The 144,179-nt window shown below is 35.8% G+C and overlaps 7 protein-coding genes and 1 non-coding gene across 13 annotated transcripts; 2 read left to right on the forward strand and 6 right to left on the reverse strand.

Moving 5' to 3' along the window:
• Nucleotides 1-4,922: 4,922 nt before the first annotated feature.
• On the reverse strand, nt 4,923-7,143 carry LOC113236019 (cyclin-dependent kinase 2-interacting protein-like). The gene is made up of 4 exons (XM_026471950.1): nt 7,062-7,143; nt 6,650-6,889; nt 5,786-5,944; nt 4,923-5,213 (listed from the first exon to the last, which is right to left on the reverse strand). The coding sequence occupies exons 1-4, from the start codon at nt 7,114-7,116 to the stop codon at nt 5,083-5,085; spliced, it is 585 nt and encodes a 194-aa protein (XP_026327735.1). The 5' UTR covers nt 7,117-7,143; the 3' UTR covers nt 4,923-5,082.
• Nucleotides 7,144-8,045: 902 nt separating this feature from the next.
• On the forward strand, nt 8,046-9,218 carry LOC113236017 (DNA-directed RNA polymerase II subunit Rpb4). Its single transcript, XM_026471949.1, has 3 exons — nt 8,046-8,173; nt 8,373-8,553; nt 8,906-9,218. The coding sequence occupies exons 1-3, from the start codon at nt 8,113-8,115 to the stop codon at nt 9,078-9,080; spliced, it is 417 nt and encodes a 138-aa protein (XP_026327734.1). The 5' UTR covers nt 8,046-8,112; the 3' UTR covers nt 9,081-9,218.
• Nucleotides 9,219-9,394: 176 nt separating this feature from the next.
• On the reverse strand, nt 9,395-20,343 carry LOC113235786 (protein FAM117B-like). Of its 2 annotated transcripts, XM_026471687.1 has the most exons (8): nt 19,957-20,343; nt 18,839-18,966; nt 18,273-18,420; nt 17,342-17,481; nt 15,855-15,951; nt 14,996-15,052; nt 14,148-14,251; nt 9,395-13,867 (listed from the first exon to the last, which is right to left on the reverse strand). In XM_026471687.1, exons 1-8 carry the CDS (start codon nt 20,171-20,173, stop codon nt 13,715-13,717), a joined length of 1,044 nt encoding a protein of 347 aa, XP_026327472.1. In that variant the 5' UTR covers nt 20,174-20,343; the 3' UTR covers nt 9,395-13,714. The 2 variants fall into 2 exon arrangements, with proteins under 2 accessions (XP_026327472.1, XP_026327473.1); XM_026471688.1 differs by lacking the exon at nt 14,996-15,052.
• A 909-nt stretch (nt 20,344-21,252) lies between these two features.
• On the reverse strand, nt 21,253-39,861 carry LOC113235817 (ubiquitin conjugation factor E4 A). Its single transcript, XM_026471725.1, has 16 exons — nt 39,222-39,861; nt 38,776-38,907; nt 38,046-38,209; nt 36,902-37,081; nt 36,158-36,310; nt 35,285-35,453; nt 34,999-35,140; nt 34,050-34,244; nt 31,907-32,077; nt 30,396-30,519; nt 29,165-29,310; nt 28,544-28,693; nt 25,014-25,257; nt 24,593-24,755; nt 22,304-22,508; nt 21,253-22,006 (listed from the first exon to the last, which is right to left on the reverse strand). Exons 1-16 carry the CDS (start codon nt 39,847-39,849, stop codon nt 21,862-21,864), a joined length of 3,111 nt encoding a protein of 1,036 aa, XP_026327510.1. The 5' UTR covers nt 39,850-39,861; the 3' UTR covers nt 21,253-21,861.
• A 696-nt stretch (nt 39,862-40,557) lies between these two features.
• LOC113235831 (protein suppressor of sable) lies at nt 40,558-47,595 on the forward strand. 3 transcript variants are annotated; one of them, XM_026471748.1, is made up of 3 exons: nt 41,445-41,612; nt 43,432-44,279; nt 44,676-47,594. In XM_026471748.1, exons 1-3 carry the CDS (start codon nt 41,587-41,589, stop codon nt 46,943-46,945), a joined length of 3,144 nt encoding a protein of 1,047 aa, XP_026327533.1. In that variant the 5' UTR covers nt 41,445-41,586; the 3' UTR covers nt 46,946-47,594. The 3 variants fall into 3 exon arrangements, with proteins under 3 accessions (XP_026327532.1, XP_026327533.1, XP_026327531.1); XM_026471747.1 differs by lacking the exon at nt 41,445-41,612 and adding an exon at nt 40,558-40,672 and having other exon boundaries at nt 43,432-47,595; XM_026471746.1 differs by having other exon boundaries at nt 43,432-47,595.
• A 305-nt stretch (nt 47,596-47,900) lies between these two features.
• LOC113236021 (intraflagellar transport protein 22 homolog) lies at nt 47,901-86,208 on the reverse strand. 3 transcript variants are annotated; one of them, XM_026471956.1, is made up of 4 exons: nt 86,155-86,208; nt 49,044-49,219; nt 48,115-48,317; nt 47,901-48,033 (listed from the first exon to the last, which is right to left on the reverse strand). In XM_026471956.1, the coding sequence occupies exons 1-4, from the start codon at nt 86,161-86,163 to the stop codon at nt 47,912-47,914; spliced, it is 510 nt and encodes a 169-aa protein (XP_026327741.1). In that variant the 5' UTR covers nt 86,164-86,208; the 3' UTR covers nt 47,901-47,911. The 3 variants fall into 3 exon arrangements, with proteins under 3 accessions (XP_026327741.1, XP_026327738.1, XP_026327740.1); XM_026471953.1 differs by lacking the exon at nt 86,155-86,208 and adding an exon at nt 49,486-49,621; XM_026471955.1 differs by lacking the exon at nt 86,155-86,208 and adding an exon at nt 49,486-49,492 and having other exon boundaries at nt 49,044-49,238.
• Nucleotides 49,907-49,978, reverse strand: Trnaq-cug. Its single transcript has one exon. It is a non-coding gene; the product is annotated as a tRNA-Gln (tRNA).
• A 16,589-nt stretch (nt 86,209-102,797) lies between the features above and the next one.
• On the reverse strand, nt 102,798-139,336 carry LOC113235952. The gene is made up of 4 exons (XM_026471875.1): nt 138,886-139,336; nt 114,708-114,843; nt 103,268-104,388; nt 102,798-102,938 (listed from the first exon to the last, which is right to left on the reverse strand). The coding sequence occupies exons 1-4, from the start codon at nt 139,138-139,140 to the stop codon at nt 102,798-102,800; spliced, it is 1,653 nt and encodes a 550-aa protein (XP_026327660.1). The 5' UTR covers nt 139,141-139,336.
• Between the last annotated feature and the right edge of the window lie 4,843 nt (nt 139,337-144,179).

Genomic DNA, 144,179 nt, shown 5'->3' on the forward strand with positions numbered 1-144,179 from the left:
AATGTAAATTGAGCCTTTGTTATCGATATCAAGAGAGCTACTTAAAAAATCGGACATAGTATACGGAAATAAGTAGAATAACAAAACACAAACACAATAATAGATTGGCAAAACAAATTTTTAGATCGCACTTTAAAACGACTAATGCTGGAATACCGCAAGGTAGCGTCCTGGGTCCGTTACTGTTCCTACTCTACATTAACGATCTCTCACGTGCTATTGATCACAATTGTATACAATTTGCTGACGATACAACTCTTATAATAAAATGCCAAAACAAAGCGACTTTTAACACTGACATAAATAAGGCACTGACAGACGTGATAAGTTGGATGAACATCAATGACTTGAATTTTAAATAATTTAAGTAAAACCAGGTTACGACATTAGATCTTATAACTCAAATCCCATACCGGTTAAAATTAATTACAACGCTGATCTGTAGATGAAGTGGATACATTTAACTTACTTGACACTTGACAATCGACAAGAACCATAACTGGAAGGAACACATCGAACAGATTTGGATGAACCTAAACAAATTTGTTTACGCTCTACGAAGACTAAGGCAAACTGTCTCGCGAGACGCTGCGTTGAAGGCCTATCATGGCTAAGTTTCGTCCGTGCTCAGCTACGGTCTTGTACTATGGGGCAACTCAGCAGTCCTAGAGCGTTTAAAGTCCAGAAGATGTGTAATCGAGCAATTTGAGGCGCGTGGTGCGATGACGGTTACAAACCGCTGTTCAAAAGGCTAATATTACCCTTGCCATGTATGTACATTAGGGATATCTGCGTATTTGTCAACTCTCGTCCTCAATATTTTAAAACACGCGGTGAAGTCATTCAAAGGCAAATTAGAGCAAAAATTATGAATATTTTATACCAACCTCGCTGCCATAAAGTAATTAACATTAAACATTAACTATAAACATTAAATCCCATGAATATTTGCACATCTGCTTGCAGGTTGAATACAATGTTCCTGATTTTACTTAAGACCTATGTAATTACTGTATTCTGGCAAATAAACGTACTCTATTCTGTTCTATTCGATTTCCATTTTGCATGATCCTGACCATTATATCTTATCAATCAAGTATCTGCCTACTCCAATCAAAGGCATGTATATTAAGTAGGTATAACATATTATGTCTGTGTAGTGATTTCGTAAAACTAAATACAAAGTAAGTACAAACCGTATTACAGATATATCCCGATCTAAAGCCTTGTTTGGTTTGGGATTCGTAAGTCTTAATATTTTCTATTAGTAGCATGTACTGTTAGCAAAGTCGGCTCATTACCACCTTAAGGGTTCTTTTTGCGTGCAGGCAACGGCGGCGACGCGGCGACGGTCAATAGCGGCCGCCAGCAACTTGCTTATTAAATTCTTGACGACTTATGGCGTAATAGGGCCATAGCATGTTATTTATTATAAACAAAAGATTTTTTACATAAAAATGGGGTAAAAATAAAAACAAGCGACGGGGCTAGCTACAATCTATGCTCACAAACAGTTTTGTTACTGATAAGACTTTAATAAAGACATCAAGCTACACATTAATGGATCTTGTTCCGTTGCACTGGAGGCGATATTTGAACAAAAGTGTAGCTATAGCTTGATGTACTGTTGGCTGTAGAACCATAGATTTAATACTGTTTGACTTCATTATATCGTCGTTGTTTTGGTAGACAGGGTGAAAGCGCCATTTCGAAATTTTTTCAGGTTTATGCATGTTTTAGGTTTTAACGACTGTTCTAAAATGTTAATCATAGTTATGTAGAAAATGTTACGTCCTGTTTTAAAATTGGATTTAAAAAACCTAAATACATATTTGTAAAACAGTCGTGAAAAACTTTGGCCTTTCTACAAAACACCGACGATGTATCTAAATATTATTATTATAGATAAACTAGACCTAGTAACTCGTCATATCAAAAACATAATATAAAAAACAATTGAAATATGTACTTTACATTACAAAAATATATTTATAAAATATATAATATTTACAAAAATATTTCTATAGATACTTTAGTACCTATAGAAATATTTTTGTTTTTTTATAGCGCCGACGCTGTTACAATAATAATATAGTCTTTATATCTGTTTCTAATTTGGTTGGAAATGCCAACAGGCATTAAACATGGTATGAAGATCGCGAACGTCGGATTACATAGGCGTTAATTTGTTTACCCACCAATGTTTGACGTGTATCGCTATGGTGATGACCTCCACCCTACATCTCGATTTATGTAAATTATTGAAACTATCGTATAATGCTTTGCGGCATTCGAGCTGGATCTTTTGGGGTCAATGAAACACCTCCAATTAAATTATAAATCAATAAACGGGCCAGATAGTCACCATTATTTGGTCTCAACAATTACAACAGAGCACAGAATAAATAATAATAACTAGAGATCGGAATATAAATTTCAAGTAATATAGAGCGTACAATATTTCCTTTTTAAAACCCGGAATGATATTAATGATATAAACTAAATAAGCATAACATCATACTTAATAACAACTCATTGTTTTTTTTAGGAAAGTACTGCCACTTTACCTACTTCTGCCGCCAAGCAGTAATGTGAGCATTACTGCGTTCTGGTTTGGAAAATTACAGCCACAAGAGATTTGTCAACTTATGTATCAGGGCGACGGGAGCAGTGGCAGTGCCCCTAAGATCTTTGCAATTTAAAGCTCTGAGTGGCACTGCAACTGTTGTAAATAGGCGAGTCGCTGCCCACCAAGAGCGCGACACGCGACTTTTTCACCCCATCACTTGGTATTATATAAAAAAAATAATAAAAAAATAAAAAAAAACAGACAAAGAAAAACCGACCCCAAAATCTTATCGGCTTTCGCTATGTTCATTACCGCGATCTCCTCAACGATAACCGAAACGCATATGAAAGGCCTAGCCGAGCCCAAACACACTGTTAAGGAGTTGTCTCATGTCATTTCCATCAAAATACCAGCGCTAGGTCACCATAACATTTTATCTTCATTGCAATTACATCTGTGCCATGTTTTATTGAAATCGGTTAACTGCAAAATGAGTGAAATTCAATTAACCGAATTCACCCTCTAGTTTACAATCCATAGAGAGTTAACGTACGGTGACTTTTAGCAGCGATGCAAACGCGATGCAGTAGCTAATCGTCTACCTTTACACACACGCGCTACTTAAGGCAGCGATGCAAACGCGCGACTGCATCGATACAAACGCGCGATTGCATCGATACATCGATACATACATCTTCCCAAAAGAACAGTCTTATTGTACTAGTTTTGGGACTACAGAGTTTTATTTAGTTTACTTTTAAGCCATTTGTTTGTTACAACTAAGATTGATGCTTTCCCGCCGTGGTGGCAGCAGTACTATCCGCTAACACAGGTTGAATCCTTTTGTGGGGTCTGGATGTTGCCTGGCTGGTTAGCAACCAATCAATTACTTAAAACATATTACTGTAATTATTTTTTTAGTATTTGTAAATAAAGTTATTATTATTATTATTATTATTTATAAGCGATTGCTCACGCGATTGTATCACCTATAAATGGTAACCTATCGTATCCATCTAAAGTTGAATATTTTTTTGTCGGAAATAACGTTTGTTCGAATTTTCGTTACACCGAATTATAACGAAACAGTTGTTCTTTCAGGATATGTTGAATGGTTATCGCAAAGATACGATTAGGTTCGGTTAGATTAGGTTAAGTTAAAAGAAAAAAACATTTTTCTCTCAAAATTACTTTCGAGGTTATGAAACGTTATTTCTGGAAAATGTCATTTCGGACTACTGATACGTAACCCGCATAAATCGCAAGTGTAGCGATGCAATCGCACGTTTCACGAACGCGCGTTTGCATCGCTGCTAGAAGTCGCCGTGTGTAACTAATCTTAGAGGTAGAGTATTTTATTCAAATTTGAATAGGATCACTACTGGGGTACCCTCTTTTCAACAAAAAAAAGAATCATCAAAATCGGTTCACAAATGTCGGAGTAATCGCGAAACATACACACAAAAATAAAACAGTAGAAATTGCTAACTGACTACGTGACGTTCAGTCACGTTCAGTTACCATGATGGACTGCCATGTAGAGGTTTCGGGTTCGATTCCCGGGTCGGTTGAATATTTGTACGGCCTACATTAATTTCTCTCGTGAGTTTAGGTGTAAATTGTGGATGTGTGTGTCCATGGCACCCGCGATACAGGGTTTCCCTAGTGCGGGGCCATGAGTGTGTGCACTTCATTATTATTATTATTGTTTGAGAACCTTTTTTGAAGTCGGTTAGAAACAAACTGATTTTTCAACGACTTTTTAGTCGTAGCGCCATCTATGAGAAATCTATGAAAGTTTTATCGCCCATTTAGATACCTTTACAGCTACCAGCCTTGGCGAGTGATGTCGCTATTTACTGTATTTTAAATATTTTATTGAATTGATTTCTGACATTTCTCGCCAGGCCTGGTAGCTGTAAAGGTATCTAACTGGGTGACAAAACTTTCATTGATTTCTTGTAACGGACACACACTCAACATGGAATTTTTTCTGAGTGTTCGATCTTTGTATTAATAATTATAACATTTGAGGTCTTACTCTTTAAGGTTTAAATTTAATTCCATGTCGCTTACAAGATTAGTGATCTAAAGTCCAAAAAGAGTCACAGTACGCTTTTGACTAGTCATAAGTATTATAGATTATTTAACAGACTCGTTACATCACTAATTCATTCACATAAATACTCATTTTCAAATTAACCCAACGAGCATAAAAAATTACACATTTTAGAGAAAATACGCATTTCCGTACATGTTGAGTGCAATACATGATCAGTGTTAATTAATATAATATAATACTGAATAATGCTAGTAAAAAATATGCTAGTCAATTTTTAACTATACCATTTTATTTCATTAATAAATAAATATAATATTCAAAAATACATCAATTCATCACAGATTATGTACTTACACCTACTGACTTAAACACTTCAATCGGCTAGAACAATGAACATGTTTCACTTAAGTGAGTCTTCTGTAATGTCCAATATGTTTTAAGTATTCTTGTGCTATGAAATCCCTGTTATTCCAACTTCAGCAAACAAATAGGAACTGGACTCTATATCGAAGTAAGCTTCAAATTCCCATGCACTTGCGTACACTTCCATTAGGTATTCATCACGACAGTGTGCTATGTTTTCTGAAATATATTAAATTGCATTACCCCACACAATCACACCAGTTGCATTCCAACTGCATGCACCCCAGTTGTACTGTAAAGTCGATAGCTGTGTCAGTGTGCAGCCGAAAGCTGATCGTGAAAGTATGCACAAAAAGAATACTTGTGTGTAGCACAGAGCAGTTTTGCGTTTGTAGCAGCTCAATTTCTGCGAAGCTGCACTATAATCAAAATAATTATAAGATGCCTAATAACTTTTTAATGAAAGTCTTATAAAAATAATAAAATTCCTTTACACAGGAAATGACACTACAACTACAATGTGGCAGAGGTGCAGTCATTGACATTCTTGTCTAATGAATACTTGATTCTTAAATTTTGTAATAAAAGATTTATTTATTTTCATTGTAATAATATTATAATAAATGATAATAAAATTGTATATCTTAAAAATGACATTGCTGTGGCCTTACAGGGTACATGTTTGATACTTTACCAACTACTTACTATAAGACCTAAATGTAACAACATGTTTTGCAATAAACAATATAATATTATTATTATTCAAATTCAGTAGTATATACTGTACCCACCTGTAATAACCAGTTTCAGCTTCAATTCTTTCTGCAGCGATTGACAAATTTTGGAGACATTGTCTGATATCTGTTTAGCAGACCAGGTGAAGATCACTGGCTGGTTACAAGGCTGTAACTTGGATAGGGCCTGTAAATGTTTGTCTATTTTTTCTACACCTGGAAATTGATCAGCTTCGTAAGTACCTACAAGGCATTTATTGCAATCATGAGGTAGACAATCACCAGCACATCAAGCTATACAGTTTTCTTCGAATATTGCCAGAGCAACAGAACAAGATCTGTCAATGTTTACTTGATATGCATTTCTTACATTCCATTGGCAAAATTTGAAAACCTTGTAACTTTCATTAATGTGAATAGGCACACAAAACAGAATTAGTAGAAATAATTATATAGCTATCAAAGTCAAAGTCAAATAATGTTTATTTCAAAGGTAAGCAAATTACACTTCGTCAATTCGTCAATTCGAAATCGTCTTAAAGATTACTGCTCATTCGTAGCGCAGATTCCCTTAAACAGAATGAGCAAGAAACTCTAGGGGTTGCTCTTTGTAAATATACATTTGAATAAATTTATCATTATCTATGAATGTACTTTTATTGTATAATTCAAATAAGGTATACTAACTATATTTTAAGATTTAATCACATATAATTGGACTTATGAGGTTTTCAAATTTAGCCGATGATTTAAAATTGTTCAGTGGATATTAAAGTTAACAGCAGGAGAGTAAGCAAGAGTGGAAAAATATTTAATGTCATTATCACAAACAAAAATAAAAACATACATAGCAAACTTTAATTAATAATATGGCTAATCTATTCAATAAGTATGGTATAGGAAATGAATAAACCAATTTACCTTCAACATTACGCATTAAATCCTCCAAAACATCCATTATCGTCTCAGAAAGAGGTGTCAATGCTTGTGGATAATATCCATCAGTAAATTCGTGCAGTTTCAATGCTGACATAGACTTGCATATTCGAGTACCTTTATCTCGGAGACGTATCCAGTCGGAAAGTAAGCTGTGTAAGTCGGAGATGTGGGTGAACACTGTTTTTGATATTCCAGGTGTATTTTTGTTAGGAGTTGTTGTTTCTGTATTAGAAAATTAGGTTAGGTTAGATTGCGAATTTTGTATAGATACGAGCATTATAACGTTTCATGTTATTATCGACAAACATGAGATTTCGAATTCTTGCAGAAGAATTGAAAAATACGAAGTGTTCAGAAAACGAATTGTTAACTACAAAAAGTTTGGAATGTTTACCTTTAGGTATGAAGCTGTGCAAACGCTCTGGACTTTTAGCAGGAGTGGTAGACATGGTCTGATGTTGTTTAATTTAAAAAATATTTAGTGTTTATTTCATAAAATTTTAAAAATTTTCCGATTAATACAAAAAATTGTATTTCTTTTTCTTTTTAGTACTTTTCCATTCCTGGAAAAGGCAAAGGCTGGTGCACCTTACAGCCAAGACCGAGAGTAATATCTTTCTAAGTTTCATTACAATTTCAGGAGTCTTCAAAATTAATTTTACGAAATGAAATAAAACTGGATAGCAGTTTTGTATGTATGTATGTACAGGTGAAGAAGGTTGTCGATGACGATTAGTCTAGGCATGACTGTGACTAATCTAAAAATGTTTACTATAATTTTTCGTTAAGTTTTAAATACTCATCTCATAGTTAATTATTGGTGTTAGGTCATGATAAAATTTCCATTATGAAAAAATCATATTTTTCAGAAAAATAAATATTTTTTCCGATATTTTTCCTCATTTGACGTTGACACCTGTCAAAAGTTGAAGTTACTTCGCGAAAACGATGGAGCCAACAACAAGGTGATGGTTTTGTGGTTTGTGGTGGTAGTGATAGGGTTGGGTAATTTTCAGAATTTCAGGTAGTGGACATTTTTCCGGAAAAATTCCCGAGAAATTGGAAAAATTAGAAAAATATAATTTTGAAAGCCAATATTATGTTCTCCGTTTAGTAATATTTTTTGAGTTTTATTTAACGTGAATTATAAAAAAAACTTGTGAAGCTAAAAGCCACAGAAAAACGAGACTTAAAATGATTTTCCAACAGTGAAAAAGAACAATATTTCAACTTTTGTTTTCCTGAAAATATGATTTTTTCAAAATTCTTCCATTACATACTCAACACATAGTCACCGACACAGATTCTTCCATAGAGTCAAAATAAATAAATTTAAAAAAAAAGAAAATTGACAGTGACAGATGTGCATTTTTGTGGACGCGCTCAAATATTGTCTTTAAATAAATATTTTTTCGTGCAGTTTCGACACAAAATTTGTGTTAGACATGTCTGGACCTATACAGGACGTTATAGAAGAAGATGCTGCAGATTTGCAGTTCCCTAAAGGTCTATTCACTTTCAGGAAAACGCTAGCAGTTAGCATTCAATGGTTTTATCTTATAAAGCATGTTGTATTACTTCTGTTTTTCCTCATTTAAATTGAATGCTTCTTTGCTGTTGTGTGTGCAGTGGGCAGAACAATGGTAGTTTTGCTCACTTAGAAATTAATCGATCTCTGCCCTTAATAAGTAACCTATTCTTACAGAATTCGAAAATGCAGAGACACTTCTCATATCGGAAGTAGATATGCTGCTAGAACACAGAAAGGCTCAAAATGAGTCGGCCGAAGAGGAGCAGGAATTCTCAGAAGTCTTCATGAAGACGCTTACATATACCAACATGTTTAAAAAGTTTAAGAATAAGGAAACTATAGCAGCAGTTAGAAAGTAAGTGATTTCCCTGAAGTTTTATATTTTATGACTACTTAACATTGTAACATGACCCACAATGCATGGCAAAGCTGTTATGGACGCTACTTGCAAATATGTCCAAAACAAATATATTGACACTGGAAAGGTAAAACGTCAATTAATCAGAAAACAAAATATTCCGTTATTTTGCTTGTATTCAACAGGACACATGTTTACGCAGCACCTAACATACCTGAATCAGACCATATTTAACTCTTTAATTTGCAGTAGTTGCAGATTTGAGATGGACCAGTTTCCGGTTGTTATGGACGGCCAATTAACTTCAGTAAGTTAAGAGTTAAACTAAATTGATATCATTTGTCAACAGCCTCCTACAGTCAAAGAAACTGCATAAATTCGAAGTGGCAAGTTTAGCAAATTTATGTCCAGAAACACCTGAAGAAGCGAAAGCTCTAATTCCATCTTTAGAAGGCCGATTTGAAGATGAAGAATTAAGAATACTTTTAGATGATATACAAACAAAACGTAGTTTGCAGTATTGAAGTAATTTTTAGGAAAATTTTGATTGCTATTTTTATAAAAGAGGATGTATGTGTAAATAGTTTCTTTTGATTAAAGCAAAAATTTGTATTTTCATGTCATTAAACATAAAAGCTGTAATTGGAAAGTTTGCCTCATAATCAGATGGAATTTCAATAAATTTTTTGAATGTTTATTAATTCTTTTTTTTAAATCTTCGCATCTGCCCCAGTAGCATGGCTACGCATGTTGGTCGCGACACGCGCGATAAAATTGAAATAGCGCGCGCTTATTTCAATTTTATCGCGTATGTCGCGACTATCATGCGTAGCCATGCTACAGGGGCAGCTCTTTTTGAGTCTAGAATGGTCTATTTGAGGATAGATAAATGAAAAATGAATATTTTAAATCAGTCTGTATATTGGATATGTCTGCAATACAGCAAGATACATTACAGTGAAAACAGGTCAAAGTGATAAAATATTGGAAACAAAAATAGTAATTAGAATTTCTTCTCTGAAACAAAACTATAATAAAAACCATCCTTATTAATACTTAAAGTAGATACTATTATATTGATGTTAATTAATGCCTCTAAATAAACAAGCCTTTTGTATAGCACCACATTGTACAAAAAACTAAATCATTTTTTCATCAATAACCTCAACAATTTTAGATAACTTAAACTTAACAATCCTTCGATAATTTTTACTTATTCCCTAATTTTGTCGCCTAAACATTATTCGGTAACAAAGTGCCAGACAAAAGACTTGCTCCATTATAAACTTATCTCAATGGGCACTTTTGGTTTAGTTTAAATGTTAGTATTTAATCTAATATCATAATAAAAATTACAAACTTATCCATTCATCTAAAAGCAAACTTTAAAATAATATTAACCATCTATAAAAGAATTATCAAATCTAAGGTCCTATCCGAGTTACTTTTATGGTACATCTCTCACATCCTACCCTGAACATACAAAAATATTTATGTACTTTTAAAAACTTAGATTCCTTCATAAAAGTGTCTTACAATATATTAAAAAATTTCATCCAACAACTAGAAAATTCACACAATATAAGACATTTTTCTGTAGAAACCATTATCCACATAATGTGGAACATTTTAAATAATAGTAAGGGGACCTTCATATAGCACACGTTTATTAACAGCTAATAAATTTCGGGCCACTTTGCTACAACTTACTAAAACTTATATTAGGTAACGACATTGGGAGAAGTTTACATATTAAATCCTAAATTACAACCTGGACCTGTGACATAAACTCTATGTTAGTAAAGCATTATGTAGTATTGTTTGGATGTGGGAGTCTACAAGCTTATGGAAGCAGACAGTAGCAAGGCAAATAATCATAACTATATTAAGCTAACACTTCATACCGAAGTTATAGAGCATCTGTAGAAGCAACAGCACAGTAATCAAGTACACTTTGTGTTAATAGACAGACATTTTTGAAACATTGATATTGTATATGTACGGATGGCTAATATGTATTCTTTTAACATTACAGCTAAGTTAAATTTTGCACTTATAAGTGGTATAATTTACACAGAAATTGGGATTTTTAATATTGGCTCGGTTTTTGCATCTATATCTTTGCACAGCGTATAATTATAATAATTTTAAATTAAAATCAATTATAGATTTAGAAATATTAAAAGAATTAATGCTCAAAAATTTATAATAGATAATTTTGTACAATGTCAAAAATTCCTGAATCTTTTGCTGGTGGTATTGATCGCTTTTTTAATCTCGTGTGGAAACGCGTTAACTATCTGGTTAGATCGGAAGCTAAACAATCCTGCATCGCGCGTCTGTCCCAAGCCAATAACTGTACACACCTAGAATCACTACTCAGCACCTTTGAAACACTTCACAACTCGTGAATATGGTATGCTATATATAGCGCATTCTTAAGCCGCAATAGATAGATACGAAAGCACTAGTACCAGTATCAAAAGTTGTTACGTCACAATCAGCATACATATTCAAACGATTCACTTAGAATATCACATTCATTTTCTGTTAATCAGATACATACTAAGTATACATTTCGCTGATATTCACAAAATTCAATATCTAAAAAACTGCGACTATCTTAAGTATGGCTCTTAATAAAATTTTGATTTGAGCAATGAAAGGTTTAAAATACTCTTATCCAAAGGTGAGCCATCCAAAATATATTTATTTGCCATCGAATTTTTTTTTTTTACAAAATTTTAAAAAAATAATTGCGTACTTGAAAGCAGATCTATTTTGTGTAGGTTGTGAACATTCTTAGTTATCAGTCTCGATGATAAAAATGCATTTTGGCCAAGAGAGATCCAACTGGCATGGTCCATCTTCCCTAAACGAACGTTACAAAACAAATACCGTGTGTACCCATGATACCTGATACAGGTATTGGTGACGTTTTCTGTTCCCGGACTGCCGAATGTACGATAGATTACCAATATCGTCGTCGCAAGACGGGGTTTACAAGGATAGAAGTTATGTCAAAAGAGGCACTTTATTACGAACTACATAGCTCCTATAAACTGTCAAGATACCTGTATCAGTGTATGAGTAAAGTTTATAAAATTCAGTCAGTTGTCTTACATTTTCTATCAAATTCCGCAATTTAAAGCTTTCCATTAGAAAATCGAGTTGAACGACACGTTTACCTGGATCATATGATATTCAGGCCTTTTAAGCATTGGTCCGAGGGCGATGTCCTCATATTAAAGTTAAAAAAATAATAATAATCACATTGAGAATTATAATAAAATAAGCCATGAAACAATGTTTCAATTTCATTTCTTTTGTGATATATAAATTTATGTACATAATTATAATACATGAAATGAGATCAAGTATATAACCGGTCATGATGTCAGATTTAGTAGTGTATGTTATACAAAATGTAACTAAAATATAACTTAAGACAAAACAGAAAAACATATTTTTCCTTACAAGTTCTATTTAAAATTTAAATAACGCATTCGTTACGAGTTATTATCGTTACACTATGCTCACATTGTCGAATGTTTGATTTGTTTTTGGTTAGTAAAGTACAGCTGATAGAAATTCAATCTAGTTGCGAGCTGTATTTAAATAGCTTTGGTTGTTTTATAACACAGTTTTACTTTAAAACAAAGAAATTCTTAAGTCTCACTCACAATCAATGAAAATTGACGATCATTCAAATAATACAAAAGTTTAAACTCAAACAAACCATTTTGTAATAACAATTAAATAAAGATTAGGTATTTATTATTCATTATTGTCTCAGCAGATTTTAAGAACAAGTAGGTGGAATGAAATGGGCGTGCCCTACGACAATATACTAATTGATGTGAAGGAAATGTAGGTTACGTTGGATTATTGAATTGTCTTTTTTGTTATTGTAAATGGTAGAGGGAAACGAAGTCATTAATTATATTGTACAAGTTTATCACTACTTCTAAAGTGGTTGTACATTACGTAGCAGTAAAAGCTGGCGACAAGTTACTGGTGGACCTTGAAATAGTATTATTGAATTTTAATGTCAATGTTCCAGTGACCTGTTAAAGATGACTTACGACTAATTTGTCAATCTTAAGGTATATTTGAACTTGGAACTACATTCCAACCTAAATATTTTAGTCGTCTCTATACCAACATCAGGCGGGCTAGCACAATAGAGCGCGACTAGCGCGGGAGCGACATACTGCTCGTTTCGCATAGAAATCTCGCCCTTCATGCCCTATAGCTAATTAGTGATAAGTCTGTACAATATACATAAAAACTATAAAATGACGTGAAATATGATAAGGTATTTCAGTATTTTGTTTCTAGTAAACGTGAAACGGCAATTATAAATCGGTAGTCAAAATACTGAAGATATATTGCTACATGCACTCTAAATCATTAAAAGACATTAAACGCTCATTGTTTATTTATTAGGGGACCTGTACCTGGGTGTTCCTTAGCTGCATTTTGCATTATGACGAGAAGAACAATTTAGCATCTAAGCTGTTCATGTTGCATTATGGCGATCAGTTGCCAACAAATGCAACTATAGAACGTTATGTTTAAGTTCTGGATCCTGCAATGGTCGCATCAGTATGGACTTTTGATGGCGAAAAGTTCAAACAAAATTGGTCAGATGTGTTACATTTGAAGTAAATGTCAGTATTGTACAAGTGACACGGTCTCCATGATGAAAATTCAACTCGTTATATCAGATCGGAACTATATGTTACAAATGAAACAATTGCTGTACTAAATCGTGCGTATTTGTCGCGGTCGATCTAGAACTGACAGCAGCCGCTGGTTTATTTGGAAAAAAAAAACAAATATACGCGATTTAATTCCGAAAATATAGTTTCATTTCCATCATTATATCAGACTTTCCAATAGATAATGCAATAAAGAACATGTAGAGCTTACCATATCGAAATCGGCAATTGAGAAAATTTCATCGAACATCACTTCCTTCATTTCAACCTTACGTCAAATGAAATAAGGATAATGAACTTTATTTCAGTTGGGGTTTATTCCCGATTGCCAAGTTTAGTTGGCAATTTTGTTCACCCAGCTGAGCTAGACAAAGGGAGGGAGTAGAGGAGGATTAATGGGGAGTAGAGGAGGATTAATGGGGAGTAGAGGAGGATTAATGGGGAGTAGAGGGGGAGTGTGACGATGGCGCGGGTTGTAGTGGCTGAAAGGCTGAACCGAGTGATGGTCGCAGCGTGAAGCCTGGTACTGCCGGCTTCATTACGGACACAGACTCTGCGTATGCGCCTTCGCCGGCTTTTAAGTTCACCTAAAATTCAAACAATAATAGTCAATAAGAATACTTCGAAATCCATATATGAATCTGGCATATCAAATTTCCAACGGTTCTACTCTTCTTACTCGTACATGGAGGTGAAATGTACACGAGCATTAGAAAGCTAAGTGAAAAAGGATCAGCAGGATATAACTGCCCACGCTACGCCGAACCACATAAATAAAAACTTGATTATTGCCTATGCTACTTATTCGAAAAAATGTAATAAAATACTCATTCTTCGCATCATAAATTCCTATAATTGTTAACATACCTTTTCACAACCATCCGGGGGTTCGCGGGCTAAGAAACGATTTATTTGCGGCGATGTTCCGAGCTTGGATCCATCCAGATCTGGTGACGAACACACACTACCACCTGAGAAAACAACACTCTTCAGTACAATGTATCACTAAAATGTCATTGACTCTGCTCTTTCATCATCTATGAGAAGAACTTTTGACCAATCATCGCGCTGCCTTAGGCTTCGGAAGATGCTATCGACAAATCATGTACGTTAATTTGGCATCCCGTGATTACATGGTATTGTGATTGGTCGAGAGTTTTCTTCTCCCGCCCTCCGCAAACCATGTGGGTTTGTAGTTATTGACATTCAAGTTATAAATAGCGTTTTACTCGAGTCACTCAATGGCAAATAAAAACTAAGAGTGGTTACACACGGCGGCTTTTAGCAGCGATGCAAACGCGTTGCTACACTTGCGATCGATGCAATCGCCTATAATCCCAAGTGTAGCGATGCAATCGCGTGTTTGTATCGATGCAGCTGCGTGCTTGCATCGCTGCTTAAAATCGCGCGAGTGTAAAGGTACGCGATTAGCGACTGTATCGCTACTGCATCGCTGCTAAATTCGGCGTGTGCAATCACTCTAAAGCTAAATTTTAACGCCAACAATCCAACTCAGCATAATATTTATGTAAAGTGTTGCTACCCTATATGCTACATTAAAAATAAAACCTTTTAGTATAAGCGGTAGTAACGTTACCACTTACCTACTATAAGCGTTCAAAAAAGAAATAAAAAACATGCTGGGGATGTTCAAACATTGTGTGTGTACAATGCTTTACAAGGGAGTAGTCTATAAGGTAAGTTTGTTCATAGACCTGTGGCCAGTAGCTCTGCGGAACCGTCACTGGAGAATGACCCTCGCGAAGGTGGATCTACCCACAATTTATCACCGTTTATACGATGGGAATTTTAATATACATTTACAGTGATAATTATAAAATTATTGGTTTAATACAAAACCATATTGGATGAAGATAGAAAAGTCACAAAAGGGACATTTCTGATACAATGTTCAATACAGTGCCTCTACTATGAGTTTACTGTGATAGTTCTCGTTAGCGACAGCGTAAAATATTTATATACAAAATGTTACTTCTCATAACCGCTAGGGGCGCCGTATAATTTGCCATACAAAATTGGGAAGTTATTTACGCGGTCGCTAGCGACAACTGTAACAGTCAAGTCATGGTAGAGGCACTGTAGTAAGTGATCGCCCACGAAACCAAATAGTGTCGTAACTCAAAAATGTGAATTTGTGAAATCACGATTTGAAAATTAAAAATTCATTCCATATTTGTTTTTTTCATTTTTACGTTGTTTTCTCAATTCCATAATTTTTAGTTACGATAGTATTTGGTTACAGTATGTGCGATACAGTACTCTTGAAAGTAATCATAGAGCCGACAGGTTCGATTTTCAGTTGAACCATATGGTTGGCAGTGGTCTGGATAACCCAGGCGTGGCCCAGAGAAGCATCAAACTCTAGTACTGATAAATTTAAAATATTTAAAACGTTAAACAACTTGAACGTTCATCCAAATGGGTATTCTCATGTTTGAATTTCTGAAATCAATTGTGTTTAAAAATGTACAGGACTTAACATTTCAAACTTAGCTTCAGACTGATTTAAAATTAAATGGTTAGGGGGTAGGTGCGATTACAAACTCAAATTACCTGACGAGTGAGCAGTGTGAAGATCGTGTGGTGTTTGCGTGTTGACGGAGCGCCGAAGTAATTCCGCGAGCGGCGCTCTATGCCCTTCGGGAGTTACCTGGAATACGATTCATTTAATTAAACTATTTTACAAGCTAACAACAATTTAATACTACAAATATTGAATTTTTTTCAAACCTTCTTGTATCCTTTAATAGTCAGTACTGCTGACTGTTCAAGAATTAATGGAAGACTGGAGAAGTTTCCATACAGCTATTATCATATGATGTATATGAACAGGGTTCCAGGCCTACACCTTATGTATCACCAATTTCTTGAATAAACATTGACGTATAAATTACTACTGATATTATAATACTATGTAATTGTTTGACTTTCATAATTTTTGTTATTAATTAAATTGACTATGTATTGACATAAAATTAGAACATTAAGGATGTTTCCTGCATGTCTACTAACTTGATTTGTAATCTAATGAATTCATTCAATCACTATAAGCATAATTTTGTATGCCAGGTGCGGTAAAATATGAGCTCTATCTCTCTACTGTGGTCCATCTCTTGTTCACCATATTTTAAGGAAATACTTTTTTTATTTCATTTCATTTCACCTTTTCTGTTACTGTATAAAAAGTAAGTCAACAAATGCTCTTTTAAACGTGCTGTAGTGTTTTCAGTAGATAGGCACCAGGAAACAGTGTTAATTATTGTTACTTAGTTTTTATGCTATTCCCCTTAAGCTAAAGGGGAGAATTTACAAGACCGTGATTAGACCTGCCGGTTGTATGGATAGAATGTTGGACGATGAAAAGTGAAAATGAACGAACTGTGCATGTATCGGAAATGCCAATGTTGAGATGGATGTGTGGAGTGACGAGAAAGGATTAAGATAAGGAATGAGTACATCAGGGGAAGTTTGAAAGTGGCGCCAGTGACGGAAAAGATGAGGAGTAATAGGTTAGCGTGGTATGGACATGTCATGCGGAGGGAAGAATGTCATGTGACGAGAAGAGTGCTAGGTATGAATGTGGAGGGATATAAGGTGAAAGGAAGGCGAAAAAAAAGATGGATGGATTGTGTGAAAGATGACATTGATAAGAAAGGTGTGAGTATAAAAATGACAGCTGATAGGGGAGAGAAGAAAAATATATGTTATGCCAACCCCACCTGGCGTGGGATAAGGGCAGGAAAAAGAAGAGTTTTTATGCTATTTGTTAGACGTAAATAAAGTATTTACATGTATGAGTATTTAGTTTATGTTACATAATTATTACAATGTACAGTTTTAGTGTTAGATTAGGTCCTAATTAGTTTTAAGTTCTTTTTCAGGTACAGTTAGTGGTTTGTCACAGTAGCAATACAAAGTATCAGTTTGGTCAGCTCGTCATCTTGTGGAAGTTTATAAAATTGATTGCTTATATTGATAAAACGCCACCATTTCAAGATCGGTAGGAACTTATTAGTCATTAAATGTAATGGTAAGCGTACTTTATCTCTAAGTCTGTCCAGATGCGGGGTCTGTGTCCCGCTGGCCGGGTAAAGCACGAGTTTCTCTATCTCCTGGTTCAAACCCTCCACAGAAGAACGCGCCGCCCGCAGCGGGACGCTGCCGCTTCCGAAACGAGACCCTGCAAGTGACATTAGGTGACGTTAAATTATATTTCATTGGATAGTATTAAATAGTTACTAGGTAGCAGTGGCAAAGGGTCCAATAACACGAATCCTAACATCTTGTTTGGGAAACTTATAGTCCAACATAGTAAAAAGTATATATTTAATATAAATTGTCTTACATTGCATTATAATTTTGTGAAAACTTTATGACCAGATGAGTAAACTTTCTTAAACAATATTCACATTTCGCAATTGTCAGGTAGTTATGTAGGTATAACAAGAACATAATAATGTCTCTACAAACAACAAGAATAGTGTAATATGATTTGATTTATTCCTTTTTTTATTTGTTTTTAGAGGCATATGGTTCAAAGTAACCAAACTTTGAATGAAATGGTACAACCTGAAGGGCACTTTCTTTCATCTTCCTTGACTTTCCTTCCCTATACTTAAACGTGAACTTTCTCGAAGTTGCGGAATTTAATTGAAGTAATTTTATTCTTCTGATATATAATTCATGCATATTGATGTCAAAAGTAAAATTAACGCCACAATTCCAGCATCCAATAGGAAATCATTAGTCATAAGACACTAATAGAAGCGCTGCAGTGGCACCACAGTGGCTCTGCAGTCACACCAGTACTAATTTTCATACAATTTAAAAGCGCAACTGTCATGACACGCGCGCGACACTATTGCAGTCACAATTAGTGAACTAAAAATTACTAAAGCGCGCGGATGTCGCACCAATGCAGCGTTTCTGCGTCTGATTTGAAGAGGCCCTTAGTGCAACAATAATACTTACAAAAACCTGGGCTCATTGTATGGGTGGAGTAATCGCCCGAGGCGCAAGGTTTGTGCGGCCGCTGTAAACGGCTACGGAGAAACCTATCCAGCTTGTCATCTTCAGAGCCACGGGACGAGCGGCCCGACGCTCCACCACCATCGTCAGTCTGTCAATTAGACGAAAAACGTGGTTCTCTAAGTGTTTATAACAAATCAATGTTCATGTAAGCTTTTACATATATCCTACAGGCGCCGTTAGAATCACGGAGAGATTATTTTTGATCATGGTGGATTAAAACCCTATATTTTGGCTGTTTAAAAGCATTCAGCAGCCAATTTGTTCAAAACCATATATGGATAATGGAAATATGGATATACGGATATGGATAGCGTGCCTCTCTCCAGTGTTATTGATTACTAATATGCAATGAAGACAATTTAAAACATAACTGAACAGCTATAGTGACTGGTTGTTGTAAATATAATCAAAAGACATAAGCTTGTGAATGCATTATTACACAAAGATCAAATATATAATTTAATTTTCCTAATTTGAATTTGCACTTGTTTACTGTTATTTCATACCTGTGTGGACTTATCAACCTGCAACTGTCCAGCATGAAGATAATAGTCCCTGGGCCACTGTCCTTTATGATAGAGTGTGTCTAGAGACGCCGTGCGACGTATGACGCAAACGCCAAAACGACCTTTGCCTGAAATTTAAGGAAAAAATGTATGAGACAAGAGCAATGTGTGTTTTTAGTCCCTGTGCGTCTATCAAACTGCACAAGTATCAAAATAAAAATTAACATCACACACATATCTTCATCCAATTTTAATCCAATTTTATTTTCATCTTGTTTTTAATAACACCTGTAACACATGGGTGTCCATGTCAGCCTTGTAATGTCAATCCCTGTTGATTATTCTACTCAGAGAAGGAAAACCTTATGAGTACAAAGGTCCATTAACTCTTTCTTCTGAATTTTTGCTTGTAATTTTATGGAAAGTAAAAAAAGGCCTTTATGCCAGCATAGTTTAATACAGAACTTATATAACCTGCAGCAAAAACAACCTAATTAATGTTAACCAGTAAAAAGTTGTAGATTATTTTATTATATTTTAATTGTTGGTATGTTTTTACAGGACCTATTCAGTTTTGCATTACACCCAATACAATTTGATGTTGTTGATTTTCCATCATAAGCAACTACTGAGTTTTTTGAGGTATGTGACTTACACATTTTATTGAAAGTATCATTATTGTGCAAGCTAATTGTACGAGCCAAAAATGAAATAATAAATATTGTTTAAAAATATAATTATGTGCTCTTTATGTGTAAAAATGCTTTAAAGCAAATAATAAATTGAACAGTATTATATTAAATAGGCGTGTCTGTATGTGTCAACCAATATATTAGGATGATTCCAAATAATAAGTTATTTGGAAGGCTACCTAACACCCAAGCTATAAAGAATGGGAAATTTAATAACATTTCAATGACATGATTAAATGAAATGTAAGTAACTTAGGTTTCATTAGGGCATTTTATGCTAGAAATCAAGTAATTTGATACCCAATATATAATAAAAATAAATATTCTAATAAAAAAATAGACTTTAAAAGGTTTTACTATTTTTTCTACTGTGAATAAAATTTTCGACAATTTGGAGTATGAAAAATGATGTAAGTTGGTGGTAACCTTTGTAGTTCACAGCTCCAGGGCTTCGCTGACCAGACAACGCGTGATCGGGAGATATCCGCCGCCACACGTTCGTCGGCGACAGCGTCGGGCTGTTGCTCGCGTTCTTCTTTAGCCCGCCGCTCTGCTTCATCACTGAACTGACCGGTAACGTCGCCCGCATCGGGCCCTGCTTTCCCACCGGGCAATCCGATTGCTTCCGTACACGACCCGACATTCTCAATAATTCGAAAACTTTATCTTTTTCCCAAAACCTTCGTTACCCCTCAAATTAAAACAAACAAATATTTACAGTACAAAACCTCAAAACTACCGAGCCAGTCCGTGCAGCGTCGGCTTTCTTTGTATAAAGGCGATTTGTTAGGCCTGTTAAACGACACTCAAACCAATAAACACAATCTATTTTCTTATGTAATACAATAACTAAAGACTCCGTTAAGTGTAGATAAATCATTTAAAACTGCATTTGATGTCTATTAAGCACTAATTTTATAAAAACATAATTACAAAGCGAACAAGTCACATTCTTTCTGCACTACAATGGATGAATGAGCTGACAGATGACATCGCGCCGTTTTAGGTTTAGTTTTAATTACCAGTTTAAAGAATTATTTACACACGTAAATATATGACATAACTTTAATGAAATTATATTAAAAAATTGTATAAAATTGCAAATAATCACGATTATGAAATAATTTACATCTATTCGTTGGCATTGCAATTAACAGCTGATTACTCCGCCATGATAGTTGTCTATTGCTGCTGCTACCATGAAGGTCATTTACGGTAGAAAGGGAACGGTGAACAGACACATTTTTGTTATTTTTCCAATACAGTTTATATCACAAAATATAGTTACAATAAAAATCAAATTAAACGTATAAATTTTCAGAAACATTTTATTTCCAATTAAAAACATGCACAATATTATTCAAGTATGTTGCGTATTAAAAAAACCCAATACCCAAATAATGTGTTGCCATAATATACACATACGCTTCCGTCCACAGTCCAAAAAAAGTTTTTTTTGTAATCAACAATGCAGATAGAGGAGAGCAGAGTATCATGTGAGAGCCAGGAGATCGAGCACAGACCTAGGATGCGCTATACTCGAGCGAGTGCAGTAGATGGTACCAATAAAACTAAAACATTGAGACAATTATTATTTATTAATTTTACATACATAAATCATTGAACATTTATTAACTCGGACAGCAAAACAACTGCCCATATATCACAATAAAGAAACAAAATAAATTGCACCAAGTAAGACATGGAGTCAAACAAGTACTCATTCAAGATGAACAGTAGACGGAAAATTAATTGCATCGCACCGCGATTTAAAGCAAAGATAAGAACGAAATACCAAGTATCGCATTATACACATATAACATCTACGTAACAGAAGTTTTGAGCTGTATATTTTAAAATAGATCCGTTACCTATTGATTTTAAGAAAAGTCCTGTAGCGATAACGATTTGCCTTTTAAGCAAATATCGGACACCATATTTTATAGTAGGGATGTACAAAGGGAATAACTACCATCCACAATGAAAAAAATATCCACTTCACTTCACTTGACAAAATGCCAATAGTCAAACCTGTGATTTACCTGATACGGACGCAATATTTATGCAGTATCTTGGAAACGCTGCACTACAGGATTATTCACACAAAACATTTTTTGGTTTAAATTCTTAATGATTATTACAGATTTGATTATGCAAAGTGGCAAAGTATTGGTAGACGATGGCGACATAAAGCGCGAGAATTTTATGCGAGAATAGCAGTATCTTGCGCTTTATGTCACTCTCGCGCTAGTTGTGCCCTATCGTACTAGCCCTCCTGGGGCTATTGCCATATAAAAATGTTAGGACTTTTTACAAACAGAGACAGCGACTCTACTCGGCAGTGGTTTGAGCAATTTTCTGGCGTTGTTCGGCAATCCACGCGTGGATACGCTCCTTAAGTTCCGTGTTCGATTTCACTTGATCCATGGAGAGGGGCGAGCGGTTGAACGGATCTGACTGGTCACTTAGGAGATGCCTGAAACATAGATTCACACTAAAGTGAACTGCCACTGCCCGGAAGAGGGGGGAAATGGTATGGTCGTAGCCAGAAACCATGTGGTAATGTTATGGCTTACCATATTTGAAAAAATATAAAGAAATTAGTATATAGCACTCATCTATGTGTGTCAAGGATCCTAGTCATAATGAATTGGGACCAAATTGTGTACAATATGGCGGTTTCAAGAAGGCAGACGTACCAAATTCAAGTTTCAGTCCCCGAAACTATCAAACGCGAACTTCTCTGTTCTTCTGCAATATAGACTATACATACCTAGCAATAGTATGGCGATCGACAGTAGTCCTGGAACTAGGTAAGATGACGGGGTCCATCATTAGAGTGCTCATTATAGGGTCGAGGAACTCCTCGGGAGCGTTTGCCAGGATCACTTCGTCTGCCTGTCGCTGAGCTGCGATGCGCGCTACGCGGGATGCCACTTCTTGGAGAGACCCGATGAGACCGCCACCGCCAATGCGGACTACAGATTAAAAGAACAGCATGAAGTCGATTTTGAGACTACATTAAATTGATAGATCTAAAAATATTGTTGTCTCTTTCTAAAGGAGAATTTCAGGGCAGACAATAGTTTTAAGATCTCTCTAATTAAGTTAAGCATTGGGACCATTGGAATGCATAAAATTTTAATTATTGTTCATTAAGACTAAAAAAATTTCTAGAAGAAATACAATTTAACGATCGCAACGTCATGTATAAATTCATCTTTAACTGAGCTATTTACTTCGATTTTACATTTTCAATTAAGAAAATCACTAAATAAATATGGACCAGTCTCATATCTTTCTACATAAGTTTTGCTTATAGTAACCCTCCTTAAGAACCTGTACAAGCAAGCCCACACAGGGACCATCTATGTCAGGTCCTAATCCCAAATCAGCCCGTTTGCCCGGACTTCATCTGGTTCTCTATAAAGCTAGCGTCTTAGGTGAGCCGCCCCGGGTGTACGTATAGCACCGTCTCTATTTTCCAGATAAGTACAGTCAAGAGCGCGTCAAGCTTGACATTATGAACTTTGAACCGTTCTTATCGCAAGGGGCATAGAGTTGGATTTAAGTCTTAAGTGTAAAGCTTGACGTACTCTTGACCCTGTACCGGAGCTGTGGGCACGCTCACTTCCCATCACATTCTGCACAACTAACTGTTGTCACCGACAAATACTGATCAACGGAAATCAGCCTATGCTCACCCTATTGTATTATACTACAAATTTTCTAGGATGATCCCTGTGACACTTCACAAAATTGTACATGATATAACCTTGTAACGACGTCCACTAATTTACGTATTGTATAAACTATTTTTGTAAGTCTCGCTTTTAAGTGAATAATATTTGTTTAAGCAAATACATAAAATTAAAGCAAAAGTAACACAAAATTAGTGAGAAATGAGCAGAGAAACAATTTTTTATTCAAAAATGAATTTATTTTCACGACAACGTCAAAAGGTTACTTCGTTAGACTGCATTTGCTAGAGATGAGGTATAGGTATCGATAAAAAGTGTTCGATAATTGAATGAATATAGTGCGTACACGAGTTTCACCAATTACGAAGTTAGTGATATGATTTTAATCTTTTTAATTTACATTATGAGTCAGTTTGAGAAAATTTATTAAAATATCAATTGAAATGGCATTTTAATTTAGTTAATGTTTTATGCCTTTAGTGCAATACAAAACACTTTATACATCTATTCAATGTTTTCGTGAGGCAGGAGACTCCATTATTTATTTTATTTCTTCTCGGGCACCTACTATATAGAAACATCGGATCGGATATCAGAAATAAAATAATAGTACTTTATGTGACTGTTAGATAACGAAAGGCTTCAAAATATGAGTGAGGGTGTATCTCATGAGTGTTTTAATGCTTAATTATGTACAGTTACATGCACTGTTTCTACACACATATTATAAGGCCTCTGTGATGTGTCCTGGAACCGCATGTTACGACTGGCGAAATGGCGGCAAATAAAAACTTTTCTCACGCATGTCACACAGCCGTAGTTTTTATTTTTAATTCATAGACAAACTAGAATCGGCACCAACTGTCATATCGTTCGATATCAAGTAACGTGTGAAATTGTCAAAATTGTTTGTTATTGACATTTCATTTCGAATAAAACTTCATCTCAACTGATATTAGAATTGTGGTCCAATCAAATTGTTTTGTTTTTCAGAGATGTTTGAACTTTGAACGTAATAATAACATCGAATTCAATGTTATTATGAAGCAATAATAACATTTTCACAGATAAGAAATTTGTTCTAACAAAACAGTTTCCCTTTATGCTGGTCGTAATTTGCGGTTTTAACACATTATGGAGACTTTATGATATGTGTGTAAATAAATATTATTTTTACACAATTCATGGGAGGTCATTATTTTAAAAACTACAAGGCTGTATAAGAGAGAACCTTTGCTTCAAAAATCTATCGACTTTACCTCATCCCTGTACAAACGTCAAATAATGTGTCACAGGGATCATCCTAGAAAATTTGTAGTATAGATTAAGTTATATTGAAATAACTTTATCTTTATATTTACCCAGTACAGCTTCGGCGAGAGTGAAAAGCTGCGGCGAGTAGGAGCGTCCGTCGTCGGAGACGGCGGCACAGAACCGCTCGTTATCACCCAATTCGACGTACATGCGGCAGATGTCCAGAACCGTGCTCGCTGGGTCGAATTCAAAATCTTTCATGTCTTTTACCTTAACATACAATAGGATATAAAATAAATATACATGTATAAGATAATTACACCAATAAGCCACCAGTTCGATTTTTTTGACCATATTACGGAATTAAAAAAAAAAGTATTTCGTTTTAGAGCTCTCTAATGTTGGACTATCTGTTGAGGTAGCAGAAAGGCTTTGAATAAAGAAAGTCGTATAATAAAGAAGTATTGATAAAGCGTACTGGCCAACGTTACGTAACAAAATTAATTAAAATTTGAAGAAAATATCAACCTTAAAATTCTTCTTATTAGGTCCAACGAGATGCAGTAAGAAATAATTGAGCATGGACGCGATGCGGTCCACCAGTGTAGGATGGCAAAAGACATAAGGGGCATGTGCAGTCAGTCGTACTAAAGTACGGATAGTGTCTCTGCCTAAAATATTGTCGAACCGAGCCAACATGCCGATGTGTGATAAGTTTGCTAGGTTCTGCTCGCGCTCTTGAGTTGGAAGACTTGCCCAGGCACCCGATTCCCTGGAAAAATGCACAAAATACATAAATATTTACAAGTGTAAACTGAATACGGAAGCAGACATCTTTTCCGTGCTTTCTACATAACCTAAAAAATGACCACCCTTTATTAAAAAACAAAAGTAAAGAAAAAGATACTTCCATGATACCTCTCTATGCAATCAAGAGTACATAAAGATTGATACTTTGTACTATAAACCGTTCAGTTGCATAGAGTTGAAACGACACTGTACTGACAGTACTACAATTGCTGAATTGAATTCATCGAGTATATAACTAGAAATAGAGACGAAATAAGGGCCATACAATCCTGGTAACTCATCAGTGATATATCACTTATAAATATAAAATCACGTTTGCACTGAAGTATAGACAGCGCCAACTACTGACCTGTGTGTACGTCTCCGTATATTCCAAAAATATTTTGTATTTATTGTAATAATAGTTATTTTTGATACAAGTGCGGAAAGTTAGTAATTATTCACGAGTCTCGAGGCTTCTTGGCCCGAGCCACAGGCGAGGGTCAACACTCCGAGACAAGTGAAAATGACAAATCCACACGTATATCAAACGACGTTTTTTAATACACTTGCGAAAAAACTACATTCAAAGTAAAATAAAACTAAATGATTATGATTTGGTATTACTTAAGTCTTATTTGTAGAGTAGTGGGCAGTTTCGTTTCTAACAAAAACTTTTCATTTAAAATGTGTGGTAAAAGATTTTTTGCGATTTCTGACATTTAGAGTACTCTTACCTCAGTTGGTCCCATAGCGTCTATTGATCCTTACCAGAGACCGGATCGAATGACATAAAAAAAAGTTTTGTAAAATTGCCTTTTATCTGGCTGACTGTACCATTTTTTCAAAATCTGTGAATGCCAATCAAAATATCTTCAAAATTCATGGATACTCTTCTAGAACAATTTTCCTGTAACTACAACGATTAAGGTAGCTGGCCTTGCTGCCCTGACTCACATTTACATCATGTATACTCGATGATCGAATTAGATGGTACTCGGAACACTCGGTAGCCGCAAATACTATTACTGTTGATAGCTAATAAGGGTCCAAAATTTTTGGAAAATAAAAAATACAATAATCAGCAATAGGGAATCGGACAATTTTTCAGAAAGTGTCTAGAATTAACTAAAATAGATATGTACAGCCATGAAAAATAATATTTTATTAAAATAAAGCATAGTCTCTAAAATGTGCTAAAACTACGTTAAAATTTAAATAGAAACAAATTGGCGCGCAAACGTAACGAAATGTCAAATTGAACGCGTGACGTCATTTGTAGGTAAACAAGCTACGAAATCAAGGGCAAGGTGTTATTTTAAAGTTTTTGTGAAGTTTGAAGTCGTTATGGAACGGAAAACATATCGTTGGTGTGTAGTACCTCAATGTAGGAATACTTCTATAACTACCCCAAATAAACTATTTATTGATGTACCTCGAAAATCCGACATACGAAAAAAATGGTTGGTCCTAGCACGACGAAATGTCTGTAAATTCAGCGATATACTTTTGTGAGGATCACTTCGACGTAAGTACACTTTATGCAGTGAGTGATACATAGATCGAAGCATGTGTTAATAATTATATAGTAAATGTTGTGTTATATTCACTAGTGCCTTTAATTACGTAATGTAATAATTATGTATTCGAATTTTAGCTGCCGAATGATATGGAAAATTACATGCGATGGAAGGACTGTACATTACCATCGCACGATTTGAGAGGTGGGAAATTTAGTTTCTCATATAACACAGGAAGTGGAGACAGGGGGGAGGGTCTGGGGGTAGATTTTTCCCGCCAGGGGTTCGGAGGGAGGGGTTTACTCTTTGGTGCGAAAACATGATTTTTTGAGGTTATTTTTTTCGAATTTTCAAAAATTGATATATCGAAAACTATTAACGTCCTAACTTTGAAACTTTGCACGAAAGGTCCCCCCCCCCCCCAGCCCTCAAATCGATAGTAATACAGTCCTTCCATCGCATGTAATTTTCCATATCATTCGGCAGCTAAAATTCGAATACATAATTATTACATTACATAATTAAAGGCACTAGTGAATATAACACAACATTTACTATATAATTATTAACACATGCTTCGATCTATGTATCACTCACTGCATAAACTGTACTTACGTCGAAGTGATCATCACAAAAGTATATCGCTGAATTTACAGACATTTCGTCGTGCTAGGACCAACCATTTTTTTCGTATGTCGGATTTTCGAGGTACATCAATAAATAGTTTATTTGGGGTAATTATAGAAGTATTCCTACATTGAGGTACTACACACCAACGATATGTTTTCCTTTCCATAACGACTTCAAACTTCACAAAAACTTTAAAATAACACCTTGCCTTTGATTTCGTAGCTTGTTTACCTACAAATGACGTCACGCGTTCAATTTGACATTTTGTTACGTTTGCGCGCCAATTTGTTTCTATTTAAATTTTAACGTAGTTTTAGCACATTTTAGAGACTATTAAGCTTTATTTTAATAAAATATTATTTTTCATGGCTGTACATATATATTTTAGTTAATTCTAGACACTTTCTGAAAAATTGTCCGATTCCCTATTGACAAAATGAATACTGGAGAGCATTATTGTTCACCATCTAATGAAACGCAAGTCTTATTTTATTCATAATTGCAAGAAATACTATGTGTAACGTAATATAACAACGTACCCCAATCTTGATAAGTCATATAAACGATGACCTGACTCAAACTCCACTCATTGGATAATTAATTCTACAGTGTAGAAGAATTTATTAGGAATAAATTGTAACTTAATTTTTATTGGACACCATTGGCACTATGTGTGTTAAAATGTATTCTTAGAAAATGACCTGCTTTGTAAAAAATATTATGATTCTGCATTTAAAATTCGAATAATGAAGCTAATAATATAAGTGATATATTCAGTTAATAAAAGCTATAATCTAATTGTATATTTTAGATAAAAAATTGCGAATTTTATTTTGTTTTGAGTAAAAAACTACTTAGTTTTAGTAGCAAAAGAGCTCGATGTGAAACAGTTCATCCAGGGAAATACTTTAGCTATTTCTGCTGCCAAACAATGAACATTAATGCGTTTCGGTTTTGAAAATAAGGGTGCTGGTGAAATTACAGGCACGTGGGACTTGACAAGTTATGTCTTAGGATGACAAGTGCAGTGTCGTACAGATCCTTGTGATTTAAAATCTGAGTGGCATTGCAAATGTTATGGTTCGTCCCGTTCTTGGTATAAAAAAAGTAGAAACTTACTGCGCAGTCTGCATGGTGCGTATCTGAGCCATGTTGCCCAGCGCCTCGTCCAGCAAGAAGATGGCGTCGTTCATTAACAAATTTACAAACCGCAGAAATATGGGAGGGTGCACCGCTTCCATATTCGATTCAGCTTCTTTCGCTAGACGCCTGAAATTTTTTTTGTCGTGATTATGACATACGAACGATGATTTTAATGATGTATTGAAAAGTTCAGTGTACTGTTGGAACTTTGAAAACTATGTTTCGAAAGGTACTTGGTAAGGTACTCTTGTAAAGTAGCAAGTGACAAGTGTTTGATTACGAAATAATGCTTTTGACATCAATAAAACATGAAACATGGACCAATTAACAATTTTATTGTTTATGGAAGTTAAAAAATTTCAACAAAGTTAAATAATAATAAACTGCGAGACAACCATACCAGTTACCTTGGTCTCAAACTAGAAAATTTTATGTACTATGAGTACCAGAGCAACGAAATTCACTCCGGAACGTTATCTAGAAAATCCAGACCAAAACTGGTTCTACCGGGAATCGAATCCGGAATATCCTCATCCAGCGCTCACGGTTACCGGGGTCCGACTTAGTCAGCGTTTTATAATGCAGGAGAAAACATACGTGAAAGCGTTGCGATGTTCCTCCATGCCCCAAAGGAAGTCCATAACGAGGTACATGGGCCGGCGGTAGTTGAATTTCTGCTCGAACTGCACGCTCTGTCCCGTCATCTCTATACCCACGAACACGTCCAGCAGACAAGGCACTAGCTGCAATTTGTTTTTCATCACACTTGTTCATAAATAGTATGATTGCATGGTAGATAACTTGACTATAATGCCCCAAATAAAACCCTCGGACCTCTTTTCTTCCCACTACAGCCCTGGTCTGTAAGGAGTCTTTTTATTTCTAGCACGACATACTTCCTTACATAGGTCAGGTTCAAGTTCAAGCAAGGAGGTTACATACGTTCAAAATTAAAACATTCGCTTAAAATGTTATCTAAACAGAAATTTTATTTTATTGCAACTCCGCCACATACTACTTAACTTGATACTTGGTGTAACGGGCTGGTGTCCGCAATCGACGTCAAATCACCTATTTTTTTTACATACTACTTAAATATTATTAAGAATTTCTTATAATTGATTTTAATTATTTTCTGTATAAAAACTTAGCAAAATTTTTAGCATTGTATCATAGACGCTAAAAAAATCCAAAACTCGAGTTCTTAAAGATTTTTTATTAATGCTAATGTACACACGCTTGTAATTTCTTATTTTCCGTCCTTAATACACAATGTACTATTGTTTTAATTTATTAAAGTAAGTACGGTCAACGTAAAAACTGCTTAGGTAAGAATTAAGAGTTAATAAATACGTACGCAGGCGAAAGTGACAATCAAAATTACTATAATTGTTTCATTATTTATTAGGGCATCGCGCATTATTTAAATATTCGAATATCCGTAGCAGTCGAGCTCCTTTTGAAAGAGTACCGCCAAGCAGTAATGTGAGCATTACTGCGTTCCGGTTTTGAAGGGTAAGAGTGCTGGTGAAATTACAGGTACTTGGGACTTGTCAACTTATGTCTCAGGGTGACAGGCGCAGTGGCAGTGTACCTCAGATTTAAAGCTCCGAGTGGCACTGTAACTGTTACAGACAGGCGTGTAGCTTACCATGAGGCGCACGAGTTTATCGTCCCGTCACATTTATAAAAAAATGCTGTCAGAGTAGCAATTGCCAAACACCAGTCGAAATGTAATGCACGCTGACTGTACAAGTAGTTGGTTGTCGCGCTAACTGCATTCCAACTGCTATTTGGTACCAGAATTGAGTATTAAAAATATATATACATGTAACCGATGGGGATGTTCTTTGAACAGTTGCTCTCTATAGAAAGAGGCGAGACTGCTCAACGGCATTTGATCGTCGGGATGGTTTGGCAGCATTGCTTCCAAGCATTCTGCTAGACGGGCCCTGCAATTTCAGAAAATAATAGCTCTAATAAGTGTATACTATGTACGTGTGTTTGCACTAAACTAAAGTCTTTAGTAAAATAATAATATGTTACTAAAAACTTAGTTTAGAGGAAAATAGAGGTAAAATTAAGTTACTACACTGTGTTTCTATTTATAGTATAATAAGCAAATGACAGGAATGCCATAGACGTTTGAACCAGATGGTTTTTTTAACAGTACTGCTGGATTTTTTATTACTTTGTATAACTCCCAGCAAATTGCGTGAGTTCTGTAAATTGCTGCAAAAATACGAACACCAACACTACTTGTAAATGTGATACAAAATGAAGTTGAAAGTAAGTTTATGTGAAACTATGAATAAAAGAAAACCCCCAAGTCTTTGTATATTACGCTACATATTTCTGTGTGTGGGGTAGTGGTGGGTTAGAATCTAGAATTGTCTTTACATTTCTTTCGATAAATTTAACTGCCTCCGTGGCCGAACGATTACCATGTTGAACTGCCACACAGAGGTCCCGGGTTCGATTCCCGAACTGGGAGAAATTGTATGGCCTACATTTATTTCTCTCGTGAGTTTGGGTGTAATTTGTGGTTGTCTATGGCATCCGCGATACGGGGTTTCCTTAGTGTCGGGCTATGAGTATGTGCGTTATTATTATTTTTATAATTATCAACACATTTATACGTCCTACTGCTGGACACGGATCTCCTCTCAGGCGAGGGATTAGGCGACAGTCCGCCACTCTGGCCCAATGCGGGTTGGGGACCTTACCCGTTTCCCGAGGGTTGAGAACCTTCTTCACGATGTTTCACCTTCACCAAAAAGTTCATTTCAAATTTAAAATTAACTTTCTCACACAAATTTCGAAAAGTGCGAGACCGGATTCGAACTCACGGACTCTTGAAAGATGGTAGGTTAAACCCCTACCCCGGCTTATATTTTACAGTTCATAATTTAATTTATATGAATTACAACGCTCTACGCGTTCAATATAATAACGTTTTCAGTATGCTTGGGACTACCAAGAGAGTATAGTGCATTAGGCATGTTCGCAGAGGCGCAAGTAGACAGTTTCCAAGCGATAATGCGGAAGGAAACAGTATCGCTTATCACTCGTGTCAGAAGTAGCCACAACAACATCCTAAAAATGGTTGCAGGCATATTAGATTGCCCAATTCTAAAGTACTGGGTTGGGCTAATGAAAACTGTTTTTATATATATTAAATAAATATTATGTCATGTTGTGTCGTTGGGTTCTGTATACTAACCTATTCTAAGTGAAAATGTTACTAACAAATTATATGGGTCTATGCCTGAAATAAATAATTATATTGTAATCTCTAAATTAATATTATTATTAAATGGCAATAAAGGCTAAACAAACCTCAAATGTGGGTTGTACGTCCTGCCAGAATCGCCCATGAATGTGATCACAAGCGTGAGCGCGGGTGGCAAGAGGCCGGCGATGTCGGCTTCCTCGGTGATCGCACCCACTGTGCGCCGCGCCATCGTTATAAGCACCACTATGTTCTCGAGGACGAACTCTGGGATACATCTATAAACAAGTCAAAAGGTAATAAGTCCTTGTAAGCACTATTAAGTTCGATACAAGCTCAAATGACTGGTTGATTCCACATAACAGTGAAAGTGTTGAATTAATAATTTTGGAAAAAATATATAGTAAAATTTATATAAACATATAATAATTTTTTTTAATCTAAAATGTTTTTTTAACTGCCTCCGTGGCTGAACGGTTACCATGCCGGACGGCCACGCAGAGTTCTCAGGTGCGATTCCCGGGTCGGGAGAAATATTTGTATGGCCTACATTTATTTCTCTCGTAAGTTTGGGTGTAATTTGTGGTAGTGTCCATGGCACCCGCGACACAGGGTTTCCCTAGGCTATGTTGAGTGTGTGTGCTATTACTATAATTACAGAAACATGATTCCTAAAAATTTTCGCGATAAAAAGAAAACAAACTGACCTCGAAATTTTACAAGAAAACCGCTGTATTGAATAGGTACTTTACATATACCAATGATCTTTTTATATCAACTAAATAGAACACGTATTAGTACATGATATACATTTTGCAAATGGCTCCAATTTCGGTTGTAAAAAAAATGAAGCCGGTCTCCCTACCCAAGCAAAATTAACCGTATTAGTAAATAAAAAATTGGATTCGAGCTGAGGTAGTATCGACTCTTAAGGACAAATTCTTAAATGGACACATACAAAACATTGAATTTTATTGAGTATCATGGTAATAATTCATTTAATTTTTTTCTGAAATTGCTCCACTAGTTTGTTATAATTAATTAATACTACAAAGATCGAACACAAAGAAAAATGCGTTCGACATGACAGGACTCGAATGTGCTTTTGTGCCAAATCAGGGTCACCATTCTACCTATTGATTACTAAAAAAGTACCTAACACAAAAGGTCTGTAACAAGCATTTAAAGAAATTCGTGAGATCTGCTGACTCAATCTCAATTTTTTAAAATAAATTACATGGATGGAAAGTGACGATGAGGTCGACGATGGATGGATGGATGGATACACACCTAAATAATGCCTATTCGCTCTCGCCTTGAAAAGGCCCAAGTTATAACATTCAGGGAACAAGTCTCCAGGAAGGGAATTCCACTCCATAGCCATTCGCCATATAAATGTGGAAGCATAACACTTAGTGCGAATCTTTGGAATATCGACAACATAGAGGTGGAACCCAAGCCTACGCCTAGTCCTTTGGTGACGGAAAGGGGAAGACAGAATTAAATCGTGTAATAATTGTGTTAGAGCTGTGGCCCTGGATTGGCACAGATGCAGGTTTGAATCCTGTTAGTTTGAAGGAATTTTTCTTTGTATTAATAATTAAACCTAAAATAAGTCTCCTAAAAAGGACCCTGAGTAAAATCAATACTGAGCAATGGTCTTTTTCCACAGCTTTAGTACTTTATGTAATAGTAGTGTTGGGTCACGGAATATTTTCCATTTTGAAATATTCATATATTTCAGACAAATAAATATTATTCGGAATATTTTTTCTAACTTGTTAAAAGTTAGAATAAGTATGATGATACTGAAGGAAAACGATGGAGCCATCATAAAGTTTTTTTGCCTATGATTCTTTTTTTTGCTGTTATCCAATCATTTTAAATCTCGTGTTGCTCAACTTGCTTTTAGCAACACAAAATTTTATAATTCACTCTAAATAGAACTTAAAAAGATATATCTAAACGTAGAACATAATATGGGCCTTCGAATTATATTTTTCCAACTTTTCAGAAATTTTACCTGGAAAAATTTCCACTATATGAAATTTTTCAGAAAATTACCCTACAGTATTTAATAAATCTAAATTCTTTTTATAAAGCTTTTTGATATTTATATTGCTGAGGAAAATTTTCATCTCGTTTGTTGGGGATATCCATAAACTTAGTCTATGCCACATAAAAAAATTGCTGTCAAGTGAGAATCAAGAAGCAAAAAAGTATTTGTTGAACTCGATTAAAATATTTTACCTTAATGTGTGTGGAGGTGGGGTAGTAATAGGCATCTCAACGGGTACCATGACCATAGGCGCATAACATGCCTGCGGAGTTTCCGGATCGGGACGTACAGCGTTTTGTACCAGCCACGTGCAAGTCATTGCTTGCAAGCGATTCAGGTTAGTCAGCATCTCATTCTCCAGGAGGGCACAGCGAAGGCTCACGAATCTGTTGATTATTACTTGTTTAATATAGTGACGGACACCATTCCCGTACCAACTATACAAGCGCTTGTGGGCGCAGCCCTAATGTCATTCACGTCTCCAGCCCGACTATTGGCTAGAACTCACTCTCTCTCGTGACGCGCTCATAACTGGTAATGTACCGCGCGCTACGCCAGCGAGGCATGCAAATTAACTTCTACTTTGTAACGTTACTTATATGTAAAGTGCCGTGTAGTTCGGAACAATATAGTGGATTATCAAACCGATCACGTTTCCTTTGTGTTACCCCAGCATTTCCCGCTAATTCCCAGTCGTCACCACTGGCTTTGTTCCCACTGGCGACAAATGGGGGAAAACTCATATGTTACCAGGTAGTGACAAAAGGATAAAAAGATCTGTTGTTGCCACAGACGGCAAATGGAATTTTAAATATGCCAGTAGTTGCCAGTGGTAACAAATGGAATAAAAAAATCCCAATTAATGTTTGTTTATTGCCGCCATCGAAAGGAAATAAAATAAAATCGAGTTTAATGATAAAAAACAGACTGGACAGGTAGATAGTGTTCAGACTATCTGAATCATTGTATATAATCGATTACCATACAAATGTGGAAGCAAAACGCATGTAGCGGATCTTTGGAATATCCACTGCATACTCAAAGATCTTAAGTCCTCTGTTTCTGCGATAGCACTGAGTCAAACTATCCTTAAATTCTGAACACAGCAGTTCTGTCTAGATGTAATTAAATTATACTAACTTAGTCATAAGATGTTGAGTTCGCTGTCTCATAGGTTCCACTAGCTGATGTGTTGCTGCTGCAGCCATATCGCTAAGAGCACGTTGCGCCCGACCGAGATCCTGGCCGCATCGCCATAGTTTCTCAGCACAAACACGAACTCCTGAAATACAATATAACTTCACATAAAGGCTCTCAAGTAATTTACACTGAAATGATTTATTATTTGTTTTGATGTCACTAAGAAAAACAAGTTATTTAAAATTCCGCAACAAAGCGACAGTCAAAACACAATTTTAAAACTTACCAAGATCAATGCACTTTTGAGTCATAAAGAAACACTCTGTAACAAAATTATAAGTATCTGCGGTGGGACGTTTCATGGTTTGGCCGTTTTCGTCTTCGCATAACGGCAGCAGACATGTTTCATTGTGTAGACAGTCCAAGTGGACAGATTTTGCTGCACATTCTTCTGGCTGAAAAGGGAAAATCACAATTAGTAGCTCTGGCTGAGATTGATGTATCTCAGCCAGAGCTACTCTGTCCCTGGGGCTTACAGACAAAACTAATCGTTAAGGAGTTATTCGCTCGCCTCGTAGAAGCCTTCGGTGACCACAAGGCACACCACAAGGTACTTCCAAAAACAATACCTTGGTTATCCAAAGGGGAAAGAATGCCAGTGTTCCGGACTTGTTGCCCCAGGGTGCGATCTTGAATTAAACTTTCTACCATTAACAAGAATGACAGGTGCATAATTTCTGTTCTTTTTCTGATACTGATATATTCACAGTGTATTTAGTATATTATCATATGCCGCAGGATAAAAAATGGAGAGAAACAACACAAAAGTTTGTTAATATTATGATGTAAAAAAGTTACAGTATGTCTTTTTCATAGACATAACAGAATTACAGATAAAATGTGATGTTTGCAATAATGTTCGTGTATGTAACAGCATTATGGAAAGGGTAAAAAAAGTTTTGGTACTAACATGTTTGTGATTTGTAGTACTATAAGATACTAGTTCATATATAGGTTCAGCATAATGGGTTATGGTTAATTGTTTTAAATGATTCTACTAAGACAAAGAGTTTAATAAAGATATCATTCACAAAGGCACCAAGAGTACTATCATTCATCATAAGCAATTAGCTTAGAAATTATTTAATTAGAAACTTACTAATACGGCTCCATAGGTGGGATCAATTTTAAGAGATTTGGGGTCATTTGGTGTTGTACAAAATGGCTGGCAGAGATGTAATAACACAGCTCCTAGGTTCAGCATGAATCCATCAGACACACATGATAGTGTTGCTGCACTGATTTCACCAGCCTGGAAAATAGTTGCGTATTTCAGTGACAAATTACTATTTTGACCTTGAAATGGCAGTGCTTGGTTTTTGACTTAAAATGTTAGTGTTATTAGCAGATAAAGATATTTTTTATAATTTAATTATATAAACAAATTATCATCATAGGCCCAGAGTACCACAAAATGTACATAATATGTGAAATGATTCAGACCCAGAAAATATTATTCCTGTGATCACGTAAATGTAAAGCCCACACAATGAAACATTGTATTAAAATTTAGCACTATAATATTTATGGTCGATATGACCTCAGGTATCTAGAAAAATATGAGTTTCATGTAAAAAATACTACTTGCTTGGGCTTGAAGTGTATAATTAAAATTATATTGATGGATCTTGTTCTGTTGGACTGGATATTCAAACAAAAGTGTATAGCTTGATGTGCTATCGACTGTACATTGGGCGTTTAGCGCATTACTCAGTAGTTTGCTAAATCTTAGGAGGTTATGAGACATTTTGGGGGTCAAATCTAAGTTGTTAGCCTTTAAAAACAGGCAAATTAGTGGTTTTTTCTTGTACATAATTAACGAATAAAAGATACGACATATTACCTGAACATTCCACAGCTTCCCTCTAGCAACATTAGTCTTCAAACACTTTCCAATCCATGTTAACAGTCTGTTCCTCATTGTAGTGCTTCCCTTCAATAGCGATAGGAAAATTTTGTGCAAATTGTTTGTGAGGTGTGATGATGCATTCCATACTGACGTTTCTATCATGGATGTTGCTGCCTGTAAATAAATAAATTCAAAATATGCCATCCCTTAATAAGACAATCTTATGAGTACGTTCTGTGGAAACGATTATAATTCATTTAATTGAAAACACAGGTTGTGTCTGCGCAGCCTGTTTTTGTGTGTTTAAAGCAATTACTTCTGAGCAGAGTTGGAAAAAAATCATGATTTAAAAAAAAATTCATTTTATTTTAGTTTAACTATATTTTTGCGTAAAACATAGTAATGTAAAAGAATAATTAACCACGGCTAGCTAGTTTTTTTGTTTAAGTATTATACTAATAATATTGATTTCTCAGATGTAAAAGATCCTATTCTTTAAAACATAATTGTCTGATTTTATGTTGGTTTCTGTGAAAGAAAATAAAATTAAACACATCTGATTAAATTGAAAAATATCATTTAATTTAAATCAAAATCATTTAATCATGCCAATCTTGTACAGAAATTGACATGTTTGTAACAAAATAAGTATAGTTTCACTGTGTCTGCCCAATTTTAGGCATACAAACATACTGAAGGTATATGTATAACGCATTTATTCACATGCGCTTCTATAGACTAAACTAATAGTAGTTAAAACTAATAATAGTATTATTAGACATTAATGTAAACATGATAGTTATTTTGATCAATTACAATGGTAGACCATAACAGGATGTCAAAATAATAATAATTTGAATAATGTCTAAATAAAATAATATAAAAAAGCCAAAAATTAGTCAATGAATTGAGGGATTTATCATTACAAAATTTTGGACACAGTATATTTTATTAGTCAATAAGTTGTTATGTTGTTTACAACTTCCAGTAAATCGTTGCAAACAATGTTAGACCTTATTTTGGATAGACATGAATTAATTTCTGTAGATGCAATTTATGAAATGATATTGAGGGCCATGATTAGTTTGTTTCATGTTCAGTGCTATAACTTCATTTACATATATTTAAAAATAAATACCTGATCCATAGGATTGTCAAAGAACTCATGCAGTGAGGTAGCAGTCCTGGGTAATACGGAGAGACTTAGTAATGCTCCTATAACTGAATCCTGGTAAAGCCTGCCGTTATTTTCTATCTTTGGTTCACACATTCCCATCAAGATCAATGATAAATTTGGATTATCTGAAACAGTTAATCAACATTAGAAATAATTGTAGACAAATTTTTAATGGGGGTGCTAGTAATAAACTGATGGGTGATGATAATGGGTTTATTAAATTAATCATCAATAGAAGCGAAGAAGAATGGAGTGGAAGGTAATGAAATAGCAAATAAATTAGCAAGCGAGGTAATTTCTCTTCCTACAGAAATAATTTCTTTATCACACATTCATCACTCTTTGCACGAAACAGAGAAGTGACAGGAATTTGGTATAAAACTGCCCAAGAGCATCCACTGCTAAAGTCCTGGTTTGAGAACAGAACATTTTCTAGAAATACATCAGTCTTGGTTTTTAGTCTGCATGCTGGTCGCATTCCCTTAAATAAGTTTTATCATCATACCCACAAGCATTGACATCACAAAGCCCACATTGACACCCAAGTGTTACAAGCCTTATTAAAAACAAGATTAAGAAATAAAAATTAAATTAATAAACTAATAAAGTATTGCTATTTAAATACATTGTCTTAGGAGAATGTTTTCAGAACATGTATTTAATAATACGTGTATAGGTACACCATACTAACTGGCAAAGAGTTGTATTGATGGTAGCACATAAATTGGGAGATTGATTAATGTAGATTTATTGACATCCATGTGAATTCTCCTTAATACAGGAATCATGGCCTCTTGTAACTGGTCCTGGACTCCTTCTTCGCCTGAAAATAGATGTATATTTTTCTTGTTTATATGTCTAATTATAAATAATAATATACAGATTTCCAAAATAGTCTAGTGTAGGTGTTGTGCCACACTTACACGACTTATATTATTTACAAATAAAGCCACAGATTGCTATTCTGTTATAGCAAACATCTCTATGACAAAATATTTATATCAGTTTGGAAGAAACTGGAAGGTGCCAAAATGCAATGTTATGTTACAGTAAGTGGCAAAATGTCTAAAATTTTACTGTACAAAAGAAACTTGCTCTTACAGATGAAAATTAATTACACAATATTTGCTCTCTTACCATCTGCCACAAATGCTTTTACAACATCAATGAAAAATGTGTTGCTCTGAGGGTCAACATGCCGGAGCAATTCATGAATCTGTTGAGAAAAGTCTTGGCCTTCAAACAATGCGGGCTGTTTCAATGCAGTGACTGCATTCCTGAATATCAACTCCTTCATTTTCCGTACAGCAGGCTTCAAGTCTGCTAAATGTTCATAACTTGACAGATTCTGTATAGAACTAAACAAATATGGAAACACTTGCTTTTGGATAACATACTCTTTGAACACCCGTGTGTTTTTAGGTATAACACTTGCTTCTATTTCAGGTAATAGCAACCGTTCAAATAAAGCCTGTTCAAGTGCTTCCAAGTCAATATGGACTCGAGGCTTCATAACATCAGCAAGCTCCTCCAAATATACAAGTTGCTTCTCCGAAGCAGGGACGCCTTCAAGAGCCTTGGCGTTAATTGTAAAGTGGAAAATATTTTCAATAACATTGTTCATCATTTGTGTTTGTAGCTCATCCTGAGACTTTTTAGAACTCATTCCTAACTCTGAGCTTACGTTAAATTCTCCATTGCTTGCAGATTTCGCCTCCGACACTCCCAACACATCAGAAAAAGGATTATTTGGCTCGGACATCATTACAACCCTTCCTTCACGTAAACATCAACAGCAAAATTGTTGGTTAAGTAATTCACATTTTACATTAAGTAACGCTTAAATATTATCTTATTTTTCAATACTTTAAGCAATCAGTCTTTCATGATATCCATTATTAATTATCAACTTCTACTTAAACGTGAAATGCTGACTTATCACAATTTTATAAAAAAAATGACAACACATACGCAATGACAAGTCCGAATGTCATATTTTTTTATTGTCTATGATATCAATAAAATATGCAACATTTTCCCGCAATATTTTCTTTGGAAATGAGAGTGTTAAATGGGCTAATTTTAATGAAATTGTGGCGTTTTGTGATTTTTGTGTGAAAACCGATAAAGGTAAGTTCATCTCTATTTTATGACTTTAATGTGGCAACATGAACAACTGGTATGTAAACGTTTCGTATCTGATTATTCATATTTTTTTTACTTATTGTTCAAACGTAACAAAACTTAAATTAAAATCATTTTTAAAAATTATTGTATATAAAGTATTTCTTAAAATTATCTGTTGAGTACATAAAACATAATAATAGTGAAAACTTACGGGAAATGACTGCACTTTTAGCTTTGTTTTCGATAGATGGCATTAAAATCGAACGTATACACAAGCGCCACGGAAACTGATGTGTGTGAAATTGGAACTATTCATTTTGCTGTTGTTTCGCTGCAGTCGTCGTTCGAGTCCGAAATTAATATTGCGTCTCATAATTTTTACGTCTCTATGCAGCAATGCTATGAAAGAATTCCATTTTACATGGCGTATAGTAGTCGCACATAGTGAATCGTTCATTAATGTAAGATTGGTAACACTTATGTATTATTTACTTGCTAGGTGCATATGAATGCGTGCCCCTATAAAGTGCTTCATTAGAAAGAATTTTTGCCATTATGTACACGTGCAACATCCATGTTACACCAAATTTTTTACATTCGCGTTCCATAAGAATTCGGGGAGCGTTTCACCATCTACATGGGATCCGATAAAGGTTTTGATATTATATACAAAATGGCGCTTGCGAGCTGGCAACGGCGCATTTTACGTTATTGATCTGAAATGAATTTTCTTGATTTCTGGAGCTACTAAGCTATTAATAGTGCATGACAACATTAATTTTAAGTCGTGTCAAAAAATTGCAATAGGTGGGTACACGTTCGTTTTGTCATGTATTTTGTTGGTTTTTGGTGTTGGTAACTTTATATTATCAAATGGGTTTAATTTTTAAATGGTGTCTGCGCCATGTTGTGTGTCTATAATTTTCATATATAAAAAGGGGAAATTAGTGCATTTTGTATGAATCAATATCATATAATATGCTGCCAAAATGAAAGGGTTATAGGTGTAGTTCATTTGTCTCGCTTGTGTCGTTTTTGAGGTTACTATATACGCCTGTGTATTGTAGCGTGTGTAATACCTACGGTAGTGTGAGTGAGCGCGGCACACGATACGTGACCTCGAAATAAGGAAGGACGTAGATAACTTGCCATTCTAGAAGGCTGACGTCATCGGTTTAAACCACTCTGCGCTGGGCGCAGCGTACAGCAAGACATTGTGAAATGTGAACGGCCACCCACTGCCTGCTTGTTCAGCTCTCTACTAAATTACTTGAAAGTGGTGGTTATGAACAGTAACAGTACTGACTTCTGCCACACATGTTGAATTTCTAACTGCGCAGAATTTATTTTTGTGAATTTTGGAGATTTATTCCCAATGCTTATTGTTGCGACGAAAATTAGGTACAGTATTATCAAAGAACAAAGAGGAATTTGCCCTCGTTCCTTAGAAAAATTTATATTAACATTATTCGTTATACATAGTTCGATAATGTTCTAACTTTCACGTATTTTCTTGGTATTTTAAGTACTTAATGGCGATTTTGTAAGTGAAGATGATGTACGTGTCCGAGTAACGTAGGCTCAATTTGAGTCTGTTAAGATTAATGATTTGATACTTTTGATACTAGGTGTTGTTTCCTACAGGGTCAAGCATCGTGGTATTTTGAAGCCGTATACACCTATTTTTGCCAACGTAGTTTTTTTTATCCATAATGACGTCATTTCTTTTCAAAATCGATATGAGTGTACGTGTGTAGCAAGCTGTGCAAGTTAGCTAGACGGAGTTTTAAAATTGGTAGGGTTATAACAAATATGGCGTACGCGACGTTGCCAACTCGCTGTTCTCATGACGTCTCTAATTTTAATTTTGCTGTAAATTCTCAACGCAAAATTTGGTATACAATAGAATGGTTTACAATTTAAATAACACCGTAACAGTTTACTATACCATTCCACTAAGTATTCTCTCTAGTTGTATAATGTCAATTGATACCTATTCTTTTGTTTGCTTCTTCAATTAAAATGGATTGCATTTTCAACGAGTCGCCCATTCAATGAATTTCAATCCATTGAAAAATATTATAATCACTTTTTTGTCAGCCAAGTTATCTGTATTTAAAGAAGTGCCTTCCAAGGTATTTTCAGTATTGACCTACTTTTACTTGTACGTGGATGTTGCAGGTAACTTGTATGCTAAGTTAGCTACGCGTTTAATGTTAACTTTACAGTTTATACGAGGATTTTTATATATTTTTAACATACATTTTTCCCTCAGTCAGCTATTTGGCCTTAATTGCATGATTTAGATACTTTATGAGAATTCATTACGAAATTAATTGACACATTTTTTCGATAACCCTTTGTTATGTGTTAAGAACTAACAATATCTACTTATTTAGTTCAGGTAAGGAGGCTCAAAGTTACATTTATTTGTATATATGTTTATATATACAAATAAACATTTATGTACCTATTTCGAATGTTTTTAATGTATGTCACGGCGTATATAAGTACTAATTAGGTACTTATCTAATCTGTAACTGTTCCATTATATATGGGCATTATGTAATGACATTGTAAAATTTTGGTGACAATTTTTTATTTATAGATATGAATACGAAGTACCCACTGTTTTACGTTACGTTCAGTCATGTTCATTCATTTTGGTCGTAGAAAATAAATTATCTTCCCAAGATTTAAACTGAAAAAGTAGAGTATCTTCGTTTGCACTCGAAATTCTATTATTGAATTGAATTTTTATTCGCATTATAGGTCATTCAGATACCCCAGATTTAATTGACCCCTGTTTATTAGCAAGATTACAATTTGTACAAATCACGTTTTTCAATATGCATTTATTGGCATTTTTAGAATAGGCATCTTTATTCGATTACAAGGTCCACTTGTAAACAGTTCTACAGGGTTAAGGGCTAAGTATTTAAAAAATGGGAAGGTATTTAACTAAAGATTTTATGAAAACACTTAATTTTTTTTTGCATGAAATTATTCCTTTCAAAGTTTCGTATCAAAATTACGTGTTGACGTTTTCTGTTTGAGTGTTATTTATGTTGATCGATACTCCCACTTACAGATTACGTTCTTATCAATTACTCGATAAAATTATGATAAAAGTTCCTTGCTCTGCTATAATATTGCGTTGAATTAATAATGAAATAAAAAAATATTTTTCTATTAATGTTTTTATTTTTCTCAATTTCAGTGAATCATTCGTGATGGCAGACCCTGAGATGAAGGTTGAAGATGACTTGGAAGACGGTGAGATTGAGAGTGATGAAGAAGATACGTCTCACGCGCAAATTGAAGATAAAAAAGAAGATATTACCACAGGTATAGGGGAAAAACACGTTGAAGAAGTTTTACCTCCACAAGATGTTTATTATTCAAAATCAGGTAAGAAAAAGAAATCAAAATCGAAGGAACAGAAGTATAAAGATAAAAGTAAGAAAAATCGGAAATATGTCAATACCGTCGAAGATGATTTTGCTGGAAATATTGAAAAAGCCATCAGAAAAGCGATGAATAAGGACGATTGTGGGGACATTAACAATGAAGAAGAAGGCGAGGAGCGTCGCAAACATAAGAAAAGAAGGAAATATGATAGTAAAGATGGCCCAAGTAAGAAGCGTAAAAAACAAGATTTCACAGATGAAATGGATGAAAGCGAGATGATGTGTGTAAGAGGAGCGTCCCCTGTTCAGAGAGAGTCACCCATTGATATGTATGCCGATGATGACAAAGATTCTTACGGTTCGGACAGCAGTAATGATTCACGGGGACATCAACATCATCGACCACAGAGACATAGGCCACCTCAACGAGACCGAAACAAAAATAATAAAAACGAGCGTAGAAGGCAAAATGCTCATCCAATGCAAGATCCCGATGGAGTATGTCTGTACTATATGCAAGGGAAATGTCATAAAGGCGACGATTGTATTTATTCTCATGACGCACAGCCTCCAAGAAAAATGGAATTATGCAAATTTTATTTAATGGACTGTTGTGCGAAACGAGATAAGTGTTTGTACATGCATGCTGATTTCCCATGTAAGTATTATCATACCGGTCTTCCTTGCATATATAAAGATGAATGTAAGTTTGCCCATGGTAAGCCGCTAACAGAAAATTTGAAGAATATCCTTTTGAAACATATTGAATCGGCTCCTAAAGAAATTTTAGGAGATTTTCCTAGGCTGAATAGAGAAGGAGCACTAAAAATGATACAAACTACCCAGGCAAAGTTAATGCAACAATTTTCAGAAAATTCTGACAATCACGAAAAAAATATACCTTCCCTCTTTGAACTAAATATACCTAACCCACAGCATAATTCGTCGGATCCATATAACAACGACAGACAAAATAAAGTATCTCCAAAAGTTCGCCATTCTCGGTGGCAAAACGATAATTCTAATCCAAATTTCAATCTTAATTTGTCGCCAGGTGGAAATATGAATGCGACAAATGTTTTGAGCATCAAAAATTTAAGCGGAGTTTTAACGCCAAGACAAATTTCTGATCTTACTAAAATGGGCATTGACAATCTAGATCAGTTAGGACAACTGACAGTGTTGCAATTAAATAGTATCGGAATATCTTTGAAACAAATAACTGAAATACAATTGAATACCATGAGCATACAAAAATTAGGTCTTATAAACACTAATAACATGGAACAACAGCCGTCGTTTATAACTTCAACAACTGGAACAAAAGACTTAGATTTAAGAGTAGCGCCACCTGTGACGATAAACAGTAATATTAATATATCAGCCGAGTTGCCTGGCAGAGATGTTGATATGCGATTTCAACCTTCAGTGTCACTTCCAGTCAGTGAAGAATCTTCAGTGAATTCAATAACTAGAAAAGATTCATTACCTAATAAAGACCTAATAGATATCGATCAATATACGAAAGATGCTTTGAAATACGCTACCAAAGATAAAGAGAATATTGACATTTCTAATGAGACTTTTGAGAACGACAAATCTCTTGTTTCAACTGAAACTAAAGATGTAGATCACAGGGTGCTTCCATTTTCCGACGAAAGCACCAAAATGGCACAGCCAGTTATTGAGGATAGCCTCGAAAAGAAAGGGTATGATACCGATATTAGATTTTTGCGTCCTGATCCTATATTTAAGAGTCCTGATAAAAGACACCGACGTTCAACTACTGATGATGAGGATAATAATTTGCTTATAGACGAAAAGTGGTATTCTAGTGACGAAGAAAAATGCTATAAAAGGAAATCTCCCGCCTCTTCGCCGCAGTCAGCAAGTTCATCTTCTCCAGCACCGGCGCCTCATGTTATTGAACCATCAACGATTTTAAGTAGATTAGGAGATCTTTCAAAAATAGATATAAGCGAAGAGGTAACTAAGCTATTACATACAATGAAAAATAACTTGCACGATAATAAACCTGAACATAACTTTGATGGGAGTGAGACTTCTAGGCTCAGAGATCCGCGGTCTAAAAAATCTCCAGAAAAGAGCGTCGATACCACAAAGACGGCAAATAAAAAACTACCTCGCATTTCCATTTATGAATGCATCGATGGTGAGCCTACAGATGGACGCCGCAGGACTGATGTTGACTTACGAAAAACAGATTTTCCTGCGTTTGGTGACACCGATTTACGCCAGGGTGCCAGTGGCGATATCGATTTTCGATTAGGTTTACCTTTTAAGGCTATACCGAACTATACACCAGCTTCGGAAATAGATGGTTCAATCAATAGTCATCCTCCTATCCCTTATAAACTAGTACCAATACATATACCAAGGCCAGATTACACGGATATAAGAAATAGTACTGCTAAGTCTCAGGCATTGGTAGATCCACGACTTAGGAAAGTATTTAGATTATCGTTAGATGAATCTAATAGTGATAGTGAAAAGTCAACAAAACCAGCTGCACCTGCAGGACCTCGTGTGGATCCCCGAAGAAAGCAATCTGATACGTTAGAAAGTAGCAATCAAGAAAAGTCTAATTCATTGGACATACAAACAATTTTACAAAATTCTAATTGGTTTAAAGGACTTAGTTCTACACAAAAAATATTAATCAATCAACACTTAATGCCTGTAACACAGATGGTAAAGCAGTATCAACAAGAAAAAAGTGCTGGTAAAAATACGACATTAGATCTCACAGCTGTTCAAAGCAATACGGCAATCTGTGGAATATTTACAAACTTAGGTATAACCCTAAGTGAAAATGGTGATTATACTTATTTGCCTAAACCAAAGGAAGCCCTACTTAAGACTCCTATTAATTTCAACCAACCTGCCAATCCGTATGCCGTTAATACTGGGGGTATGGATCCATCAAACATGAACATGATGAATATGCAATCTATGGGTATCGGAGGTGTGGGCGGTATGAATAACATGAACGTGGGTCATATGTCAGGTTACAATCAGCCTATGGCAGATCCACGTACTGGGCCTACGCCTGGACTACTGGGTATAGCTCCTAACATTCCACATAATTTCAATAATTTTCCTCCAAATAATTATGGAAATATGGGTTATAATGGCCCTAACAACTATAATATGGATGGAGATCAAAATTACCCGAGATTTCCTCACAGAGGCGGTCACCGAGGTCGCGGCAATGATAGATGGAACAGGGGTAGTTCCGGCAGAGGCCATCGAGATAGAAAGAATTTCAATGAGCGTGGCAACTGGAAAAATGATAGGCATTAACTTTTTTCTTTTATAATTAGTAAGTTTTTACTTAGAAATCCTTCCACATGTTACAAAACGTGATCAAGGTGATAATTAGTAATGACAGACTTCTGTGAGCACTGTATTTTATATAATTAATATTGCAAGATTTAATAAGTATTCTTGTACAAAGTCGTAGTGTAAATATAGTTTTTTTTTATAAAATAATTATTCGTTGTCGAGACGCGTAAATATGTAAATTAAGGTATATATGGCAGATGAAATAAGTTTTAGAGTTAGGTTCTCTTATGAGCCAAATAATTTAAGACTGAGGGAAGTTTGCTATTCAGATTTAAGTTTTAACAAAGATGAAACAATAATAGGAACTGCTATTTCTACGTAGCCCGAAATATTTGGTGTCGTCATTCAAACGACATTATAGGGTATCTTTTAACATTAAATCACCTCAAATAATATTAATGGAGAAAATCCAATTATGTCTTGCAATTACTTTTCTCTTCTCTTATTCTTAACGTTGTTATTTAATAAACCTCGATGCTAAAATATATTACCAATACTCAGTTAGGATAAAAATGAAAGCAATAATGTAACAATTTATCTTCCTAACTCGTTGTATTTTATTACAGTAGGTATTTGGCTAATTTGTAATAAGTAGTAATTATTAAAGAGCCTATTCGACTTAAAATAAATTTATGTTTATTATAGAAAAATGTCTTAATTTCGAATCCATATCACTTACTTACAAATGAGTCTGATTACCGTACCTTATCTAATCCTATCTTTGTTATTATGATTTTTAACACTAAAAGACCAGGCCGAGTATATATATTTTCAAGTGTGTGAGCGTGTGTGTAATTGTTACAATGTTTACAGGAATTCAATCAAATGAATGGATGTTTTTCAGTGCACACGTATGTTTATGCACACAAGGGTAAGTATGACCAAATAAATGTCACACACTATAAACAACGAAACGACTGGAAATCAAACATCTTTATTTATCGACTGCATCACCGAAGCTATGTAGTTTGAAAAGTCAATTTTTAAGCGATTACCTCCTGTCTTCAAATTGATGGCAAGTTGAGACACCTTTGAAAATGTGGGAGCTGAAAGTACAAAAACCATGTTGAATCAGATCCACGATATTTTGGCATAGTTAATTGATTTTATTTTAAAAGGCGACATACACAAATTTAATGTTTCGACGTCGTCTTGTTCTTCAGTGCAGTTGTAGAAAACTACACACTGTTTAGCAGATAGTTTGGGTTGTGAGACGTAATAGTTGTAAAGAAGTTCCAACTCCCTGGTGGCGGCATGAGCCGTGGTAGGCGCACACACCAAGATTACACCTTGCACTCCTGCTCGAAGTGCTGGCCAGCAAGATTCAAATCTGAAAATGGAGTAATTAAAATGGATTCAAGTCCTTAGAACAAAATCTGGTGTAGAATTGAAGCTACATTCATAGCTACATTCAAATTTTGAACAGTTGAACGATTTTGACCCAGGAGCTGTCGTATGACATACTATTATTATACATATTATTGTCAATACGAAGTGAATGAGACTAAACGCTCAAAATTAATTGCATTTTAAACTAAGCCATTTTGGTATTTAAAACCTTCATCGACTGTTCATCTGGCTTCATAAAGGAGAATGGATTTAATTAAACCTTTGGTTCTGAATTAAGTATTAAAGTTTATAGTACACAGTACGTCATAAGTTTATAAAATTCGGGCTTATGAATACTTCCTTGACGCTTCGAATATTATTTACAACTTGCAGCATCATAGGATTGGGGTTGCTATCTACTGCGATGGCAAGCAGTTACGCGTTGTATCAATGGATGGCGCTATCTACACTAGGACAATGAAATGTAAGCATATTACTTACCTACTATTAATATTACCTACGGGTAATATTAATAGTAGGTAAGTAATATCAATTATTGTGGTAGGTAACATGAATTGCTTACTAGGCGCCAATGAGTTGTAAGTATGGTGTACAATCTACAGTAAACAAAACAATAACACTACTTTTAATAAACAATTATTAACACTAGACCCGCTTGATTTTACCTACATAATGTTTGTAGTACGAGTAGAGTTGTATTACCTACCTGTGATCGCCACTACAGTCCCACAGTTCAATGTCGATGTTGTTACTTTTGCCATTCACACTCAGATTAGAAAGTTCAAATTCTACAATTCTGACACCTTGTGTTGGTCTTGGTGTTTCAGCTTCTTCTATATTAATGGATTCCGATAAGAAGTTTGCAATAGACGTTTTTCCACTCTGTAATAATGAAAATAGCCTACTATTAAATTATGTCTCAATAGAGTGATAAAGAAGTCTAATGAATCAGAGACTAATTGAAAATGCATCTAAGCGTGAAATCAATCAGCTGTTACTTAATTATAGGCTAGGCAATAATTTGCTAATAGCAATGAATCATTTAGTAGATGAAATTAAGTGCGCAATAGAAGGTATTTACGTATTGTAGGATGGTAATAACTATAAACTTAAATATACTTTTAACTTTATAGTTTAAAAAAACTCACATTTGATGGACCTATTATTAGTATTTTTAACTTGCTGATGTGCATTTTTTATCAATACTTTCTATTTTCTTTACTGTACTTCTTTTTTTCAACGAAATCTAAAATTGGTAAGTATGACACGTACCACGACTTTGACAATTGTATTGTTTAGGGACATATCGCCTAGGCAACAAACAGTTTCAAAATATAATTTACGGTGCTTGGAACATTGCGCGTATTACCTACTGAACTTACCAAGCGCAGGCGTCTCTCAAGATATCTACACACAATTTTGACTTAGAACCTTAAATAATAATAATATTTAGAAGATAAAACAGATTTCTTAATAACAGACTAGGACCTTATAAAGTTCATGGCAAAACTAATAGAATGCTATAAGCGAATAAAATAGGACATAAACGCAAAAATATTAGAAAATAACAGGTCCCACCGAGATTTGAACTCGGATCGCTGGATTCAGAGTCCAGAGTGCTAACCATTACACCATGGGACCGTCGAATAGCAGACTCGAATTGAGTTTCATTTTCGTGTCTGCCGTCTATCCTGAATGTATTGATCTTTAGTGCCCTTTCGCCTGTTTGCTAGTCTAGGCTGCAAATTTCAGTCGACATTCATTGAAGCAATATTAGTTTTTCTTGGCTTAAAGCTGCTATTTGCTGATAAAATAAAATTTCAATGTCGAGATGAGTTGGCAGTTAGCAATGGTTTTTTAATTCATATTTAGATAACAGGTGCAAATGCCTTGTATATTATCTAAACGTTAAAATAACATTACACTATCTTTTCACCTTTTGGAATAAAATGGTGTTTTTATTTTAGATTGTTTCTTGAAACATGTTGAACAGGTACAGAAGACTGAAATATGTGTCTAATTAAGTGACATCTGTGTTTATGTAAAATCTGTTTTAAACTATATATTGCGAGATATATAACAACCTAGTACTGAGCGTACTTCTTTTCCATTCAACGTATCATAATGTGTATATACAGGTGAAGGAAAAAAGAAAAACGTTAGACTAAACTTATTATAAATTGGTTGGGGGTCATATTCATAATTCTTTAATATTGCGAACAAAATAAGCTAAATAATTTAAATGTAGTGAAAACTGAATTTAGTTCCCCGTATCAATAATCAATAGACCGCGCACATTTTGTTAATGTAAAAAAATTGTTAAAGTTCTTTCAGGCACCAACTAAGTTATGGTTGAACCATTTTTACACCCTGTATATGTTTATGTAATCTTGTAGGAGTCGGTGATATTTTAATACGTGGTTAGTGGCATACACACCCCGCCATCGCTTCCTCCGTTCTTATGAGAGGACGTGACTTCACAATACTGGATTTATTTTTGTGAAAATATAGTTAATGTTATACAGGGCATCTCACTGCTGTGGGCCACGGAGGGAAAGTACTTTTTGTAGATGGGCTGGATATTTTGCTTCTTGGATATATTTTTTATTTTTAAAAGTCAGCAATACTACATTCAAAGATTTGCAGTTGTTTATATAATCAGGCATCGAACCGACCAATCAGAAAAAAAAACATCCTGCATTTTTATGATGCCGATCGAACAGTTCAATTATAAGACCCTTTTATGTAACATAGTTTCATTTGCGGCAATGTAAATTTTATGCGTCTCTGAGCTTATTACCTACGTTAGCTATTTTTGGCTTACTAATGTAAATGTAAAAAAAAGTAAAAAAAAAGTAAATGCTATGATGGCCTTTTTGACAGATTACAATAATGAGGTCAAATCTCAATTCATTATCGAAAAAATATAATCAAATGCGAGTCGCATCTATAAGTTTTTAGATTTATAACTAGTATTGCAAGGGGTAGCTGATTAAAAAGTTTTAATAAAACGAAAATAATAATGTTTACTTAATGTAACGTTAATTCGAAACTGTTTTGTTTTGCATTGAGTTTTGACGTTAATTTGCCGGAGGTAGAAGTTCTGCTGGCCAGCGAGCTGGCAGCGATCCCATAAGTGACGATCCTATTAGATTTCATATTTGAAAATGTCGAATTTTGAAAAACGAATGCTGAGTTGTGTCGTAAAATTACACCGCAATAAATTTTACTGCACGTCACTATTGACAACAATGTACAGCAATTATTTCCTTCAACGTAGTTATGAATTAATACGAAACTTGATGAGCGGATAAACGTAAAAACGGCCATCATAGCGTGCCGGTACTGGCTAAAAAAATAATTTTTATTCACTTGTATTGTACTTACTTGTATATTGTCGCAACGCGGTGGTCGATCACGCTACATTTTAGTAGCAGAGAGCTCCTTGGGAAAGAGTCCAGGGAAGTACTGCCTTACCTATTTCCACCGCCAAGCAGTAATATGAGCATTACTGCGTTTCTGTTTAGAAGCGTAAGGGGCTGGTGAAATTACAGGTACACGGAACTTGTGAACTTATGAACTTGTCAAATTGTGTCTCAGGGTGAAGGGATCTTTGCGATGGCACTGCAACTGGTATGGACTGGTAGCTTACCACCAGACACGACTAGTTCGTCCCGTCACTTGGTATTATAAAAAGAAACATTGTTTCATTTTTGAGTACTAAGTAAACACTGAGGTTTAGGACACGAATGTGCAAAAGCCGTGATAGCCTAACGGTTGGACTTACCGACTTTCTAACAAAGGCCGCGGGTTCGAATCCAGGCTCTGAGTGTCTCGGAATTTATGTGCGAAATTTAATTTGAAATTTACCATGAGGTTTTCGGTGATCGTGATGAAACCTGAGCGTCGTACAAGGTTGACAAATATATTGGAAACCGCGTGAAGTCCCCAACCCGCATACGGCTAGTAGCGTGGAGGACTATGGCCTAAACCATTGCCTGAGTGGAGTGGACTCGTGCTCAGCAGTGGGATAAATGATTGATGATGATGTGCACAAATCAGCTTAATACAATTATTTAAGAAATTATGTATTGGAAAAATAAAAAATAAAAAACATTCTTAAAAATGAAACGCAGAAAACGTTATTTTATTGGTATTTTATTTACACTCATCAGTAGAATTTATTGCTTTTACATTATACTACTTTAGGTATTACACTCGCTTTCGGCTGACAAGGTTGACAAGCACATGACGAGTGTAATTTTTTTTTTAATTTATTGCTGGCCATGGAAACAAAGTCCTTCAGCCGAAAACATAAACGTTTAATTATATTTCTGTAAATATGGCCACCACAAAGAGGATAGGCAATTTGAGGCGGCGTGATTGGATTGACTCGGGATTCCTTAGAACGGGCCGATACGGGTATTTTAGTTCGAGATTCGTATAATTTCGCGTTTTAATCTTCGATTAAGGCACAATAGCACTATCCTATTCCACTTTAAACTAGATTTCACAAAATAATTGAAAGTCAAAATAAAAACGACACTTTTCCCTCCAAAAGGCCCAAAAGAGGAGGTTCTTAATTCGACTGTATGTTTTTTTGTATGTATGTTACACGATAACTCTAATTTTGTATTCGTGTAAAATAAAAAAAATGGTATTTATGATCTGATTTTGATGATTCTTTTTTTGTTGGAAAGAGGGCACCACAGATGTGGTCCCATTTAAATTTAAAGAAAATATTCCACCTCTAAGGGTGCCAAATTAGGGGATAAATGACTATTGAGGTTGGTTTTTGTCTTTTTTTGGTCGGTGTTACTCTGTATTGATCTTTTAAATTTCATTTGTTCGTGGTGTTAGTAGAAGGTCCACGGGCAAGAAGCGGACGTAACAAGCAAGATTGAAATATAACTTTTTGAGCCTTACTTACTAAGGACGATGTTGACCAAAAATAAAATACGATTTAAGCGTGAATATAACATCTTTTATCGGAACAGATAATATGTCACTCGCTAGTTATACATATTTCCTCGATTTGATACATGTAAATCTAAATATCTGAATTTCCGAATGAATATTAGGTCACATTTGGTGACTATTGTTATATTTAATATTATGTTTGTAACAAATAAAACACACTTATAAAAAAAATTAAGTTATTTTTTTTATAAGTGTGTTTTACAAGTGACGGGACGAACAAGTCGTGTGCGTGATGGTAAGCTATACGCCTGTCCATAACAGTTACAGTGCCACTCAGAGCTTCAAATTGCAAGGATCTGAGGGGCACAACCACAGCGCCCGTCACCTTAAGACATAAGTTGACAAGTCCCATGTGCCTGTAATTTTACCTGCACCCTTACCCTTCAAAACCTGAACACAGTAATGCTGACATTACTGCTTGGCAGCAGAAATAGGTAAGGTGGCAGTACTTCACTGGACGCACTCTTTTATAAGGAGCTCTACTGCTAGTAAAAATTACATTAATATTACATTATTTATATTATTTACATTAATTACACTCCTTACATTATTTACATTGGTACTAATCACATTTAACCGTATTTAACATACTTGATACCTTAGAATAATAACGCGTAGAAACCTAGTCCGCACACGCTAAGTGAGGCAAATTGAAGCGCGCCAAAAGGGCCTACACGAGCGGGCGGGCCTTCAGTGCTCAAGGTCAACTTGCACCGCGAACAGTTCCAGAGTTTTAGCTAAAAATGACGAAATGTGCGGTAAATGAGTGTAAAAATACGTCAGACAAACATAAAATAGATACTAACATCACATTCCACAAGAAGTAACGCGTTTCAACTTGTATTTTTATATAAATATTCACTAAAACCGAAAATTAACCTACTACTAAAACTAGCCTACATGAATTTGTTTTTTGCCTCACTTGTGACAGTTCGTTTGATATGAAACTATCATTCTATGCGTTATTATTCTAAGCTTGATACGTATATAATTTTAGAGTATTTGTGTGTGATGCACTTTGGTGGCATGGCTTACTGGGTTGCGATCGCTCATCCTGAATTATGGTACTGGCAGAAAGCCCCGGAAGTTGATTGGGGGTGCTACCGCATTAAAAAAAGATTTACCTTTAAACTGCACCATATATATATATATATGGTGCAGTAATATAATTTTATTTACAAACATATCATAAACTCTATAATGTGTTCAAAAACCGCAAATTACGATTTATTATTTTTTATTTATTTATTTATTTATAAAGCATTGGCTTCAGAGCCATCAGCTTAATGGTAACAAATAATCAAGAAACGCACAACGTAATATACATCAACTAAAAATTAATTAGTGTAAAAAATGTACCTATTAAAACCCGCCACTTGTTTTGGCAAATTATGACCGGCTTCACTGTTTTGTTAGAACAATTTTTTTATCTGTGAAAATGTTATTATTGCTTCATAATAACATCGAATTCGATGTTATTATTACATTCAAATTTCGAACATCTTTGAAAAACAAAACAATTTGATTCGACCTCAAATCTAAATATCAGAGGATGGAAAAAAAACCTTAGAGGATGGAAAAAAAATAAGTCTAAGGTCGAGATGAAGTTTTATTCAAAATGAAAGTCATTAGCAAACAATTTTGATAATTTCACACGTTACTTGATATTGAACGATATGATAGTTGGGGCCGATTCTAGTTTGTCTATGAATTAAAAATAAAAACAACGGTTGTGTGACATGCATGAGAAAAGTTTTTATTTGCCGCCATTTCGCCAGTTACATGCGGAACCGCATGTTACTTGCGGTTCCTGAACCGACCAAGCAAAGCAAGCAAGCTTATAATATGTGTGTAGATAAAGCAGTGTAGCTATGTAACTGTACACAATTAGGCATTAAAACACTCGTGAAATGCTTTTATGAAACTCGCCTGTCGGCTCCTTTCCTAAACCCTCACTCGTATGCCTTTCATTATGTAATAGTCACATAAACTACTATTTTTTTTGTGATTTTTTGTTAAGTTAATATAAAAAATTCGTTTTTTCAATTATTTTTTATGGTTGTGGGCATTGACTTACAATTATATGGACGTCGGGTCCGCGCTAAAAAGTGTCCGCTAAAACTTGTAAGGCGCTAAAATCGTATACAGAGCGCGACACTCCGCTTTAGTCTTCATTTGTTCTACTGACAGCGCGATACTGCGATGACATTACAATTTAAATTTCGAATAGGTTGACTTGGGACATTTTTTTCGTGGTTTTGTATTAGACCCGTCGTCCATTTATTTGTAAGTCAATGGTTGTGGGCGTTGAAATTTTTTTATCTTGCCAAAAAAAAAGGGTGAGCCAAATAGTTTGGGAACCTATGGTCTACAGTATTGTCTCAGTCAGAGCCATTTCAGCAGAAACTGTTGCAAATAGTATATGTTTATATCAATATGTACTAATTTATGTTGTATGTGCTTTTGTGTTATACTTTGTGAAGAGATTGTAAATGTTTGTTTCTGCTTGTATTTGTGCTGAATAAACGTTTTATTTATCTATCTAAAAAGGAATGATAGATAACAAAAAAGGAAGTAACGAACGGAGTTGACATGCCTTCATGATAGGTAACTGTATCTAACCACCAGAGTTCCTTACGGTGCAGTAAAAAATGTCATCAGAGGAGTTCACTCATTCATTCCTTGCGGCTCGAGTACTGTTATTAAGAGTCATAAGTTATTAGGCTTGCAATTGATGACAACGTGAGATTTTTACTACTTAATTTTATACTACGTAATTACGAGCTTCATTAAGTTTTGAGATTTATCGAGTTCTTAGGTTTTCGCGATTGTTACACATAGGAAATTTTCCGGATTTAAATCGCGTATATTTGTTTTTTCAAACAAAACCGACGTTTCGGGCCCTTTACAGGTCCCATGGTCATGGTTGACTGAGGTGGTACAGTCTTCAACCAGTTATGTCTAATATTGATGCAAACCACCCTATTTTTTCACTATAGTTACAATAGCCAATGCCACAGGCCCCGTGTGAAACCATCAACAGTCGAGCGAAGACCTGCCATCTTACCTTACGTGAGAGGTGTTACAGACAAGATCGGAAGAGTCCTCAGATGCATCTATCAAGACCTATTTCAAGCCCCTGAGGAAGATTTCTCAGTTCCTGAAACCTGTGAAATGTAACATCCCCTTACAGGATGCAGGAGTTTACAAGCTTGACTGTGAGTGCGGTCTCACTTATATTGGACAAACAAAGCGAAGTATTTGTACCCGCGTCAAAGAACATATAGCTGATGTCAAACACCATTGCGTAAACAAGTCTGCAGTCTGCGAGCATGTCATGGATAAACCAACACATTCAATGAAGTTTGACAAACCCCAGGTCCTTGCAAAAGAAGTCCGTTATCTACCCAGGATGCTGCGAGAGGCCATTGAAATTAAAAAACATCCTAATTTCAACAGGGAAGATGGTTTCTCCGTACCATCAGTTTAGGATCCAGTATTTCCTCTAATGAAAAATCCCAAACAGACATAAGACTGCAGTACTAATTAATATGTTTTAGTTTATTCTAATTTGTATTGATAATTAATAATAAATTGTACTTAATAAAAATTAATTCGATAAAATAATTTGTAAAACTTAATATAGAGTAAATTGGAATGTTTTCTTTGTAAAATAAAAAATAGGTTTAGTTTCATATCAAACGAACTGTCACAAGTGAGGCAAAAATCAAATTCAGGTAGGCGTAAGCAACTTGTATTTACGCTCGTCGGCACGCACACAAATATAGAAATAATGACGCCATGGAATAACATTTCCATCAAAAGTGGGGAAATTGTATCTTGCTTAACTCATCATTAAGTTAAAGGTGCCTACAGATTTGCTCGATTTTGTCGATCGACAATCTCGATCAGGTGCCTACAGATATGCTCGGTTTTGTCGATCGTTACTGTTGATCGACAACGTCAAGTGACAGGAATTTTCAAAAATTTATTTTTGGTAATCCTTATGGAAATGGCATTTATATCTAATTACACGAAGGCGGACATGGCTTTTCTCATTTCTAAATCCAAGATGGCGGACACGGCTTTTCAAATAAATACAAAATGGGAATCGTTTTCGAGGTATTCGAGGTGCTCATCACGAATATGGCATTTATTTTTAAATCCTAGATGGCGGACACGACTTTTGAAATGAATGCAATATAGGTATCATTTTCGAGATATTTGGTGGTGCTCATTACGAATATGGCACTCATTTCTAAACCCAAGATGGCGGGCACGATTTTTCATATAATGGCAAGTTGGGGATCGTTTTCGAGGTATTTGGGGGGGCCATTTAGAAAATGGCACTAATTTCTAAATCCAAGATGGCGGGCACGATTTTTCGAATAATAGCAAGTTGGGTGTCGTTTTCAAGGTATTTGGGGCTGCTCATTCCGAATGTAGCACATATTTCTAAATCCAAGATGGCGAAGAATTAGAAGAAGAAGAATTAGAAGTCTTGCCCGCTATCTTGTGTTCAGATATACATGCCATTTCCTTATGGTTTACCAAAAATACATTTTTGAAAAACTTACAAGCGAGTTTAAGTGCGACTATCGAATTTGAATATATAAATAGCCTGATATTATCTGTGGGTATGTTTGCATGAAAAGTACACGATAACAATAAATAACCTGAACCTGAAAGTTATTTCTACACGATTTTGGAGAACTGACGGTGACTTTTTAGTCAGTGTTAGTTCCCTGAAATAATTTTAGTTACGAACTTTTGAGTCTGGCCAAGACAATTTTTTAAAATGAGTGTATGATGAACAAGAATAATGATTTTTCACATGAAACTAATGAAGGCAAATACTAAATATATTTCGTAAAAATAGCTAACGTAACTTCCCTACAATGTTGTTGCGGCGGTGTACATTTGTAGAAATTTTGCAACAGTCGCGATATTGCGTATTCTCAAAAAATTACGTAATATAATTATTTTGAAACAGAATAGCAAAATGGGCAGAAAAAACCCGTTACTTTGCAACATTTTCGTATCTTGTTGCAACGAAATTAATTTTCTGTTTTAGTGAATATTTACATAAAAATACAAGTTGAAACGCGTTACTTCCTTGTGGAATGTAATGTTAGTGTCTATTTTATGTTTGTCTGATCTATTTTTAAACCCAATTACCGCACATTTCGTCATTTTTAGCAAAAATCTTGGAGCTGATAGCGGTACAACTTGACCTTGAGCACTGACTGCCCGCTCGCTCATGTAGGCCCATACGGCGTCCTACAATTTGCCTCACTTATCGTGTGCGGGCTTGGTTTCTATGCGTTATTATTCTAAGGTATTTAATTAATAACTATTGTTGCGGATATCAGCCCGTTGCACCAAGTACCAAGTAATAACTATTGTAACTATAGTGAAAAAATACGATGGTTTGCATCAATATTTTGAGATTTACTTATTATTATATTATCTATATACAATTTTGTCTTTCTCTTGTAAAAAAGAATACAAAATTTAACAATTCCTCTTATTTCTTCAACTAGGTAGTTAGAATGTTTTAATTGATTGCTGATATTGGTCTCAAAGTCAATTAAACTTTATTTCACAGATAAGCGAATTGCACTTGACTTGTTTGGAGGCCAAGACCAAACTTTTAACTTCTCTAAAAATAAGAAACCTTCTATCTATCTATCCGACCGTGTTCGGTCAAGGCGACCACTCCGCCTCCTAGTTGAGTTGGTGCTGATGCGCTCGAAGATGACTAATATAGCCAATCTTCGCGGCGAACCCTCGTGTACATTGAGGACGCGTGAGCATAGTCATTACAGTAAATGGCGGAGGGTGGACGTGCCTTTATTTCGTCACGTTTCGCGTCGAGTTCAGCTTTACGCCACTCTTCGAACTCGTGAACTTGCCTCTTCACAGTCCCTCGCTATTCAGACGAGGAATCTTCCCATTGAGACGGCTCGATCTTGCATCTTCTGAACATCTTCATACCCGAGGAGTTGACCGCCAGGCTCCCGCCTACCCCCCTCAAGTTCAGAGTAGAAAATGCGCTTCGCCAGTTTATCCTCCGCCATACGTGTTACGTGACCGCACCATCGAAGCTGTAGATACAGTAGGTAAGCTTCAATGCCATCAATATTGGTTTCAAATCTCATAACATTATAGACCATGAAGGTTTCTTCCTAGTGTTATTTTTATTAACATAACGTTATTGCAAAATACAGAAATATAGGTACAGAGATGTGTCTAGCTCCCGAACTAGAATTTCCTATACTATGGGTAGCTAGGTTTTACGTCTGTCAAGTGTGTTGCCTCAAAATAACAACAAGTAAATCTATTACGAACTTATAACATTTCATTGGTAGAACACAAAAAAGAAGTGATTTACATTTAATTTTGGTACAACATTAATAAAGTTACATCCAGTATAGTTCCAATGTTTATAAATACAACAAAAAACTGCCAACTTCAGTCCCAACAAAGACCAAAAACAGTCAAAGAAAATTTACTAGGCAGTTTAAAATGCACTATTATTGGAAAACAAAGTCACAAAAGCAACCCTCCTTACTTTGCGTATAGAACCGAAATCACAGTCAAAAGCCGTACATATAGTTTATGATTGTCAATAATATAAAACTATGAGAAAATATTCTGTATAGTTATATTATGCCTTACACTTAATGTCGTATACCTGACGGACAAGCCTCCTTTCCTTTCCATTATAACAACGGTAGTTGCGAGCTGGGTGCTCATCTAATCACCATACTGTTACATCGTAAGTACAGGAAAGTGCGTATAAATTGCAGAACAGCAATAACGGGGAAACACGACCTTGCGGTGGCTTTGGCTCCTTAGAAAGCTATACTTTGCATAAATCCTGGTATCTTTCCAACATCAATATTCCGTTATTAGGGCTGGTACTTCGTCCATTTCTCGGGGCCCTTTTTAACGTTAACGTTGTTCACATTAGTGAGCCAGCTGACAGAAATATTGGTTTGTTTAAAAACAAATATACGCAATTAAGATCCGAAAAGACAAAAATGGTTTTGCTCAAGATTTTTTTTACAGCATAAAGCGAGCGTTTGTATGTATCCGACAAGGTATTTATACATTGTCGGATTTTTCTAAATTTATTTATTTATTTATAATGCAAGTCATAACAATACAAGTTCCATTCGGATTTTTTTAAAATTTCAATTTCAATACTTTATTGCTTATATTTAATAATATATAATTACATACCGATAGATTGGTTTGCCCCTATAGCTTCGTATATCGTCACATGATCGTATTGTTTCAATGATCTGAATTTTATAAAAAATCCTTTTATCGGCCTGTATAGACAGTTTTTGCATGCATATTTTTTTGTGGCATACGCTCCCAGACCCCTTCGGACCAGCTATACCATTGTATTATACCATGTATATATATATATTAATTTCAGCATTAAATGCCCTAAGCTTAATTGTTTGATTGATCAAAAACTATTATGCAGTGTTCAAATTGGTATACTAAAGCTCATTTCCTATAAGTCATTGCTTAAAACTTTAATTTTTAAAATAGGGGAAACTTTTTCTTCGATGATAACAATATTTTTGTACTCTTGCCCTTTGAGATGTGGAATGCGCGTTGGTTCTAAATATATTTGTCGGAGTGAACTTACTGTCTATTATTAAATTAAATGAAATAATTGATTACACATCTTGTTAGTTAATTGCCTAAATTAATGCTAGTCTCCAAGTGAACAAACAAAGTAATGAATCTATAACTTTCTTCCCGTGGCCAAACGGTTACCATGCTTGACAGCGACGCTGAGGTCCCGCGTTTCAGGCATTCCCGGGTCGGGAGAAATATTTATATGGTCTACATTTATATCTCTCGTGGGTCTGTGTGTGTGTGTGTCCATGGCACCCGCGATACAGGGTTTCCCAATTGTGGGGTTATGAGTGAGCATTATACTCGTATATGATACGCGTTCTGTACTGCACCTACACGGTGGGGTTGGGCGCGGCCTGCGGCGCGTGGTCGAGTTTAGATTACGGGATGTGCTTATGCTGCGGGATACGCCACACCTGGTATTACCGAATGGTATGTTCAATAAATAGAAGAAATATTAACAATTGAAATATATTATTTAACGTCTGTATAAATTTTAAACAGTTTTTGTAGCTATCATTATTGATATGATATTGACATGATTGAAGTAGTTATCCGATTTGCGCCAATTTAGGAAATGTACATTTTGAAGTAGGCTCTGGTCTGTGTATTCTGGGTATTGCCCTCAGAGTAATTATTAATGTGGTACTCATAGTACAGGAAATTAACTAGATTGACACCAAAAAATTGATGCGATAATCTGGCATTAATATATTTTTTCCCCAAAAATAACCTATTTGGCATAGCTTCAAAGAAAAAGGAATCTAACAGAGACACGGTCGAGATACAACAACGCTGTAAGTATTTTATTTCCATTACATCAGGAAGTATTGCATTTTGTGCTTTGCATTTTTAACAATTGTGATACTTGTATTTGTAATAGAACCGGTGGCGACGGTGGCTTCGCCCTCCGCTGGACCTCGGTCTACGGCTTCGCTACTTTTGATTTTACTTTTCAAAATTAAAATAGCTCTTAATGGCGGTCATATTTAAAAATTGCAAATACATTATTAATTTTCGACAAATAAACTTAAGGCTCGGCCACAAGCCAAAGAAAAGAAAAGGCTCGGTCCACGTAAATTTATTTACAAATAGGAACAAAAAGGCTATAACAATAGAATAATAAAATGATATAAAAAGTACAATCAGTATAAAACACTCCTTACTACATAATACAGATAATACTGACACTAAAATTATTGTATTATTAGTATTTGACGAGGCCAGCATCGTCACAAGGTAATTCTTGACTCCAAGCGAACTAACAAAATAATGCGTCCATTAATGTTCTAGAAATTATTATTTTATCAAGTTAGAACATAAACTTGTTCGTATAATATAAGTGAAGGAAATAAATGATTGGGCATTGAAATTCTTCTCGCTTCGTTTACAATACCTATTGAATCATTTAGCAATGCAAATGGCTACACATGTGTAGTGTTTTCTAAATAAAGCACAGCCCTAGTCCGTATCTACACAGGTACCTATCATATCATCTATGAATTTTCTTGTTTCAGAGATAATTCAATCTCTGTAGCGGTACTTCTTCTCTCTGATCGATATAGTTTTAAGTACTATTTCCAAGCCACTAGATTATAGGATACAAAATTGTTTAAAGGGTAGTTCGACTTACGGGTTAAATTTCACATACGTGGCAGGCGTGTAGCATACCATCAGGCGCATGACTTAATCGTCTCGTCACTTGACATTATAAAAAAAACCTCTACATCTAAAAGTTAAAGAAATTGAGTTCGCAGGATGCAGAAAAATCATTTGGATCCGAATAAAATGTCACCTAATAACCAATTACTTTTAAAAATTACATTTTGTAATGATATCGGTTAATTAAATTTAAAGTAGGTAACTAGTAAGGTGCCCGAGAACACTGTCGAGGGAAGCGGCTCATTATAATGATAAACACCTCCATTCATCATCATCAAGCGGAAGACTGACGTATGACAGACATTATTCAAACTCATGTAGGCAGTTTACATGTTAATAAATTCCGCCTGGTAATAGGGTAGGAACGTTTTATGTGACCTAAACTCATCGAGTATATAACCCTTATTTACTCGATGCCTAAACTTAAGAACTTAAAAACAGTGTGGTACAATATTACAATTTTAAAAGTAAAACGAAGAAGTTATTTTACATAGTACAAACTAAATAATGATTACACGGTTAAAATTTTATTTAATGAAATATTTTGGAAATTTATATAATACTAAAAACCTTAACGTACCACACGTTGATTCATAAAAGTATGTTGGAAATATTTTTTAAGAGTTTGTGTATCAGAGACGATAGGGATGGTAAATGTGAGAAAGACGTTGAAAGAAGAGTAAAAAAGGGAAATGCGGTGAACGGGGCCATAAAGGGAGTGATGTCTAGCCAGTTTATATCTGAGAAAGCACGAATGGCGTTACGTAATGCTGTTTATATCGAGTACCTTTGCGAATGAACACAAATAGTCATCTAGTTACCTATCCTATACAGTTACACAGATCCCGGAAACGTATACTACAGTATAAGTAAGCGCTTTAACCGTTCAAACTGGTCTAGGATCCAGTTATAGTCACAATGCGAGTGTCTTTACCGACTCTAGTGGATATTAGGTGCTTCCTGCTTGTATTAGTATTGCATTATGCTATTCTTGTTGTTTTGTAACTATGATTACAATTGGAGAATGGTAAACAGGGTAGTAATAAATCGATACGTCCAATGAACACTAAGCCATCTTAATTTTTGGGCCCGTTTTGTTTTTATTTTGTTTTTGTTTATTGTTTTTTATTTTTTTTTTCATAAAATTCGGGGAGCATAATATTAGTAAATAACTATGGTTATCTACAAAAATAACAGAAAATGACCAAAAAATAAAGTTGACGTAACTTTCATTCTAGGTACCGAAATGTTTATAGGAGTTGATTTGTGTATTATGTAATAAAAGATCTTTTATTGTGATCGTACACTGTGTATTTCATTGTAAGATATAGAGAGTAAATGACAACAAGGTCTTCTATTCAAGTAGGTAGGTGTAGGTACTGAAAATATTATGCTAATGCTTTCGACAATTTGTCATTTATTTTTCCCATCACATTTTTGTTATGCTATAATTTATTTTAATAACCATAAGTGCTGTTAATTCGAACATATGTATATGACGGCTAACTGCATCCCGATCTAATCACAATAATTACGCATAATGCTTGAGTTTAATTTTTTTAAACGTTAAAGGTACAATAATTTTTATGCGGTTTTTTAGGTACAAAATCATCTTAAATGGGGCTACTTGTGATGCATTTTAATGCATGGAAGCTTCACGAGTACATGGGAGATTTCCATAAACACTGCATTTAAGTACAGACAACAGCACATCAGGCTAGAACTTGTTCGAATATCGCGTCCAGAGCAAACGTAACAAGATCCATCAATGTGTGGCTTGATGTGCTGCCACCTGTACCTGACTCTGTACGGTATAACGATGGGAATTTCGTATTTCTCATACCGTGATGTTTTGAAACTTTAGCAGATGTTTCGAAGTATGTTTGAGTATTACAGTACCGTTTCGACAAGTTCGAGTGTCCACTCATTTAGAAATGCACAAACATAATAAACAAAAGCCGACCAAGTTTCATTTGGACTCATACATGGCGTTGGTGTTGAATGTTAAAAGGCAATGATTCATCTTATCACTATAAATAAATGTATATATCTTTTAATTTTATAACTTGAGGAGGGGCCAAATGTGTCAGGTTTTTTAATTTTGTTTAAAACTAGCCTTACATATTTTTAAATAGCTTAATTTACGGCAAAGTTTAGTGAAAATGCTTTTATCAACTGGGCATATACCAGCTAACAATATTAAACTCTTGGTAGAGGTTTAATTATTTCCGAAGCTACATTTCATCAATCAAATGGTATGTTGTTATTTGGACTCGGCTCGCTTTGATAAAATAAATATAATATTATTGTTAATAATAATGTCTTTTTTATAATTATTAATACAAATATCCAATGCTTAGAAAAAATCCTTCGATCCGGTCGGATTCGGTTCGACGTCTTCTAGCAAAACGTGCCAGACGCTATGCCAACTAAGCCGTAGAACGAACTCGCGGACCTCACGAATTTTTCTAATTCTTTTAGAAATAGAGGAGAGAGACTTTCTGATTCTTTTAGAAAAAAGACTGAGAAAAATTCGTGACATCCGAATTTTTTTGTAAGTGTTCGATCTTTGTATTAATAATTATAACAAACTAGTGGAGTAATTTCACAAAAAAATATTGAATATCAATTCTATAAAAATTTTATAACATCTTTATTAAAAAAACGCTCCTTATACAGAGAATAAATTTAGTAACCAGATATGTAGTTATAGACCAAATACTAAAAACTGCTTTGGCCTATTATGAACTTTATGTTAATAAGTTATAGCTTAGTAGTTAGAACAGATTCCACTAACTAAAAAGTCCTTAATACAATTTGTAAAAAAAATGTTGGTAAAGGTACTTTATTTTGTTACCTGTGTCGTATTTATTACTTGCCTATAAAGAGAGATCTTTAGTGAAACCAAGAAAATGCAATGCACTTGAAACGATGCAACGAATGTGGCATTATGGTTTTATTGCGCGCCACAAAAACGTATAATCATGTAAATATACGAAACGATAATTTTGAAGAAATATACGTGTTTTCGCAACGCTTTGCTTATTTTGTAGCTTATGATAAATGATTGTTATTTTTGCATGACAATTTTTTATTGTTATTTTTTAATGTTTCAGGAAACAAATTTTCCTCTAGATATTATTTATTAATATTCCATTTAGTCTGATTTTTTTTGGATATTTTAATGAACTTTGTGTTTCGTATTTCTCATCGGATTGCTATTGTAATTTTTTTTTTTATGATATCAAGTGACGGGACGAACAAGTCTCGCACCTGATCGTAAGCGGCATGCCTGTCCATAGCAGTTGGAGTGCCACTCAGAGCCTTAAATCGCAGAGATCTGAGGGGTACTGCCACTGCCCCAGTTACCTAAGTTGAGAAGTCCAATGTGCCTGTAATGTCACCAGCAGCCCTACCCTTTAAAACCGGAACGTTGTAATGCTCACTTTGGTGGGAGAATTGGGAGAGGTTGCATGTACTGCCTTGGACCAACTCTAGGAGCTCTACTGCTACTAAGTTTACCTTAACCCTGTAGATACGAAGTTAATATTCGATTAAGGTTACCTAGTCATATTATACATTTCATACTTCGTTTTAAGTAGGTATTTTTAAGGTTTTCAAAACGCACAAGTTGGTATCAGATCATCGTGATTTTACTAACCAATCACTCCAACATGAAGCGTCGGCGTCAGATCGTTTTCGCTTCGTTTTCGTTGTTTTGTTACAAGGTAAAAACATTTGAATCGATGTTCAGTCAATTTTAAAACTTCTCAAAAATAATTATGTTTGCGTATTTGACCGTAGATAGTAATGTCGATACAAGTAATTTAATTTTGGGGTGCATTAGTAACTTGGGTCACCAAAAAATTAGACGAAACACGTGAATTCTAGTGGAACGGAAAAATGGGTAACGATTATGCAGTAACTTGTCAACCCTTAAGTATAATTTTTATGGTAGATAATGTTAACGTTTGCTCCATTTTTGTGCAATAATTATTCTTAAACACTAAAGTTTGAATGTCTCCTTATAGCACAGTAAGTACAAACTCTCCATACATACATAAAATATTATAATAAATTGGCAGCATAGCGAGTTCCTGTACCTTGAAGCAGTGTCGGCGAAGAGAAATGGCCAGTACACTGCAGGCTCGAGAATCGGGCGCGAGTGGGCGGACACACTAAGTGAAATAGGAGTTGACGCCTCCGAACGTACCTCTAATAACTATTTTACTTTTATTTCAATTACCTTTCTCTGCCTGGTGGAAGATAATGCACAGCTAATAAGAGGACTGACCAAAAAACTTTCATTTAAAAGTATTTACACGGCATATTTTGGAATACGAAAATTTTTATGATATTTAACGTCTTCTGTGAGAATAAAAAAGGTTTTTCCACTTTCGATACATTTTGTGTAGAGCGACCACTTGTTTAGAAGCTGGACTACAACTTAACTACACCTTATATACATATAGATGTATTACTCTGTCAAGTTCTTCTTTGGGTGCGCAGAACTTGTCGGTGACTCGGATTTAGTAGAGACGAAGCTACAGAGCCCTGAACAGCTGCTTACCGGTATTCTAACGGTATTCTACTACTACCTACGTCTAGACGTAGACTGGGGTTCCATCCCTATGTTGTGGATATTTCAAGGATTCGCACGAAGCGTTTGGCTTCCACATTTGTATGGTTAACGGCTAAGAAGTGGAATTCCCGAACGCTATAGCTTGGGCCTTTTTAAGGCGAGAGTGAATAGGCATTATTTAGGTGTACATACTGCATGTTAGATGGGGCGAAAGAATAGAAGGAAATAATAGTATATTCAGGAAAACTAAGTTTTGGATTTCGGTACATACATACGGTACGATACAGTCGGTCGGCTAGAGCAAATGTTCGAACTATGGATATAAACTACGGATGTCTTACAATTTATTGGACAAAATATATTTTGGTAATTAACTATTTTTCCGAATCTAATCGAGAAAGTATATTTGTTCATTCAATTTATATTATTGGTACGCAAATAATTTTTATTTAAATATTCTATGGAAGTATCAATATTTAATATTCGAGTACCTGAAATATTATTCGATATTTCACGATAAACATACTCGAGTACTCAAATAATAAAAATTGCCTCTGAAATTAGGTAGAGAAAACTAACCTGAAAATTACCCTAATCTAATTTTTTGATACGATATTAACATAACTGTGTCACAATATCGTACTGTGGTGTAGCAAATACAATGTTATTTTTTTAAATTTCGAATTATAAAAATATTTCAAGTTTCCTGTCTCTGGATAAATTTCTTCCCCTATGCGTTTGCGCCTCTAGCGGCGGGCAAACCGTGTGCGATTCATCGAGCGATCTAACACGCTCCTCGCACAATTTGTATGCCATTTTGCATTTACCAATGCGCGCATTGTACTACTACTGTCTCGGAAGAGATAGCTCTTTGTGCCGTGCACTGTGTGTGGGGCTGTTTTATAATTTTTTTATGTATACGTGTCAGTTAATCACATTGGATGAACCCTTAAACTTATTCCGGTACTCATATTACAGGGACGTCCCTAGCATAGTATAATGTGATACAAGTATGGTTACTCCATACAAACGTGGCAGCGTGGCGTGTATAGACGCACATATTCACATAATCTCGCGATGCAATCGCGTTGCATAGTGCTACTAGTCGGCTCACGCGCGTTTATTATTGGCTAGACTTGTATAGTTCAAGAACTACGAACTATTAGGAATATATATTCCCGACACTGACACGAACTACTTCGTCTTAAACGGTCTAAATAGTTCATCGGTTTTTTTAGTTGTCTGTCTGTCTTTTATTCAGTAGGAACGGTGGGAGCGGGACAACAGCGATATTTCATTGCTTTTAGTACAAGTTCGAGTGGGATGCATGATTGAACGTTGCCAGCTCGTTTCAAGTCTCTAATATGTACATCTACATAATGTACGAGCCCTGTACCCCACCTACGGTGGGGTCGGGTTCGGCCTGCGGCGCGTGGTCGGGTTCAGTTTACGGGGTGCGCTCATGCTCTTCGGTGGCACAGCAGTTAGTACTTGATTCCCGATTTGGGCCAATTTGAGAAACGAACATTTCTAAGTTGGTTTTGGTCTGAGTATTCTGGGTAATCGTTGTTTTGGTAATTGTACTACAGGAAATTCGGCAGTAGTTTGGCATTTTTCCCCTTAAATACTGGAAAATGGAATCTAACAGAGAGACGGTTGAGATACAACAACGCTATAGTAAGTATCTCATTTCCGCTAAATCGGGAAGTATGCCTTACATTTTTACAAGTGTGAGATCTTGTACTCGTAATCCATTACGCCTCCGTATATTACCTCCATGCGATTGCGTGCGGACGCTTCGGGCTTCGCCCTCCGCGGACCTCGGCCTACGGCCTCGACACTTACGACTTTGTTTTAAAAAAATTTAAATAGCTCTTTAATGGCGGCCATATTTAAAAATTGCGAAAATATATTTTCACCACTAATTATTATCAAACAATCTTAGAAATCTTTTCGTGCCAATTTTCAGTCCGAGCAAAGCAAGTTTTTTCAACAGCTATTTACATAAAAAATTACAGCTATATCGAAAAACGGCGGAAACAAAATTTTTACCCCAAATTATGATTGAAGCCATGCCATTTTCAGCCCAATTAGAAGAAATTTTTATCTATCGCCAAAAAAGTTTGTATGGCAGCCATAGTGGAAAATGACGAAAAATAAATTTAGAACGCTAATTATTATTAAACACTCCAGACTCCGACATGTCCATTTTCAATCGAATAGAGCAAATTTTTATCTGCCGCTAAAAGAGTTTGTATGGCAGCCATATTTAAAAAAGGCGAAAAATAAATTTTGACCGCAAATTATTATCAAACACCTATAAAGACCCCCCATACCGATTCTCAGTTGAATTAAAGCTAATTTTTACAAACACTTGTATGGCGGCCATATTTAAAAATGGCGAAAACGAAACTGGAAAACCGATCTTGTTCAGTTGACCGATTGAACTAACTAGAATCGCTCCTTTATAAGAAGTCCTTAAAGGACCGATCACCGACACACAAGCCGCACTGCTACTTAGTATGGAGTTATCATTAGTTGTCTTGTTATACTAAGTCCCTAGTTCGAGTCCAAGTAATTGTTGTAGTCGTCTGGCACATTATTATTATTGTTATTATTATTAGTAATAGGACACCAGTATTTTTGCAGGACAGGATTTGAACTCATAGATGTCCACGCTTACCCAATGCGGGTTGTATAGTCACACCAATTATCTGATTTTAAAATTGGAATTAGCTTTAAGCATCAGAGTAATTTAAATTTCGATTAAGGATCGATCTACTTATAACGTCTGCATATCTGCATATTCTAGGTAGTGTTTTGGTACAATTGCAATCGCTTGTCATTGGACCGTTCGGTTCTTAGTGGATGGATAAAAATAAACGTACGCGTTTACGCACTGCATCCGATTCGTATTCGTTCCGTATCCGAGGCTATGCAAATCTAGAAAACTCTGACCCACTTCGGAGGTCGCTTGTGCACTAAGTCCGTTCGAGTCAGAGAAAATACGAATATCGTTTGTACGCCTAGAGATAAAATATGAGATAAAATGATCCCTGTGACATTTCGGACCGTCATTTATCGGTTTCGGAACTCAAAGGCTTAACTCACACTGGCGCAGAGTCGAAGCGTTGCGTGTTGTCATGTTTTTCGCCTCCCATTTTTTTTCCCATTACTAAGGTACAAATTTGTGTTATGCAAATATGGAGACGCGCGTCAACGAGCGTCAGTCACTGATTGTTTGACGATTTGATTTCAACAGTTAGACAAGCTTCAACCAAGTTATATTTCATCCGAATATTCGTTGACAGCTTTGAATGACTTCGGGCGTGTACCGCAGAACTAGGTGTAGCCGGGTCAGTGATGTTATGGGAATTATTTAGAAAAAATAAATACCTAATTTGACTTAAGTGAGAATCAAATTAAGTACTTTTTTAACATCCTTTTATTTATTACCAAACAAACACAGATGGGAATGAAACAAAATAGTTTCATTTCCGTAACAATCGCGAAAACCTAAGAACTCGATAATGCTGAATGTTAAGAACTTTTCGGCTTAACGGCTGTAGTCATTGTTGAAATGATATTAATACGTATTAATGTTATAAGACTATAAATACAAATTAACATGGAGGAACACGGATCGGCTCTCCGGTCTTTTAAATTCTAACATGGGATCACTACCATTAACGTTCGGTAGGCTTGTAATATGGTGTACTGATTTTAACTTAGATCTGAGGTTCCCAAACTTTTTTGTCTTGTAGCCGAACCGAGACCTCCAAATCCGAATGCTAGTTATTGGACCTCCGAAGTAGAGTTAGAAGTATCAGTACACTTAATTCCCATTATTGGGTAGGCTTACGAGGTGTAGAGGTGACAACTGTGTACAAGTAATAAAAAAATAGCAACATAAATACTCTTTTCACCATCTAAAATAAAATAACTTATAAATTTTATAAGTATAGTGAGTAATTTTTACGGTAATGGGAAAATTACGACACCGCCATTTTGAATGTTAAGATTAAATATCCCTTATACTTCACATTTCTCGCTACTACTAATTTTTAAATTACCTCACATACACATAATTCGAGCCACCTTGCATTTTTAATATTAAATGCTATAAGCTTAAAAAATCTTTGAGTGATCAAAAATTATTATGCCTTTTTAAATACATATTCTAAACGTCATTTTCACTAGTCCTTTTTTAACGCTTTTTCCTCGATGATAACAATATTTTTGTATTTTAACGCTTTAAAAGTAAAGACAAGGTGGCTCGATTCATGCGTGGAGATATTATAAAATTATGAAGTTTTTCGTTACCTTTGTAGGTTATGTCGTGTCGTGAAGAATTTATGATTAATTTCACGAAATAATTACACTATTTTTTTCTGTGTATGGTTTATATTGAAATGCATTATTATATGCAAAAGATCGTAAAAATTCCCTAGTTTAATGGCGTATAATATCAGATCTACCATAATCAATCGATAAGGCATCCGGGTTCGCTGGTCCAGCCTGCGCCCGCGCAAAAGTATTGTACTCTTACAGGATGTTTCAACAATTACTATCAAGTTTTGTTCGTTAGCTCCATTTAATACAGTGTAATAATAATAGCATTATATTTATGAAAAATAGTGATAAACATTTATCATTAATACGAGGTATAAAAATAAACTGGTTGTTCCAGACCTTTTCTTGACAGTCGTCTTCACTACGTCATAAATTAATTTATGGGGCAATGTATACGGTTATAAAAAGATTTCGGTAGATATTCAAAATTTGCTATTTACAAAAATTTACGCTAAGGGATTATACTGCTTCTGAATATTTAAATCTCTCTATAAAACTCTGTAAAACTCTTCTCGTCACATGACATTCTTCCCTCCGCGCGACATCTTTCCGTCTCTGGCGCCACTTTCAAACTTTCCCTGACAGCACAGCTTCTGCGTACATGTATAATAAAAATCCACGTTAGTGACTCGGTTAGCTCTCGCAGGCTGTCTTGTTCTATCATATTCGTAATAAATATTGGAAATGACAAATGTTTATTTACAAAGAGCATTCTTACCCATTCTACTCAAGGGAATCTGCCTTACGAATGAGTAGTAGAGTTCTTCAATGTGACGATTTTAAGTGTAATTAGATTACCTATGAAATAAAGATTATTTTTGACGATGATGATTAGAGTTTGAGTAATATAATATGTAAAGCAAGATAATATTGACTCTAAATATGATTTTGTTTACTTACTAAACCAATTAAAAACCACAGCTAAGCATATCGAGTTCTTAAATTGTCACGCGATTGTTATACTGTTATACATAGGCAATGAAAGCATTGTGGATCTGAATCGTATATATTCGTTTTTCAAACAAACCAATGTTTCGGGAGGGAGTTATGCATAACTGCCATTTGCTGTTTATTGTGAAAGTATAACTATAAAGATTATGTGTAACTAAAATGTGATTGCATTATTTTGGGTAAAAATCAGTTAAACGAAGAGTTTTCTTTTTCATTATCCTGAAAACATTCTTTATAAAAATCGTTGACAAGCGCGGTTCGATCTCAAAATAATGTTAGGAACTACTTGTACGTACATAGGGCCTTGAAAAGTAACTAAGAGGAGTTGTGTATCATCCTATACAAAGTTCGAAGGCTCCAATCTAAGTATCCTAACGCTGTTCCCGGGTCCATGACCGGCGGCGCGGGCGATTCGCAGGATACGATAAATTTCAATAGTGCATTGACTGCAAGCGATGCGCTTGCGCTGCATAGTTACACAATAATACAATTACTGCCCTAATTAGCTCAATTATTTTATTTCGTGCCTCGAAAATAGATCTGTTTAGCTGATGTCATAGAAAAATAAATGTAGTACCGGACAGTGCACGCCAGCAAAATAATTTAAAAGTAATACAAGCGAATTATGACGGTTGAAACTAAGTTCACTTTATAACATTGCGAAATTATCGAACCGTTTACATTTAATTTTTATTTTTTTGGTTACTGGTAGCTCCTTTTAGGATTTCGCCTTAGTTTTCAGCTTAGAAATTAAAAATATATTGTAAAAATAATAAAAAGGAAATATGGCGACTATCACCATGTCCAGTTATCAAACAATTATGTCCTTGAATTTAACTAAAAATTGCATAGTTGTGTTTTTTTATTTCATTGACTAGAGAAGTGTTTATTAGTTACGCGGCCAACCAAAGAGCAGATCTCCAATGCATATTCCAAAAAGCTTTTAGTACCTAACCATGCTCTCGGCCTTAAATGAAGAAACTCCGGTGCGGTGTGTGGAAAAATGAAGTGCAATAAAAAAGGAAATAATAACCTAACATTGAACGGAAAATAACTAAACTTCTAACCTCTATAAAGTAACTACTAAGAAGGTATGGGATACAATTAACAACAGGACGCTTGAATGACCCATTTACTATTTTTTTAATCATGGCTACTCGGACCACATTATTAGATCTTGGCTAAACATTTTGTAATTACACCTTTTTTTATAATGTCAATTAACGAGACGAACAAGTCGTGGGCCTGTCCATAACAGTGGCAGTGCCACTCAGAGCTTTAAAACGCAAAGATTTGTGGGGCACTGCCACCGCGCCCATCACCCTGACACATAAGTTGACAAGTTCTATGTGCCTGTAATTTCACCAGCATAGCACCCCTACTCTTCAAAACCGGAACGCAGTAACGTTCACATTAATGCTTGGCGGCAGAAATGGGTAAAGTGGCAGTACTTTCCTGGACGAACTGGACGAACTCTTTCACAAAGAGCTCTACTGCTATTAATAAATTAACACCTAATGCACCTGAAGGTCAATGAGGAGGCAGTACTGTAGCAGGCAACTTTGTTTTTGAATTTGGAATTGTATAAATAATAGAGTGTTGATGTCAAACGGACATCTTAGTAATTCTAGGCTAAGATTCCAAATTGAATATACGTTTGCAGATATATTTATGAATAATCGTCGTTTCTCTTATAACAGTACCTCTCTCAAAGCACTCCTAACTACAAAGATTGAGTGAACTAACTACTTTGGTGGAGAGACTCAAGACTAAAAGCTATATATTTTGAACGTACAAGTTTTGCTGGGATTTGGTTTTCTTCTGAAACATTTCTGGCTCCCTCGTCATGACTAACGCATTTGCATCTTGGTAACTTTCGATAATGCCACCTAAAATTTATTTTTCTTTGAAAAATGACAGTGTAGCTAGTTGATTTTGATTAACAATAAAACTGAAACTACATAAGATATTAAAAAAAAACCGCTTACAGGGGCTTGTAGATCCCATTTCGCTGCTTCAAGATAATTTATTATGTTAATAACTCTTCTGTCAATTTCGCTACAGGTGCCGGTAACGTTAGTTATGATAAGGATGGCAGATTTTATAGGAACCAAAATTTTATTTTGCCGATTTTGAAGATCACCAGTTGCAAAAATAGTCGGGCCTATATGTTAAACATTTTTTAAGTTGAAACGTGAAAAATAACAAAAAGTTTCACTGACATAATGAACAATACAATTAATGTCCAGCATATTCAGCGAGTGTCAAGCAAACGTTTATTTACAGCGAAGTGGGAGGTCGAGAGATGACATGCACATATACGAAGCTCGCATCTGGATGCATTGAAGTGCACTCGAGCATGACTGGACTACCACTGCTTCAATAACGTTGATGTGTTTATTTATTTTTCCGCAGAGTAATTCTATTGAAAGCCAAATTCGGGGTGTTACGTTGGAGGATAACTCTGTACCCTCAGTGAAAAACGCGTTAAGTCAGAAATTTGAAAAAAATTGAATTTTTCTCGTAATTGTTTCATGTTCTAGTTTTAAAGGAGTTACTTTGACGAGAAAGGAATTGCTATGTCAATAGTGTGGTTTACCAACAATTGCATTTCATTATAAACATTCTCAATAGGAAAGAGAATTGTATAATTTGTAGAAAAGGAGACTACTTTTTTTTCGGATTAAATTTGGCCATCAGCTGTCACCAAAGAGCCTGGGGGTCTATTCCCGTTCTCCGTCTGACGTCCGTCCGAAATAATTAGGCAGAGGCGGCTCGTCCTAAGGAGCGCTGGTGCAGTGAACTCCCAGTCTCATCCAGCCCACCAAAATAAATTTATTAATAGTGCTTTCATATTATATTAGCAGTCGCAGTATTTTTTTTTATTAATGAGCGATAAACATACAATTAGATTTTTATCTTTCTCTTCAATATAGTATAGCATGCTGACCCATGAGTGGAACGCTTCGCGATGCGCTCCTGTGAACCGACATTGTTTACAAAGTTCATTACTGAATTCGATTAGTGCGAAAGAGAAATTTCTTAACGGCGCGACACGAGAAACAAAAGATTAGTTTAAGGAAATTTAGCAAGATTTGAGACGAAGAAGAGTTGAGACACACCGTCTTTTATTGCGCGTATTTTGTTGTGTTGTAAAAATTCTTATTATTCAATCGTTGTTAAGAAGCGTAGTGTTGTTTAGTGGCGTTGTTTAAAATGGAACACTATAATGTGAGTTTCATTTTTTATTTAAAATATGTAAAGGTAAGTGAACTCCCACTGAAAGCTCCCACGAGCCGTTTCTGCAATTAGGTGCTGTCAATTAAGTAATTCTTGGTCAAATGAAAACACAATGTCAAGTAGAAGATTCATTCGAATCATGCGTCTTTTAATTTGGTCGAGTAATATTTATTTGACTGCAATTGTTTCGGGCAGATGTCCGACGGAGAATGGGAATAGACCCCCAGGTAAAGGGCTCGAAACGTCGGTTTCTTTTAAAAAATAAGTACACGTGATTGAGATCCGAAAAAAAGGATCCAAAGTTTAACAATCGCGAAAATTTAAGAACACGGTAATGTAACCTTTGCCATGCCATTGAAACGCCAAATTTTCGTCGCGTGAAAGCGTCTTGGTGGGCTTGGTGAACAGTAAAATAAGTTCAAATAGATTTAATGAGTTATCTATTACAATTACATGAACTCATGAAAAAAAACCAAATCAGAAAGCTACAAGCAATGTAATCAATTGTCATTATTTTTAATGAAACCATATTATACAGGTAAGGTACAATCACAGATCAAATAAAAGCTTCAATACTGGAACGAAAAAGTAGGATTTAATAGAAATACATTGCATTAATATAATTAAAATATAATTACATTTGATTGTTACCTGTTTTGTTGTCCTTCTGGCAATGTCTTTTTTTATAATGTCAAGTGACGGGACGAACAAGTCGTGCGCCTGATGGTAAGCAAGCTACACACCTCTCCATAACAGTTGCAGTGCCACTTAGAATTTTAAATTGCAAAGATCTGAGGGGCACTGCCACTGCGCCCGTCACCCTGAGACAAAAGTTGACAAGTCCCATGTGCTTGATATTTCACCAGCACCCTTGACCCTTCAAAAGAACACAGTAATGCTGACATTACGAAGTCTACAGAAATAGGAAAGGTGGCATTACTTCCTTGGACAAACTCTTTCACAAGGAGCTCTACAGCTACTGAATACAATGTTATTGTGGTCTATTTTTGTAATGATAATACAACTAGCAGCTTTAGCCACAAGTAATTTATTTTAATTCCGTCATGTACAGTAATACCATCAATCAGTACTCATAAATATATATGGACTTGTAAATAATACGATTAAAGTGTTGTATTTCTTTACACTTTGAATTTAAGTGTGTCATAGGAAACTGAATTCGTCCTTGTTTTAATATCACGTAACACAAGCAAAGGTAACTTACATAATTATGTTATACGAAAATTATTTATGAGCAGTGACAATTAGACAGAAAGATGCATCATTTCACAAAGATTACACATGCGGCGAATCCTAAAAAAGGCATATTGATATAAGTTGAGTTAGCGTGTTTTTCATTGGGGTACAGAACTATGTAAGCAAAAATAAGTTAAGCTCAGCGGTTGGGACTCACGTTTAAAACCGGTACGTATTGAACCATGCATAATGTAGGGCTGCGTAGGCAATGCGATTTTACATTTACAAAGTTATAGTGCAGTTTCGTTTGTACACGGAGGAAGCAGAAGTACATGGAGTCGATGCTTAGTGTAAACTGCACATAACTTTGTCGACTATTTCTCGTGAACTAGAAATTTTAAAATATTTCCAATTCACACCTAGACATGTGTTATTCATAGCTTTTCTTAGTTAGGTACTGTTGCTTCTACTGGAACGGTATTTTGTTTTCGTTACGTTAAAGTATTTTGTATGGAGTTTAATTTCAATAAGTATAAAATATCGTTATGAGTTTTAACATGCCTCCAAGTCGCTAGCCCGAGTCTGATCTTGTTGATACCCTCAGACCATGCATCTGAGGGTATCAATATGATCAGACTCGGGTCCAGAAATGTAGAGTGGTTTTTGTATGTAGGATTAGAGCTCCTTGTGAAGATGTTCGTCCGGGGAAGTACTGCCACCTTTACCTATTTCTGCCGCCAAGCAGTAATGGCAGCATTACTGTGTTTCAGTTTTGATGATGATTGCCATTGCGCCCGTCACTCTGAGACATAAGTTGACAACTCCCATGTGCCTGTCATTTTTACCATTACCGTTTTTACCAGCACCCTTAACCTTCTAAATCGGAACGCAGTAATGCTAAAATCACTGCTTGGCGGCAGAAATAGATAAGGTGGTAGTACTTCCCTGGACGAACTCTTCACAAGGAGCTCTACTGCTACTAAAGGACTGACGCAGGGGTAGTGTTCTTCAGTCTGTGTAATTTAAAGCTCTGAGTGGCACTGCAATTGTTATGAACAAGCGTATCGTTTAGTGCCAAAGTATAACATTGGGACACTAGACTAGGTACCTATACTTGTTCAGTTACGCAGGTATCAACCGTACCGAAACTTCACGTCGCTAGGCTCGCTGTTACGGTTACAAATATCGATATTTCACATCCCTAGTATATATAAATAGTATTGGAAAATCAATTTTTTATTTTACTACGTTACAAAGTGTTTTTAATTGCGTTAAATCAGCGTTTTTTGCGTTTTGTAGCGCTAAGAGAAATTCGCAAGTATCTGCCAGATTATTTATTGTAACATTCGCGAGTTATTGCTTTCGAGAAAAAAATTCTTTAGGTATATCCTTTTGTTTATTTTAGAGAAAAAACATGTATATGTGATACTTTCTGTCATCATCATCAGCCTTATGTATTATACTGTAGATTATCAGGAGAAATAAAATAATATTTTATTGTTTTGGACTTTTAGCAGGTTAATCTTTGACGGGCTAAGTGTAAGAGGTTTAGCTTTCAAGTTTTCTTGTTACATATTTGTAATGAAACTAGTGTATAAAGTTCTAAATAGGGTGTATTTAGATCCGTAAACAATAGTTTTTATCAAATAAATCAACTTTTCGCGTTCTTTACAGGTCCCGTGGTCACGGCTACAGAAACAAATACAGTGGAAGTGGTTAGTTAGCGTCAGACGCGTGCCAACTATAGGTCTCGAAAGACATTAAAATTTGAGTTCAGTCCGTCATTTTCCCTCTGTATTTTTTTTTCTATAACATCAAGTGACGGGGCGAACAAGTCGTGCGCCTGATGGTAAACTACACGCCTGTCCATGACAATAACAGTGCCACTCAGAGCTTTAAATTGCAAAGATCTGAGGGGCACTGCCAATGCGCCCGTCAACCTGAGACGTAAGTTGACAAGTCTCATGTGCCTGCAATTTCGCCAGCACCCTTCGCCAGCACCCCTTACCCTTCAAAACCAGAACACAGTAACACTGACATTACTGCTTGGCGGCAGAAATAGATCAGGTGGCAGTACTACCCTGGACGAACTCTTTCACAAGGAGCTCTACTGCTACTTAAGTTTTGTATGGTATGGTTCTCACACAAGGCTTTTAAGGCATTTTTCTGAAATCTTAGAAAAATGCCTTATCGTGCTGTTTGGAGTGCAAAAATGATAGCCGCATCGTAAATATTACCCGTGGTGGTATTTCATATCATCGGAAAGTCTTATTTTAATAAATTATCAATTTTCTGTTTGTTAAAATATTTTTTTTGTTACAAGAAACAAAAGTCCTGCAATATGGTCGCTTCTTTTTTGGAGAACTAAATTAATAACTCCAATTCGTCATCGTTCAGCAACGAACCGCTAGATGGCAGCACATTGATTAAAATTTCAATATAATATCAAAACGTCGTGACTTGCAATAATAGGTATTGATGGTATTGAACTTTCAACGATATTCCGACAGGGTAAAGGTTAAATTATATTAACAATCCAGACTGAGCTATTTTTTTTTTAATTTGAAACTACGACCAAGACACTAGATAACATCAAGAATGTCTAGTGTTTCAAATTAAAAATGTGTGAGTTTTAGCGACATCGGTTCTTTCTGGTAGTACCTAATCGAGGCTTAAGGCACTTCCATTGTTTTTGTGTGGTCACGGCTGACTGTTACCGAAAAGAGATAATATTATATGTCATGTTTATGATAGGGTAATTCGAAATACTGTATGTATTGATCATGTCTTACCTATTTGATAAGTAACGAAGTATGTATATAAAATGCAACTTGAGTTATTAGCAATTTCGCACAAATATCAAATTGCGACTTTTATAGCGACATCGTAAAATGTTTTACAAAATATGCGGCCATTAAAGTAAGAATAATGCCATTATTAGAGAGATGAAGAAGTGGGGAGTACTATACGTAGAGAATTTCTGAATTGCAGAGATGGCGTAAGGATTTTTATGATCAAATAATAACAGAATAACGTACTTATTTGGAACACACATACACAGCAACACAATGATAATTTAGGTCAAGGCATTGTTTTAACTGAGCAGAGCAGCAGAACGCAGGCTTTAATGTCACATACATCCTCCGTTTTCACATTAGCCGACACGATAACGTTAATTACATGGAAATGAACCTAAATGTTTTGGTAATGCGGTATAAATAAGACATTGTTAATCAAGGTGTGGCATATTCGCGATAAGTTTTCGTCATCAGTGCTGTTTATGGAGTGTTACAAAAGCATAAGGGTCATTTTCAAGTCGTATTCGTAATCTTGCTGAGAAAGATCCAATGCCTTAAATTTTAATTCACAAGACTTTTGTAGACATACTATGACACGGAAAGTGTAATATTAACGCTTAAGGGTCTGCGCAGACTGGTGGACGGCGGAGGAGAGCATTGAGGAGAGGAGGAATTTACGCCCGCTAGCGCACACTGATGAGGTGTATCCGTTACGATCGCGAGCGTCCGCCAGTGTAGCGCACAATTCGCTGAAATGCCGCGGCATCCGCGGACATGCTACCGGTTTAATTCCGTTGCACTAGCGACTACGCAGTCGAAAAGTTCCGGCTCATTCAGGCAGACTCCGGCACACACCGAAGGATTCTGGCGCATGTCGGTGGATTCCGTCGCATATCGCCGCCTCCCGCCGCAATATCCTCTAGCGTGTTCGCCGAGGTCGGTCTCAGAGCATTGAAATTTGTACGTTGCTCCAATTCCAAAGTAACTAAAGCACTGTGTCATGAAAATCACATACAATAACGGTACCAAAAACACCCAGAACCGAGAGAATATAGAAAAGTTTCTATATTGACCTGGCCGGGGATTGAACCCGGGTCTTCAGAGATGGCGACACCATGAAAACCGGTGTGCAAGCCAGTCGACCACAGAGGTCGTCAAAAGAAATAGATAACAATACATTTTTCCATTGACTTACAAATAAATGGACGACGGGTCTAATACACAAACCATGAAAAAATGTCCCAAGTCAACCTATTTAAACGTAGTGACATGTAAAGGAATATGAAAAAGCTAAAACGTTGAATTTAAATTGTAATGTCATCGCAGTACTGTCTAATTTTGCTTGCTTCGCTGTCAGTCGAACAAATGAAGAGTAAAGCGTGAATGACGCTCTGTATACGATTTTAACGCCCTATAAGTTCCGACACTTTATAGCGCGGACCCGACGTCCATATAATTGTAAGTCAATGCATTTTTCATTATTATTTATATATTTTGACGACCTCCGACCTTTGCCTTCCCGTCTGCCGGTTTGCGCTGGCCTCAATTCAGTTAGATCCAGGGAGTGTATCCAGAAAACTTTACTACATTTTTGTAACTAAATTATTTCATGGCAGACACATTATCTGTTAGGTCAATTTCTGGATCGGGCACTGTTAGCTCTGTATGGTAGCTGTGGCCACACCGGCAGAGGCGCGGGCACAGGGCACGCGGCGTCACTCAACTCGTTTTTGCTCTATTTTCCCATCTGCGCAAACGCTGCGCTAATTGTGCTTGGCCGATTATCTAGGCATCGCTAATGTGCCTAGGAATTTGTTAAACATTTTATTAGTGACCATTTGTTGATAGTTAAGAATACCTTACATTTAAAGCTAATATTTGTTCGGTCCTGAACATTGTTGGAAATTTATTTTATTAAAATACAGAGTTTTTTTAAAACGGGACAGTATAAGGACATCCGAAACCATAGAAGATACAACGAAACTATCATAGGAACCATAAAGTCATCTTTTTTTGGGAAAACAATTTTGGCATAGTCAATTTTTTGGTCAAGCGTGAATTGTCCATAAAAACAACGAAAATTGATTAAAATCTTTTTTTGATGCTGATCGACTCAGAGTTATGAAGGGATCATTTCATTGTATGGGACGAAGAAAATCGGGACAGCAGAAGTCCGTCAAATTTAATAAAATGTTATTCATTATGAATGAAATTTTTTTAAATTAAATTTGGCCAACTTTGCTGTCCCGATATTTTTCTTCGGGTACAATGAAGTCATCCTTTTAAGAAACTGAGTCTATTAGCATTAAAAAAATTTATTGACCAACCATTTCCTAGATGGGTTTGTAATGATGATTTTTCTTATCAGAGTACAAAGATTTTTTTTAATAAACACTTCGTCTATGTTGTCGATGTAGCGTAGTGTCTGAGTAAAATAATGTCGAAGTAACATATTGTCGGAGTAACGTAATGTCTGAGTAAAATCATGTCGATGTAACATGTTGTCGCATGTGTCGAAGTTCAGTTTTAGAGTCTATTTACAGACTTGATTGTCTTTCAGCCGTTTCTATGGGACAAAACAAGTAAGTATACGCGATCTTAAAATTGTTTCATTTTCAAAAATTTAAGGGACAGTGAAAGGCGAAAACGTATAGTTGTATTAAGAAATAATATGATATCTCATTTTAGCCTCTTTAATATCATTAATACACAATAAGTACATAATGTAGCGGCACTTTTTTCTACGATGAGCTACTACTGTAATTAAATTTTCAGCATGTTGCACTATAAAGTCTTATTTCGTTTGTAGTGAATCCTGAATCAATTTCAAAATATCTGAAAAGATGCGGTACTTTATCTACTTACTTGAGACAAATGTAATCTTTAGTCATCTCAATCTGTAGTCAGCACAGTGACTTACTGGTGATTCCTTTAAAATCACTTGACAAGTTACAAGGATATGAATTCTCCGTCAACATGATGTATTAGTTGCGTAGTTATGTTTGTATCTACTAGAATAAAGATTAAAATCCTTTTATGATGGCAATAAAAGCAGCGGTATTATAGCGCAGACCTTTGGTCACATTGACATATTCAAAGCTCGCAAGAATATACAAGCATATTTTATTATTTATTCACCCTTCTGTGGCCTGGTACAATGAATCATAGAACCGAAGTCCACGTCGCATTGTCCCATATGATTTATAGCTAACGTCGGGAGAATGTACCTTTTGCAATGCATTTATTGTGAGGCCGATTTTCGATTCGAACCGACTTGTAACGATTGCGAACTTTGCTGCTATCGAGTTACGAACACAGTCTTCGGATAGCGAAATGTACGGGACGCTGTGTTCGAATACGCTCCCATTCAAACACAGCGTCCCAACTAATGATAAATGTGTACAAATGTTTATTTACAAAGAGCATCGCCTAGAATTTCTTGTTCTATCTTCTCTGGCGAATCTGCCTTACGAACGAGCATTAGAGTTTAATCAATACATCGAGTATATAACCAGAAATAGAGACGAAATAGGGGCCATATAAGTATTCCAGGTAACACATTAGCGATACAGCTCTTATAAATATCTACTCCCGTTTGCACTGAAATATAGATAGGCCAACTACTGACCTGTGCGTACGTCTCGGTATATTCCAAAAAATATTCTGTATTTATTGTAACCAAGATCTTTAACAATGCCGTTCTGTTCTATTCGGTGGTGTGGGAAAAATAGCAAAACATCTAATTACAAAATAAACGGGATCACATTTCATCGGTAATTAAACATGTAATTTTGCAATTTTCGTCTATTATAGCAAAGCTCAAGTTAACTGGTAGTTTTGAAGTGAAACAATTGACGACACCCATTGACGACATCCGTCAATTGTTTCGAACTCGGGCTAGCCAATCGGAGCGCAGTTGTCACAGTAATGATATGGCAGAATAGTTTTTAAGCAAATTAAATGACATTTCGTCTCTATTTCTGGTTATATACTCGATGTATTGCAATATGACAATTTCAAGTTTAATTTTAATTAAAAATTAGGATTATTTGACTTTGACTTTTACTTTTGCGGTAGTTTTCTACCGGCGAGGCGTGACGAGACGAGGCGAGATCGCGCGATCGTATTTTAATTAAATAGTATAATACTCTATGAAGGCAGCAATACGGTTCAATATTACGTCAACAAAGATCTCAATTCTCGCTTCGCCCATTTTCGTCAATTCAGACCATTTCCACCTAAAATGGACTAGGAGAGTATTGAAGTTTTGTCATACAAATTTCAATCCTCGTCTCGCCTCGTCTCGCCGCCTCTGGTGGAAAACCACCTTTACTGTCGTCGTTATCAGCGCGACTTTGTTGCTATGCTCGGAGTGTCATCTATCAAAACGTGGCATTTAGTATTGGTTTTCTAAAGTGTTCTTTAAAATTCAAAAATTATATTTTAAAGATACGTTTAAGAGAAAGAAGATTAAGAAAAAATATTGGTATTAGGTTGAGTTGTTAAGCAGTGTGTGCAGTATAAGTGTCCTTAAGAAACCTGCAATACGAAAAATGTTGATGAACTTAGTTTCGCATATTGACAAATGACATATTGCTTAGAATAAACGCAATAGTCTTGTATGATATAACAGATATCATTCGGAAAAGTAATTATAAGATTGATGTAACAACGTTCAAATCCGAGGATGAGCACAGCAAAGAGAAATATTAGGTGACTGACAAGAAAGCCAAATAGACGTGCGCGGCAGTAAAATGGTTTTTTTGTACGTTATGTTGATAGCACATTAAAAATTAAAACTAATCTTATAGAAGTGATACTAATCCTAGCTTAGAGTAGTTTACAACAATGACCCATAACGCCAACACTAAACGTCAATTTCGATGTTCAATCAGTGTTTCTGGCATGGTATTCGCTTTATAGGTATGATTGCTAATTTATTGATTTAGGCACTTCAACAAATTATAGTATAATCACTGTAAAAGGTTGCAGACGAAGGAAAACAAGTGTTAGCGACTAGTTATTGGTTTATTAACTCCAAGTGAACTGAATTTGAACTGAATTCTGTTTGTATGGTTTATATACAAATAATTGACACCTAAAGCAAATAAATAACAATTAAGATGATGTACCAACCTGCATTTGTGTGGAAATCTAGAAAATGTACATCGTTAGTGATAACAAGTTTGGTTCAAAGATGAAAATGTTGAAATCTGGTTGTGGTCACATTATATCACAGATTACTTAATAGTGTGTAACGAAATAATGTATATTTGTAAACATTAGCCAACACATTATAATGATAAAACTTGAACCATTCGTTAATGAATTAAAAATAATTAGCTAATATAATGATATTAGCTAATTATTTTACGTTGTTATATTGAAAGTTTATTACACACAATGATTCCTGATCTTTCGTTGTTATATTAATCATTAGTAATACCTGTCCTGTCAGTAATTAATTATATCTTCTGAAATTTTATTCGTCTGATCGTTTGTTGTTATATAGATCATTGCACATCGGCCAGTACCATTCATTATCCTAAGATACTACAATAATAAGTAAAAAAATTTTTGTTGACTTATTAGATTCAGTGACAAATTCCGAATGACATGGAATTTAAAATCTATAATTTCATCACCAAATGTCAATCTTTTTGGACTTTTATACCATGCATCAAAAACGAGTGATACGATAATAGGTTCCAGTCAAGTGCTTCTCTTGCGACGCACTTATCAGTGAATGACTCGTGCGCAGAGATTGCTCGCTGACACTCTTCGAAGACATTTACTTGACCTATTACTAAAATTATACCATTAACCACCAGTTGTTATCACTAAGTAAAATTATGCCTTTTTTTACGTCTTCACATTTTTGTTTTTTTTTTATAATATTCAGTGTTGAGAACAAGTCGTATGCCCAGTTGTAAGCTACACACCTATCCATAACAGTTGCAGTGCCACTTAGAACTTTAAATCGCAAAGATCTGATAGGAAATGACAGTGTGCCTGTCACCCTGACATGTAAGTTGACAAGTGCCATGTGCCTGTAATTTCATCAGCTCCCTTACTCTTCAATACCGGATCGCAGTAATGCTCACATTATTGCTTGGCGGCAGATAGGTAAGGTGGTAGTACTACCCAGAACGATCTCTCTCGCAAAGCCCTCCTGCTACTAAATTATATCAATATTATTTTCAAAAAGTTTTGTACTTTTTCCGAAAACAATTTTTCCTTAGTTTCCTTTTCCGTTAAAGTAAGATTTCTTGTAATATATATTTATAATAAATTGTATTTTGAAACGATTTTGGCCTATTTAATATTTTTCATTATAAGTATAAAAAAACATTAATTTGTATAAATTACTCGATAGAGTGCAAGAGACTTACAAGATTCATGTTACTGGATGCGCATTGGATATTATTTGCGCTCGGCACGTAGCGGCGGCTAACAAGGTAATTGATAAACTGATTGACGGATTGGTCTTGCCTGGACGTGTGGGACGAATCTTGGAAGCGCTAGTTAGTAGTTTTCTTTGCTGTTTATTTTTTGTACAAATCCAATAGAAACATTCAACGTTTTATTTTGTTCTACCACTATCGCGAATTATTTTATTCTTATTTAGTTATCAGTAAATCGTGTCAAATTTAAAATATCATAAAACATGAAGAATGTGATTTATCTACCAACTGCAGAGAACGTAATGTTTTGAAGTTGGAATAGCAATATCTCCCATAAAAATAATACCCATAGACAAACATTTTCCCTCTTATTTGAATAGAACAAAGATCGCTTGAAAACGGCAAGCTTTAAAGAAAGCTTTTTATAATGAGAACGTTCTGACTGGTTAAGAATAAACAATAAATAACAGATAGCAATCGGAATGTGGGCTCAATGGACGATCTGATGACCCAAAGCCGGTAGTCATGGACGCCTCATTGTTCAATAGATGCTACTGTCGTGATAAAGCTCAGAATTTAAGCGATGAATTATTCACTAATTGTTTTTAACTTTTTTATTTTATTTTACAGAATAACAAGTGCTATCATAGTTACTTAATTTTTGAGGATCTTTCTTATAAAATTTATTTTCATTAATCTATTTTCCTTTGCTATCTAACTTGTTGGGTTCTACCTAAGGAATATCGAAACTATAATCAGATTCTCCTTATCATATTGATAGCATACAGTATATTATTGTGGCCCAGAACTTTGCCACGTTAATGACGTCACCAGTAGTCGCTATTAAATCGTCAAGCGTGCAGGAGGTAAACCACGCAGGGTGCTATGTGATGTGCACTTGGGTACTATTTGTTTAAATCACACCTCACAAAAAATCCGGGTTAGAACCTTAGAGAGGTTACCTTAAGTGAACCAGTATGTATCCACCAACTTTGCATGGGTGGAACGGCTCCAATCAGAGCATACGTATGCCAGTAGAAAAAGAAAGCGCCAGCCTAGTAGTGTGCATGACCTGGGGCGAAGCTACTCACTTGGTGCTGCTGCAGTAATTTATTATTAGAGTGCATATTCATTTTGACATTTTCACAGTTCTTCCGTAAGTAAGCGCCCAAATTGTCACCGAAATACTTCGCAGTATAAGAATGAGCTACGGAACACTTTACTACACAATATTAGGTCTACGATCCGCCTGATTGTTGCGAATATGGAAAGCGTAGGACTCAAGATTTATTATAGGTAGCTCAGGCAAGGCATAAGCCTTTCCTAATGTTATCTATAAGGATTACTTGATCTTATATCTTGTCAAGTAAGCTTTGTCAAATAAATAATTAAGTTAAAGTGCCAATCTGATCCAAAATTGTCAGCATGATAAAACATGATCTCTGAGAAACGAAAACAAAATCAAGTGTTCCCGTACACATTTAAACTAAAACTCGAAACGCAGTCAAGGACCGTTAATATCCCAATTCTACAATCATAATACATTTAAATTCAACGCCGCAGACGGTAGACAAGACCATCGCCATCCCATAACAATTACGAGTGGCGTTCAAATGGCATCATTTTCGTGTATTACCATCGCATTGTGGCGCCAGCATGGAATGCCAGTTCTCTTTATATTTATACCGACAACGGACGTGAACTGAGTTCCGAAAGCTTAAGCTCTCACAAAGTGGTAGGTAGTGTCTTTGTAGAGACCTATATTCAACTTAATTAATTTATTATTATTTTAGCGGTTAAGGAGAAGTCCGCGGAGTGAATGTAGTTTACATTTCCACGGCCTACACCACCAGAACAGTTAAGAAATTAAGTGTTCAGTGGGTTGAATTGTTGTAGTACTGCATTTATTAATAATATAATTAAGTAATAACCTTTGATTGCGGCTTACAGTTTGTCATTACAGTTTTGGATTGATCATGACCACATGTGGACTTTAGTACATTGGCCAATGTTTGTACAAAATCCAATTTTTTTAATTCATAATTCATTTATTCATTGTGTCTTGTTGATTAACAGAGGTGTTACATAATAGTTTTCCAGTACATGAACCCTGTAAGGGCGCTACAATGATAATAACTTAACTAATGATTAGTCTCGTATACAATCTGTGTCAATTTTGATTACAAATTTGAAATATATCAAAACCAATAAAAAAATTTAGATTACAATAATTAACATTAAAAAATGATTAAAAAGCATAAATATAGTGATACAATTTTTTTATCATTCAATTGATTAATTTATGGTCAAAATTGGACAAAAATGCTTTAAGAAAATACATTATTAACACAAAAAAAAACCCCTAACAAATGTTTGTAAATTATGATAATATTATTATGTCAAAAACGTGATAAAAATTATATTATTATAATTCTATTATTACAATTAATTCATTATTATTTTAGATAATTTATTGGAAATTTCAATTGACATAGCTAGGAGGTTGGATCTATACATTTTCATTTTTGATGTTGGCATGATTAATTTGTTTTGGTATTTTGTGTGAAAGCGACGTGATAGGTCCCCCTGTTTCGTGTAAAAATTTGGATATTTTCTTAAAAAAATTTGGCAGTTTCTAGAATGTATATCGATAGTAATGTTGATATTTCTAAATTTTAAGGTAAATTTTAGAAAAAACGTATAAGAATTCTTATACGTTTTTTCTGTAGGATTAATGGTGAACCTACTTGTGCACTATTTCTCCACAAAATTACTCTGTAGCTTACTCATGCATAAGTGTAAGCGGTAATGTACTGTTATGGCCGTTTTTTAGTTTTGTGGTATTTTTAAGTTCCCAGAGTGCGTATGTAAATCTAGACAATTTCAGCGCTAATTTTTGTATATGAGCTTTCCAATTAATGTTCGTATGTATGTCGCTACTAAGTGATATAAGTCGTCACTTATACCACGTCTAATATCCCGTCTGACGAACAAGTCGTGCGCCTGGTGGTAAGCGACGCGCCTGTCGTGTCATAGCAGTTGCAGTGGTACGCAGACCTTTAAATCGTAACGCAGTAATGCACTACATTACTGCTTGGCAGAAAAATGTAAGGTGGCAGTACTTCCCTGGACGAACTCATTTATAAAGACTAATGCAAAACCCTTGACGGTTTTATTATGATTTGTTTTAAAATTAAGACATCAAGTGATTGTTACAGTAATCCTTATCCATTCGCTTATATCTATGTAGGTGACAGGTAAAGAACCTTAAGTGCCAGTAACTTTTACTACAGAGCGTTTTAAAGAGAAGTCTTTATTAGGCATTTAAAATCAATTTTAAGGTTAAATAAAATATGTTAAATAAAAAACAAACGACGCAAGGACTTAATTTCTCCTACCATTGCGTGATTTTTAGTATTCTAGAACAATGTTTATAAAAATATCTAAATTCCAAAATATGGTCCTTAACCTCTAAGTACTACACACATACATACATACAGTTACAGAACATTTTTTAGAATTTGCTCATTTAGAAAATTAACGTAGAAAATGTTAGGTTCTTTTAGTGACGTGTTCACGTACACTTAAGCTCTTAGGCATCCCCTTGCAAATGAATAAAGTTAATTGAATATACATATAACACTTTGGTAATTCGATGCGGCGCTATCTGAGATCGCAATGTAACGAGTGTTTAATTTTCGCGGCTGGCGCGCAATAAAAACGCTGCGGTTTCAATGGACTTGGCGCAGTGCAGGTTCGGATTCAGATTCTTATACGGTGTTGAAATTTTAAAAATATATCCAACACGTAAGTCGACGTGGAGGGCCATTGTTGATATATGTGATTGTGAAATACAAAATTTACACTAATAATAGCTAAGTTTAATGCAGAGCGGAAAAGTAGTTTCAATTCCTGTAATAATTTATTAAATCACATCGTCATCATCAACCCATTTATGCCAAACTCAGAGGTGCGAGTCCGGATTCGAACCCACGACCCTCTGCTTGAGAGGCGGTAGGTCAAACCATTAGACATCAGGCTACATACATTCTCGCGCGCTCCCAAAGTACTAACCCTATTAACTGTTAGATTCTAGACTTTTATGTATAAATTCTATATTTTTAACTTCTTAAACTTAAATCAGTTAATTTTGAAATAGTATTTATCTCACTCAAAAAGTAAAGCGTATATAGTTATTGCGTTAATGTTACCCACAGAAATGTATTCCCGAGGGTTGGGGACCTGGTGACCTGAAATACAGGTTGTGAGTCTAGTTTAGGCATCAGTCTCCATACAATATGTTTATCATAGCATAGTTTGTTCTTTTATTATATTCACTGTATTGTATTGTGATGAGAAAATAAACAATTTATTATTATTATTATGTTCTACTTCATATTATATACTGTAATATATTCGACTTCATATTATAAATAAATCATAAACTACTTTCATTCACAATGCTTCACGTACCTAAAGTTATCACTGGCAATGCATACGTTTGTAAATATTTGTGTAGTAGTGATTAGTTCAAGCATAATTTAATATTCCAAGCATTTATATTAAAAATTAATAAAAAATCAAGAAACAATTTCTTAATACGAGTGTAGTTGCCGATAAATAAAATAATAAATGCTACACACAGAAACATAACGTAAATTACCATTAATAATAACAATTAATGAAATTTAATAAACATTTGTAATATATATTCTTACTTTATGCACGTGACTGTACGTGATGCTAATAATTTGAAAATGATTTATAGGTAAACATCTGCCTGCATCTCTGAGACTGGCGGTAGTAATTGATTACTGGCGGGAACAGCGATATCAGGTTATCTGGAATCTGGACGCACAATGTCCAATAAACTAGTCGATGCTATCTGCTTGTAAATGAATCAGTTCAGCTTCTTATTTAAGTCACAGATCGACTATAAGCAGTTATTTTATTGTTTTTTTATACAAATGATACCTCTTATGCTAACTACATGCCTTTATGCTCTGCAATAATAGCACTAGTTTTTAAATTTGGTATCATGTGGGCTAGTCCACAAATAATTGTCAGCATACCTACCAAAGGTGGAGTATTAGCGATTCCAACTTTTGGGATCCTAACTTTGACTCCATGTAATTAAGTTTTTATTGAATGTCAGGATTAGAGATGAAACGGATATCCGGTAACTATCCAGTATCCGGCTTATCCGGCCTAATTTTACTACCTGGCGGATACAGGATAACAGGACAATGTCCAGCCGGATACCGGATAATGAAAACAAAAAAATTTACAATCAATATACCAAAGAAATTGATTTATTGATTAAAGATATAGTAATATGATAAATAAATAGCAACTACACGTTCATTGACAATCTGTTGGTCACTTGTTGGTAACTGTAAAGAACTATATATGAAATTAGATAAAATTAGAGACAAAATTAAATTATGGTGGATGAAGACCAGTATTTCTGCATTAAGTGGTAAAAGTCGGTTGCTATTTTTTTCCTTCTACATCATAAGAAATATTGCACTCAGTACAACAAATAAACAGCACTGATATTAAAATGTTGCTAAATTGGATATTTTCTTGCTGTTGACATTTTTCTGTTGTGTATTTGTTTGTATTATCGAATAAATTTATCGTTTTAACAAAAACCCAGTGATCACAACAACTCAAATCGTCAACGTCGCTACAGAGAGCGATCTGTCCGATCATGTGTTCTTATGGTACCACAACATAGAGCTGCAGCTTTTCGAGGTAGTTTCAAATACTCGGCCTCAAAGTGCTGGAATAATATTCCACCACCTATACGCAACGAGACAGCCAAACCCAAATTCAAAGCACTGTGCCGGCAACACCTACTCTCACTTCAAAAATCTGTGTAGTGTGTTTTTATTTTTTAACGTAGTCTGTCTAGAATCGAATTTTGTTGTTGCTTTGATCTATTCTTATTATGTATATAATTATATTATAATACTAAATACATTACACAACATTAAATCCTCTTTACAGTCATAACTTACTCCTACAGCTGTAATTATATTCACATTTGCTCATGCACTTACATGTCAAACAGGTTATTTTAGATGCACTATTTACATATTACTATGTATATTATTATTGTCAACTTTACTCATAGACGTTATATTTTTGCTTTCAAATAATTTAATCCCTCGCGTTGGTTCTGACTGAAAACCAGCGCCTTAGAAAACTTTGGCATATGCTGAGTCAGCGCCGTTTCACTATGACAATCATGTTTTGTTTTTTATTTTATGCTTAATCTGTATTTGTGTTATATCAGTGAATAAAGTATTTATCTATCTATCTATCTATCTAACGTGAAAGTGCAATCATTCACTAATCAATCAATCACGGCGATGCGTGCTGTAAGCCGGTCGCAACATATTTGCGGCAGTGGGCTGATATCCGGCTATCCGGCCTAGTTGCTCGTTGGATATCCGGTGTTCGGCCTAATCACTAACCGTTTCATCTCTAGTCAGGATGTTTCACCACCGTGTTAACCAATTATTTTTTTGTGAAATTACTCCACTAGATTGTTATAATTGTTAAATAAGATCGAACACTCAGAAAAAATAATCACTTCCATCCGGTTGGATTCGAACCAACGTCTCTCAACAAACCGTGCCAGACGCTATGCCAATTAAGCCACGGAACGAACCATATATTGCATAACTTTGTTTTGTCGTAGCGCTATCTGTGTGAAATCTATGAAAATTTTTCCTTCACTCACTTCCTTTTGTCTCCATGTTTTAGAATATATTTTAAACTAGGTAGTGCCCTCGAGTAGCCTACTTGTACTACACTAATTTCATAGTTTTATTGGATCTACATACAAACTTCATTCCCCTATTTCGTCCTCTTTAAGATTTATTTTTGTGACAAAAAGTGGCCCATGTCCTTCTTCTAGGCCCAATCTACCTTTAAATCAAAATTCATCCATATTGATTCAGCAGTATAAGCTGGAAACGTAACAGATAGAGTTACCTTCGCATTTTTAATATTAGTTTGGATTGCGAAGTTAATAACTAATAAGTTAATAACTAAATAAATAATTAACTAAAATTCAATACAGCTGCGTTCATTGCATTTATATATTTCTTTATTTTATTTTTTATAATATCAAGTGACGAAATGAACAAGTCGTGCTCCTGATGGTAATAAACACGCCTGTCCATAACAGTTATGTCTAGAGATGTGATAGTCTAATTGGGAGAAACTTTGATTCGCTTGCAAAAGTAATGAGCCTGCATTACTTGGCCTTTCACATCATCCGCTTTAACGTCCTTCAGTAAGTCTGTGAAAGTTTATGAAATTCTTGGAAGCACTGCAAAATTCCCTATTTATTACCACGTATTGTATTATTGAAACAACACAGGTCTACATTAAAAAAATAAGTCCTATGTTAATTTACTGCAATTTACTGCTTCTGTGTACAATATACATAACTTATGCATGTAGCTCGATATAGGTAGTGTGCATGCGATGAGGCCGTCAAAATAGTCGATAAGAAAACACAATAAACATGTCCGTCCTTAATCAGGACGAAATCTCGTAAATATTGTACTTGGTATGGATGGGTATGTGTCCTTAATTAGGTTGGAACTCGTAAATTTCTTACCTACCTTATTTACTTCCATGAGACCAGTATCAGTTCCCTTCATTTACATGACGCAACAATTTTGAATTATTCTCAGTTTGAATTATTATTTTTTACAATGATTAATATATGAACACTTAGAAAAAAAATATTTTATCTTTATTTTATTCTTTATTCTTTATTTATGTTTATTACTAAAAAAAATATTATTTTTTTACTACTGTTGTTTCGTCTGGATAATTTCAGATTTTTTTATTAGATTCTCTATTTATATTTATAATTTAGGTGGCAACTTTTGATTATTAAATATTCTAGAATATTAGAATATAATAGAATCATTTATTTCATATTATCAATGTCACAATATAACAATTAAAAATACAATGTCAAGGGATAATATGATCGTCACTAATGCAAACAATGATAATTAATATAAAATAAAGTAGTATAACTACTAGTTGTCTAAATACAATGAAGTCAAGTAAAACAAAATTACATTTATTTCAAAAGAAACTAATCGACACTGTAGAATTGTACAATAAAAGGAGTTTTAGTCGGGTATTAACAATTGTAACATCACCAGTAGGTGACCTAGTTGTTGTAACTTTTATACTGACCTGAACCGTTTGGTTTCTGTTTGTTAAAAAAGACTAATCAATTGTTAGCGATTCCATTGACGCCATATACAGCTACTTTATGAATTAATAAATCATTCGCTATTACATCGTACATCTTTGTAAGGTCGCAAAAAATGTCTGCAGTTTTATACTTATCATCTAAACTGGTAATAATAGAATCTACTATATTTTGTGCTGCAACTACGGTGGATTTACATTTCCTGTAAGCATATTGTCTATCTGATAACAAGTCATTCATTTCAAAATGTTCCATAATACTTGTTGATATAATAGATTCCATTATTTTTGATATATTCGGAACTATGGTTATCGGTCTGTGGCTTTCAACATGGGTCATATCTCCCTTCCCCTTGAACACTGGACATACATCAGGATATACACCTTCCGTAAACATTTCGTTTATTAAGGTAACGAGTATATCTCCAATCACTGGCCAGACAGAAATTAATATATTAATAGAGATATTGTATATAGGTATATAATGTTCAGCGTTTTTTATGTTTGCCACATTCCCCTCACTACCCTCTCTGACGAGGCACGAGTGACAGTTTGAAGGCTGTACTGGGGAACATCGCATTCACCTACGCACGACATTGATTTTTTCTACTACACTACGTTAATGTAATTTTCATGTAATTGAGAGAAAATAATCATTGAAGTAGTCAGGGATCTTGTCTATAGGCACAATGTCTCCGTTATGTGTCAGTCGAACATTTTGTGGGTGATTCCTAGTTGAAAATTCATCATTCACAATCTGCCATATTACCTTGTCTGAGTTTTTAGTAGACGTCATTTATCATGAAGTATTTATTATTCGAGTGTAGTAAGTAACTTGAAATATTATTTAATATTTCACGATAATACTCGCATTACTCGATTTTTATTAATATAATACACGCCTATCCATAACAGTTGCAGTGCCACTCAGAGCTTTAAATCGCAAAGATCTGAGGGGCACTGCCAGTGCGCTCGTCACCCTGAGACATAAGTTGACAAGTCCCATGTGCCTGTAATTTGACCAGCACCCTTACCCTTCAACACCGGAACGCAGTAATGCTCACATTACTGCTTGGCGGCAGAAATAATTAAGGTGGCTGTACAACCAGGACGAACTCTTTTGCTAGGAGCTCTACTGCTACGTATATTCGAATATTTAAATAATAAAAATGGCCACCGAAATTACCTATCTGTCATTCTAAACTATAATAGTCGGACCTACGTAATACCGCAGAATGCTAAACGCCATTATTTGTTATACCCGATATTCAGATTGCGGTTTTACGATTAGTGAGGAAATTTAAGCTTACTATGTACACATTGGTAATTAAAATACTGGATATGTATTTTAAACATTGCAGGCAAATGTAGCTGGAATAACGTCGTTCAGCTTTTAAGTAGTCGATTGACGCGGATAGGACCCGAGGGGCGTCTAGGTTTCTGAGGTCAAGGTTTAATAGTTGTTAGTAATTTTATTAACGTATATGGCATTAAATAAAGGATATAGTATACTATGTCCTTTATTTAGTGCCATATATATGAATGTACGTTACAGGGAAGAAAATAAAAAAAACTCATCTAGTTAAAGACAGAAATTTTCATCGAGGGGAGCTCCTTGGGTCAACGAGTTTAACAGCAGCACTCCTTTTGAAAGAGTTCGTCCAGGGAAGTACTACCTATTTCTGCCGCCAAGCAGTAATGTCAGCATTACTGTATTCCGGTTTTGAAGGGTAAAGGTGCTGGTGAAATTACAGGCACATGAGACTTGTCCACATAATTCTCCGGGCGTAGTGGCAGTGCCCTTCAGATCTTTGCGATTTAAAGTTCTGAGTGGCATTGCAACGGTAATGGACACGCGTGTAGCTTACCATTAGGCGTAAAACTTGTCCGTCCCGTCACTTGACATTATAAAAAAAAGAAAAAAAAATGTAATCGACATATCGGATTTGGAAGGGTAATCTTTGGGAGAAGTAGCTGTCAGCTTTATGGTCACCAGAGTGTCCTCCAGGGTCCTTTAATTTATAGGACTCTATTTGTTATTCGCATAAGGCCAATCTCTGTTTCAGCTTTTGACTGAGCGGTACGACGTGGAGGCGTTAAGATGACAACATTTTGTTGGTTGTTGAAATAGCTTTTCCTCACTCTCCTTTGTTAGACCAGCACGCTCGGGCGGCCCTCTTTCCACGGCGCGTTTGCGCGAAACGCACGGAGCAGACCGCGAAGCTGGCCACGGGTCCTGGGAAGACGCCTACATTACATTTTTTTCATTTACATTAAATTAAATTGTGTTTTTTGTGTATGTGTTGTAAGTTGTCCACTATCCTTAATGTAAAAAATATTGAAATAAATTTTTTTTGCACCACATACCACTGTCATTTAGTTATGCATATGAGTGTGTAAGAACCTTTATATAGCAATCTGCCGTCATAAAAATACCACCTGGACGTTATTCCCTCAGAGCACTAATCCAGGCAATTGCCCCGCCATTGCTTATCGCATTGCACTTCGCCGTCAAGTGTAAACATGTGCACAATAAAATGGATGCCAATTTGTTGACCTGCCAGAGTAATGCGACGCAACGTTCTATCGCGAGGCGTAATACGCGTAAAAGTAATTTCTCGGCGTAAATTATTACTTCTTGGACAATTATGTGCTGATATTTACGTGCTTGTTTGTTCGTATATTGCAGATGACACCAAGTATTGTGGTGTAACTCAAAAATGATGAAATTGTGAAAACATGATATGAAAATTCAAAAAATTACGGAATTAAACCAGTAAATGTATATTTTCGTTTATAGCATTTGGAGTCTAAACCCTTGGCCCGTGGGGTCCCAGTGCCCTTCATCTGTACAAAATTTTATCCAAAAAATTAATTTTATCCAAAAGGCAAGCTACCTTGCCCAACGCATTAGCTTAGCAATACAAAGGGGGAACGCTGCCAGCATCTTGGGCACCTTGCCGCGGCACCCAATTTTATTCATATAATTTAAAAATCCTAGTTTTACTTTCTAGTATATAAGCTTTTCTTGTCTTTTTTACCTTACCTGTACATTATCAAAATAAAGAACAGCGAATAACTAATTTTTACGTATAAACAAAAATAATCCTATTATTCGGAATAAGTATCGTTAATTTCCTTTAAATTTTCAAATCTCGTTTTCTCAACTCTATCGTTGTTGAGTACTTGGTTTCACGTGTGAATATGTAGGTACAGTACTTAAATAATAATACTCTTTATTTATGCGGCTAAAAGAATATTTGTATCGGTCCGAAGTTAACACCTTACTATTGCCGCTTTAGAGTTGCATGCAGTTTGGAGGATATATTTAATGACAAAAGGTGATTATCACAAATATCGACGGGTTGACAACCTGTAATCATGGAGCGCATGCTTCAGTTGCATGGCTATGCTAATTAATACGTTAGGCAAGGTAGCCGCCAAGGTATTTTGGTTTTCTAATCGAGCCATAATGTTTTGGATATTGTGGGTAAACATTTACTACACACCGTAATATCATCGTCTAATGAGGTTGTGAAATAGTCTCAGTAGTTCTAAATAAACCGGCCTTAAAAAATCGTGGAATTACCATCTATGCGCCAAGTTTTAATGAAATTGGTTAAAGCGAAACTGGATTCATTTGCCACCCTTAGAGGTGGAATATTTTCTTCAAATTTAAATGGGACAAACCTTTCCAACAAAAAAAAGAATCATCAAGATCGATTCACGAATCCGAAATTATCGCGTAACAAACATAAAAAAAATACAGCCGAATTGACAATCCTTTATTTTTAGGTCGGTTTAAAAAATTTATATGTATAAAAAAACAAATAATTCATTCATACAAAAGACGGATTCGACTCTGGATGGTGCAAATAAGTCGTAGGGGCTTAGGTCCTAGACAATAGATATTAATTTATATTATTAGAGATAAAAATATCGTAAAAGGATTAATAAAATGCACTGGAAAAGTGTCGCACTGGCAAATAAAGGTGGGAGTTTCTGCCACTTTAAGCTTTTGCAGTGAACATTACATTCAATGTTTACGATTATTAAACCTTTAACTGATTATATAATAAAAGATATGAAGTTTTATAAAATAAAATAATATTTTTATTGGTAATTTTGGACACCAGTGGAGGTAACCTTATACGTATTACTATAAAATCCTTAACAAATAGCTCTGTATTGAAATTGTCTTACTTAATGTCTTTTTTTACTGTGCCTTACCAGGATAGAAAAATCGGTAGGTGTAATCGTCTACAATAATATCCGTAAACTTTCATTTTACAATAACATTGTAGCCATTTTGCAAACGCGGACTCCTTATTATTTCATTTTACAAGATATTTTATGAATATTTTATGATTTTAATGAATATTGCATAATATGAAGTACTTAGATTTATTTTTTATTAAATCAGCAATGGACCCCCGTAGCAATTTAAGGCCATTCCCCCCATTGTGAGAGGAGGCCTGTGCTCTACATAGGCTAACTATTTACACACTCATTTCACGTACAAGGGTTATCAGAAAGGTCACGTCCGTTCAACAGATGAAGAGCATTTAATAGCGTAGCAGCTGATAGCATTTAGACATATGGTTTTTGACTGCCTCAGTGGCCGAATGGTTACCATGCCGGACTGCCACCCAGAGGTCCTATGTTCGATTCCCGGGCCGGGAGAATTATTTGTATGGCCTACATTTACTTCTCTCGTGACTTTGGGTGTAATTTGTGATTGTCTATGTGTGTGTCCATGGCATCCGCGACACAAGGTTACACGACACCCTAGTGCGGGCTATGTTGAATCTGTCGTTATTAATATTATATTATTATTACTATGGCTAGCGGTAGTCTGCTAATGAATAATTTGTGGTACTTTGCCATCGTCGGCATGATGCTCCAAGCATGGCACTCGCGGAAATCTTCCACCACTAAACAATTTTATTATTTCTTATATGTATACTTATGTAGTTGTGGAAGTGAAAGTGTTTATAAGTATTAGAAACTAAAATAAAAAAAATATCTTTTAGCCATCCTTATTACGGTATCCGTATATATTACGTACGTACTAATATTAATGTCAAAAACCATGCCAACAATTGCCACTACTTTATGACCCAAAAGTTACTTTAAATCTTTTCTTCAAGCCTTGTTGTACACTCAATATGTTAAAGTGAACAAAATGATAAATGAGTACACATAAAATAATTGTATGTCATTCATTACGTAGCTACCTTATACGGACACTTTTCAAATATAGATATTTTTATGATGTGGTATGCAAATGAAATAAATACTTGTATGCACATAACTTGAATTAAAAACTTTAGCTTCCCTTTAAACGTCGTTAGGAAGTTCTATAACCTGAGTATTGACATGTAATACTTCACTTATAGACTCAAATTTATGCGTCATGAAAAAGTACAGTAATCCTCTCATCCGCATCGCACCACATAATTACCAGTGAGGATTGGTAATTTCTAGCACTTAGCATAATTTCGTGCGGGCATCGTTTGCTTGTGAGAATCATATGTCCATGAGCGTTATTACAGCGACATTACCGATTTGCTTCGTCACACCCGATTGGAATCGAAAATTGACGTTACGGGTCCTTTAGCATCTACGAGTACTTACTTACGCAGCCACAAGCACTTAGTGTATTCTTATTTTCTATCTTTTTTTATGATAGCAAGTGAGGGCTTAACAAGTCGCGTGGATGGTGGTCAGCGAAACGCCTGTCCATAAGAGTTGCAGTGCCACTCAGTGCTTTAAATCACAAAGATCTGAGGGGCACTGCCACTGTGCTCGACACCCTGAGACATAAGTTGACAAGTCCCATGTGCCTTTAATGTCGCCAGCACCCTTAATCTTTTAAAAACAAAATGCAGTAATGCTCGTATTACTGCTTGGCGGCAGGAATAGGTATGGTGGCAGTACTTCCCTGGACGAACTCTTTCTTACTTTTCCCGTTTTGCTTTATAAAAGCGTTACTCTTGTAAGTACAGAACGTCCCTATCTACCGACTCGATAGATAAGGTTTTCCGGAGAGACTACGGGCTCGACGGCAAGACCAGGGTACAGCGGGCGTCCGGGCCAAGCCCTCCGCCAGTGATACGCTTTCACGGGCGTTTCTGGTGGACGAACATGAATCGGCACTAGCCCGGAGAGCTAGTAGAGGATAAGCTAGATATCCTCCGGTCCCTCCAGTCACTTAGGTTGTTGGGAACTGGAGAGACGTCGTTTTTGTGTGCGCGCGTGCCTACAGCTCCGGTACCTATCTGGAAAATAGGGAGGGTGCTGTACATGTACCCGGGGCGGCTCATCTGAGGCATTAGCCTCTCGAGAACCGGATGAAGTCAGTGACAACGGGTTGTGACAACCCTGTACACTGGCTGATTTGGGGTTAGAACCTGAACTTATAAAGTTCGGGTGCGCGCACTGTTTATAGTGCCCTTCCCGCATAACCAAGTGGTTGATAGAAAGGGTCACTATAATCAAAACTTGTGTAGAAAAGGTATGAGAACTGTCAGTATAGAACGTGTTGCTTTACCAATTACATTTATTTAATTAAGACCAATTCTACTTTAGTTAAATCGGCCTTGAAGTTTGATATTTTTTTTGCGATATTAATTTTTATTACCTGGTCTACAAGTCGATTGGAAGCACACCTCTTGATAGATCATAAGAGCTCGTCATGGATTAACTGGGGCCGCATCAACAGACGCATTGCACCGAGATTCTATCTTAATAGAGTTGTTAGAACTGCTTTATAGCTTTTCTTATCTCGCGATTTCAACTTTAAGTCTGACTATACTAGTACATTTAAAGCTATATACAACGAGCATTTACAGGTGTTAATCGTAAACATTTGTATGAAGTTGGTCTAAATATTTTTCTGAAATATTTTGTTCTATTTTGGAAAAGTGAACAATGTTGCGCGTTGCTTTTAAATTATAGGCTGCAGAAATTTATATTATGAGTTGAGTTCAATTTTTGGGGAAGGCAATTTATTATACTATATTATATACTCTTGGTGTAACAAAGTCACATATGTGATAATATCCATGGTCGATATAAGAGTAATAATTTCGCCGATGTATCGAATTTTGAAATGTCGAAAGCGATATTTTGTCGTAAGGAATATTTTCCATTACGACAAAATATTCCTTACGACATTTCTAATTTTCACCGTCGACGTAAGGTAATAATTTCGTTGATGTATCGAATTTCGAAATGTCCTAAGCGATATTTTGTAGTAAGGAACATTTTCCATTACGACAAAATATTCCTCACGACATTTTTAATGTCGTATATGTCAAGTTTTGTAACTGTGCTATTTAAGCATATAAACTTATCGACTGATTTCCTTTGTAGAATCTTTAAACCAATTCTCTTGAAAAAGTTATCATTTTACGCATGTGGCCTTATTACAACACGGGTGAGAAATATTTCGTGAAGCATTTTAAAAGCATTATAAAATATAAAAATCCTGTTACAGCTTATATTGAAATTTCAATATATACGGCTATTAGAAGGTAATTAATGCAAATTTGCGTACACTTTCCATTATGCAAATTGGACGACACCACAAATGTGAGGGAAAAATAATGACAGAAATAAAAATAAATTATGAATGTAAATTATATTGTAGGACAAGGGCCTATAAAGATATGCGTATCAGAATATTATATTTATAATAAGACAGCACGTGCTCTTGTGGGCAGAGTTTACATAATTTATGCGTTCCGATCAGATCCATCAATTGAGCATAAATGATTGATGAGCCAGCACGAATATATTCGCCATGTCTTAAATTAATGTTGGCTTATATAGAACCTGATCTTGGATCTCAGCGGGCGACTAAACTTATTACGGCGTAATCTAGTCCCAGTTATATAGAAAGGATATTACATGTGGGACAAACAGTTTCAGTCCTTGTGATTTTTTATAATGTCGCTACCTTGTTTAATGCAAGCAGCAAAGTAGATATGATACTTACGACGACTCTGTCTCAGTTTTTTACGATTATAGAACAGGTATAACGATCAGGTGATATGCAGATAGTATTGTTTTCCTGGCTTTTTTTTGTAGTATCTTGGCTTATAAAACTAGTCTCGTTTGGCCAGGTATGAGGTACATAATTTTAACGAATTTTTGCAACATAGCTGGACTGAACAAGGGGTAATAAGTTATTTCTTTATCGGCATATGATTTCAATTCAATACTGGATTATTCCTATTTTTTAACAAAGTCGTCGATCTTTCGCACATTTCAACCAGTTCACTTACATATTTTTGTATTCGGTTATTGACGAGTAGGTTGGGTTTGGTCATATACATCCTTATATTGAAAATTGAAATAAAACTTCTGACTAGTCAGGTAGTATTTATTGGCATGCAGATGGAACTGGCGAGAGCGCGTGTGAGAGGCCCGCGCAGCCGCAGTGCTGAACGGTCGAAGCGCGCACGCTGACCGTACCACGCGCACTCCTCCATCACCGTCGTGTTGCACGACTCCTGCGCAGACACGACATAATTTGAGAGAAACAGTGGGAAACGTGAAATACTAGTAAGATTTTGTATTCACAGTCATTTGACCCCTTATTAGGTGATCATGATCATGAACTAAGTGTACAACTATGATTCCACAAAGACAGGAAGTATGACAATGTTAAATAGATTTTGAACATTGGGTATTTGATGCGTAGAGAAATAAGTAGGTATGCTCTTCACACGCACTCATATTTAAAAAATTACTTTTCTAAATAGAAATTTGGTAGTGGCCTGAATATGGATTTCTGTATCCCTCGACCAGTCTTAAAGGTACACATTCTGTTCAAACATACCTTATAATGATTGAGTTGTACCTCCTCGAAGGGCGCCGGCCACCCAGCGAAAGTCATCGAACCAAGGCTATTCAGAGCGTAGTGGTTGAATGCCGACAGAACGTTCTTGGTCACCATAAGGCTTTTACTATAATAACCTAAAGGACTGACTCTTGCGGAGCTTATTGTATGCTTTGCTAGTTTAGGCATTGGCAATTCTTTTCCACAACGAGATTTATATTCTTCTTCCAAACTATTCATATTATCACTAATATCTATGACTTCATTATAATAACTATCTGAATCATCTAATAACACTATTTCTCCTAAATCTAAATTGTTCGTCCTTTTTATTCGAACATCATCTCTTTTTATATAAACTTTGCTATCACTAGGGATTTTATGTTCATATTTATCAATTCCTTGTAAAAAATCAAAGAAAAATACATTTTGTATTAAAACACCTGACTCCTCAGATGGATCATATCCCTTCTCGCTTAGGCGTTTTAGCAATTCAGGCCATGTATTTGCTATCTTAGGCAATACAATTTCATCGATGTCTAAAGGGACTATGTATTCAGATTCTCTTATATTTCTATATAAACAATCATTGTATGTTATTATGTGATCTCTCCGTCTTTGCCACAAAGATCTCTCAGGCTTATGAATAATGGGAACATGGAACAATCTCACATATCCATCATTTCTATAATGTAACAAGACATCTTCGCTCTCTTTTGTAATACTGTCTATATAAATATCGATTTTATCTACACCTAATAATTTGTTTGTTTCTATCCATTCTATAAGATTTTGTGATACATCCTTGTTGAATTTCATGTCTTTGACACAGATTGTGAATTTTCTCTCATAACGGCTTGTAGAATGACTAGGATCTATGGTGAAGGCATTGGTGGGGTCATCACAAGGTTCACTTACAATGGATACAACAGACGGTCCGTATAATGATTCCGTTCGAGGACAAGAGAGCAACAAAGGAGTAAGTACTCTCGGTGATTTATAGTCCCATTTACGCCACCACATTTCTAATGGCTTTGCAGCGACTACTTCGACTGACTCCTCATAAGGGTTCAACGAACGCGTTTGGCAGTATAATGTTACTTCAGACGGGAAATTGCGACCTGTAAACAAAGTTAATTTTTAAATGGTGGTTAGTCATGGAGTTGTTTCCATATAAAATGTGAATGCATGAATTTGTTTAAAAGTTACCGTTTCTACTAAACAAACACAAGTTACTGAAGACGGTTTCATTTGTGAAAGTCAGATGTCCATACTAAGATTAACCTATGTTAGAGCACCACGCTCTCACCCTATCACCTCTAGAGCAGATGTCAGAAAGATAGGCATAAGACAAAAAGTTAGGTGTACTTAATTAAGTAAAAAATCTGTAGAAAATCTATGTCCACTAAAGTAATTACTTTACTAGATACAGATTTTCTAAATAAAAGCGAAAATGAAAATTAATGAGTGTGGTTAAATTAGCTTTGTAGTCGTCGTTGTAGCAGTGTTATCCTAATGGTTTGACCTACGGCCTCTCAAGTTGGGGGTCGTGGGTTCGAATCCGGGTTCGAACCCATGAGTTTCTCCGAATTTATGTGCGAAATTCAATTTGAATTTTACCATGAATTTTTCGGTGAAGGAAAACATTGTGACGAAACCTGCACGTTGAAGAAGGTTCTCTACCCCCGGAAAACGTGGTAAATCCCCATCCCGCATTGGGCCAGCGTGGCGGTCTATGGCCTAAACCCTCGTCTGAAAGGAGACCCCTGCCCAGCAGTGGAACGTATAAATAGGTTGATGATGATGATGATGATGAAATTAGCTCTAAATATATTAATTTAAGTGATGCATTAGAAATATGAGAGTTATACTAGGCAATTTAAAAGTATGTTACATAAGAATAATCTAACAAAAACGAGATGAGATTCTGGCAATTGATATGATGTGAAGTTCATCAGAATAACCCGTAATCTTCGATGATTGAATTAGTATTGTATAGTGATTTATGCATTCAATTTAGAAACCTTTGAGCAATAAATTATTAATCATCATATCGAATCGATTTTATAGAATCTATCAAAATATCGATAATAAACGTATTGCCTCAGATTTCCCGGAACCGTACTAAATTATAGTCTTCAAGACAAACCGTTGTAACTAATAGCTCGCCGATTTCATATCGGGAAACGGCATTACTGGGAACGATAGTAATAATTTGTTGGGTGTTTCCTGGACAGGGACGGTCATTACAACGGTGCCTTGATTGCCTCTCTGTACAGGACAACACTTCCTACTAGAAATAAGTGGAGGCGCAAATCAAGGCCTTAAGAATGGACGACTCAATTTGTTAGAAGCTTCAACATTTTATTCGAAAATACAATCGATTTATTTTATTATTTAAACTTACGAGTCGAACAAATCATGCGCTTGGTGGTAAGCGTCACGCATGTCCAGAACAGTTGCAGTGGAACTCAGAGCTTTGAATCACAGGATCTGACGGGTACTGCCACTGCGCCCGTCACCCACAGACATAAGTTGACAAGTCTCATGTGCCTGATATTTAACCAGCGCCCTTATCATTGGCGGCAGAACTAGGTAAGGTAGCAGTACTACCTTGGACAAACTCATAAAGTAAATTTTGATCTATAGATGAAAAAAATTATATAGGTGATATTTTATTTTACTGATTAGGGTAGTTTTAGGGTGATTTTACTTTTTAATAAGATCAAGTTTTATAACAGGATTCATAAAAGAAATTATTTTGGATAATTTATATAAAAACATGAATACTGTTGTAACAATTTATATTAAAACCGCGGCCATTCTCTCCAAAATCATGAAAATTAAAACAAATATTGAAAAATACTACGTTATGTAAAAATTTAGAGCCTGTATCTAGTGATTGCCATTTCTAGACTATACAGTGTTACTTACACTTCAAAACCTTGTTAGTACAGCATAAAATTGCATGGCACCATATAAAATTTGATAAAAAGGAAGTGGAGTTTTTCTTTCGATTACAAATGGTAAGTTTAATACTCCTCTAAGGTCAACACGATGCAATTCTATGTATTTGAACATAGAAATGCATCATGGATTATTTTAGAGGATTCTGTTTCTTTCGTAGATGTTAACATATGAAGTGATAGGTAATACATGTATACTGTTATATGAGTTACGAACTTTAAATTCAAATGTGAATAATACCAATATAACTTAAATTTTTGGGTGTGGTATTATGTGGTTATTATGTAGTTATTGGTCACACAAGGTGACTTTTAGAAGCGATACAAATGCACGCTTGTGAAACACGCGATTGCATCGCGATACTAGCGACTTAGACTCGCGGAATGCGCGAGCATTCTCGAATATGCAAAAAATTCGCGGAAGATTTTGGCTCGTATCTAGTTCGTACGTTACACTATTGGGCAATAAAGTTATAGATAATATATACAATAGCATTCCAATAATTCGCTTCGAATCCGTTCCGGCGCAATGTAAATTGAGCCTTAAAACCAGCGCAAACCAGTGGACGGGAAGGCAGAGGGCATGAAATGTAGCAATGTGTATATATAACTTATTTAAATTGGAATTGAATATAACATAAATATAATGTCCTGTGCTTTGCATACATTGTATCCATAAGAAGAAGAAGAAGAAGAAGAAGAAGAAGAAGAAGAAGAAGAAGAAGACATGCAACGCGTTGAAGCGTTCATTGAGCGGACCGTCAACTCTGTCCGCTACTGTGCTCAGGAGGCTGTTAGTGCTGCCGCGCACTCGCCGCGTCAGGGAGGCTTATCGCTTTCTCATTATGGATTGGAAACCAGACCAGAATAAGTATGTACATTATTGATGCGCTGCAGTAACGCGACAGCCCCAACAGCATCCTTTATATTCGATATTGACATTTGATATTATAAAAAATATATATTTATTTATGATTAAAATTAAATTTAGCAACCCAACGCCAACGGAACGATACGAGTTTACACAAAGAAAGCTGGCGAATGGGAAGGTCGTAAGCTGAGGGTCTATGTCGAATGTCGGAAGGGACGAATGTCGGATGGAGAACGCGAATAGATCTCCAGTTGTGTTAGGCGCTGCGCAGATGGAGCAACTTAGATCATCGAATTTCGGCAACCGGCAATCCGCAACTAGCTGTTCATGACGTTTTTCATATAGTTTCAAGCAACCGCGCAGACGTAGGAACTTCAGTTGAGAGTTTCAGCAATCGACTACAGTTTTCGATTGCTGAAATCCGTGATTAAATAAATTCTTAATTGCCGCAACTAGAAACTTGCAAATTTGTCCCGGTTGTCTGCAGTTGCCACTTTCACGCCAGACTTGACCGTGAATTTCGAAAGTTTATTTAAAATTGCTACAACCGGCAACTAAGACTTTTAGTTGCTACAACAGGCAACCGTTAAAGAAATCTTGTAAAAAGTTGCCAGTTGCGTCAACTAAAGGTGCTCCATCTGTGGAGCGCCTTAATCCCACAATGTAGGTGGTTTATCTCAGCAAGGAATTTACACGGTGCAGTGTACCCACGGTGCCCGGTGACAAATGAGTGCTTGCTTATCGGTACAGTGTCGTCGTTCGTGGCCTCCACTTTCCGTTTTATAAGGCGAGAGAACATATTTAAGGGGACAAAAGATTTAAGAATTATAAAGTCCCTTTATGATGATATCGTATGTATACTTATAGCAAAGCCACATACGTCAATAGTATTTTATGTAATCGTTGCATAATGATGTTTTTAAATGCCGAGTGGCCTAAATAATAGGTACGAGATTTTGAGGCCTAATTATGTAATGATTGCATACAATACTTTTACTACGAGCGTTAAAGTAATAAAGTACATAAATTTAAAAAAGCAGCAAAAATCTTAAAAACACCATCAAACTTGATCTTGCCTAAATCTTGCAGGGTCGGTCTTGGTCTTGGTCTTGGTCTTGCTACAATTAGGTAGCTTGCAAGACCAATATTGATTTTGGGCAACACTAAAATAATTCTATTGGATCAAAACTGTAAGTTATATTTTGAGTTCTTAGGTTTTCGCGATTGTTACAAATAGGAAATGAAACTATTTTTCCGGATTTAAATCGCGTATATTTGTTTTTTCAAACAAACCAACGTTTCTAAAATAAATAATATAAAATAATTTGTAAAACAATGTAGTGTAAATTGCAATGTTTCTTTGTAAAATTAAAAATAAGGTATTTAATTAATAACTCTTGTAACTATGGTGAAAAAATAGGGTGGTTTGACATAACTGGTTGATGACTGTACCACCTCAGTCAGTCGTGACCATGGGATCTGTGAAGGGCCCGAAACGTTGGTTTGTTTCAAAAGAAACAAATATACGAGATTTGAATCCGGAAAAATAGTTTCATTTCCTATGTAAGTTATACTACACACGTTAGCTACACGTTGAATATTTAAGAATTTTTTTTTATAACATCAAGTGACAGGACGTTATAACTTCAAGTGACGGGACTTACAAGTCGTGCTCCTGATGGTAAGCTACGTGCCTGTCCGTAATAGTTGCAGTGCCACTCAGAGCTTTAAGCCGCAAATATCTGAGGAGCACTGTTACTGCGCCCGTCATCCTGAGACATTAGTTGACAAGTCCCATGTGCCTGTAATTTCTCCAGTACCCTTACCCTTCAAAACGGAACGCCGTAATGCTAATATTACTGCTTGGGGCCAGAAATAGGCAGTGGTGGCATTACTTTCCTGGACGAACTTTTTCACAAGGAGCTACTGCTACAATTGATTTGATTAATTATGACTATAGTTAGTTACCTATGTGTGCAATTTAACAGGTGAAAAAGAATAGTTATGTTTAGGAACAATGATGGGTAATTTTCAGATTTATTTTGTCTATCTAATTCCGGTGGCAATTTATTATTTAAATATTCTAGAATATTATCTTGAAATATTGTTTAATATTCTACACTCGAATTACTATTAAACCTGAAATGGTATTTAACATTTCACGACTCTCTGAAGTATCTAAACAATGAAAATTGCCACCGAAATTAGGGAGACAAAACTAACCTAAAAAAACCCAATCAGTGTTACAATATTAGTGGCACAAGTAAGATTAATTTAATTCGTTGTTCACGAAATTACGTTAACTTTCAAAGCTTCATTCGCTTCCAATGAAAATTGCGGTTGTTTAAAATATGTTTACTGGAAGAAACATTTAACTCAACGACGTTTTAATGAGACAGCCGCAACAGCGCGTGACTTATTGACCGCTGGTGATTTTAAATTGTGAGATATTTTATACTTAATGGCAACTCGTGGTGCATTGGTCATACTGACACGGTCTCAGTCAAACTTAAAATAATAATTTGAGCGTGTCGAAGTAGTAATAACGTTCATAAAGAAAAAACTTTGTTAAGAAATGAAACCATTTTTTGGAATCTAAATAGCATATATTTATTTTACGAAGGTTTCGGGCCCTTTACATATATCAACGTGTCTGTACCATCAAATGTCTAATATTAATGCAAACCACCTTAGTTTACATTATGGTTACAAATATTATTAGTTAAATTAAGTTAAAACAGCTACCAGCTACAGGTGATTTCTGAAAAATCAGCAATGCTGAGTCTTTAACCTTTTTGTCCACATCACTTAATTGTTTTTTTGTATTCGTTATTTAAGTATTGTGTTTCTTATGTTTTGTGGAGAAATAAATACCTTTTATTATTATCTTTTAATTTAATTTTTAAATTGTCCAAAGAAACATTTCAATTTATTCTACATGCATGTTTTACAAATTATTGTATATTTTGATTTTTTTGTATTCATTTAGACCCGAACAAATAGTTTAATTTCCTATGTGAAACAATCGCAAAAACCTAAGAATTCGATTTGTTAGATAATTCTATGATATTTGTTACAGGTATATGAAAACCAATTCAACGTAACACAAAGTATAAGTTTCGTCTATAAAGTAGCTTGAATGTACCCACTATCAAGTTACAAAACACCGATTGCGATAGCATAAAGTTTACTTCACACACCTTGCCTTGTTCTTAAAAAATAAAAAATAAAAAAGGATTCTTTATAATTACGCGCGTGGTGTATCTAGCTTCAAGATTTCACCGATGTCTTTATTGGCCCAGATTGCATATTTATTTACAAGGCCCATTTAAATTATATGCTTAAGGAATTTGTTTTTTTCACTTTGGAACATTTTCGATCATAAATTTTTATGCGAGTAATCGCTTAGCAATCGAGTATTAAAATTACGATGAATAATAAAAAAGTCATCAGTTAGTCAATAAGTTGTTTTTAAATTGTATTTTTTTTTGTTTTTCCTACTAGCTAGTTCCGTGTATGTCTTTATAAAGTCAGTAGAACTAAAATGGTGTCGTATCTCTTCTATTTAGGTAGTGCGTGCGTATTAGATAACATTAGCTTTTGGATAACATTTGAACTTTTTATTTGAAATAGTAATAAATAATATAATGTTACACAACATTACATACGTTGCTCCGATCCCAAAATAAGTAACTAAAGCAAAGTTGTTTTGGAAATTGGGAACAACCACGGTACCACAAACACCCAGACACAAAAAAATATAGAAAGGTTTTCTACATTGATCCAACCAGGGATCGAACCCGGAACCTCAGAGATGGTGATATCATGAAAAGCGGTGAGCAAGACACTCGACTACGGAGGTCGCCTGTAGTTTATTACAAGACTCTCGTAGAGATTATCAAAGAGAAGTTAAATTGTCAAACTGGTCGTACCGAGTATCGAGTCCTGGACATCCTCATCTGGAGTCCACAGTGAGTTTAACAGTCTTTACGGAATTGATAAATAATACTGTCAATTCCATATTTGTAAACTGTTTCGGTCTGTCGAGTAAAATAAAAAATGTGTAAGAAGTAAACCGTCTACAACGGCGATAGAGCGTAGCACGGTATAATTAGTCTATAAACAGTAGCGCCGACGGCAGCGTGAGCGCATGAATCTAAACACACGTAATTACAGATCCAATATCTACATTCTGAAGGCAAGTGGGAGTAGCCTTTTTTTCGGTGAGGTGTTGAAAGTTCTTTATTTTTATGTCTAGCATTTTGGATTATGCTTGTACTAAATGGATTGGTGATCAGGTGGACATGGTAGCCTTTGAATGCAGTTGATCCATTAGTCAATCCCTTGGGGACGATTCAGGACATAGTTTACCATGTTGCTGTAAATTTTATGCAACTTATTTATTGAGATTTTTTGTGAAATAACTCCACTAGTTATGTTATCATTATGAATACAAAGATCCAACACACAGAAAAAAAATATTTCATTTTAATTACCAAAAAAAATTATGTAAATTGCTTAAGAGACTAGCTAATAGTATTTTGCAGAGTTCGATGTGATAATTGTCATAAAAATTAACACGATAATTACCTTGGATTAATATATCTTAATATTTATAAAATATATTAGAACAGTAAAATGCTATCGCAAGCAATATTGTGTCATGTACACACATCAGAGATACACGCATCCAAACGTGTCAAATGTCAATCGCAAACCGAATCGTTTTCTCAATGATCTTTTTTCGTGTTTATTTAGTTTTCTCACATTATAATTTTTTTTAAAAGAGACAAAAGTCAGCATTGATAAGTTAATTATCAAAGAAAATAAATATCATGATAATTTTTATTCCATGATATTTTGTATTCCGCGAGTTTGTTTTAACATTTTACGCCAGTTAATGAAAACTCGTTTACGACGTATAAAGAAAATGAAACTGCTATTCATGTCATTTCATAACGAACTGATTAACTGAATAAGTAGTCATATAAATAAATCATCAATAACAGAGAACAGAAAAACGCTTTTAATCATTGTCTCGCGAGGTAAGTTGCGAATGCGAGAACATGATCTTAATTGCTATCAGCTTACTCTATTTTTTACCTTGTTCACTTAATGAACTATGTACTTTTTGAAAGAACCAGTGCAAAGGATCTATATTCCGTTAGGAATTATTAATATCATTTTTTTAAGCAAGCCGTTAGGCTTGCTTAAAAAAATAATTGAACGGAAGATGCCTTGCATTTCATCGTTTGTTGCGAACATCGGTATACTTTCTTCAAATGTCTTCACATCGCTACTGTAGGCAGGTAATTTGTAAGCGATTATCACTTATTACATGTTTCATAACATGGTATAACGTTTTATTCTCCTCTGGATATTGCGGAGCGGTTTTACGCTCCAATAAAATCATATTGTGGTTAAAAACTTGTAACCGGTGATAGTCGTAAAGAACCATGAACGTCATACAATTTAGGTAACTTGTAGTTATAAAAAAGAACATACATTATCACTGGCATTATCGCACTTGACAACTAATATGGTTATGTCAAAAATTGCGTTATATTAAATCCTTAGAGGATGGAAAAAAATAAAAGATTATATCTCAGAAATTGCGGTATATGAAGTCGCACAGGACGGAAGGCACTGTCACTAAACTGCTTTCGTGGCCGAACGGAGAAATATTTATGTATTTTATTTATAATATCAAGTGACAGGACGAACAAGTTGTGCGCATGGTGTTAAGTAACATGTCTGTCCTTAACAGTTGCAGTGCCATTCAGAGCTTTAAACCGCAAAGATCTCAGGGGCACTGCGCCCGTCCTCCTGAGCCATAAGTTGTTCACTAGCAGCCTTGCCCTTCAAAACCGGAATGCAATAATGCTCTCATTACTGCTTGGCGGAAGAAATAGGTAAGGTGGCAGTACTTCCCTGGACGAACTCTTTCACAAGGAGCCCTGCTATATGTTGCGCTATTACTCTTTGTTAAGAAATGAAACCATTACGCATTGGTGAACCGGTTTCGATGATTCTTTTTTTGTTGATTTTGTTGAAAAGGAGGTACCTCAGTAATGATCCCATTCAAATTCTAAGAACATATTTCATTTCTAAAGGTGGCAAATGATAGTAATCTGATTCCAAAAACTAGTAATAGTAATCTTATTACGCTGCATCAAAGCTCATTGTCGCATTTTTGTTGCCTGCAATGTGACCATTTGACCCTTTTCCGACATGGTAGTCACCAGTACCAGTACACCATGTGAAAGTGTTCGTCCAGAGAAGTACTGTCACCTTGCCTACTTCTGCCGCCGAGCTGTAATGTGAGCGTTCCGGTTTTGAAGGGTATGGGCGCTGGTGAAATTACAGGCAGGTGTCAGGGTGACGGGCGCAGTGGCAGAGCCTCTCAGATCTTTGTGATTTAAAGGTACAAGTGACATTGCAGCTGTTATAGACAGACGTAATTATCTCCGAAACACTGCCTAAAATACCCGAATTAATTCAGAAAATTTCATTTCCCAATCAGAATCGAACGCGGGACCTCCTCATCCAGCGCCCACAGTGCAAACTGGTGAGTCACCTAGGCGAGGTCGACAATCGATAATGAATCATATTTAAGGAAAGTATATATGTATATATCATTAAGAAAAATACATAAATAAACCAAATATATAATGGTTTTTCACGTGTATACATTTAGTTGTGTAAACATAATCTTTATTTAATTTAAGAGGCCATACTACCTCAGCTCGAATTCAATTTCTTTCCGTACTAATACGGTTCGTTTTGCTTGGGTCGAGCGGCAGGGACGCTGCCTTTATTTCAGAATTTATTTTTTTTACAAACGAAATTAAAGCTAGTTGAAATGTATATCGTATACTTACTTATACGTGTTCTATTCAGTTCAGTTGATATTAAAAAAAAAAATCATTGGTGTATGTGAAGTACATATTGAATACAGCGGTTTTCTTGTAAAATTTCGTGGTAAGTTTGTGTTTATTTCTATCGTGAAAATTGATAGGAATCGTGTTTTTACACTGTGTAGTAATCAGTGTATATCCTATATGTTTTTCCCAAAGTGATTGGTTCAAAACTTTCACTGTTATGCGGAAACAACCAAAGCCATTTGAGGTTGTATAAACTCTTAATGCTTATTTTTATAGAAAGAATACTTTTAGTTAATCTTCTGTTAATTTCGGTTTAATGTAGCAAATAGGGTACACAGGTTTTGTTAGTTTTTGTACTCAATTGACGATGTGACCATCAGTGGAGTGTAAGGATGTTTTGGACCCAAAAGTACAATGGTGTAAATAAATCCCTGCATACTATTCGAATAATTACATTAAACAAAACTTTGGAAAGACTATCTATAACCATCATTATAATCACCAGTACTATCATCGTCATCAACCACAGTATCGTCACCAGTTTACTGCTATCCACTGCTGCACATAAGCGAGAAGTCAATATTGTCACAGCAGAACCAATTCAGAAAAGATCCTCTTCTACATTAGTTCAAACGGGAATTGAGTCCGAATCTCTTGCTATAGCACTCACAGTACATAACCCGGGTCGGTTATTAGGTCCTCTAAACAACTATAGTTACCTTGAAAACTAGCCAATATCCTAACATATCGCTGCGATGAGCGGTCGTCATAGAAGGCAGAGTACAGAGACACGCTCGTGCCAGCAACATTCTGCCAGGATGAATCAGGAATTTCGTTTGGGTTCCAGGTTCGGTTCTGAAAACAAAACACAACATATCACATAAAACAAAATTTAATAAAGAAATTTTAATTACTCGTGTTTTCTAAACAGATTTGTAGAGTCGTCAACTAGTATTTATTTGGTCTGTGGTCGTCACGCACTTTGTAGATAATAAAAATATGTAGGTATTAGGACGCGTTCCCACTATGTCGTCACGTTTTATTATAGGTTGGACGACTGTCGTGTCTAGCCTGTTTCCATATCACGACTACCTGTCGTTGACGATTTTGTATCTTTGAATGACTGTCGTGACTAGCTGTTCCCACTAGATCGTGACGACAATTTATCGTTTCACTACAGCCTCCTTGCCCATCTCTGGCTACGGCCCAACAACGCTACTGCAAAGCGAGCAGAGGGCGCGGGGTGTGAGAGTTGAGGACAGGGAGCAGAATACGTGCGGACAGCGATAAATAAAACGTGACGACAATAGGAGCTGCGACAATCTGTCGTCACGTTTTTATCGTGACGTTTTTTTATCGTCTGACGACTGTCGTTCTAGCTGTTCCCACTGTGACGACAGTTTGTCGTTGTAACGATAAAAAATCGTGAACGACAGTTAATCGTGTCGTGCTAGATGTGAACAACTTCATTTAAACATACAAGGCACGACACTGTAAAGTTCACGACAATCTGTCGTCACGACATAGTGGGAACGCGCCCTTAGGTGAAACTATAATACTTTTTATATTAAACGATTTTTGGCTTTGTACTTTGGACCAAAGACCATCTTATCGTAAGTGATTATAGAGTTGAATTCTTCTTGTCGTTCATGACGATACTTCTTTTATTTTATAATTATACATACTTTGAATAACAAGTTGCGTATTTCTCTCGATTGCGCAGTCCATGGCAATGTTAAGGTCGGATAAGTATTTTGGGAACGAGGGGCTCATCAGTAACTGCTTGAGTTCGACTATCATTCCTGTACCTCCATTTATATAACTTATTTCTGCAGCGACCTACCTTTGTTTTTTTTTTAGGATTCAACGACCCTTAAGAGAGCTACAGCAGATAATATCTTGGTGGTATTTGCACTTTAGAAGTAATGAAACCTGGTGACAGGGATTTATCTCCGTGAATAAAGTTTAATCTTAAATATCATGCGATGGACGTGCTGTTGTTCGTATAATAAATAAAAAGACTTTGCTGAAGGATCACTGTGGTATATATCAAATAAAGTAGCGCTGTGGCCCACCCACTCTAGCCATTACGACTCTAAACGTCAATGTGAACGGACGTGTCGCACGCGCACGTTGGTACTAACCTTACGTTGTTTTATTAAGCCATCCTGTACAAAGTAATGTAGACGTCACAGTCACCCGGAAAGGAACAAGATATAATATAGTCACTAATTGACATTTAATATAAACAACTTTATTATTGATACAAAGATCGAAGAAACAAAGAAAAGTTCCTTCAAAGCGACTGAAGTCGAACCAGCGTCTGTCGTTTCAACGTGGCTACCGCTCTATCACAGAGCTACGAGTCGAGAGTTTTAGCAGATATTTTTATTGGTTCTTTTAACGGCATTTTTGCCGGTTATAGGTTGGGGGAACTTTGAGGTGAAAACACGCTGGTTCGAATTCAGTCAGATCTTTGTATCAATAATAATAAAATAGTAACTACAATTTTTACAAACAATAAACCAAAATGGTAGTAAAAACATCACGACATCCAATAAAAAAAATGCAGCTATTGTACCTAAAAACGATTTCTAAAGCTACGTGTCGTTGTGTTACTTACTACTCGCCACTCTTTCTTTTTGAAGAGGCAATAGACTATAATAAAAGTGATATAGCGATTATAAAAAGAGCAGGTGAAAGTAGGTTTAACAGTGTAAAACTAGGTTTAATATAAAATAAAATGACGTGAACGTGACACCACGTACTAACGAAGCGATTCAAATTTAGTGTACCATTAAATTCCGTTGACAGTTACTGACCTGTTCACCTCATTTATAACATCCTAGTACATACTTTGTCAGCGATGAATAAAGAATACTTCACTCGACTACGGCGAACGAAAGAAGTTACGTAATTTTGTGTTGTGTTTTTGCCTATTAAGAGGGTATAGTCTTTATTTCATAGCTCAGCAGATTACAGTTGAATATATTGTCATATCGTTAAATTCTTCTGTTTATTCGTAAGGCAGATTCCCCAGAGAAGAACGAGCAAGAGACTTTAGGGGTTGCTCTTTGTAAAAAAACATTTGTACACATTTATCATTTATAATATTTATTTCTAATATCATAGATCGAGTCTAACTGCAAGAGCTAAACGAGAGGCCACAGATTTTTGTTATCCAAGTACGCAGAAGCTGTATAAATCATAGCATATATTTTTGTTTCGCTATAGTTTAAACTACGTGTGGCAAATTTTGAATATCAACCGGAATCCTATAGAAGTGTATAAATATATTGCCCCTTTAATGAATTTGTGATTGAAGACGACTGTCAATAACACCCAACTTTATTAATAATTATTAAAATATATTATTAATTATAATGACGCACACACTCAACCTACGTGAGTGTGTGCGTTATTATTATTAATGCTAGTAAACCCTGCGTCGCGGGTGCATGGACACACACATAGACAAACACAAATTACACCCAAACGCACGAGAGAAATAAATGTAGGCCATACAAATATTTCTCCCGGCCCGGGAATCGAACCTGGGACTTTTGCGTGGCAGTCCGGCATGGTAACCGTTCGGTAACGGAGGCAGTTATATTATGTCTGTCGCTATTTTTTATTAAAAAAATAATTTTCTTAACATGAATTACATTGTCATAAATATACTGTGACTCTGTTAATTCTTTGAAGTTGTCTCTATCATGAATATCGGTATACATAACATAAATATTCTTCTTCTTCTTCTTCTTAAAGTGCCTCTCCACTACTTGAGGTTGGCCGACAATATGGCAAATTTGTCCCTGTTCAAGGCCAAACGGAACAGTTGTTCTGCGCTCGTGACTCCGGTCCACTCCCTGCGTAACCATGACTTTTGACGTCTTCCGGCGCGTCCATATCATAAAAATATAATAAAAACTATACGAAGTCCCTTATATACATTTTGAAATGTATATAATACGGACATGTAGAGTAAATTAATGAAAGAATGTTGTCGAAACAGATTTTGAGTCGTCCAAGGCGAACTCACTATGACCAAATTAAAAACGTCTTAAAGAAAGGCCAGGTCAAGAATACCCATAACCGATGAGCATGTATAAAAGCATTCATGCATGCCTATGAGGCGAAAGATGTGCGTCTGGATCATAGTAAGTCTCAGTTGTGTCTGCCTACCCCGACAGGAAAAGGGTGTGATACGTATGTATGTATTTTGAATAAGATATTGTTTGTCTTATATACAATTGTATTAAAATCATATTCTATAGCTTCCTGAAGCCTTCTTCAAGTGGTATAAGCAGAAATCGGTCTTTTAATTCACCAACTTTACAAGGAGGAGGTTCTCAACTCGACTGTATTTTTACTGTGTATGTTACGCGATTACTCTCGTAATTATGAACCGATTTCGATGATTCGTTTTTTAGGGTAACTCGGTATTGGTCCCATTTAAATTTGAAGAAAATATTCCACCTCTAAGGGTGAATAACTAGGGGATGAATCAGGTTTCGCGCACTTTCTGTTTCCCAATTTCAACAAAACTTGCAAATAGATGTAATTCCAATACAAAAGTCGATAAGCAAACTTTTGTTGTCGTTTAATGAAAAGTAAAAGTTAATTATTTCGATTGACAACTCAGCAGCGAGGTTTTAAAAACTTTTTTCCGATTTTTTAACGTCTTTCTCATTGACTTTCGGTTTTCACGACCTGTGGTGATACGTTTGCGAATCCTGTATCTATACCTACCAGATCCGGTAACGGCGAATCGCTGAATAGCATATTCTTATAGATTTGCGCGAACATTGCGCAATTTTAGACATCTTTACCTGTGATTTAACTTGTTGTGTCTGCACATCTTGTTCTAAACTAAGTTCGTTTGTTTTAGGCATATTGTAACAATATCACTAAATGTACTAAACCAAAACACCAAAACGCATTGGACAACTAGGTGTGTATACACAACGAGCTATAGTAGCGAACTGAGAAAAAATATAAAAATGGTAAAATATCTTTTATTTTGCACCAGATGTTTTATAGCCAGTTGCGGTGTGGGAGTCATTGTTTTTAAACCTTTAAGATGCGGAAAAAATAATCCTTATACAGTAGAGCCTGTTTTCTGCAATGCTTATTGGGCACGTTCGGAATTCTAAGGGTGCTCAACACTTCTGACCAAGGCTCTATGTTGATGCAGACACATTTTAGTAGAATTTAGAGATTTTTAATTCTTCCACTAGATTAATTTTAAATATGTATGTATTTTTATTTATTTATAATTTTAAGTAGATTTATTGAGTTAAAGTACAGTGTTTAACAAAGTAATTAATTAATCAACATTGCCCCGCATTAGGGAAACCCTACAACCCTAAAACACATACAACCTCAAATTACACCCAAACTCACGTGGGAAATAAATATACGCCATACAAATATTTCTCCCGGCCCGGGAATCGGATCTGAGCCTTCTGCGTGGCAGTCGGCATGGCAACCGTTCGGCCATGGAGGCAGTTAATTAATTCCTATCCTTTTGAGGGAAATGTTAGTTGTCAAAGTGAAAACAATAGAGCGGGACACTGAGTATCGATTCGAGACGTCAATAGTGCTGCGCCGCACGCGTTGTTCTGTTGATCTTATCAATTCTTTACTGTACACAAGACAGTACGAATGGTGAACTTAATATCAATAAGCATTTTTTATCAGTCAACCGGAGAGCTTGGTTTAGAACAATTAACTTTGAATTAAGCTAAATTTAACAACAAATAGGATCAAAGTTTATAAATTATTAATATTATGATTTTAAATTTTTATTGAATTGATATTCAATTATTTTTTGTGAAATTACTCCACTAGTTTGTTATAATTGTTAATACAAAGAACGAATACTCAGAAAAAATTCCTTCGATCCGGCCGGATTCGAACCGACGTCTTCTAGCTTACCGTGTCAGACGCTATACCAACTAAGCCACGGAACGAACCGGCAGACCTTACGAATTTTTCTGTGCCTGCGTCGTATCTTTGTGTTTGGTTTTTCAACGACTTTTTAGTCGTAGCGCCATCTATGAGAAATCTACGAAAGATTTATCACCCAATTATAATATTATGATTTTTTGACGGGATGAATAAGTCGTGCGCCTGGTGTTAAGCGACACGCCTGTCTATAGCAGTTGCAATGCCACTCATAGCTTTAAATCGCAAAGGCCTGAGGGACATTGCTACTGCGCCCATCACCCTGATACATAAGTTTAGAAGTCCCATGTGCCTGTGAATTCACCAGCACCCTTTTTTTTTGACGGGGGGAAATCTTTATGGATACCCCTGAGCCCAGGGAGACTCAGGGGTTATGTGGGGACTCTCCCTCCAGGCTGGAGGGCCTACCCCAATAAAACTCCCCCGGGTTTTCCTCTCGCCGGTTGAGTCGGCGCCGTGGGATCAGTGAACATTCACCACGACGCCGCCCGGTCGCCCTAGCTTACGCCAGGGCTCCCGCGCCAACGGAGGGTCGAGTCGGTTGTCCTCCGACCCGCCCCCCAGACGAGTGAGGCCGTGCAATGCAGGCTCCGGAGTCCCTGTCCAGAGCCCGCTAGTTTCACTAGGGGATCAGGCGAGCAGCGAATTGCCTTCGCCTTCTCCCCGTTCGTCTGCGCCGAAGCGGGTGCGCGTCCGCCGCGTCCTCGTGCACCCGCTCCGCGGCCTCCTTTTGCGACGTAACCTCTGCGCAAAAGGAGGCCACCGCCTCCCAGGACTCCTCGCTATCGAGCATGGCGGCAACTACCGGCAACCACGCTCGGCAGTGAGAGGTCCTGCCCTACAGTCCCCGTCAGAGTGCGGCGCCGCTCATCCCACCGGCTACACACCTCTAGGGTGTGCTGCGCGGTGTCATCCGCAGCGCCGCACTCGTGGCACGACGGGGACGGCTTCCTCCTCGCCACCTTGTGCAGGTAGTGACCGAAGCAACCGTGCCCGGTCAGCACAGGGTGGTACGACAGTGGCCCGTGGGACCGGTTTACCCACTCTACGAGGACAGGGCGGATCGCCTCTATGGTACGAGCGCCATAGGGGGGATCCGCCAAGCCCTCTTTCCACCGGTCCCGCATGCGCTGCGCCGCTCCACCTCTTGGGGAGCGGGTCGCTCGCCTCGGTCCCTCATACCCCGCCGGTAGGTGCGGACCTCCGCCAGGACCTCGGCTTCGAGGTCTCACGGCGGAGTACCGGCGAGGACGCATGCGGCAGCGCAGGCCACCGTCATGTACGCCCTGCACATTCGCAGGGCGACCACCCTCTGGGGCCTCCTCAGAAGCGACTCGCCGCTGATAAGGCCCCACTCCAAATGGGAGCCCCGTATAAGGCCATACTCCGGGTCACCCCGGCATATAGCCTTCTGCATGGGGTCCCGGCCTCCCGAGGTTGGGCAGGAGCCTGCCCAACGCCGATGCGGCGCCCACTATTCGGGGAGCCAGTTGCCGGAAATGCTCCCCGAAGTTCCATCGCCGGTCCAGGACAAGTCCCAGATAAATCTGTGACTTGACCGGGACCGATACTCCCGCGATGGAGATGTGGGCGCCTGCCGGCACCGCCCAACCTCTACCTCTCCCGCCGAAGACGGCCACATCCATCTTCGGCACGACGACCTCGAGCCCCAGCAGTTGTATTCGGCGGACCACCATGTCCGCCGCTACTGAGGCTCTTCTGGCCGCCTCCTGGAAGGTGGTCCCCCGGACGGCCACCAGCGTGTCATCGACGTACGCGATGACCGCCGTCCGGGGGAGCAGCGCGCCCCTCAGCACCCAATCGTACCCCAGGTTCCACAGTAGTGGTCCTAATACGGACCCCTGGGGTACTCCGCACGTCATTGGGCGCTCGGCGCGCTTCCCTTCCCTCGTCTGGTAGAGCACCACCCTGTCCTCCAGGTAGTGGTCCACCAGACGGCTGAGGTACCTGGGGATATTATGGTACCTCAGCACCTCCCTGATAACGGCGAAGGGGAGAGTGCCGAAGGCGTTGGCTATGTCCAACGACACAGCCACCACGCCTTCCCCCTCGCCGTTACCCTCCTCCACGATGTGTCGCAGCGACTCCAGGGCGTCCAGGGTGGAGAGTCCAGTCCTGAACCCGTACTGCCACTGCGACACATCGGGGCCTGTCCCCCTCAGGTGTTCGTTGATCCTGGAGGCGATGATTCGCTCCAGGATCTTCGCTACCTCGTCCAGCAGGACGAGGGGCAATTCATCAGCACCCTACCCTTCAAAACCGAAATATTTACATTACTGCTTGGAGACAGAAATATGAATGAATTAATGAATGAAATATTCTTTATTACACATTAAAATTATGACAAATGACAACACAGAACAGTAATGTAAGCACGTAAATATCACAGAATAAGCCAATACACAACAGGTGGCCTTATTGCTAAGTAGCAATTACTTCCAGACAACCATAGGACAGCCATTTTAGTGTTGGAAAGAGGGGGTGCAACCAAAGAATATCTTATAATGAAAGTGTTTTAAATAAATGCACTACTCATCAATAAAGTAAATATACAAATAATTTCAATAGATAAATACATTAGAACGTATACATAAATAATAATATATAGTAACAAGATTACTTATAACACTTTTTGTAGGACAATAAGATAAATAATAAATAGTAATAATATTGAATAAATTATCAAAGGAAGATTATAACACTATGAAGAAAGGAAACAAAGTGAAGGGAATGGAGAGAAAAAACCATACTTAGTAGTTAAGAAATATGTGAGATGGCTGTACTTCCCTATCCTAACTCTTTCACAAGGAGCTCTACGATTACTCTCTCTTTACACACATAAATATACATACAATATATACGGTGTAATACATGATTAACGTAACTATTTACCATTAGACTAATCTATTAATACACTCAGTATTGGAAGATATACCTAACATCCATAAAGTTATAACTTTATTATGATATTCTATCAGTTATCAGATACAATTTGAATTTTACATCCTCTTAATAAGGTCCAAGTCTCGACTATTCGTTTAGTTAAATGTTACTGAATGCTAGTATTAGAATATGTCTTCTAGGTTATTATAACACTGTCATGTGCCCAGAAGAGATACAATTTCAATTCTATATCATCTTAATAAGGTTCAAAAGTCTCCACTATTCCTTAGTTAAAATACATTGACCGCTGGTAGCAATAAATTACTGAGACTTGATCGCATTTATCCATACATTAAAGTTAATAAACAGCGCATACCTGTATGAATGGGAATGTTTCTGTGAACCTAGTTAATTAGGCAATATAGAACCTAGTCTAACTTGAGGGTTAGGTTGATGGATTACAGACTCTGTAAGGCTTTTAACTGAGCATGTAATTGTATTTTATATGTAGTGATCGTGCACTAACATGGCAAACCAAAAAACTGCTAGTCCCAGTATAGTGTTTGTAATTTCATAACAACATAAATCTTTCGACTGATAGTAAGGCAAAACAAATGAAGTCGTTTTTAAATTTTTCTGCTTATTATGGTCCAAAACTCAGCCACGTCGACTGCGTCACTAATCGTAGCAATAAATCCAATTTCGAAAATATTAAATACCAAATTTGGCTCTACCGAGAATCAAACCCGGAAGCTCCTCATCCAGCGGCCATAGTGCAAACCGTTGTTTAAAAAATAAATTGCGCCTAGGGCTGTAAAGATGCCCAACAGTAAGACAGAAAAATCTGCTTTTTATTTGATGTAGTTTATTAACAACATCAAACGTAGGACCTGTTTTGTGTTTTGAGTAAAGATTTAGAAACATTTTTTGTTATTAGTTTGCATTGATATTACGTCACTATGGTTTCCATATACGGTTTTACATATGCAACATATCTATCATTTGTCTCTCTGTAATTGATTCACTGTATAAGAATTATTTGAAATTAAACGGTAAATGAGAAAATTGTAACATCGTTTTGTCATCATCGATTTAGAAAACAATACCATCTAGTGACTAGGAACTTGAATTAACATCGTAAGAACACTATAAAATCAAAAATACACATTTTTGCTGGAGCCAACCAAAACAAATCGAACTGTCACATAATGTTTAAGTCTTAATATAGAAAAAAATACTCCAGTAAAAAAAAGAACTAAAATTACTCCCAGTTCATATTTATTTGAAGTAATATCTAAATTATTGTTTAGGTTAAGTTATCATGAACATTTTTTTTTTATAAATAACGCACACACTCAACATAGCCCCGCACTAGGGAAACCCTGTGTCGCGGGTGCCATGGACACACACATAGACAACCACAAATTACACCCTAACTCACGAGAGAAATAATTGTAGGCCATACAACTATTTCTCCCGGCCCGGGAATCGAACCTGGGACCTCTGCGTGGCAGTCCGGCATGGTATCCGTTCGGCTACGAAGGCAGTTTAACATCACTAAATCACTAAACATCACTAAAGAACATCTCTATCCATAAACAACAATTTTCTAAGTATACTTATTTATAAATAAGTATACTACTTATTTAGTTAGCATTAATAATTTTGTTGCATTGATGTATTTCAGTAACGTGCCATTTTTAAATTAATTCTTTTACCGTCAATAAAAAGTCCATAATACCATAGCCACATCTTCGTAACTCATCGTAACACACAAACGACTAACTATCGCCGAGTATAGGACCAATAAACTATCAATATTTTATCATGTTACAGCTCAATTATCATATCGGTTACTTTAGATCATAATTAAAATATCACGCGAACAAATTAAAACAAGTTTGTGTTAGTATCAAAATATTTACAATACGATACCTTTTAAAATTGGCCGCATATTTCGACGGGTTGTAAAGAAATAATGACCGTAATAATGTAGGCAGCATTACGAATACGTGGTATTATTTCACACGGCCCATTGTTGCAATAAAAAATATAATAAACAATCAGGATCAGACTTTGTGTTTTGTGGAGGAGATGTTCATGTATTAGGTTCAAATTGAAATGTAAGTTTTGGCATATATTTTTTATACATTAATAAGTGCGCATTTGACCTCCATTTCACCTAATGGAAAGTGAAGATGAGGTCGCGACGATGTAGCATGCACAACTAAACAATGCCTATTCACTTTCGCCTTGTAAAGGCTCAAGTACCTGTAGCGTTCGGAGAATAAATCTGCACGCAGGGAATTCCACTCCTTAGCCATTCGCCATACAAATGTAGAAGCGAAACGTTTCGTGCAAATCCTTGGAATATCCACAACATAGAGGTGGGACCCCAGCCTACGCTACGTCTAGTCTCCCGGTGATGGAATGGGGAAGGCGGAATTAAATCATGTAATTCCTCTCTTCGTGATATATCCTACAGAATACAGATTTTATTACGAAACTGTTTATTTTCACACGTAGGGATTATTATCAAAAAAGCGGGATCCCGCTATTCTACTGTTTTAGTAGTTAATTTTGAAAACATATAATTTTAAGCAAGTAAATTGATTTCTACATGATTCATATTTTGAAAATTCTCAACATAAAATATCGCTGAGTTCGGAATGTAAAGCGAATCGGATGATTGCAGTGTCGTGCTATTAAAATGGCCAGAACATGTCTGATTTTAACACTGGATTTTTTAAATACTCTTGGTTAACATTTAATTCCGTACTTTCGCCGTGTTGTGGAATTAAAAACTAAAAAAATTCCTTATTTGAAATAAATCGTTCAATGAAGTCAATTTCTTTTCGTTTTCAAACAGTCAATACTGCCTTTCATTAACTAAAATGTAAATAAAATAAAAAGGTATTTATTTCTCCATAAAACATAAGAAACACAATACTTAAAAAAACTAATAGAAAAAAACAATTGAGTGATGTGGACAAAAAGGTTAAAGATTCAGCATTGCTGATTTTCAGCCTTCACCTGTAGCTAGCTAGCTGTTCTAACTAGAGACTTCGTGTCTTAGCAGTAGTAGTAGTATATGTGTATCCCCGTTTAGATTACCAGTTCAATTTAGCAAATCGTAGTTTCATATCGGGGCAAGAGACTCGTATATCACATTCTGTAGCAAATCTACCGAATTATACGCAATTAGCAAAGTTTTTGCGATATTAAATAATTTACTATAAATATAAATGAGTTTTGCTTTGATATTACATGTATGAACACCTATTATCTTGAATGTAAAATCAATGGTGAGTTCCAGAATATTTACAAGGTACAAGGTTGCAATTATTTTCTAAATGCCCTGGACGTAAACAATTTAGACAGACCTTAGACTCATTGGCCTTTTGTATACGCATTTCAATAGGAAGGGCTCTGAATGTTGCCCAGTTAAAAAGAAAATGATTTTGATTGCATAAGAGACATGTAAATATTGTTTTATGAAATGAATTGTTTTTTTTTTTGTTTACATTAAGATTTTCATTTGATTTTTGACTATTTGTAGCAATAAGTAAATTTGAATTTGTTTTATAAGTTTCTATTTTGTGTGAGTTACCTTTACTTTCCTGCAATATCTCCAATAAGTTTGCTCTGTTTCTAAGAAAGGTAATAAATGTGTCTAAAGAAGGTGGGGTAGTTAGAGTGTTTCTATGCTCTTCCCATACCCTGAGAGTGACACTATCAAGTTTCTCGGCCATCATGTGTATTATAAGTGTGCCCCAATGCTCAGTAGGCTGTTCTAAGGTAGACAGTGCACAAAGATTTTTATTTGTAACTAAATATATCCATTAAGGCTGACATTTTTAAAACGAACTTTGATTTGAACTTAGCAATAATGGCGATCTAAGCAAGTTTTATCGTAAGTATAAAACGAACTCTGCTTAAGTCTAAGCAAGACATTACGTAGTGAACTCAAAGTTTGTATTTTATTGTAAATTTGAAATGTCTCAAAAAAATGGCGGTCAGTGTAATAGGAAGATTAGATTATTTTTTTAGGTTAAAAATCTGTTCCAAATCCTAGTTCTTTTTGTATTTTAAATCTCTGAGAGGCAAAAAATTAAAATGGTATAGGCACAAAGGCGAGTTTACCCCACCATTTTATTAAAATTTGATTTAATTTTAAAAAACTTGATTTGCACGCTATTTTTGTTTAGTCAAGGTCAAAGTTCGTTTTATAAAATTCAGGCTTCCCTTTTCCATCATTGGGGGACTAGACGTAGACTGGGGTGTGGATATTCCAAGGATTCGCACGAGTCGTTTCGCTTCCACATTTATATGCCGAACGGCTATGAAGTGGAATTACCTGCCTGCAGACTTGATCCCCGAACGGTACAACTTGAGCGTTTTCAAGGCGAGAGTGGATAGATATTATTTACGTGTGCATGCTCCATCGTTGACCTTGTCGTCACTTTCCGTCAGGTGGGATGGAGGCACTTATTTAAAAATAAAATCTCTAAAGACATAGAGTGCCTACTCTACTGGAGGATTTAGTATTTTGTAAAACAATACGTTGTATAAGAAAGTAGTTTACTTCAGTAATTCAATATCGTTATTATCTCATTCAGGTACGAATACGGGCAATTAATTTAAAAATGAAAATTAAAAAAATGTTATGGAAATGTCCACATTTACTTTATTGTTAACATAAATGTTTTAATCATTATAAACCTTTGGAGAAGAGAAAGGTGTTTATTGGAATTACATTTAACGACCAACCTTACATACTTTTAATAGAGCGAACCTAAGTGTACAGCATAATGGCCCGTATAAAATTATAAAGTATACTGTATCAAGATACGTATATGTACGTATCGTATATGGGCAATGGGTTTCAAATGATTACATAATTATGAAAGTAATGTAATTATTAATCGAACATTAAGAAAAATTCCAGCATTCGAACCAGCGCTTTCTAGCAATCTGTGCTAGACGCTCTGCCAAATAAACCACGGAACGAACCCTCAGACTTTACGAATTGTTCTATGCGCTTGTTGCAGATCTTTGTTTTTGGTTTTTAGGGACCTTTTTGCCGTAGTGCCATCTGTGAGAAATCTCTTTTATTTCTTCACTCAGCCTTTACAGTTATCAGCAGCTGACTGGAGATGTCGCTTTAATATTTATCACGATGTATTTATTTATCACGACGAAGAAAATTTTCTTAGTCTTCGATTTTTGTAATAATAACTATAACAAAATAGTGAGTGAAGTGATTTCAAAAAATAATTAAATATTAACTTAATTACATTTGTAAATGTTTGAAAAATTTTGATTTCTCTCCGTCACGCGAGATTTCTCATAATTTTTCGACTAATATATACTTAGTTATCCAAGCTTTATATGGTTCGTAAAGTCTAGTGATAGAGGTCCTTTTTGGGAATAGGACCAATATTTTTTGCATGGCAGGGAAACATTCTACTAATTTCGATGATATAAGTTTACAAACGAAGACGATACGTTTAAAGACAATATCGTCTTTATGTATTACACACACGAGCAAAATACAGAAACAAACGAAATTGCTACGAAATGCATAGTACAAACAGACCCAGACTGGGTACGAGTTTATTCTAGGTAATCATAAAGTGGGAAAGATTACAGGTGTATAAGCAAGTACTTGAAGAATTGTACGTCTAATTATAAATACAGGTGCTGCGCACTGTGTCTATTGCTGTAAGGTATAAATGTAAGGCGTTTATTTGTTGTTAAATTACAAAACGCATTAGAATAACAGCCACAGGTTGAACGTTAGAAAAATGTCGCCATCAACATGTGCGCTTGCGTCGGCAGGCAATTGCACATGCTCATGATACATTGCATAATTGCTAACACCGTCTAATCAGACCATATTAATCCATTTACATCTAATCGCTTTTAACTAGCTAGTCCGGCTACTTGTTAACGACATAGGCAGCTTTTAGTTTTAGTATCGGCGGGAATAAATTCCTGTGAGTAGACTTTAATTTTTTTAATGCAATTAAATTCGTTAATGTTATCAGGAAGTTAAGTTAACGTGATGGTGACTCGTATTCATTGTAGTTTTTGATGTGACGCATTGTAATATTGGGTTTGGAAAACGATGTAACAGCGTCCTGGCGTGAGGGCTTGGAATATCGGTATTTTTAGGAACCAGTACCTGTATTTTCTGGAATTGGTATCATAATTATCTTTACTACGGTACCGGTAGTTGGGATACTAACTATAATAAATTATATCTGCCGGATCTTAGTATTAATAATTATAACAAACTAGTGGAGTAATTTCACAAAAACAATTGAATATCAATTCAATACAAATTTAAGTATAGTTAATAGCGACATCTCCAGCCAGCGCTGGTAGCTGTAAAGTTATCTAACTGGGTGACGAAATACTTTTGTAGATTTCTCATAGATGGCCCTACAGCTAAAAAGTCGTTGAAAGCCAAATACAAAGATCCGACAAACAAGCACATACAAAAAATCGTGAGGTCCGCTGGTTCGTTCCGTGGCTTACTTCGCATAGTGTCTGGCACTGTTTGCTAGAAGACATTGGTTCGAATCCGGTCGGATCGAAGGAATTTTTTGTAAGTATTCTGTTTGTATTAATTATTATAATATACCTGTATTTTCAAGAGTACTTTTACTTAGTACTTTATAGAATTATCAGAAGTATCATGTAGTACAATAAAAAGGTAAAAGTTACTTTTGTTAATTTTTTGTTAATTTATTGTTATGTAAAATTTCATGGAACAAAAGTTGTTGTTGTTAGTATTTTATAAATAGCCTTTTATTGAAGTTATCTGCTAGTTCCTTTTATTAATTTCAGTCGTCTGATTTTATATTTATAGTATTTGTTTTCGTAAATAAGTTGTCATGGCAGTGAAGAAATCTTTCATTTATTTTTCCATATATCTATGTTCCTACAGTCAAAATAAAACAAAATAAAAGAACTGAGTTGAAATCTAACTCTGCCTATAAAAAACTTACTCAAAAAGTCACAACACCACGCCCCGTAGCTTACAGACAATTACATTCGGTTCCCAGTAAAACGCTTTTTTTTTAAATTGTTTTGAGTCAGGATATTCTGAGAAAAAGCTCGATGAGTTTTCGTTCCGGTACCTGTACATAATACTGAGAATTCCCTAGTTTTGCGATCATGTAATTGATGCGATTGAACGGCGTTGTTTTTTCGTTATTTAAAATGACAATTTTATCTTGTAACTTAAAAATAGTTCTCAAACTTCTATGGCAGATACTACCTAAGTAAAATATGTATGACAAAATTATTTCAAGTTTAACTGTGTGCGTATTTTGCGTGTGGAAATTAATATGTATGAATCTCTCCATATTTACTTGTTTAGGGAAAAAAGAAATTTATTTATTTGTTATCCATTTAAGTACTTTCATGCACAGGCCGTGTGTTCGAATCCGGATTTCGCGGAATCGCACCTTTGAGTTTTCGGAATTTATGTGTGAACTGCGTAACTGCTTCCGTGGCCAAACGGTTACCATGCCGGACTGTAGTGCAGTGGTCTCAGGTTCGATTCCCGGGCCAGGAGAAATATTTGTTTGGCCTACATTTATTTCTCTCGTGAGTTTGGGTGTAATTGTGGTTGTCTATGTGTGTGTCCATAGTACCCGCGACACAGGGTTTCCCTAGTGCGGGGCTATTTCGAGTGTGTGCGTTCAAAAAATAATTTGAAATTTGCCATGAGCTTTTCGGTGAAGGAAAACATCGTTATGAACCCTGCACATCGACGAAGGTTTACAATCCTCAGAAAACGTGTTAAGTCACCAACCCACATTTGGTCAGCGTGGCGGATTATGGCCTCAAAGCCTCGCCGCAGAGGAAACCCGTGCCAAGCAGTGAGACGTATAAATGAGTTGATAATAATGATAAGGAAAAAAACAAATATATTTATTTCCTGTCCATTTAAGTACTCTTTGTGAAAGAGTCCGTTCAGGGAAGTACTGTCACGATACATATTTCTGCTTCCAAGCAATAATGTGAGGCATTACTGCGTTCCGGTCTTCTCTTCTCTCTTTTTGATCTAAGTCGCGTATATTTGAAATAAATGAAGACACGTTCGAATGTTTAAAAAAAGACAAATACACGCGATTTTATACATTTCTCACAGGTGGCGCCATGGTGCTAAGGCAAAAAAGCCATTAAAATCAAAAGCTTGTAACAAACAACAAATTGTTCGATATTTTTTATGAATAATTATATAACAAACTAGTGGAATAATGTCACAAAAAATAAATGAATATCGTTGTAGTAAAACGTCATAATATTCATTAAAAATCAATATTACAAATATACGTGATTTAGAATATAAAAAAATGTAGTTTAATTTTCAAAGTACATTTTATATTTTGTTTACGTTTATCTTGATGGCTTTCCGATATCTTTACTTTATCGAATTATTTTGTTAGCATCGTTATTTCCCTTCTTATGTTTTACTTGCAAGCTTTATTATACACTGCCTTGTTTGTTTAAAGCCCTCGGGATGACAAGAAATTTTCTTAGAAACAATTTCCTGTTAAGGCCACGGTTATGACTTACGACTGGAGAGTTGTAATTATATTAGTTCCATAGTTATAATTATAATTGACTGTTACGAGGAACATATAAAACGTATGTATGTAAAGTCCTTTGAAATGAGTTGGGTGCTCTAAAATAAATCAGTAGTTACTGCTTTCGATGCTTTAGTTTATTTATGAAATGTCCACTTACAAATAGAATGAGACTTTACAATAGCTTGAAAGACAATAAATAATACAGGTATCAAAATGCTACGATCAATAGTGAATTTATATGTACTTATACATTACGAGCCCTGTACCCCACCTACGGTGGGGTCGGGCTTCGCCTGCGGCGCGTAGTCGAGTTCAGTTTACGGGGTGTGCTCATGCACTTTGGTGGCACAGCAGTTAGTACTATGGGCGCTGAGGAGGTCGATTCCCGATTTGGGCCAATTTAAGAAACGAACATTTCTAAGTTGGTTTTGGTATTCATAGTACAGGAAATTCGGCAGTAGTTTGGCCTTTTTTCTCCCTACATACTTCTCTTTGGCATAGCTTTCAAGAAAATGGAATCTAACAGATATGGTTGAGATACAACAACGCTATAATAAGTGTCTCATTTCCACTAAAAATGATCGGGAAGTATGCCTTACATTTTTACAAATTGTGAGATCTTGTACTCGTAATCTATTACGCCTCCGTATATAATTACCTCCATACGAATGCGTACGGGCTCTTCGGGCTTCGCCCTCCGAGGACCTCGGCCTGCGGCCTCGGCACTTAGGACTTTGTTTTAAAAAAAAGCTGTTTAATGGCGGCCATATTTAAAAATTACAAAAATATACTATGACCACTGATTATTATTAAACAATCTTAGAAATTTTATCGTGCTGCTTTTCAGTCTGAGCAAAGCAAGTTACATAAATAAATTTCGGCTATATCGAAAAACAGCAGAAACAAAAGTTTTACCCCAAATTATGATGCCATGTCATTTTCAGTCGAATTAGAAGAAATTTGTATCTATCGCCAAAAAAGTTTGTATGGTAGCTATATTGAAAAACGGTGAAAAATAAATTATAACCGCTAAATATTATCAAACACTCATAAAGACCCCGACATGTCAATTTTCAATCAATTAGTGCAAATTTTTATCTGTCGCTAAAAGAGTTTGTATGGCGGCCTTATTTAAAAATGGCGAAAAACCAATTTTGATCACAAATCAATATCAAGCACTCCTAGAGACCCCTATATGCCAATTTTCAAAGGGATCTGAGCAATTTTTTTTCTGCCGCCGACGAACGCTTCTATGACGGCCATATTTGAAAATAACGAAAAACAAATTTTGAGCACAAATTATTATCCTATATATTTTTAGTGGCCTTCACATACCTTTTTTCAGTCGAATCAGAGCAAATCTCTAATAGTTTCCGTGATAGGAGGCTTTGAAATTTGTATGGCGGCCATCTTGCTTATTTGAATTTCGAACATTTTTTACTTCCCGCGGAAATTGACCAGGGTGTATCTCATAAAAATGCACAATATTCCCCCATGTATTATAGTTTTTGCAGGTCGTTGATCACTCTTTCATATTTTCCATATTCAGGTCCTCTCATATTTGATTCTTTGCTTTGGAGCCTATCCGCGTACAACAACGGTACAAATACATATATATATATCGTTATTTATTTAATTTTTTTTTATTTACAATTAACAAAACGAAATAATGTGCAAAAACCCACTGAGATTTTTCAATATAAGCGATTGTAGCGGTGCAATCGAGCGTTTATGAAACGCGCGTTTTTGAAACTTTTACTGCTAAAAGTCGCCTTTATACTACACACTTTGACTAAGTAATTAGCCGGCTTTGCTAAGCAATGTTTTGGTATTTACAAAACGAACTTTGCCTAAGTTTGAATAAGAAATTACGAATACAAAGTTTAATTAATTTATTTTATTTATTTAGAGTGGATAGCTAACACTATACATAATATGCAGAGTATAGTTAAAAGGGTGCAATAAAAATATAAACGCATTATACATATCGCACTTACAGACTACCTTGCTTATAGTAACAAGCTGTTTTATTATACATATATTATAGGTTTACATTTTGAAATTTATTTAGCCATAAGTTACAAATTAATATAACAACTTTTTTGTGATATCAAGTGACAATAGCAATTTGTGAGCCTGGTGATAAGCGACACGCCTGTCCATAACAGTTTCAGTGCCAGTCAGAGCTTTAAATCGCAAAGATGTGAAGGGCACTGCCACTGCGCCCGTCACCCTGAGACAGAAGTTCACAAGTTCCATGAGTTAATTGAATCATTTACTTAATATAATTTAATTTTAATGTTATTTATGGAATCATTAAAAATATTAAAATCACATAATACATGAAACTGATTATAAGCTTTAACAATTCTACTCATAGGAGCAGAGATACCAGGATTCTAGAGACAAGAATTAAAAAAAAAATTTAGTCTAGTACTGTAGCAACTTTCTAGTGGAATTACTTCTAAACAAAATAAGTGATGTGAAAACTAAAACTGTATTCTTAGCGTAAATTACAATAGCTTGTTAAATATTCCTACTTCGTTCAGCACCTCATAAATTTTGTCGTAAAACAATTTATAAGAGTTTCTTTTAATTTATGCCTTGTGTGTTGTGTAGTTTTGGAATATTTTAGAATTGCAAACATATTTTATGCTATATCGTTTCATCTCAGGTGTGTGTGTTTTTTTTAGTTTATGGGTGTTCCTAAGCATAAGGGCTATAACACAATATCGGCAAGAGCTATGTAGTCATAATCCTTTGTAGCTGAGTCATAGATTCATTTGATTTAGTAATAAAATTTGTTTTTTTTTTATTTTATTATACTGCATCTCAAATAAAGTATTTGTAAAGAATTTTAACATTAAAGAATTTTCTTACTAAGGACCCATTACACTTTCTATGGCGCAATTTATATTGTGGCGAAACGGAATGGAAGCGAATATTTGTAACGGTATTGTACATAGCATTATGAACTTTATGGTCAATTGTGTAATGTACAAACTAGATACGAGCCAAAATCTTCCATGCTGTGCGAACATTCTCGAGCATGCGCGAGATTTCCGAGGATGATTTTGACTTGTTGACACAGTTGACCATTCATTATGCTATGTACAATACAGTAACAAAAATTCGCATCCATTCCATTCCGCCGTTAAATATAAATTGAGCCTTAATCAACGACATTGGCAATCAAAATATACCTAGTAGTAAAAGTGTATACGTTATACTACAATTTATTAAATTATCCAATGTACAGATAAAGCCCAATAAGAACTCAAAGTGTAAAGATTGTATTCGTAGAAACAATGGTAATAGGAATGTTAATCACGACGAATCTTTTACTGAATGCCCATTGAGCTGTAGAAAATTTACCAAAACTATGCACTAATGTCTATACAGTTTTATTCAATATAATTTTATTTAAAATTCACAGACTGCATCGATGGTATAGCTTTATAGAAAAGGAAGACTGCCAGCATATCAGGCAGCAACTACACTTACCAAGGGGACCCAATGTTATCAAATTAAACTTAAATAATATTTGACGTCCGTATTCCTTTGTTCGGTTTAGCGATTAAAAATGTAGTTTAAAAGTCAGCAGGGCATTTCCTTTTTATAAGTGCCCTACGCTACAATAATGTTAAGACATTTTGCACATTCTCTCTCACGTGATACTTCTGTCAAATTTTAGAAAACCACAATATTGTCCACAAGTTTTATCGTGACATTCGAAGCAAGTTCAAAAATTTCATTCGGTAGTTAAAGTCATCTAAATATCTTTTTTGTTTCCCATTTCTTTTAAAAGATACTTTTTCAGTAGAGCCCCTTGTGAAAGTGTTCGCCTAGGGAAGTACTGCCATTTTACCTATTTCTGCCGACAAGTAATATGAGCATGACTGCGTATCGTTTTTGAAGGGTTGAAGGTGCTGGTGAAATTACAGACACAAATGTGACTTGTTAACTTGTGTCTCAGGGTGATAGGCGCAGTGCTTTTGTGATTTAAAGCTCTGCGTGGCACTGCAAATGTTATGGACAGGTGTGTTGCTTACCACCAGGCACCTTGCTTGTTCGTCCCGCCACGTAGTACTACTCATAAAAAAAAATGGATTTTTGTAAAAAATATATAAATAAACTAGTGGAGTAATTTCACAAAAAATAATTGAATATCAATTCAATAAAAATTTAAAATACAGCGAATAGCGACATCTCTCGCCAGGACTGGTAACTGTAAAGGTACTAACTGGGTGATAAATCTTTCATAGATTTCTCATACATGGCGCTACGACTAAAAAGTCGTTGAAAAAACCAAATACAAAGACACGACGCAAGCACATAGAAAAATTCGCGAGGTCCGCTGGTTCGTTCCGTGGTTTAGATTGTTTAGCGTCTAGCATGGTTTGAAGGAATTTTTTCATAGTGTTCTATCTTTGTATTAATTAATTAATTTTGGGATATTTTTTCAAATTTGAATGGGGCCACGACTGAGCCATCAACGAAATCAGTTCACAAATGGCAGAGCAACACGGACAAATTGAGAACCTCCTCCTTTTTTGAAATCGGTTAAAAACGATAACCTATTTATTACACACAAAAAAATGTTTATTTCAACTCTATCTCGCGAACTAGATGAACCTACGCGTTGAGAGACAATGCCTTAACAATCAATATACCAATTTGGGAAATTGTTCCTCTAGAGCTAGCACGACAAGGCGCGACTTGCGCGAGAGCGACATAAAGCTCGGGATCTCTAGGCAAGAAGTGTAGCAGTATCTCACTCAAGTTGCGCACTGTTGTGCTAGCCCTAATCGTTTTTTAAGGCTTAAAGCAAATAGTATATCTATAACATTTAAAATACTTTCCATCCGCATCCTATAGCCGTGAGACGCCCTGTATATTGTGCCGATGGTCAAGTACTACCTTTATAGCATAAGAATGCGTGACCATTATCAGTCGGAAGCCATTTATAAAACTAAATCCATCAGTAAAAACACATTTTTTTTCAATTTTTTTAAAGAAACGTAATTAATTTTGTTACACACACACAAAGACGTACTAATAATAATAGCATTAGAAAACGACACTTCGTCTCAATCTAGGAAATGCCCTGTGCTATTAATTAGCAACAGAATTCACTCTGAGAGATAAAGACCAATTTAAGAAGACATATTTTTTTAAAGTAAGTAATACTGCATTCACAGACTTAAAAAATTGAGAATTTGCATGTAAGAATATATGTGACCAGAGATGAAGCAGTAATGTACCCATTTGATTTTGAAGGGTAAGGGTGCTGTTGAAATTACAGGCACATGGGACTTCTTCAATTTATATATCAGGGTGACGGGCGCAGTGGCAGTGCCCCTCAGATCTTTGCGATTTAAAGCTCTAAGCAGCACTGGAACAGTTATGGACAGACGTGACGCTTACCACCAATCGACCATCGAATCAACATCACCGACAATCGACATCGAAGTCTTACCACGACTTCTTCGTCGCGTCACTAGGTGTAATACAAAAAAATTAAAGGATTTTTGAATAAATTGTATAGGTAATTGAAAGGTGTTCCTTTAAATTAAGATACTATTTTAATTACTATATATACTGACCCTTTGGATCGGCGTCACAGAAATACAGGATGTGTTATAGTAGCAGCAGAGCTCCTTGTGAAAGAATTCGTCCAGGATAGTACTGCCACCTTACCTATTTCTGCCGCCAAGCAGTAATGTCAGTATTAGTGTGTTACGATTTTGAAGGATAAGGGTGCTGGTGAAATTACAGGCTCATGGAACTTGGCAACTTATGTCTCAGTGTGAGAGAGACTCAGAGCAAAGTGCTCCTCAAATCTTTGTGATATAAAGCTCTGAGTGACGCTGCAACTATTGTGGACAGGCGTGTCACTTTCCACCAAGCGCTTGTTCGTCCCGTCACTTGGTATAACAAAAAAAATCACATGATATGTTCGATTCCCAGATTATTTATATCGTACACACTCATAGTGCCGCACTAGGGAAACCCTGTATCGCGGGTGCCATGAACACACGCATAGACAACCACAAATTACACCCAACTCTCGAGAGAAAATAATGTAGGCCATGCAAATGTTTCTCCCGTCCCGGGAATAGAACTCGACACCTCTTTGTGGCAGTCCAGCACGGTAACCATTCGGCCACGGAGGCAGTTAATGTTAAGATGAGACAAGTAACTTTTTACAAGTCTATAAATGATGTTCTTAGTTTTAAAAATTAAATAATTCTCTATGAAGCAAAATGTCCTATCTACGATGCTTAAATTACTTTCCTTCTGTATTCTCTAGTCGTGGGATGCCCTGTAAAATCTAAGGTGCTTTATCTATCATGTACTATCTCCCGATTTACAAAGATTTTAGCAAGTAATTGTATAAGCTGACAGAATTAATAAGATCAGTAGTCAGTGAGCGAAACGTTAAAGTTACTCTCCGCCACCTGTGTGTTTTCCATTGGCTATAATTTCCGTTTTCAATTAATCTATTTAAGATTCGAAATATTCGGTAACTGTATTATAAACAGATTGATACATTTGCGGGATAAAGTTAATAGGTTTTAATTAGTCTAAATTGTTCAAAGATCTGTGTCGTTTGATAAAATATATAACAATTTATTACATAGATTGCTTTACAGATAAAATAAATAAAATGTTTGGTAGTTTTAGTAAGCATTTTACTGTAAACTGTTCAAATTATGAATATAATTATTATCTTACTTAGTCTTTCACTAGACGACTAAGCAGCTCTTGTTAAACAAGCTTCGTGCGGAGATAAATAGTGTGTGCAATAGCACATGTATATCCCTTTTGTAATTAACATAATTTTCTATTTAAACAGGGCAGTTTTAATTTTAGGAAAGTTGTATTATGAAAAAAATTACATCGTTAAATTTTAATTTTAAACGAACAAAGTCGCTGCAATTAGCTAGTATTTTATAAACAGAAAACAAAAAACACGGGAGGAAGCTATCTCAATTTACATACGGTTAAGATTCTGGTTCTATCGCTTCCACATAGTTGTTAGAATTTAAATTAAAAAAGTTCATTGTTTGGAAAATAACTTTATTGCCAATTCTATTGGACAGGGTTTAAGATATTAGAATTCGATTTGAGAATAATTTATTATATGTTTAAGAGATTTTTGACGAGTGTGGACAACGTTTTTTTGTTTTTTGAATGCGAATAAAAGTTTGGCTTGTTATGACTATATTTATAGAATACTCATGTATTTATATATATTTACATTTTATAGATATTTAGGTGTATCCACGACTTAATTTGAGTTTGATATTTCGGCAAAAAGTGCGATGAATAACAATTATAATACGTAAAATATTAAATTGTTAATATATAACAATAAGCAAATAATGTTGTAAATTAATAATATACTAACGAATCGTGGTATAGTTGGGAAGGCAGGCAGGCGGTCGCAGGCTACAGGTGAGGGCCGGTCCAGCTCGGCCTGTTTCCCCTCTGAGTACGCGATGATGGTTCTCATCGTGGACATTCCCACTTGACGCCCTCTCCAGCGCACTCCCGCATGCCACTCATTTACAGACGCAATCCAACTCACACAGAAAATTGTAACTCCTGCTAATAAAAATTTCGTCACACGCACGAATTTTCTTGCAATGCGCGCCATTGTCATAGGTAGTACTTGTATTTCTTCAACATTTCACACAAAATTTATATTATTGTTCAAATGTTTATTTAAAACCGCTCTGGAATTAATTTTAAATTGTTAAGTTTACGTTCGGGAAATGTTCGTTGCGCGAGCGTCGCGTTGCACAGGAAATGCGGGGCGGTGAGCGCGGCGCACATGCGCTCCTCGCGGGATACCATTGCGAACTGCTACGGATCAGCTGATAGCATATCAACAATGCGGCCCTCCGGCTAATCGCTCTAAACGCCCCGACGTGAAAATCTTGTCTCATATACCAGTTTTTACTTGCAATTCTTCTTTTGCGTCTCCAGGCGGCGTGAACGCACTTCTAAACAACTAGTTCTCTATAAAAAGCTCGGATTGTAGCAATCTTACGCGGAACAAGAAATTTTATGACGAGTCCCCTGGACCGACCGCCGCATGTCTAATTAGATATTGCGTAAGATTGATGGGAAGAGTGCAATTATTGGGCGTAGTTTATAGCCTCCGTGCAGCGGTTTCCATAGATGCGGTGTTATTTGTATTGCTAGTTGCAGGCCCACCTAACTGAGTAGCTTTGACCGATCAGAATTTTATTCTATGAACGTACGAAATTATAAATTTATAGTAAAATTTACTTCGACAAAAAACGCACATAATTAAGTGTAATTTTAAATTTATTGCAATAACAGGCTACTATCCAGCAAAAAATTTAAATTAACGGCCTATTTGTGTGTAAATTATTACATGTACAGTCGATGCCCTAATAAGATACTTGATGATCAGTGCGAATAAAAGTATTAAACGAACTTAAGAGTCTATACAATCTCAAATGATTTTGGTGATTCCGTATAAATAGTGAAAGTGTTAAATCACTTTGGAAAAAATATACAGTAAAATTGAGGATATACTCTGACTACTATACAGTGTGAAACCAAGATTCCTAAAAATTTTCACGATTTCAAAACGAATATAAATCTTTCGCCTTTTAGAAAGAAAACACAAACTTACATCGAAAGGTTACAAGAAAACCGCTGTGGTAATTCAATAGGTAGTTTACATACACCAACGATTTTTTTTTATATCACCTGAACTAAACACAACACGTACACATACTATACGATACATATTTTTCAAATGGGCTTTAATTTCGTTTGTACAAAATATAATTCCGTAAAAAACCCAGTATCCCTGCCGCTCGACCCAAGCAATATGAACCGTATTAGTGCAAGAAAAATGACTCTTAACATTTAACCATATCATTTAACATGTGAGGCGTAAAGTTCTTTTTAGTATAGCTTCCTTATTGCACCATTAGTGAGTGACGTCTAAAGAAACTTTTCAAGATAACCTGTTCTTTAATTGCATTATATAAATACAAAGTTCAATCAAAAATCTGTTGAATGTATATAATTTCTGACTGGTAAGGTATCTTAGAGCATTGACTGTAATATAGTCCAGTCCTTATAATCCTGTAGGTGATCTCTCATTTCGCTGTCGTGACACTATTATTTATTCGAAATAACGCATGTTCAAAAACCAGTCAATGTTAAATGACATGTTGGACATAAACACGACATCAGTTGGCAAATAACCTCAAGCTACTGCGGCTGCAGGCGATTGGGGTGTATCCGATATTATAAAAGACAGGCGATGTCGTTGCCCGTAAATTATTTACGACAATTTAATAAACACATCAAGGCTTAAAGGCTTTTTCAATAGCTCCGGATTGCATCTGGGGGTATTAATTTGGCTCGTCGTACGGCTTCTGTGCGCCCTGTAATTGCTAGGTGGTGGGAACACATAACGCGTTGCTCTCCACGAACATTGCAATTAGGCTGCTATAAATGATTGTCCGTTGAATTATTTAGAGTTTGTGCTATAAGAGCGAATTTGTTGTTTCTGGATACAAAAAAATGTAGATGCAAATATTGAATTACAATTATTATTTTAATCGTTTCGTATATGGTAATGATAGGGGCTTATTTACATTTGAGAGAGTTTTTGTATATCTCATTTCTCAGGAAGTTTCTCGTGTTGTATATTTAAGGTTATGTTACGTTAATAATTTCACTCAAAACTTCAATGTTTTCTACAAAAACGTTAGAGGGGCTTTTCATTCACTTTTTATGACTTATTTTAAAAGATACAAACAGCTTATGCTACAATAAATAAATGAATATTGGACAACATCACATACATTGCTCTGATCCCAAAGTAAGTAGCTAAAGCACTTGTGTTATGATGGAAATCGGAAAGAACGACGGTACCACAAACACCAAGACCCGAGACAATATAGAAAAGTTAGTTTTCTACACTGACCTGGCCTCCTGGGACCTCAGAGATGGCGACACCATGAAAACCGGTGTACAAGTCGTACGACTACGGTACTCGTCAATACAAACAATATAAAATAACAATAGTAAGCAAAATAGTTCCCTGCTGATAGAAAGAGAGATAAACTTTACCAAGTGAAGAAACTATACATTATGTACTTATTTATTATATTATATATCATCTTGTTTTTATACTAGACATTTATAATTTTTTTGTGAAAATACTCCACTAGCTTCTTGTTATTATTGATTCAGTATGGACACGAACCAGTGAATTTTTCTCCAAACCGGGGCTATACACAATGTTTTTTTTTTATTGGGACAGTATGGGGAAATCCGAAACTATAGGAGACATAGGAAAACTGTGTTAGGAATCATTAAGTCTTTTCTGTGAAAACAATTTGGCATAATCATTTGTTGGTCGAACATGAGCTGTCCATAAAAAATGAATAAGATTTATTAATTTTTTCTAGTACTGATCGACACAGTATCACGTAAGGATAATTTCATTGTATTGGAAGAAAAAATCAGGACAGCAAACGTTATATAGAAAGTTTTGCCATGTCTTGAATAATCTCATAACTAATAATAATAATCTAATAATCTTGTCTAATCACTCTTTATAAGATACGAATTTGAGGAAGTAAGGCGACGAGTAGCTAATGTAATAATTTCAATCGTATTACATTTTTCATCGCCGAAAGAGAATAACTGCCGACTGTTATTTAACTTCAGTAGCAAATGAACTGCACTAGCAGTTCGCAGTCGCACCGACTGCTTCAAAGCACTTTCTAACTAGAAAAAACTGCATTCTCTACAGTTCCGTGTAGACGTGTGACTACATCCTTATTTGGAACATTTCCCAGTTTTCTTAGCAAAAATAACGGTTTTCTTGTATATTTTTAGAACAACAAGCTTCTTCCCGTATTTTTTATACTAGAATTAGAAACAATAATGTACATGCTTAATGTATTTGAATGTTTTACTACCAGGATAATAATTTTTGTGTGAACTTACTCCACTAGTCCATTATAATTATTACGTATGCTACCGGCTGGATTCGAACCGGCGCCTTCAGCATGCCGTGACTGGCGCTCTCCCAACTGAGCTACGGAGCAAACCAGCAGGCCTTATGATTTTTTCTGTGTTTGTTGAAGATTTTTGGTTTTTAACAACTTTTTGCCGTAGCCCATCTGTGAGAAATATATGAAAGTTTTCCTTCACTCATCCAGGTACTTTTACACTATCGGCGGCTGACTACAGTTGTGGCTATAATAATTGTAATATTGACTGCTTATAATTGACTTGGTTTGTAATCATACACTTCTTATTTAAGAAGATTTTGTTAGTGTAGCCTCCTCTATTCCTCGCCACCTATAGCCAGCTTCTTGACGTTTTTATAACCGCTAATTTTGACGCGCTCTTTTATTTGCTCACTGAATGCTATTGTCCACCTTCTCCTCTTTCCTTCTACCATCGTCTTAATTATAAATTCGATATTTTTATTTTATTTTATTAGTTACATAATGAAATGAATCATTCACAATTATCCATAATTTCTAGTACAGGCAATGAATCATATCTACACCGCACAGAAACTATATTTGCTTTTTATATTTTTTTTCCCAGGGTGAGACAAATGAAACTCAAGATGTCAACAATATTAAGTACAGACAAAGACAATCTCTTTCACACTTAAATTTAAATTCAATTCTATGCCCCTTGCTATAAGACGTTAATTCCAAAAAGTTCAAAATAAAGTACGGCGTACTGTACTTCACAATTTAAAAGTAAAGAAGTAATCGTGAAAGTGAAAGAAATAGTAGCCATAATATATATATTTTCTCGATGAGAAAATAGTTTTATCCATTACAAAAACGCGCAAATCTGATAAGCGATTTAAACATCCAACATAAATAATTCAAACCCAAGGGAAAGTTTCTTTTAGCATCGTAATTCTCTAACTTGTGTTAAGTAAGGTATTGAAGCGTGAAATAGTTCCCAGTGAGGTTTGATTATCGCTCGTTCCCACTAGCCGATGAACTGTAAAAAAGAATTTTTGCAATTTGTGGTTTCCTGTCAACTCGTGATTGTTGATTATGCTACTTGTCTTCCATATAAACAGGAATCTCTTTACATTAGCGTCATCTAGCTACCATTACAAGAAATTATTTTGATTATGTGTTACCTTAAATGTGACCCTATAATTTTATAAAATTTTTAGTTGTGAAAACTCATGATCATGAATGCAATCTTAATTTGTTTTCATCCGGTCGGTGTTGCACTTTATGCCGGCTATACACGCTACGATAGTACCGGAGAAGTCTACCTGTGCAGGTGTACCTGTGCTTATGTACCTGTACAGGCAGACCGGAACGTGTGTGGGAACAGACCTGTGCAGTTTTGTGTACCTGCGCAGACGAACGGCGCAAGATCAAAAATCAATTCTTTTGAGTGATAACGTACGATGAACCTGTGCATGTGTGCGTGATTTGTAGTTACGGTCTATACCGTACTGCAGTACGATGCGAACGACTACCCTATGGTAGTCGTCGTTCACATCGTACTCTCGACGAGTTTCGATTTCAACAACCGAAATGATTCTTCTTGTTATTGACCACGCTACATCCTTCTTCAATAATTGTGTTAACGACGAAGCAATCTGAGCAAAATTTTGAATGAATTTCCTAAAATAACTAGCTAGCCCAA

The sequence above is a fragment of the Hyposmocoma kahamanoa genome, unplaced genomic scaffold, assembly GCF_003589595.1.
Source record: "Hyposmocoma kahamanoa isolate Upper Pololo Valley unplaced genomic scaffold, ASM358959v1 88, whole genome shotgun sequence".
Classification (NCBI taxonomy): Eukaryota; Metazoa; Arthropoda; class Insecta; order Lepidoptera; family Cosmopterigidae; genus Hyposmocoma; species Hyposmocoma kahamanoa.

Excerpts from the sequence above, each read along its gene's own strand:
- LOC113236021 (XM_026471953.1), bottom strand. The coding sequence starts at position 49,530 with ATGCACATCAGCAAGTTAAAAATACTAATAATAGGTCCATCAAAT. Across the intron at positions 48,318-49,043 it reads GACTGTAGTGGCGATCACAG|ATTTGAATCTTGCTGGCCAG; the intron begins GTAGGTAATACA and ends CTCCATTTTCAG. Across the intron at positions 48,034-48,114 it reads CGTCGAAACATTAAATTTGT|CTCCCACATTTTCAAAGGTG; the intron begins GTATGTCGCCTT and ends TTGTACTTTCAG.
- LOC113235831 (XM_026471746.1), top strand. The coding sequence starts at position 41,587 with ATGCTTATTGTTGCGACGAAAATTAG. Across the intron at positions 41,613-43,431 it reads ATTGTTGCGACGAAAATTAG|TGAATCATTCGTGATGGCAG; the intron begins GTACAGTATTAT and ends TCTCAATTTCAG.
- LOC113235786 (XM_026471687.1), bottom strand. The coding sequence starts at position 20,173 with ATGTCGGGTCGTGTACGGAAGCAATCGGATTGCCCGGTGGGAAAGCAG. Across the intron at positions 15,952-17,341 it reads TGGACAGACTTAGAGATAAA|GTAACTCCCGAAGGGCATAG; the intron begins GTACGCTTACCA and ends ATCGTATTCCAG. Across the intron at positions 14,252-14,995 it reads CGCAGAGCTACTGGCCACAG|GTGGTAGTGTGTGTTCGTCA; the intron begins GTCTATGAACAA and ends TTGTTTTCTCAG.
- LOC113235952 (XM_026471875.1), bottom strand. The coding sequence starts at position 139,140 with ATGACAATGGCGCGCATTGCAAGAAAATTCGTGCGTGTGACGAAATTT. Across the intron at positions 104,389-114,707 it reads GATATTGGCTAGTTTTCAAG|GTCGCAATTTCCCGTCTGAA; the intron begins GTAACTATAGTT and ends CTTTGTTTACAG. Across the intron at positions 102,939-103,267 it reads TACAACTCAATCATTATAAG|GAGTCGTGCAACACGACGGT; the intron begins GTATGTTTGAAC and ends GTGTCTGCGCAG.
- LOC113236019 (XM_026471950.1), bottom strand. The coding sequence starts at position 7,116 with ATGTCTACCACTCCTGCTAAAAGTCCAGAGCGTTTGCACAGCTTCATA. Across the intron at positions 5,945-6,649 it reads TTTAATGCGTAATGTTGAAG|GTGTAGAAAAAATAGACAAA; the intron begins GTAAATTGGTTT and ends ATCAATTTCCAG. Across the intron at positions 5,214-5,785 it reads GCTGAAACTGGTTATTACAG|AAAACATAGCACACTGTCGT; the intron begins GTGGGTACAGTA and ends AATATATTTCAG.
- LOC113236017 (XM_026471949.1), top strand. The coding sequence starts at position 8,113 with ATGTCTGGACCTATACAGGACGTTATAGAAGAAGATGCTGCAGATTTG. Across the intron at positions 8,174-8,372 it reads AGATTTGCAGTTCCCTAAAG|AATTCGAAAATGCAGAGACA; the intron begins GTCTATTCACTT and ends CTATTCTTACAG. Across the intron at positions 8,554-8,905 it reads ACTATAGCAGCAGTTAGAAA|CCTCCTACAGTCAAAGAAAC; the intron begins GTAAGTGATTTC and ends ATTTGTCAACAG.
- LOC113235817 (XM_026471725.1), bottom strand. The coding sequence starts at position 39,849 with ATGATGTCCGAGCCAAATAATCCTTTTTCTGATGTGTTGGGAGTGTCG. Across the intron at positions 38,210-38,775 it reads ATCAATACAACTCTTTGCCA|ATAATCCAAATTTATCATTG; the intron begins GTTAGTATGGTG and ends TAACTGTTTCAG. Across the intron at positions 35,454-36,157 it reads CCACCTATGGAGCCGTATTA|CCAGAAGAATGTGCAGCAAA; the intron begins GTAAGTTTCTAA and ends TTCCCTTTTCAG.